We start from the raw sequence: 122,469 nt of genomic DNA on the forward strand, positions 1-122,469 counted from the left end.
TCACCTAGAAGTTCACAGGAAACCCCAGAATCACCAGGATGCACACCTGTGCACTCCCCCAGCCCATCTGACATCACCTGGTAACTTTAGCTTGACAGACACTACACTCTTTCCATGCCTCTCACTAAGTACTTCTGAAGGTTTTGTTCCCCCTTTCTGACTTATGGGGACAAAAGGACAGCACATCTGAAATCACAACTGGCACATGAACGCAGAACACACGAAACATCAGGCACATTCGCTGCCCTCCATCCTCTGTCTGTGCTGTTCACTCAAAGCCAGCTCTCCACAGAGGCCCCCATGTCAACCACCCTCCTCCCTAAGGCCAAACGCCAGGCCTTGGGCAGTCCAAATGAACGGGCACTTTGACCACAAACCCAGGGCTCTTCTAGGACATCGTGGGTTCCTGAAAAGAAATCTGTAGAAGCATCTCCTCTACTCCCGGAGCTCTGACTGCCTACAGCTCCTGCTCTAAGGGCCGGGCATCCTTGTGGTCTGACCGGGGCTGAGAGCCTTGTTTCTGGAGGACCATGGATTCCTTGTTCCATGCCATTCAATCTAAATGTTCAATTTAAATACTCTGAACCAATTTAAACAGAGTCTAAACATGTGAAAAATGCTGAAGTGGACTCACATTTAAAGAAAAGCAAATTACAAACCATATTAAGGTACCAGAGTCTTGATGTTCCCTATTTCCTCCACAGCTCTCAGTAAAGAACTATTCTACCCCTCCATCTGCTCACGTCAAAAATCACAAGTCATTTTCCATTTCTCTCCCCCTCTCCCATCCAATCCATGAGTGCATCCTGTCCACTCTCCCCTCAAAACACACCCAGAATCGAGTCCCTTCCCCTCACCTCCACTGCACCCACCCTGATCCAGGCCACCAGCACCTTCTTTTGCTGGGATATTGTCAGAGCCTCCCAACAGCTCCCCTGACTCCACTCCAGATCCCCTACAGTCTGTCTCCACAGCAGCCACACCATAACCCAGGTCACTCAACCCTCACTCAGAGGACAGGCCCACGATGGGGTCCTCCAGCCCTTCTACCTCTCTGCCCTCTGTGCCTCCAGCCACATGGGTTCTTTGCTCTTCCTCAACAGTGACAAACACACTCTGTCCATCTTGAGTCTCAGCCTGAACTGCTCTCCCCTCAGATGCCCCTCAGCCCGCCCTCTGCTCCTACAGTCTCCACTCACCCACTCACGCAGCACTGAGTGAGGCCCTCCTTCCCTGACTGCCTCAGTTGCAGCCTACCTCTACCCAGTCCCAGACACCTGTGCCCTTTACCTGTTTCAGTTTTCTCCATGGCATTTCAACCACTTGACACGTCCACGTGTTCATCTGCTTCTTATCCATCTCACCCACTAATAATGGAAGCTCTCTAAGGTCAGGAACTCTGGTTCTATTCACTAGTGGATCCCTAGCCTCTCAAGAGAGCCTGGCATATAGGAGGAACTCAAAGATTTGCTGAGTGAACAAGAGAATTCAAGAAGACAGGAATCATTTTCATCTAGGACAATTTTTGTTTTGCTGACATCCAGTGTGGTTCATGTACTCAACAACAACAACTACAAATGGATACAACAGCTTTAGAAGCCAAATACATATCACAAACCACATAGGTGTCTAGACTATTGCAGACAGCAATTCCACATGTACGTATTCACCCTGAGGAAAAGATCTATATGCAAAGATGTGCTCTACAACAGTATTCACAACGGCAAAAACTACTGGTGCACCGGGGCTGGCCCCGTGGCCGAGTGGTTAAGTTGCTGCGCTCCGCTGCAGGCGGCCCAGTGTTTCGTTGGTTCGAATCCTGGGCGCGGACATGGCACTGCTCATCAAACCACGCTGAGGCAGCGTCCCACATGCCACAACTAGAAGGACCCACAACGAAGAATATACAACTATGTACTGGGGGGCTTTGGGGAGAAAAAGGAAAAAATAAAATCTTTAAAAAAAAAAAAAACTACTGGTGCACCAAAATCGATTGTGGTAGTAGAGCCACTTAAAAGTGCTTTCACGCGGTGTTGCAAAATCATCATACACAGCAATACATATAAGGCAAAAAAGGCAAGATACAAAACAGGTATATCCATTTAAAAATAGACACAAAGACAGGAAGTGAATGCATGAAAAATAAAGCCCATGATTATGCAATCACAGTCATATGGTGAGAAGGGGTGGGAATCACGACTGTCCTGTTTTCCAACATTCTGTCACAGTGTTATATCAACTCTGTCATTTAAAAGAGAATGCGATTGATTTCCACAAGGGTGCCAAGACCATTCAATGGGAAAAGGACAGTCTTTTCAACAAATGGTACTGGGAAAACTGGATACCCACATGCAAAAGAATGAAGTTGGCCCCTTACCTTACACCATATAAAAAAAACTCAAAATCAATCAAAGACCTAAACATAAGACACAAAACTATAAAACTCTCAGAAGAAAAAAGGAGAAAATCTTTGCAAATAAGTCAGCAATGATTTCTTGGATATTTCACCAAAAACACAGGCAATAAAAGTAAAAATAAATTGGACTTAATCAAAATTAAAAACTTTTGTGCACCAAAAGATAGTATCAAGAGAGTGAAAAGACGATCTATAGAACAGGAGAAAATATTCACAAATACATATAGCTGATAAAGGTCTAAGTATCCAGAATATATAAAGAACTCCTACAACTCAGCAATAAAAAACCATCCAATTTAAAAATGAGCAAAGGACTTGAATAGACATTTCTTCAAAGAAGATATATAAATAGCCAATAAGCATGTGAAAAGATGCTCAACATCATTAGTCATTAGGGGATGCACATCAAAACCACGAGATACCTACTTCACACCCACTAGGATGACTGCTATCGAAAATAAATAAGTGTTGGTGAAAAATATATAAAGAACTCATACAACTCAACAACAAAAAAAACAAACAACCTATTCAAAAAACGGGCAGAGGCTATGAACAGAGATTTTGCCAAAGAAAATATACAGATGGCCAACAGGCACATGAAAAGATATTCAACATCACTAATCATCAGGGAAATGCAAATCAAAACTATAATGAGATATCACCTTACACATTTTAGAATGGCTATAATTACCAAGATAAAAAACAACAAATACTGGATGTGGAGAAAAGGCAACCCTCATACACGGATGGTGGGAACGCAAACTGGTATAGCCACTACGGAAACCAGTATGGAGATGTCTCAAAAAGTTAAAAATAGAAATACCATCCGATTCCGCTATCCCACTACTGGGTATTTATCCAAAGAAGTTGAAATCAACAATTCAAAGAGACTTATGCGCCTCTATGTTCACTGCAGCATTATTCACAACAGCCAAGACATGGAAGTAACCAAAGTGCTCATCAACTGATGAATGGATAAAGAAGGACGTGGTGTATATATATATATATATATAGTGGAATACTACTCAGCCATAAAAAAGACAAAAATCGTCTCATTTGCAACAACATGATGGACCTTGAGGATATTATGCTAAGCAAAACAAGCCAGACAGAGAAAGACAAACACTGTATGATTTCACCCAGATGTGGAAGATAAACAAATACATGGACAAAAAAAACAGATTAGTGATTACCAGAGGAGAAGGGCGTTGGGAGGTGGGCATAAGGAGTAAAGGGGCACATATATATGGTGACTGACAATAATGTACCACTGAAATTTCACAATGCTATAAACTATTATGACCACGATAAAATAAATAAATAAATAAGCGTTGGTGAGGATGTGGAGAAATTGGAACCCCCATGCACTGCCAGTGGGAATGTAAAATGGTACAGCCACCGAGGAAAAGTTTGGCAGTTCCTCAAAAAGTTACACATAGCATGACCATATGATCCAGCAATTCTAGCCCTCCTTGTTTGTAATGAAATCCAGGTGACTTTACACCAATAAAGAGCTAGGTGCTCTAAGGCTGAGAACCAGAAAGGAGGGAACCATGCAGAGAAGAACTCCATAAATCTACAGAGGGGTTCCCCTGAGTCCCTTGCTGAGTACTAAGCATTGACTTTCTAGGGTTAAATTCCATGAGGCTGGCAAAGAATAATCTTTGTGAGAGCTGAAAGCCAAATAATTCCCAGAGCTCACACAGGACCAGGAGACATCTGCATTTCAACCAGACAGATAGAAATTCCTCACTGTATTTTACTCAGGGCATTTAGGAGACACCCGAGAAGGGTCACACCTTAGTACAGTAGCAGGGCTAAACCAGCCCAGCATAAAGACTATTCTAAATTCATCCTAACAAAGCTTCAAAACAAACCTAAAAGGATCAAAGTGATCCACAAATAAGCTGACTGCTAGAATAAAATCTAACACTATTCAATGGAAAACAACAAAATCCAGCATTCAAGGAAAGCAAAACTCACAATGTATACTGAATCAAAATAACTAGACATGTGAAAAGGCAAGAAAACAATCAGGAAGAGGGTAAAAAATCAGTCAATAGAAACAGATCCAGAAATGAGAGAAGATAACGAAATTAGGAGAAAAGGACTTTGAGATGGCTACATAAACAAGTACAATACACTCAAGGATTTACAGGAAAATATGAGCATAATAAGAGAAATGGAAGACATAAAAGAGAATCACTTGAAACTTCTAAAATGAAAAAGAGTCTCTACAATGAAAATTTCTACCAAAAAAACTACGAGAATAAGTGAATTTAGCAAGATCACAAAAACTCTCTATATTGCTAATAGAAACACAAAATGGTACAACCACTTTCAAAACAGTGTGGTAATTTCTCATAAAGTTAAATATACACATACCTGTGACCAAAGAATTGTACTTTTAGGTATTTACACAAGAGAAATGAAAACAAATGGACACACAAATACTTATACTCAAATATTCATATAGACATTATACATAATAGTCAAAAGCTGTAAATAACCCAAATGTCCACCAACAGATAAAGGATTAAAAATAATTTGTGGTATATCCACCCAATGAAATACTACTCAGCAATAAAAAGGAACAATCTGTCAATATACGCAATATAGATGGATCTCAACATTATGGTCAGTGAAGGGGAGAAGATCCAAGATGGCGGCGTGAGCAGACTTCTTTGTCTCCCTCCCTTCGAATCTACAACTAATTGGACATTCATCGCTTGACAAAGGATATCTTTGTAGCATCTCAGGACGTCAGAGAGACCCACACTGCTATACATCGGAAGGCGGACGGACTTCCCTCCGGGAGGAGGTGGAGATAGGTGAAAACTCTCCAACCCCGACCCCCGAACAGCCTAGAGCCTGCGGGCAGCTTTCTTCCAGCAGACGCCCCCAGAACATCGCCGCATGCCAAGGGCAGGAGGGAGCATACACAAGAGGAGCGACGGTGGAAACAGGTGAACAGAGCCCTACCTAAGCCCCCCGCAATTACACCTGAGCCCAGAGGGAAGCTCCAGAGTTACATACCGGAGGCAGTGGGGAAAACCCCTACCCGCCATTAGCGGAGAGGTCCCGCCCAGTACCCACAACGCTTGGGGGCTCCCGGAGAGAATCCCAAACGGCGCGCCGGCCCGCCAGCTGCCACTGCCACCAGCTCCACTGACCAGGCTTTCACCCGGGAGGGGCTCGGGACTACCGGAGATCTCCTGGGAGAGGTCCGGGGCTGGCTGGAGCTCCAGCGGCTGGCTACGCGGCCTGGGGGAGAAACTCTGGAGTCCCGTCCAGGCAGCAGGCAGGGTCTTTGCCTGCCATTATCAGAGAGGCCCCTCCCAGCCTCCACAATGCCTGGGGGCTCCCGGAGAGAATCCCAAATGGCGCGCTGGCCCGCCAGCTGCCACCGCCGGCTCCACTGACCGGGCTTTCACCCGGGAGGGGCTCAGGACTACCAGAAATCTCCTGGGAGAGGACTGGGGCTGGGTGGAGCTCCAGCGGCTGGGTGTGCGGCCCAGGGGAGAAACTCTAGAGTTCCATCCCGGCAGCAGGCAGAGTCTTTACCGGCCATTATCAGAGAGGCCCCGCCCAGCATCCACAACGCTAGGTGAGCTAACCACAGACTGCAGAAGATGCCCATAGCTCTGCTGTGACCTTATAGCGGACAAGCAAGATTTTGTGGGCGCCGACAGTCACAGAGCTGCAAATATAAGTGATCCTGCCCCTTGCCGCTGGGAAAGCCCATAACACTGCTGCAGACCCTAAGGAGGGAGCACGTCTAGGTGGTCTGCAACAGTAGGCACCAGCAGTCTGAAGCCCCCTTGTGACGGCCCCCACAGCTGAAGAGGGAACCCACAGGACCACTGTGACTACAAGGAGGGGCCCAGGCCCAGTTAGCAACAGCTGATAGGGTTCCTGGTTGGAGCAGTATAAACAGCTGTCCCCCCACCACACCAGTAGAAACAAGTGGAAGCAGTGACTAAACTCTATCTCTATGTGAAGACACAAATCTACACCATCAAGCAATATGAAAAAATATATTAAATCTCCAGAACAGAAGGAAGATGACAAACACACAGAAAACAATCCCAAAGACAATGAAATATACAACCTAAATGATGACGACTTCAAAACAGCCATCATTAAAAAACTCAATGAGTTAAAAGAGAATTCAGATAGACAACTCAACGAGTTCAGGAGCTATGTCACAAAAGAGTTCAATACTATAAAGAAGAACCAAACAGAAATACTGGAAATGAAGAACACAATAGAGGAGATTAAGAAAAATCTAGATGCACTGAACAGTAGGGCCGATAATATGGAGGAAAGAATTAGCAATTTGGAAGATAGGAATATAGAAATGCTGCAGGCAGAGGAGGAGAGAGAGCTAAGACTAAAAAGAAATGAAGAAACTCTCCGAGAATTATCTGACGCAATTAGGAGATGCAACCTAAGGATTATAGGTATACCAGAGGGAGAAGAGAAGGAGAAGGGGGCAGAAAGCCTATTCAAAGAAATAATGGCTGAGAACTTCCCAAACCTGGGGAGAGAGATGGAACTTCATGTGACAGAAGCCAATAGATCTCCAAACTTTATCAATGCAAGTAGACCAACCCCAAGACATATAGTAGTGAAGCTAGCAAAAGTCAACGACAAGGAGAAAATACTAACGGCAGCCAGGCAGAAGAAATTAACCTACAAAGGAACCCCCATCAGGCTTTCAGCAGATTTCTCAGCAGAAACTTTACAGGCTAGAAGAGAGTGGAATGATATATTCAAAAATCTGAAGGACAAAAACCTGCAGCCGAGAATTCTCTACCCAGCGAAAATATCCTTCAAATATGATGGAGAAATAAAAACTTTCCCAGATAAACAAAAATTAAGGGAGTTCATTGCCACAAAACCTCCTCTTCAAGAAATGCTCAGGAAAACCCTCATTCCTGAAAAATCAAAAAAAGGAAAGGGACTACAAAACCAAGAGCAAAGGAGATAAGTAGAAGGACAACAACAGAGAGTAGCAGGTCTACATCAGAACAGACTAAACCATGGGACGAGAAACAAAGGAAATTGAAGAGAACTGGAAAACAAGACATAAAATGGCAGTGGTAGGCCCCCACATTTCAATAATCACTCTAAATGGAAATGGATTGAACTCTCCAATCAAAAGACACAGAGTGACAGGACGGATCAAAGAACAAGACCCAACAATATGCTGCCTCCAGGAAACACACCTCAGCCCCAAAGACAAACACAGACTCAGAATGAAGGGATGGAAGACAATACTCCAAGTTAATAATGAACAAAAGAAAGCAGGTGTCGCTATACTAATATCAGACAAAGTAGACTTCAAAGCAAAACAGGTGAAGAAAGACAAAGAGGGACAGTATATAATGATAAAAGGGACTCTCCACCAAGAAGACATAACGCTTATAAATATATACGCACCCAACACAGGAGCACCAAAATTTGTAAAGCAACTCTAACAGAACTAAAAGAAGACATCAACAACAATACTATAATATGGTCAGTGAAATAAACCACATATAACAGAGTATATTCCATTTATATAAAATTTCTCACAAGACAAATCTAACCTACAGTGAAAGAAAGCAGATCAGTGATTGCCTGGAACCAGAGGTGGATACTGACTGCAAAGGGGCACACGTTCTCCATCTTGAGTGTGGCAGCACTTACACAGGTGCGTAGATTTATCAAAAGCCAATGAACTGTATGCTTAAAAAGGGTGTGTTTTATTGTATGTAAAGAATACCTTAGTAAAGCTGACTTAAAAATTAAATCATTGTAGTAGCATTATTTACAATAGTCAAGACATGGAAGCTACCTAAGTGTCTAGTGAGGTATGGATAGATAAAGAAGTCATGGTATGTGTGTATATATATAATGGAATACTATTCAGCCATAAAAATGAGGAAATCTTACCATTTGTGACAAGACGGATGGACCATGAAGGCATTATGCTAAATAAGTCAGACAAAGACAAATATTGTACCATCTCACTTATATGTGGAATCTAAAAAAGAGAAGAGATTATACTGCAGAGGGTGAATTGGAGGAAGTGGTCAAAAGGTACAAACTTCCAATTATAAGATAAATAAGTAATAGGGATGTAATGTACAACGTGATGACTATAGTTAACATCGCTGTAAAAAACATAGGAAAGTTAAGAGAGTTAATCCTAAGAGTTCTCATCACAAAAAGAATTTTTTTTTCTTCTTTCTTCTCATTGTATCTAAATAAGCTGATGGATGTTAGCTGAAACTATTGTTGGTAATCATTTCACAATATATATAAATCAAACTATCATACTGTATGCCTTAAATTTATACAGCGATGTATGTCAATTATTTCTCAATAAAATTGGAAAAAATTAAATCAACTTTGAATAACAAAAGCTATGTAGGTATGGAGAGACTTTCTGGAAAGATATACATAAATATTAAAAATGCTTGCTTATTTCTGGAGAGTCGGGATGTGATCAGTAGATGAGGTGGAGAATCAAAGACTTATTATTATTTTTTTTTAAAAGATTTTATTTTTTCCTTTTTCTCCCCAAAGCCCCCCAGTACATAGTTGTATATTCTTCGTTGTGGGTCCTTCTAGTTGTGGCATGTGGGACACTGCCTCAGCGTGGTTTGATGAGCAGTGCCATGTCCACGCCCAGGATTCGAACCAACGAAACACTGGGCCACCTGCAGCAGAGCACGCAGACTTAACCACTCGGCCACAGGGCCAGCCCCGTCAAAGACTTATTTTTATGTAAACCCTTCTTAACTATTTGAATTTTTATATGATCATATTTTATTTGAAATTTTTAAAACCACCTCATTAAAAATAAAAATTAAATTAACAATACACATTCCTAAACACAGCCAAAGCCTGGAAGGGCTAATTAATGTTCACCAAAATGTTACCTGTGGTTTCCTGTGCGTTCTGAGATTATGGGTCATCATTGTTCTCGTCTTCATATTTTGCAACATTTTCTGATTTTTCTTAAATGAACACATCTTTGTAATTAGATAAAGGACAAAGCTATTTCCACGTTGGGGAAAGTGATGCCACATATATATAAAAAGAGAGAACCTAGACCCTAGATGCTTCTGCAAGCTTCTGGGGACTTTGGAGCACCCTCTTTAACAGGTTACTCCGTTGCTAGTTACAGGATTCCTTTAATCCCATAGCTGTAAACACAAAGGTTTCATTTCTACTCAGCCAACTGCATGAGCCTTTTTTTTTTCCTACCATAAAAAGACCATGAATCTTAGAGCAGGCAAAGATCTTAGAAATATTTTCTTGAATGTGTAAAAACAGAACCCAGAAAGGTAAAAGAACTTGCCCAAGGTCTCGCAGCTGATGGCGCCCAGAGCTCAAGTCTCTTTAGACCTTGTCCAACACTCCGCCCTCCATGCCCCTCTGTGAGAGCCCTGCCCCCACACCCCAGAGCACAGCTGGTAGTAAGCAGTTGGCATAGATTTTGGAGTTACGGTTTCTTCCATACTGTTACCAAAAACAAAAAGAAATTCTAGTAAAATAAAGGAAAGATCTGGGTATAAATTCTTGAAGAGCGCTATGCTAGGGGAGGGAGGTCTAACATGAATGTTCACCTACAATATGGCGGACAACTTCTCAAGTCAGTACGCTCACATTCACTCACATTTTAAACAGTCAGAGCCCTCAGAGAATGGAGGTACCACAAGGACACAGCAAGCCCCAGTGGACAGGGAGCTCACCTCCATCTCTTGCAATCAGTGTCTGACTTCCATATTAAGAACACCTCTTACTAGCCACATGGTATTGTTCAAAGAATATGGGATCTGGCATCAAAAGATCTCTGTTCTGGAAGCCAGCCCTGCGGCCAAGTGGTTAAGATTCTATGCACTCCGCTTCGGCAGTCCTGGTTTGTGGGTTCAGATCCCAGGTGCGGACCTGCTCTGCTCATCAGCCATGCTGTGGAGGCATCCCACATACAAAGTACATGGGGACTGGCACAGGTGTTAGCTCAGGGCTAATCTTCCTCAAGCAAAAAAAAAGAAAGAAAGAAAGAAAAAAGGAGGGTTGGCAGCAGATCTTAGCGCAGGGTGAATCTTCCTCATAAAGAAAAAAAAAGATCTCTGTTCTGAAACCCACTCTGCTACCAACTAGTCTTTCCATTTATAAAATGACTCTAACATCTGCCCTGACCACCTCAGTAAGCTGTTGTAACGAAAAGGGTTCAAAAAGTTGTGAAGTGCTGTTCAACATAACGTATTACAACCACTCTCTTAAGAGTTCTGAATCAGAGGGATAATCAGATGTTTCTCTGGCACAAGAGAAATTTACAAGATGGGAAAGGGGAACAAAGGCTTCCTGCTGGCACACTGACCAGCAGGAGCTAACAGGAATGCTTCATGCGTGGGGAAGGCTACCTCGCCCCTCGACCCATGTCGATCTCCGGAAACCCAGAAGATGCTATTTGGTAAAACAAAATCATCCAATCACCTCAACTGCGCCCCTGACCCCAGGGGCTCATCTCAGCAGTAACTACCAGCCTGTGTTCTCTCTCAGCTCTGGAAATGCCAGACCTGACCTCAGGGATATCAAAGGATTACAGTCCAGCAAATCACCACCAGAAATTTTCACTGGCCACTTAAAAATGGAGCCCTTAAAGGAAACTTACAGCTCATCTGTCCATGGTTCCTAAATCTGGCTGCCATCAGAATCACCCAGGGGCTTTTTTAAAACAAAGATCATGAGCCTTGCCCAATCTTTCTAAATCTCCAGGAGAGAGACCAGAGAATCCACAATTTCTAAAGCACCCCAATAATTCTGATCATCAGCCAGACGGGGGTCCTCACTCGTTTTCATATGAGACGACGGTGATTAGGTGGGGCCAGGGGCCTGACTGGGACCCAGCCCCCGACTGCCAGTTCAGGACTCTCCGTCTCACAGCCTGCTGCCTCTTCTGAAACCTTACAATGTCTACTCTGAGTCCAGACCACTTCCTCTTCACAGACAGCAATGACGGAGCCCAACTTAGAAATCCAGGAGCCGTCCCGTGGCCATGTTACTCAACCAAAACACCAGGATCTAACTTAAGCTCAGTTCTCTACCAGCAGGGGCTTCAGATCTCATGCTGCACTAGGACACTCTGCTCAGTGTCCTGTCACTGTCCTGGCCCTAGAACTTCTGAGCTAATCAACCCCGTCCTCTTTAAAAACAATCATCTTTCAGGTATTTGACTCATTCATGCTGGTAATACCAGTTCTACAAATGGTGGATGCTAAAAAAAACTTCTGACATCGGTCTTTCATGATTTTGGAAGCAGCAGATTTCTTTCAAATATAGATTCTCTTGGGATACCTTTGAAATGAGTAGGAATTTCCTGAAAGTATGTGAGCTGGTCACAAGGTGAGTCAGCCTGACAAATGTCTGGGGTCAGAGGGAAGTCAGCTTGGGTCTAACGCTTCAGTGGAGTCACATGATCACAGTCTTACAAGTACTCTACTAATCTAGAGGAGGATATGTTTACAGAGGAAACCACCACCGTCATGGGAAATAAAGGAGTACAACATACTTTGAAAGTGTGACTCATACATGACACAATTACCAATCACCAAAAGGATGCTGTGATATACTACCAGGTTATTATGAAGTCCAAGCCAAAAGGACAGGCCAAAGAGCAGACACATGGGCACACAGACAGACACCTCTCAGGGTAACAGACACATCTGGATCTGTATGGCCAGCTGACTAAGTCACAGTTTTACAGGACTGTTGGAAATCAAGTGAAATCCTTACACTGGATTCTATTGGAGGAAGAAAGTCAAAACCAAAACAAAACAGGATTTTGAAAGGAAACCTATAATGTAGCATGTAATGCCAATGCCAACAAAGAGTCCTATGTACACGTTAGAGCAGGAAGGAATCGCAGAGTCATGTTCCAATCCAACCCACTGTGCTGAAGACACAGAGGACCAGACGAAAAGTGGCATGTCCAAGTTCACACAGCTAGCGAGGGGCAGGGTTGGGACTCGCCTTCAGGACCCAGACACTCTGGCTACTGCATTCAGCTGAGCTGGATTACCAATATGGAGTGACTCCTTAAGAAACCCAAACGCATCATTCCAAATACCATAGCATCTCTACTTTCACCCCCTCTTTTGCCCCAGCTAGCAGACTATACTGATATTTCAGATTTTTCATTTGCTAAATTATGGCTGAAAAGAAAGTAATTTTCAAACTTACCCCTTTATATTTAATTTCAATATTTACTGGATGTCTGCTCTGAATTAGGTATCGCCTTGGCAAAGGGAAGCACAGATGAATAAGACAGTGCATTATACCTCATGTCCCTATTGTGTGGCCCTATCATGGGGAGAGCATTTTGAGTAATAACAATAAAGGAATTTGATTATTTCAGTCTGGTTCGTGGTGAGAACTAATCCACATCACAAAAGTCCGACTGCTTCAGCTCATCCTCACACTGAGAAGGGCATGAACTGCCAGGATGCCAGCCCCAGTATAAGGCATGAACACTCAGGATTTCAACATCAGGAAACTTCTACTCAGAGCCCTTGGGGAGACCACAGGTAGGTCTGGAGACAGAAGGGAACCTTGACGTGACGCCAAAGGTAGAACAACTGTATCTTGCCAAAAACCCACCAGAGACCTGACCTCCAATAAAAGCACATTTCACTTCCTCAAACATTTCAACTTTGGGGCAATTTAAAAAGTGACAGACAGTTGTGCTGGATGAGAACTCAAGGTGGTTCCACCTTAATCCTACCTCCCAGGGACCAGCAAGTTTGAGTGGAATCTCCAATCCCAGCTTCTCCAGCTCTCGCTCCCTGTACCTCTCATACTGCCGGTAACCTGCATACCCGGTGCCTGTCACAAAAAGAACAGGCAGGGGGCGCAGCAGGAACAAGCTTCGAGCAGGGGCAGTGTGGACTTTTCTGGCACCTGTAACAAAAAACAGAAAAATTCTGAGCCTGGGAGAAGGGACAGGGACGAGTCATACAAACACAGCATCAACAGGAGAGCCCAGAAGAGTCAACGCATCTTAGAAGCCCTCGGTAAAGATGACTGGAGCCTGAAGGGATCTGACAAGCAGGTGCAACCCTAAGTCACTACTAAGATCCTTCTGTCACCAAATTTTATCAAGAAATAAGGGACAAGGATCTTTCCTGTGAAACTACAGTGCACCTCAATTGCCACCATAGTCACAGAATTTAAGATGAAAACACTGAATCACAAAGAGGTCAAAAAACTAATCAAGGTTGCCCAGCGGGCCACCAACCAGTCCATGACTGCGAGCCAGGTACCATTTCTCACCCAAGGCTCTCTAACTTTTACAATCCAGGCCCAATTCTCATTGGACACTAGTATTCTCAAATGCAAAATCTCATAAGCTCTTACAATTCAACAACAAAAAAGACAACCCAATTTAAAAATGTACAAAGGATTTGAATAGGCACTTCTCCAAAGAGGATATCTGAATGGCCAATAAGCACATGAAAAGATGCTTAACATCTGTTATGGGCTGAATTGTGCCCGCCCCAAGTAGCTCAGAAGGTGAGCTTACTTGGATACAGGGTCTCTACAGAGGTGCTCAAGTTAAAATAAGGGCATCATTGGTGGGTCCTAATCCAATATGACTGGTGTCCCTATGAAAAGGGAAAATTGGGAGGCAGACACGCACACAGGGAGAGTGCTAGGTGAAAATGAAGGCAGAGACTAGGCGACGCCGCTGTAAGCTGAAGGAGTCAAAGATTGCCAGCAAACCACTAGAAGCTAAACAGAGGCATGCGGCAGATTCTGCCTCACACCCCTCAGAAGGAAGCAATCCTGTGACACCTTGATCTCGGACCTCTAGTCTCCAGAACTGGGAGAGAATAAATTTCTACGGTTTAAGCCACTCAGTCTGTGGTACTTTGTTACAGCAGCTCTAGCAAATCAACACAGTATCATTAGTAATCAGGGAAACAAATCAAAACAGCAACGCGACACCTCTTCCTACCCACTAAGATAGTTATAATCAAAAAGACAAAGAAATGTTGGCAAGGACGTGGAGAAACTGGAACCCTCACATACTCCGGGTGGGACTGTAAAATGGGGCAGCCACTTGGAAAAGACTGTCAGTTCCTCCAAAAATGTTAAAATGTAAAATTACCATATGACCCAGCAATTCTGCTCTTAGATATATACCTAAGAGAAGTGAAACATACATCTACACAAAAACTTGTACAAGAATGTTCAAGGGGCCGGCCCGGTGCTGCAGCGGTTGAGTGTGCACGTTCCGCTTCGGCGACCTGGGGTTTGTCAGTTCGGATCCTGGGTGCAGACACGGCACCGCTCGGCACGCCATGCTGTGGTAGATGTCCCACATATAAAGTAGAGGAAGATGGGCACAGATGTTAGCTCAGGGCCAGTCTTCCTCAGCAAAAAGAGCAGGATTGGCAGCAGATGTTAGCTCAAGGTTAATCTTCCCCCCACTCCGCAAAAGAATGTTCAACAGCAGGATTATTCATAATAGCCAAAAAGTGGAAACAATCCAAATGTCCATCAACTCATGAATGGATAAACAAAATGTGATACATCCACACAACGGAATATTATTTGATAATAAAAAGGAATGAAATATTGACACATGCTACAACATGAACCTTGAAAACATTAAGCAAAAAAAGCCAGCCACAAAAGACTGCATATTGTATGATTCCATTCAAATAAAGTGTCCAGTACAGGAAACATACTATAGAGACATAAAGTAGATTAGTGGTTGCCAGTGTCCTGGGGTAGGGAGAAACAGACAGTGACAGTTTAATAGGTCAAGTGCTGTTATGCGGGCAAAGCAAGGGCAGCACAAGGAGGGAATAAAATGTTCTAAAATTAGATAGTGGTGACAGTTGCACAACTCTGCGAATATATCAAAAAGCACTGAATTGCATAATTAAAAGGCTGAATTTACGTTACACGAATTCTATCTCAACAAAGCTGTTATTAAAATCTCAAGAACTGAATTCTCAGTAGCCTGTGCAAAACCAAAGAGCATAACCTTAGCAATGCCTAACTTCCAAAGGAAGGAAATCATCCTGCTTCTGACATCACTGTCCCTCCTCCATGTTTTAGTTGTTGCTGTTTCTTTCTTTTTTTTCTTTCTTTTGGTGAGGAAGATCGACCCTGAGCTAACATCTGTTGCCAATCATCCTCTTTCTGTTTGAGGAAGACTGTCACTAAGCCAAAATCTGTGCCAATGCTCCTTTATTTTGTATGTGGGATGCCACCACAGCATGGCTTGATAAGCAGTGCATAGGTCTGCACCCAAGATCCGAACCTATGAACCCTGGGCTGCCAAAGCAAAGCAGGCAAATTTAACCACTATGCTATCAGGCCAGCTCCCTACTGTTTCTTTTTTTTTTAATGAGCAAGTGTAGATGTCATTAATCTCTTCCATCTTCTAATTATTCCTAATGAACCCTACTACTTAACAACTAAATAGTCAACCTCTGACCAAGAAAGACTTGTCAAAAAGCAAAAAACATTTTTTTTCTCTTTCTGAAATATTTGGTGACAAGAGAACTGGTGTACCCTCCCTGCACTGAGTCAGCATCCTAGACTGACTGGTCACCCTCTACTGAATGCTGTCTGGGACACTGGTCCTTTCTTCGATCACAGGGCTCTTTCTCTTGCCTTCTCAAAGGCTCACTTCACCCTCCAAGCAGAAGGAGTAAGTAGAGTGAAGCTTCCACTCCTGACCACCTCTCTGCTAGGTCTGTCACTTCACAAGAGCACAGCTTTCCTGCAGATCCAGATTATGACTCAATGTCCGAGGCTCCTCCTCCATCCTTCTTGTTATTGCTACGTGTTCCAGCATGCAAGTCCTCATTAAATAAGTAAAACCCAGATGTGCTCCTATTAACTACCATAATAAGCTTTTTGTTTTTGTCCTCATTAACCATCTCATTTTATTCTCAAAGTACACTTACTAGGCAGTTAAAAATAGCTTTTGGTATGCTAGAATAAAAAGGATATTTAGATAATAAAGATAATACACATTTTTGTATGGGTTCCAACAGCTGTTTACAAGATCAAAAAAGTTCATAATCCACAGTGTTGGTGAGAGTGTGGGAAAGTGAGGCACTCACGAGCACTTCCTGCTCCTATGAGTGTAAACTGGGCCAACTCTCCTTGAAGAGCAATTTGGTCTAAATACCAAATTGTAAAATATGTAAACTCTTCTATCCAGCAATTCTACCTCTACAAATTTATCCTGAAGATGCACAAAGATACATTACAACAGAATTGTCTGTAGAAGAAAAAGACTAGAAACAACTTAAATGTGCAACACCAAATGGTACAGTCATGCAATGGAATACTATGCAGCCAGTAAAAATGATGAGTTAATAGCTAACGCTTCAGTGATAACTACATGCCAGGCACTCTAAGCACTTCGCAGGCACAATTTCATTTAATTCTAACAACAATCCTATGACATAGGTGCTAAGTTTATCCCAATTTACTGATGAGCAAAGTGAAACACAGAGAAGCCAGCATCATTCTAATTGCTACTTACTTGTGCAAAAGGCTCTGAGAGGCAGCTTCCTTATGGGTTGTAGGAAATGGCTCAGGGTAGTGTTTTCACAGTGAAGAAGGCTATAACCAAGCAAAAATGAAACATTAAACATTGTTCTTAAAATTAAGAACTTACTGGATCAACTGGCAAAATCTGAATACAGTCTATAGATTCAATAACAGTATTATATCAATATTAATTTCCTGGTTTTGACCACCGTACCGTGATTATGTAAGAAAATGTTCTTGTAGGAAAAGAGCTGAAATATTTAAAGGTAAAAGGGTATCAAGTCTAACTTGCTCTCCAATATTTAAGAAAAAAACATATATACACACGCACACATAAAGAGACAGGGGGGGAGAGAGGGAGAGGGAGGGAGAGAGAATGAAAAAACAAACAGAGTCGACATGTGGGGAATCTGGGTAAAGGGTATTTGAGAATTCTATGTACTATTTTCATAACTATTCTGTAAGTCTGAAATGATTTCACAATAAAAAGTTACCTTTTTCTTAATTAAACCTAAGATCATAACGAGCAACAAAGCCAGTACTCTTACACAAAGCCAGATATTTCTGTACCACAAAAGAGTTGTAGGAAGCCTTGTAAATATCTAACCCCTACTCATTAAAGAATCTAATAGTGCAGGTGGCTGAAATTTTAAATGTTTATCCTAGAAAAAAATGACACAAACAAACCATGTTGAATTATTCTAATCTACTTCAAGTCTGGAAGGCTCAACTGGTTTAGAATTTTTGAGTTATCTTTCATGGCTATTTTGCCACAAAAGCTACTTCAACAGAGTGAAGAGGTTTCAAGTGTTCCGAGAAAAAATTACCAATTATTTTCACAGCTTTTGAGCTCTAAGAAAAATATTATATCTGATTCAGTTTGGTTCTCTTCTTTGTTCCGTCTTCACCCAGGGAAACTGGACATATCCCAGTGGCATAAGAGACGACGATGCCAGCAAGCAAGGAATCAGTGAACTTTTAGTTAGCGGCTAGATCTCCCCTTAATCAAGGAGCAAACATCCCACTTTGAATTCAGATAGCACTTCAGCTTCCCCAAATATTGGCCTGAAATCTAAAGTAAAGAGACCATATCCTTGTCAGTAAGCACTTCTTTTTAACTTGGAACCCTTTAATGATGTAATGATTTACTCTATTATAAATGTCTAAATTGCTATTCTTGTGGAAAATACAACTGCATTTATGACTTTCATACAATAATACTTACTTCCATGGATATCTAGTGGTTATGTCTTATAAAGATATCCTGTAAACATTACCAGATTTAGGACCTTCATTTTTTCACATGAAATTTCCTTGACTTAAAAACACCCTCACAGCATGGTGCTAACACAGCTAATAAGATGAATCTGAGTCTCCAATAAGCAAAAAGGTTTGTACAGAGAAAAAGCATGGGACCATGACAATCCCCACCCCTAAGGCCAGACAGATAGCACAGCTATTAACACAAAGAAGGGTGTGTTTCAGAATATGAACATTCTTTCAGCATTGAACAATGCTCATCTCTTAGAGTGGATACTCCCACCACAGAAGCTAAAAGCCTAAAACCCTGCTTTCCAAACAGAATCAGAATAAGAAGTGTAGAAACTTACTAAAGGGGGCATTGTTATGTTCTGCACACTGCTGTACTGTGTGTTCCAGAATTAATGCTGAATCTCCTAACTAAAAGAATGTTTGCAGACTGTTGAATAAGGCTTTTTTCTTTTTCTTTTTTTGGCTGGGGGAGGGACGAACGGGAGATAATTGTTTATCCACCATAACCGAAGCACAGCTCTCAGGTGGTTGGTTTTGCACATGGTTGTTCCCCCTCACAGCCCCGCCCAAGAACCCAGAGCTCGGCTCTCTGCTGGAGCGCCGGCTCCTGGAACAAATGCCTCATCACAACAGTTTGTCTTTTATTACTCTATCATTCCCATCCTCAAATGCTGTACTTTCTCCAATCTTAGTGATCTTACCGTCCACTACATATCCTTCTCTAGTTTCCACCCAACTTTTCTGCTCTCCTTCATAATAAGCTCTAGAGCCATGTTCACTGTCGCCACTTCCTCACCTCCCACTCTCTCTTAATCCCACTCAACCAGGCTTTTGTTCCTATCATGTCACCTCTTGTCAACGTCACCAACAAGCCCCATGTTGTCAACACCAACACACATTTCTTGGCCATCACGTTATTTAGCCTCTCAGCAGCATTTGCCACAGTTGATCCCTTTCTTTTTTTTTTTTAAATTGAGGTATAACTAACATATAACATTACATTAGTTTTGGTATACAACATGATTCAATATCTGCATATATTGCAAAATGATCACCACAATAAGTCTAGTTAACACCCATCACCATACATAGCTACAAAAATCTTTTTTCTTGTGCTGAGAACTTTTAAGATCTACTCTCTTAGCTACTTTCAAATATGCAATACAGTATTATTAATACAGTCACCATGCTGTATGTTACATCCCCAAGACTCATTTTATAACTGGAAGTTTGAACCTTTTGACCCCCTTTACCCTTTCTCCTGCTTGAAATACATTCCTCACTTGGCTTCTGGGACCCTGATTTTCCTCCTACTTCTCTGGTCTCTGTCTAACGTCAAACTGTTGCCAAGCCCAGGATTCAGACCTCTTCTCTGTCTATACTCTCTCCCTAGAAACACTCATCCAGTCGCATGGCTTTAAATAGCCAGATACTGATGATTCTTTCCTTCAGGGACCTGCAGATCCGTATTTCCAACTGGTGACTCAACATTCCCACTGTGACTCCTCTCCAGCTGAGTTTGTCCAAAACAGAATTCCTTACCCTCCCGAACCCCCCTTCAACCTGCTCTTCCCCTAGAGTTGTCCATCTACGGCAGCGACTAGCCAGATGTTTACCAAATCTGCCTCTTCTTCCTGGGCACTCAACAGACTACATTTCTCAGCCTCCCTTGAAGTAGGGTGTGGCCACAGAACTGAGTTCTAGCCAATGTGAGGACCCTTCAGGCTTCCCAGGCACCCACCTCCAGGCTTTCCCCTTTCAGCCTGCTTGATGCAAACATGCAGACCCTGGGAAGCCATGTGTTAAAGATGGCAGGAGACCGGGTTCCCGAATCTCTGCTGCCCCACAGATCAGGAGCACCCACTGGGACTTTACAAGATCAAGACGTAAACTTTTACCGTATTAATTCACTGAGACGCTCGGGTTTACCTGTTATGACAGCAGTGTTACTATAATTAATATACCATTTCAGAAAAAGGGACCACCATACACCCAGCTACACAAGTCAAAACCCTAGGACTCATTCTTAAGTCCTTTCTTTCTCACCAGCCACATTCAACCCACTGGCAGGGCATGAAGACTCTATCTTCAAAATATATCCTAATCTGCCTATTTCTCATCGTGGCCACCACTCTCACCCTAGCCCAAGCCACTCGATCTCTGACCGGAGGACTGCAATAGCCTGTTCTCCCTGTTTCCACTCTTGGCCTCTCATATCCTATTCGCCTTAAAACAGCCAAGTGATCTTTTCAAAACAGAAAGATGAGATCCTATGTAATTGGTCCCTGCTGACCTATGAGATGTCCTGCTGCTTTCCCTCTCCTCGTCACTCATGTCTCCTGCTACATACCACACCTCTGCCCCCTTCCATACGTTTGCATGTGCTGTCTACACTACTGGGCACACCCCTCTATGTGGCTCACTCCCTCATCATTCAGTTCTCTGCTCAAATGATTGCTCCTCAGTTTGGTTCTTCCTGACCACCATATGCCCAAGAGTGGCCCCTCTCAAGCACTCTCCAACCTTTAATTGCCTTCCTTTATTTTTCTTCACAGTACATCTCACTACCTGAAATGAAGACATGCTACATATGTTCACTCGTTTACTGTCTGTATGTCTCCATGAACACAGCGGTTTGTCTGTCTTCTCAGTGGACTTCCAACCTCAACAGTGAGATTAAGCCCCAGGGAGATGAAAGGAGAGGCTCAATCAGACATCTCTTCCACATGGTGAACTCAAATGGGCATTCTGCAAGGAGGCAATTACAGCGCATGATTAAAATTCAAGTCTGACTGTGTGGCTCAAATCTCAGTTCTGCCACTTATTAGCTGTGGGACCTTAGGAAATTTCTTAACTAATTCTAAGCCTCAGTTTCTCCATCTCTAAGAACAGGATCTACCACATTAGGACTGAGACAATTATGTGAAACCCTAAGCGCAGGGCTTGGCACCTAGTTACTTATTACTATTATTAAAAGTAACAGAGCTGATATTCAGCTCATCATACTGGGATGGCCACATCAACTATCTATGACTAGTGTCCACTCTGATTGGTCTGTGCCCACACTGTCCTGGTTATAAAATTTTTAACATCACCCCTGGCGGTAACATTTTAACTAGAATCCTTATATCTCTCCTGCTTTCTAAACCTGTCAAAGTTCTCCCTCTTCAAGACCTTTTTCCACATTCTATCTTGTATTAGAATATTTAGTAGAGTGTTTCCTCTTTTTTACTAAACTGTAAAGTTCCTTAAACACAAGGCCTATTTCAAATATATCTTTCAGTTCCTCTCTTTTCTTCTATTTCCCCCATGGTCCCTGGCACGATGTCATAAACATTTCTGAATGAGTCTTCCACAAGCAACCATTCCCTAGACACTATGTCCACACTTGCCTGAACCTATGAATCACCTGCAGCACTTGTTAAAAGCATAGTTGCCAGAGCTCCAACCTACATCTACTAACCCTGAATTTGGCAGCAGGGTGGGGGTATATCAGCGAATCTCTATTTCTAATAACTATCCCACCCCATTCTCTGATTAAACAAGTTTGGGAAACACGGCCCTAAATTATCACCCAAGATGGTCCTTTCTCTTTGATCTATCACCTGCCCCACGTCATCCAGTTATTGAAAAACTTTCCTGCAATACAAGGCTTTCATCTATACGTCTCACAGACACTACTTTACTCAAAACTCATGGGAATGTTATCTTTTTGGGTTTTTTTGTGTATTGATACAGTTTCTATCTTGATATGTAATACCTTTGAAAACTACAAGTTCTTATTGTACCCAAATCCTCATTCCTTCCACCCACTGCACCTAAATCCAGTCTTATCTACCTACACTGGTACTAAAGTATGACTTGTTTTTCCTTTTCCTTTTTTAATGATGGTGAGTGAGGTACATATCCTCACCACCATTTTAAAAAGTATATTTTAGGAGTGTCATTTTTTAGTCTCTCCATCTCGTGACACAGTTTAGATGAATTCATGGCTGACTCACAAGCAGCACACCTGGTAATAACATTGAAACCACAGAGACCTTCCTGTCCAAATACTAACAGTTACCACCACATCGCAGAGCGGCCTCCTGAGAGAGCTACACCATTTCTGAACACTTAACGATGGAAGAGTGCAGCTTTCACGGCAAAGCCAGTGACAGTTTCTTTTCCCTCACCGTAGAAATTCAGTGCCCTTTTACTTCTCAAAGTTACAATGATAAGTCACCTCCAGGCACAGCGCAAGCTTTGGTCAATGCGGACAAAATGATCCCTGCCGGAAACACAAAAGTATTGTGGGTCTGTCAAACCTTAACTCTGAAATGACACGGAGCAACCAACTCTGAGTCATAGCTACCAACATTTTAATCCATTTTCCGAGAGTCCAAATGCTCCCACGCTATTTCTAAATAATAAATGCCCTCATGGTGGGAAGCCCGAAGGAAAGGTCCCTGCGTGAGAGAGAGGTACCCGGGTGTGGTCCTGGCTCTGCTACTAACTGGCTGGGTGACACTGAGCAAGCTCCTTCATCTCACAGGGCCACAATTTCGCCAACTCCAAAAAAGCTGCATTTAAATGACCTCTCAGGTCTCTTCCAGCTCTAAGAACCTAACAGTTGGAAGTCACCAGAGTAACCAAGACCCCAATTCCACAACAGACTATTTTGAAACTACCGAATCCAACTCCCTCGCTTCAAAACCAAGAATCCGATGTGAAAGCCGCCCGACTCCCAGTCCAGTGCTCTTCCCACATCACACTGCCCCTCTCAGGAACAGAATCCCCGAGAAAGAGGCGTCCAGTCACGCCTCGATTCTACTAGGGAGCACACGTTCTATCTGTTTTGTGTGTGCGTGCCCCTTGTGCACTTCCACCTACCTGGACAGAGCAAAGCTTGAGCGCTTAGGCCTGACGCTAACTAAACCTGAACAGCCCTACACGGCGGCAGTCGCACCTGCTCCCGAGCTCGAGGTGAAGGTGGGTGGCTCCGTCTCCACCCGAGCTCTCCTCAGGGCGAGCCCGCGATGGAAATACTATTTCTCTCTCCCGACCCCGGTTTGGCCCAGGCCGCCCCCCGCGCCCCACCCCGGGGCAGCCTCCCCAAGCAGCTGTACCTGTTCCGACACGACGCGACCCCGCGCAGCAATCTCGGACACCGACGTCCCACGGACGCCGCCATCTTGTCTCCTCCTTCCCGATGGGCCACGCCCCCTTTCACACGCGGGGCGCACGCGTGTGACGTCACGAGCCTCGAGTTCACGGGGCCAACGAGGAACGCGAGAGGGCTGTGGGAGGAGCCGACTAAAGTACTCCTTCAGGCTGGTCTCCGCCCCACCAGCCTGAAGTTTCCGGCAGCTGCAGAGCCGGGTTAGGTAGGCCTGGGTGGTGGCGGCACCTGCTATGGTGAAGCTGGGCCTGGGCCCAGCGTTGCCAGTGTTCCGCCTTCCCTCTGACGTGCATTTCCTCGTGCGCCTGGAAAACCTGAGTCATTCGAGATTTGAGACTGTATCACCTGAGCTAATTCGCTCATTTTACGGATGGGGAAACGAAGAGCATCCACAACCCAGCTACTACTTACTAAGTGCCTTCTAAATGCCAGGCTCTCTTCTGAGCACTTTGCATGCATGGTGTCTCATTCTTACCTTCCCAAGCTGAAGGAACACAGCTCCAGGTTGCCTGATGCCTGCAATTATTTGTGTGGTTATTTAAGCTCAACTAGGGCATAACCAGCCCCTATGGGGAGCCTGACAAGCATCAGGTTTCCTATTGGAGGGGAGAGACCTCCTTCTATGATTTTTAAAAATCTGAGGGGAAAAAAGTACAGAATTGATTTTACTATTCAATTGAGAGTAGTAACTCAAAACCATGCGGGGATGTTATTTCAAAATGAAGTACATTTGGGAAAACTGAATATTCACATGCAAAAGAATGAAATGGACCCTCCCCTTACAACATATACAAAAATTAACTCAAAATGGATCAAAGACCTAAACTTAAGAACTAAAACAATAAAACTCTTAAAAGAAAACATAAGGGAAATCTTCATGACGTTGAATTTGGCAATGATTTGTTGGTTATTACACCAAAAGCAAAGGCACCAGCAAGAACAAAATAAGATAAATTGGTCTTACTCAAAATTAAAAATTTTGTGCATCAAAGGACGCTATCAAGAGAGTAAAAAGACAACTCACAGAATGGGAGAAAATATTTACAAATCACTTATCTGGTAAGGGTCTAGTATTTGGATTACATAAAGAATTCCTAAAACTCAACAACAGAAAACCCAATTCAAAGATGGGCAAAGGACTTGAACAGATATTTCTCCAAAGAAAGCATACAAATGGCCAATAAGATGCTCAACATCACTAGTCATTAGGGAAATGCACATCAAAACCACAATGAGATACCAACTTCACACCCATTAGAATGGCTATTATTTAAAAAAATGAAAAATAAGTGTTGGCAAGGAAGTGGAAAAATTGGAACCCTTGTGCATTGCTGGTGGGAATGTAAATGGTATAGCTGCTGTGGAAAATAATTTGGTGGTTCCTCAAAAAGTTAAACATAGAATTATCATATGATCCAGCAATTTTACTCATATACCCAAAAGAATTGAAAGCAGAGACTCAAAGAGATACTTGTACACAAATGTTCATGGCAGCAGTATTCACAATAGTGAAAAAGTGGATTAACAGATGAATGGATAAACAAAAAATGATATATCCATATAATGGAATATTATTTAGCTATGAAAAGGAATGAAGTACTGACATGCTACAACATGGATAAACTTTGAAAACATTATAGTAAGTAAAATTAGATACAAAATGACAACTATTGTATGGTTCTACATACATGAAGTACCTAGAATAGGCAAATTCATAAACGGAAAGTAGAAGAGAAGTTACCAGAGGCTGGGAGGAGGGGAGAGTGGGGGTTATTGTTTAATAGGTACAGAGTTTCTATTTGGAGTGATGAAAAAGTTCTGGAAATTGACAGTGGCAGTGGTTGTCTAACATTGTGAATTTAATGAATGTTCCTGAATTACACAATTAAAAGGGGTTAAAATGGTAAATTTTATGTATATTTTACCACAATTTTTTAAAAAGTCAGGTAAAGAAATAACAAACGTTGGCAAGGATGTGGAGAAAAGGGCGCCCTCATACACTGCTGGTGGGAATGCAAACTGGTGCAGCTACTATGGAAAACAGTATGGAGATTTCTCAAAAAATTAAAAATAGAACTACCATATGACCCAGCTATCCCACTACTGGGTATCTATCCAAAGAACTCAAAATCAACAATTCAAAGAGACTTATGCACCCCTGTGTTCATTGCAGCATTCTTCACAATACCCAACACGTGGAAGCAACCCAAGTGCCGATCAACTGATAAATGAATAAAGAAGATGTGGTGTATATATAAATAATGGAATATTACTTGGCAAAAAAAAGACAAAATTATCTCATTTGCAACAACGCAGATGGACCTTCAGGGTATTATGTTAAGCAAAATAAGCCAGATGAAAACAAACACTGTATGATTTCACTCATATGGAAGATAAACAAACACATGGAAAAAGAGAACAGATTAGTGGTTACCAGAGGGGAAGGGGTGTGGTGAGTGGGTGAAAGGAGTAAAGGGGCACATATATATGGTGACGGATAAAAATTTGATTATTGGTGGTGAGCACGATGTGGTCTATACAGAATACTGACAAATAATAATATAAACCTGAAATTTCACAATGTTATAAACCATTATGACCTCAATTTAAAAAAAAAAAGTCAGGGGCTGGCCCATGGCCAAGTGGTTAAGTTCTCGCACTCCGCTGCAGCGGCCCAGGGTTTCGCCGGTTCGGATCCTGGGCGTGGACATGGCACCACTCATGAGGCCATGTTGAGGAGGCATCCCACATGCCACAACTAGAAGGACCTGCAACTATGATATATACAACTATGTACTGGGGGCATTTGGGGAGATAAAGCAGAAAAAAAAAAGATTGGCAACAGTTAGCTCAGGTGCCAATCTTTAAAGATTTTATTTTTTCCTTTTTCTCCCCAAGCCCCCTGGTACATAGTTGTATATTCTTTGTTGTGGGTCCTTCCAGTTGTGGTATGTGGGACGCCTCCTCAGCGTGGTTTGATGAGCAGTGCCATGTCCGTGCCCAGGATTCGAACCAATGAAACACTGGCCCGCCTGCCGCGGAGTGCGCGAACTTAACCACTTGGCCGCGGGGCCAGCCCCCTCAGGTGCCAATCTTTAAAAAAAGAAAAGTGAGTTAATAACAAGTGTTGATAAGGATGTGGAGAAATTGGAATCCTCATACTCTGCTGGTGGGAATGTGAAAAGGTACAGCCTCTTTGGAAGACAAACTGGTAGTTCCTCATCACTTAAACGTTGAGTTACCACCATACTACCCAGCAATTCCACTTGTAGGTATCTACCCAGGAGAAGTGAAAACATATGTCCACACAAAAGTCTGTACATGAATGTTTGTGGCAGCATTATTCACAAAAGCCAAAAGGTGGAAACAACACAAATGTCCATCAACTGATGAATGGATAAACAAAACGTGGTATAACCATACAGTGGAATATTATTCCGCTGTAAAAAATGAAATACTGATACATGTTACAACATTGATGAACCTTGAAAACATTACACTAAGTGAAGGGAACCAGTCACAAAAGACCACATATTGTATTATTTCATTGACATGAAATATCCAGAACAGAGAAATCTGCAGACAGAAAGCAGATTAGTGGTTGCCTAGGGCGGAGGAAGAAGGAATGAGATAATAGAGGGATAAATAAAGGGTACAGGACTTTTTTGGGGGTAATGAAAATGTTCTAAAATTGTGGTGATTGCACATATCTGTAAAGCTACAAACAACCATGGAATTGTCAACTTAAAATGAGTGAATTACATAGTATGTGAACCATATGTGAATATAGCTGTTTAAAGTTTTTCGTTTCTATTTGTGGCTGGAATAAAGAAATACGCTTGATATTTGTATTTGATCTTGTATCTAATAAGATGTTTGGTGTAGGTGTTTATAGTAGATATCCTCTTTCTAATTAACAGGTTTCTCTTCTATTCCCCCTATGTATAAAATTTTTATCATGTGTGAGTGTATATGAAGTGTTTGTTTTGGCATCTATTAAGGTGAGCATATATTATTGGGTCTTTTTCTCGTTAATGGAGAATTACATTGATTTACTTTCCTTTTTTAAAACAACTTTATTGAGATATAATTCACATACCATGTATTTCACTCATTTTAAGTGTACAATCCAATGGTTTTTGGTATATCCACAGGTATTGTGCAACCATCACCATAATGAATTTTAGAACATTTTCATCTCCCCCAAAAGAAAGCCCATACCCTTTAGCTATCACTCTGCATCCCCCATTCCCACCTCCCCAGCCCTAAGCAATGAGTAATCTACCTTCTGTCTCCATAGATTTCCCTATTCTGGATTTTCATATGATGGAATCATATAATATGTAGACTTTTGGAATTGGCTTCTTTCACCTAGCATAATGTTTTCAAGGTTCATCCATGTTGTAACATGTATCTTCATTCCTTTTTATGGCCAAACAATATTCCACTGTGTGGATATACCACATGTGGTTTATTCATTCGTAGTTGATGGACATTTGGGTCATTTCTACTTTTTGGCAATTATGAATAATGCTGCTATAAACATTCATATGCAAATTATTCTATGGACGTATACTTTCATTTTTCTTGTATATATACCTAGGAGAGGAATTGCTGGGTTGTTTGGTAACTCTGTGTTTGTTTGAGGAATTGGCAGATTGTTTTCCAAAGTGGCTGCACCATTTTACATACATTCCCACTAGCAGCGTGTGAGGGTTCCAATTTCTCCACATCCTCACCATCTCTTGTTATCTTCTGTCTTTTGAAAATTATTATTAGAATAGTCACCCTTTTCTTTCTTTTTTTTTTTTTTTTGAGGAAGATTAGCCCTGAGCTAACATCTGCCACCAATCCTCCTCTTTTTGCTGAGGAAGATTGACCCTGAGCTAACATCTGTGGCCATTTTCCTCTACTTTATACACAGGATGCCTGCCACAGCATGGCTCAATAAGCAGTGCATAGGTCCATGCCCAGGATCTGAACTGGCAAACCCCCTGCCGCCTAAGCAGAGTGTGTGAACTTCACCACTACGCCACTGGGCCGGCCCCTACAATAGCCATCCTAATGGATGTGAAGTGGTATATCATTGTGATTTTGGTTTACATTTCTCTCATGACTAAGGATGCCAAGCATCTTTTCTTATGCTCATTGGCCATTTACATTATCTACCTTGGAGAAATGTCTATTTGAATTCTTTGCCATTTTTACCTTGGATTATTTGTCTTCTTATTATTGAGTTGTGAGAGTTTTTTATATATTCTAAATACAATTCTCTTATCAGATATATAGTTTGCAAATGTTTTCTTCCATTCTGTGGGTTATCTTTTAGTTTTTGATGGTGCCCTTGAAGCACAAAGATTTTGAATTTTGATGAAGTCTAATTTATCTATTTTTTCTTTTGTTGCTCATGCTTTTGATGTCATCCAAGAATCCTTTCCCAAATCCAAGGTCGTGAAGATTTACACCCATGTTTTCTTCTAAGAGTTTTATAATTTAAGCTCTTATGTTTGCATCTTTGATCCATTTTGAGTTAAGTTTTGTACATGATGTGAAGTAAAGATCTAACTTCATTCTTTTGCCTGTGGCTATGCAATTGTCCACTGATTGATTTTCATATGTTAAATCAACCTTACATTGCTGGTCATGGTGTATTGTCCTTTTCATATATCACAGGATTCAATTTGCTAATATTTTGTTTAGGTTTTTTGCAGCTACTTTGTGAGAGAGATTGGAACGTTATTTCCTTCCTTCCTTTCTTTTTTCCCTTCTCAGGTGTTTGTCATCATAAATGAATATGTGCTCCTCCCTTTCAATCTCTGGAAAGTGTAAGATTGGTGTTACATCTTCCTTAAAAGTTGGAAGATTCATCAGCAAAGCTATGTGGGCATGGAAATTCTTTGTGTGAAGATTTTTACTTATGGATTGAGTAAATTGAATAGATGTAGTATTTGTTCCGGTTTTCTATTCTTGTGTCAGTTTTGGTAAACTGTCTTTTTTTCTAGGAATGTATTCGTTTTATCTAAAATTTCAGTTAATTAGCACAAATTTGTTACTAACATTCTTTTATACTCTTTTTCCTGTCTGTAGGATCTTTAATGATGTACTCATGTTCTTCCCTGACATTGAAGTCTCTCTTTCTTTCTTCTCTTAATCAGTCTTGCTAGAGCTTTATTAATTTCATTATTTTGTAGTAATAAAAGTTTAGGGGCCAGCCTGGTGCCACAGCGGTTATGTACGCACGTTCCGCTTTGGCGGCCCGGGGTTCGCTGGTTCGGATCCCGGGTGTGGACATGGCACCATTTGGCACGCCATACTGTGGTAGGCGTCCCACATATAAAGTAGAGGAAGATGGGCATGGATGTTAGCTCAGGGCCAATCTTCCTCAAAAAAAAACATGTTTAATAATATTATTATTATTGTATTATTTTTCCAAAGAACACATTTTAACTTGGATTATTTGCTCCATCGTCCACTTGTTTTTTATTTCATTAATACCTGCTTAGCTGTATTATTTCTTTCTACTTTCTTTGGGTTTAATACGGTATTCTTTTTTAAATTCTTAAGAAGAATACTTAGATCATTTGTTTTTCAGCCTTCTTTTCTAATATATGCATTTTAGGCCATAATTTATTTCTAAGTACAGGCTTAGCTATGCCCTCTATTTTGAGCTATCATATTTTCAATATTATTCAGTTCAAAATGCTTTTAAGGTGGGCTGGCCCCGTGGCCGAGCGGTTAAGTTCGCGCGCTCCGCTGCAGGCGGCCCAGTGTTTCATTGGTTCGAATCCTGGGCACAGACATGACACTGCTCATCAAACCACGCTGAGGCAGCGTCCCACATGCCACAACTAGAAGGACCCACAACGAAGAATATACAACTATGTGCCGGGGGGCTTTGGGGAGAAAAAGGAAAAAATAAAATCTTTAAAAAAAAAAATGCTTTTAAGGTACATTGTGATTTCATCTTTCACCCTTAGCATAATCATGAATTGCTTAATTTGAAAAGCATTTGGGTTTTTATAGTTTTATTTTTATTTGTAATTTATATTTAACATAATTCCTCTGTGTTCAGAGAACGTACTTGGAATTTCAATACTTTGTATTGATTGAGATTTGCTTAGTGGCTCAACTATGGCTGATTTTTTATATGTGTCAATTAGGTTAAATTGATTAATCAAGTTTTCAGGTCTTCTATAACATACTAATTTGTGTTTACTTGTTCCATCAGGTGAGGGAGATATGTTCATACCTCCGTCTGTAATATAGACTTGTCTATTTTTCCTTTTAGTTCTGTCAGTTTTGACTTAACATGTTTTTTAACATTTATGAAAATTCTAGATTGTTACATCTTCCTGCTGGATTTGCCTTTTTTACCATTATGAATGTCCCTGTTTGTCTCTGATAGTGCTATGTGCCTTGAAGTCTAACCATATGTAATATTAGTACAGCTATGCCATTTTTTTTCTTTTTGTCTAGTGTTTGCATAGTAAGTATGTCTTTTTCAATCATTATGTCTTCAAACTCTATGTGTCCTTATATTTACAGCGTGTCTCTTATAAGTGGCATATCATTGGGTCTTGTTTTTTTAATTTAGTCTGACAATATTTATCTTTTAATTGGAGTGTTTAGTCCATCATTAATTAAATTATCAATACATTTATATTCAAATCTACTGTCTTACTTTTATTTTCTATTTAACCAAATTGTTCTATATTCCTTTTTCTTTCTTTTGTCACCTACTTTTAGATATATCACGTTTTTTTCTTATTGTTCTATTCTTTCCCATCTGTTAACTGATTAGTTATAATTTCTGTACTAGTCTTTTAATGGTTACCCTAGAGATTAAAACATATATGTTTGCCTTTTTGACTTAGGTAAAATTTACATACACAGAAATACGTAAATCTTAAGTATAATTCAATGAGGTTTGATAAATGTATACAGCCATATAACCACTACCTCAGTCAAGGTAGAGAACCTTACCATTATCCCGGAATGTTCCCTCAATCTCTTTCATACCATCTCTGCTACCCAAAGGCAATTACTATTCTAACATCCAGCACTATATTAGTGTGGCCTGTTCTTGAACTTCATATAAAAGTAGAATCATGCAGTGTGTACTCTTTAGTGTTTGACCTCTTTTGCTCAGAATAATGCTTTTAAGATTCAAGGATGTTGTTGCATATATCAGTAGTGCAGTCATTTTCAGTGCTGAGTAATATTCCATTATATACACATACCACGGTTTGTCCCTTCTCCTATTGAGAGGCATTTGAGTTCTTTCCAGTTTGGGGTTATTATGAATAAAGTGGCAGTAAACTTACTTGTACAAGCATTTTTGTGGACAAAAGTTTTCACTTCTCTTGGGACTGGAATTTCTGGGTTGTAGGGTAGGAGGATATTTAATTTTATAAGAACTTGCCAAAGAGTTTTCCAAAGAGGGTGTACCATTTTACATTGTTACCAGAACATATGAGTTCTGGTTGCTCCGCATCTTCACCAACGTTAATTTTAGCCATTCTAATGGATATGATGTATCTCGTTATGGTTTAAATTGTATCATCCAGATGATTAATGACCTTGAGCACTTTTTTATGTGCTTATTGACCATTCATATGTCTTCATTTGTGAATGTCTGCTCAAGTCTTTTTCCCATTTTAAAAAATGGGGTGGTTTGGATTTTTATTCTTGAGTTGTCAGAGTTGTTTATGTACTGTGATTATAAGTTCTGTATCAGATATATGTATTGCAAATATTTCTTCCAGTGTGTGGCTGGCCTCTTCATGTTCTTAATGGAGTCTCTTGATAAGCAGAAGTTTTTAATTTTAATGCAGTTTAAGTTATTCATTTTTTCTTTCTTTCTTTCTTTCTTTTTATTTATTTATTTATTTATTTATTTTGAGGAAGATTAGCCCTGAGCAAACATCCTCTGACAATCCTCCTCTTTTTGCTGAGGAAGAGTGGCCCTGAGCTAACATCTGTGCCCATCTTCCTCTACTTTATATGTGGGATGCCTACCACAGCATGGCTTGTCAAGCGGTGCCATGTCCACACCCAGGATCTGAACCAGTGAAACCCAGGCCGCTAAAGCGGAACGAGTGAACTTAACTGCTGCAACACCAGGCTGACCCTAATTTTTTCTTTCATAGTTTTTTTAATCCTAAGAAATCTTTGCCTACCCTAAGGCTATGAAGATATTCCTGCATGTTTTTCTAGAAGCTTTGTAGTTTTATCTTTTATATTTTGGTATATGGCTGATCTCAAATCAATTTATGTATGTGAAGTTAGGTTCATCTGAAGTTAGGTTCAATTTCCATAAACTTATCCAACTGTTCCAGCACTGTCGCTGAAAAGACTTTCCTTTCCTCACTGAATTGCCTGGGCATCTTTGTCAAAGTCAACTGACAGTACATGTGTGGGTTTATTTCTGGGTTTCAATGATCTCTGTCTGTTCCATTGATCTATCTTAATTACTGTTGCTTTATTGTAAGTCTTGAAATCACTTGGCATGTATCCTCTCACTTTGTTCTTCTCTTTCAAGATTGTTTTGGCTTTTATCAGTAGGCCCTTTGCATTTCTATAAAAATTTTGAATTCAGTTTGTCAATTTTAATCAAAAAGCCTGTCGAGATTTTGATTGGGATTATGTTGAATCCAGAGCTCAATTTGAGGAGAACTGACATTTTAACAATGTTGAGCTTCCCCATTCAGGGACCTGAGAAATCTCTCCATCTTTGACTTTTTACAATCAAAAGTACGGTAAAAAGTATAAATTAGTACTTTTGCTCATTCCTGGTCAATGCAAGCACCTTAGAACGTTTAAATTCCATTTATCCCTTTTCTGCCTTTGTATTAAGACCGTAATGCATCTTTCTTCCACTAGATTTTGTTTTGTTTTCGCAGGAATGTGCATAGCAGCTATATTCATAAGGTTCCCAAACTAGAAATAACCCAAATATCCATTAGCAAGATTAGGGCAAATAAATCACCATGGGATGCTACTGTACAAGAAAAATGAATGAACTACCAGGACATGCAACAACGTGGATGAATCTCAAAAACATCACATTGAGCAAAATAAGTCAGACACCATGGGATAATATTGTCTGGTTGCAGTGATAGGAAATTCAAGAACAGGCAAACCTACTCTATGGGGATAGAACTCTGAACAGTTGCTTTCCTCAGGGCAGGAGTGATAACTGGGAAGTTGCATGAAGGAACTTTCTGGGGAGATGGAAATATCTGGGTGGTGGTTACATAGATGTATACATTTGTCAGAACTCATCAAATGTTAAATGTAAGTTCTGTGCATTCTCCAGTGGGTAAATTATAGAGCAATAAAAAGAAAAAAAATCTGGAAAAACTAAAGCAAAGACAAAAACTACTGAATTAAGTAGTTGGCTACTTAATAAGTTTGTATAAGTATTTAATAAAATACTTGGTAAGTTTGGCTGAAGAAGTTTCTCCATGAAAACGTCTCCAGTTCTCTCTGATTGGTCCTGCTGCCAAACAAGTTTTGAAAAAACCCCACAAAAAACAGTTTTCTACTTTTGTTTTCCAGAGACCATTTCTGGAATGACCCTTTTAAAGCCCAGGCTCGATGTGCAGATGAGAGACATGAAGACTCTCCTCCTTCCAGCTCACGGCCTGTCACACCAGGTCCTAGTGGTATTAAAAGGAGGAGGAAACACTGCAGCGGCTTGAGATAGACCTGAGGGAATTTGCTATGGTCAAGTGACACCCTCTGCTCCAGACTCTTCTGTCTACTTCCCAGCTGCCTTTTGCCATGCACTGGACTAGAAGCTTCCAGCTACTTCTGTGTTGACAGAGGTCTCCTCTGGTTGGGTACAGAAACAGTATATGGATGTCATGTGTTGACAGATTTTGTTTCATTTTCCCCTTAAGTCATCCCATATAGAAACATCCTGGATTGGTGAGTGCCCTGGTAAAATCCAAGAGGGGTTTCCTGAGTCTGAGTAGAGATGGTTTTCCTCCAGAGTCAGGGCTGGCAAACCAGGACTCACCACCTGTTCTCGTAAATAAAGTTTTATTGGACACAGCCACGCAGATTTGTTGACCTCATCTATGGCTGCCTTCCTGCCATAAGCGCAGAGTTGAGTAGTTGCAACAGAGACTGTATGGCCTGCAAAGCCTAAAATATTTACTATTGGGCCCTTTACAGAAAACGTTTGTAACCCCTGGTCTAGAGCACCCTGCATGGCCAGGCAGAGAGAGTGACTGGGGGCTTCCGCCCTATGGTTCAGAGTGAAGATGGCATCAGAGGTGGGGGCTGGCCACAGGCTCAAGAAAAACTTATGGGAGGGGGGTGGATATAGTTCACCAAGAAGGACGAGTATCTTCAGGGATGACTGGAGCTCTTTTACCTTCAGTTACCACCAAGACTAGAACTCAGATGGGAATCAGAGGACTCTGGATCAGGTTAGGTATCCTGGGATATGCGGGGAAAGACACAGAGGGCTTGCTGGAAAGCTGGAAATCCTTGTGGAAAAGGCCAGGGAGAGCTTGTCGGTGAGTCCAGAGGCTGCAAAGGGGCAAGCAAGTACCTGGCCATGCAGGGTGCTCTAGACCTCAGCATGGCCTGACGAGCGGTGCCATGTCCATGCCCAGGATCCGAACTGGCAAAACCCTGGGCTACCAAAGCAGAGCCGCGCACTTAACCGCTCAGCCACGGGGCCGGCCCCCAAATTTTTAAATAATAAATAATGTCTAGTTGTGTCTACTTAATGAGGAGAAGGGAGAGTGACTGGACAAAGAGGAGAGGGAGGGAGGGAAGGAGGGAGAAAAAGGAAGATGCTGCGTTAGAAACAAACATGCTTGTAATGAGCTAGACTTGAAAATGAGACCCTAGGGAGGGCAGGCAGGTTCACGGCGCCTCTTCTCCAGCTCCTGGCCTCATAGAGAATGTTATTAAAGTTCTTCCAAAGCTGTGTTGCAGACCTAAATGTGACACGTGACCTGTATACAGGCAGATAAATGCAGCCAGTGGAGCTAAGTTCACCGCAGGATCATGGCCACTTTCATTGGTCCACAAAAAGCTGTCTTCATGTGGCAGGAGTAGAAGAACAACTGAATAATGGTGGTAGCTTATTTACATGAAACAGGTGTGTACAGTTTGCACGATGTGGCTGAAGTGAAGAAATTACCCCAAAGGTAGCTCCTCGGGGACTCTTGGACAACAGTAACCAAATTCTAGTCCTTCCAGTTGCCATTGGTAACCCCCAAAAGCATCCTCTCTCCTGTGATGTGGCTGAATTGGAGAGAGCCTATTTTTCCAAGCTTATAGGAAAAGAAGGAAAGAAATGGATACCTGAGTGGTTTTAGTAAAAGATAGTCCCAAACTTTAGAACATGCTCCGTGCCCATCAACGCTTGCCCTCGCTGTCCCTTCTTCACTAGGGAAAAGCATCCACTCCTCTATCCAAAAGGAGTAATACACCCAGTGTTTTTCTTTCGGAGAGGCTGGTGGTGTGTGAGCAGAGTGGGAAGAAAAAGTCAGCGATGGGGGGTATCCCTTTATGACAAAGCTATTCGTTTTCCCCATGCATCCTTAATACTTGAATACTGATTGCTATAAATCATTTGACGTGTGATTACAAAGAGTTGTGAATGAGGCATCACAGTCAAATCTCTTCTCTACTTTGAAAAACGTAACCTCCTTGAAGACTCTGATAAGTTACATTTAGAAGCGATGCCCATCGCAGTTCCCTAAGCACCGTCTCTGGCTCTGAACAGATGCAGACAGCATGAAAGATGCCGACGGCGTCAAAATCTCCGAAGGTTCTGCTCTGTCTCCGAACTGGAAAACCTGGAGCATTCTTGTAATTCTCACCTTCCTGAGCCTCCCATCTCAACAATGAGAAATCCAGAAAACAGGGTTCCCTTTAGTCTTGGGCCAGGGCTTGAAACTAACTCTCCACTAACTAGCTAGGTGACCTTGGTTAAATGACTTAACCACTCTGATATTCAGTGACTTAGATGGACGTTTGAATATTGCTTGCTTCATGGAATTGTGAGGATGAAATGATGCAGCACACTTTCAAAGCACCTGTTAGGTGCGGATTATCCAACAGCCACTGGGCATTAATTTCTTCTGGGATTTCCCTACTGCCACTAGGGGCAGAGTCAGCCTAGGATTTAAGAATGAATATGCACTCCTTGGTGATTCAACTTTGCATTTCCAAAGCAGTTTCACAGTGGATGGTGGCGGCTGAGCGGCACTATGCCTTTCATGGGCCGTAGGCACTTTTACCTTCATGAACCCCTTCCTCCATAAAAAAAATATTAAAAACCATATTTACAACTGTGTTGATATAAAGATAATAGAATCCAGGATGGGTTCATTGTTATATTTATTTTTTTCTTATTTAAAATAAATTAAAATCAAAACATTGCCGTGGGCCCCTAGCAATATCATGGCCCTAGCACTTTTCCTACTGTGCCTGCTGGTCAAGCCGGCCCTGAGTGGTGGTGGGGAGGGTATGCCATCACTCCTGGTGCGATGAGGGAAGCTGAGGCTTTGGGAGTGTCCGAGTGCCGGCCGGGCCTCTTACAAGTCGTGTGTATTAATCAGCTAGGGCTGCCACAACAAAAGACCACAGGCTGGGTGGCATAAACAAGAGAAATTAATTTTCTCACAATTCTGGAGGCCAGAAGTCCAAGATCAGGTTGTCAGCTAGTTTGGTTTCTTCTGCGGCCTCTCTCCTCGGCTTATAGATGACCTTCTCACTATGCTCACGTGGTCTTTCTTCTGTATGCGCACACCCCTGGTGTCTCTCTGTGTGTCCGAATTTCTTCTTATGAGGACCAGTCAGATGGGATTGAGGCCCACCATATCAGTCTCATTTGAACCCGTCACCTCTTTGAAGGCCCGCTCTCTAAACACAATCACATTCTGAAGGTTCTGGGGTCAGGGCTTCAACATACGAGTTTTCAGGGGACACGATTCAGTCCGTTCAGACTAAAATGGGGCAACGTTGGTGACCGCTTAATGGGCACAACAGGATTTTGTTTTGGCGTGATGAAATGTTCTCGACCTAGATAGACATGATGGTTGTATAACATTGTGAATGTACTAAATGGGACTGAATTGTTCATTTTAAAGTGGTTAATTTTAACAACAAAAAAACCCAAACAACCCAATTTAAAAATGGGCAAAGGATTTGAACACCACTTCACACCCATTAGGATGGCTATAATTAAAGCAAACAAACAGATAGGAAATAACAAGCATTAGAGAGAATGTGGAGAGTTTGGAACCCTCCTACAGTGCTGGTGGGAATGTAAAATGCTGCGGCCGCTAGAAACCAGTTTGGCAGTTCCTCAAAAAGCTAAACCTAGAATTACCTTATGATTTGACAATTCCACTCCTAGGCATATGCCCAAAGTAGTTGAAAGCAGGGACTCAGACAAATACTTGTATGCCAATGTTCATTGCAGCATTAGTCACAATAGCCAAAAGGTGGAAACAAGCCAGTGTCTATCAACAGATGAATGGACAAACGAACTGTGGTCTATACACACAGCAGAATATTATTCAGCCTTCAAAAAGAAGGAAACTGACATATGCTAAAACGTGGATGAATCTTGAGGACACTGTGCTAAGTGAAATAAGCCAGACACAAAAGGACACATATTGTATTATGCCATTTACATAAGGCACCAAGAATAAGCAAATTCATGGAGACAGAAAGTAGAATAGTGGCTACCAGGGGCTGAGAGGGAGGGTCGACCGGGAGTTTTGCTTAATGGTTGTGGAGTTTTTGTTTGAGATGATGAAAATATTTTGGAAATAGACATTGGTGACGGTTGTCCAACATTGTGAATGTACTGTGTATCTCTGAATTATATATTTAAAGTTGGTTAAAATGGTAAATTTTATGTTATATGTATTTACCACAATAAAAATAATGAAATAAAAATATTTTTATTCTTTCCAAAAAAAAGGGTTAATTTTGTTGTGTGAATGTCACCTCAATTTAGAAAGTGGGGAGACACCAATCATGAGTTAGGTTTGGGGTTCAAACAGGATATGGAAAAGGTGACAGGAGGACAGTTCGGTGCTACAGAGAGAAGCAGGTTAAGTCTCCTGAAAAGGCACAGAAAAGGAGATTAGCCTTCAACAAGCGTTGTTGAGGACCTACTTTATCCCGGGGCCATGGTTAACCCAGGGAATCCCTGTCATGGCCCCAGGGCTTCTTGGAACTCAGAACCCCTTGAGGGAGACAGATGTCAACTACTACCTACAGGACACTGTGTTAAGTTCTAGAAGAGTTGTATGTGTAGAGGGAGATAGGGGGATGGATGGCCACGAGGGCCTAACTGCCCAGAAGGAGATGACCTGCGGGGAGCAGCCGTCACACAGGGCCTCCGAGGGTCCAGCTGGGGAGGCTGGGCTGAGGTTCTCTCCAGCCTCAGTCTTCAGAATCTGGACATCCCCTTCTTATTGGCTGGAATCACAGTGGCTTCAAAGTGGCTTTTAGGATTATACAAGAAATTTGGTAAATAGCAGTGCTGCAAGATGAGAGACTCAGAAAAGATCCCATTTCAAAAGGATTGACAGCTGCCAGCATGACGTTTACGGCTGCATGTGGGTGGGCGTGCTCCAGCTCACAGTGTTGGAGAAGCTACCTGCTTGGAAACTTACCTGCCTGCCTGCCATCAGAGCACTGTTCTAACGGCACCTCTGTCACTCTGTTCCCTCTTCTGCTTCCTTGTTCTTCATAGGCCTCATCACTACCTGATGTGACGTCATATAGATTATCTGCTTATTATTTATATTTCCCACTAGAACGTAAATTCCATAACAACAAAAACTATTTATCAAGTGAATGCCCGGACCCCCTCCATATGTGGCATACTCGGGGGACAGGGCTCCAGCCAACACCAAACTCAACTTTCTCTTTAGGTTTGAATATTCTGGTCTACTTGGATATTTTGACTTCTTGGCATGTATAATTTGAGATCAGTAGACTTTTTGCTGATAAAGTAGATGCTATTTAGATTAAAATTATATGAATTGTTAGTTGTGAGTGAGAACCAAAACCAAATTTTGAGCACATTTGAACAACCCAAATATAGTTATCCAATTCTATGAACATATTTCTGTTTTTCGACAATACACTCAACATTCTTTAAAAACAGTGACTTGCCAGCTTGTTACAGCTTTACCAGCTCCCTATATTTGCCCTTCCTCGCACTCATCACAGTGTGTCATTTTCTATCCACTTGTTACAGTTTGAAAATGACCACCTAGCACTCTTTGCTCGGAGAAGGCAGAATCCATACCTCTGTTTGCTCACCATTAGATCCCTGGAGCCTATCGCAATGGAACATGGGACGTGGGACCTGGGACATGGGAGGTACTAAACACATTCTTGTAGAACGAATGATTCCAAGCAGTTTGGATGTCCCTGAGATGTGCAGAATCAAGTGACCCCAAACTGGAGCCCAAGTCCTGGAAAAGGTGAAGCAGCTCCTCTCTTAGAAAGCACCACGATTTTGGGGTATCAGTTAATCGGACATGGGTGATTTGTCCCATTTCCTGCTGCTGTCTTCCTAGCAGTCTTTCCTCAAGGTCGCCACACCTCCTCTCACTTGAGACGGCCCCTGAGGCCAAGGAAAGGAGTGGAGAAGCTGATGCCCATTCATTCATTCCAGCACAGCTTCCTCGGTCCCTAGGACTGTCGCATTGAAACAGCTTCCCTGGACCCTCCCACCCCTGCAGCATGCCCCCAAGGAGCAGCCCACCCTCCCTAACCCTTGTCAACTCCCACAGGACGGTGCTTCAAACCAGATCCACACAAGGTAAGGTGTGGCTCCATCCACTCTTCGTGTCTGACCTCCCTCCTCTCCATTCTGTGTCCTTCAGAGACATCCACTCCAGCCACACTCAGTCCTGAGCATCCTCGCTGGCCCCACATGGTAGAAAGATCACAGGCTTGGGAACCAAATGGACCCCAATTTGAATATCAAGACTTCAGTTTGATTCCAGTTCTGCCACAAACTAGCTGTTGACCGAGAGCAAGTAACTCAGCCTCTCTGCTCAGGTTCCTCATCTTTAAAATGGGAACATAGAGTTATTATGAGGGTTCCCAACAACTTTATCTGAGTGAAGCATACAGGACGTTCTTGATAAGTGCAGACTACTGTCTTTGCTGCCATCATTGTTGTTATTACAGGGCTGCTGTCTCTCAACCTTGCCCTTGCCCTTCCTTCTTCCTCCCTTCCCTCAGTCACACATGACACCTCTGGTCAGAAGTATTTGCTTCTTCATTCATCCATTTACTTACTCATTGATTTAATAAGCATGCATTTATGGGTTCTCTGTTCTAGGTATGGGGGTGGCCACCCATGCCTTCATGACACTTATATTCTAATGTGAGGAGGCATCAGCGAGAGGCACGTCTTCAACTGTGTCCTTAGAGTTCAACCTCTCAACCAAAGAAATTAATGTGTTTTATTCTATCATGTTTGTCGCATAAGGAAAATTATTATTGAAATACGTAAGGGACTGTGTAGTTCTTTAAAAGCTAACTATTAGCTACAGTCTGAAGACAGGTGGTTATACAACCCAAGAGTTAAAAGCCCATTCCAAAAATTACATACAAAATGTCACATGATTAATTTCACATATGATTAACATTGTCAGATATTAGGAAGTTCAGTCAGAAGTACGGCAGCTCACTTAATTTGGGTTGGTGGCAGTGATTGGTACAAAAGGCTCCTGGGGGAGGTGACGTTTGCAATGAGACCTTGTAGTAGGCAAAATAATGCGCCCCCCCCCACCACCTCCAGAATGTCCACATTCTAATCCTCAGAGCCTATGAATATGTTATGTTACATGGCAAGTAGAATTAAGGTTGCAAATGGAATTAAGGTTATCCTGGTGTCCCCAGTGTAATCACAGGGTTCTTTAAATGTGCAAGAGGGAGGCAGGAGGGTCAGGGATGTAGTACAAGAAAGATTCGGCCAGCCGTTGCTGGCTTTGAAGATGGAAGGGAGCCAAGAGCCAAGGAATGCGGCAGCCTTGAGGACCTGGAACAGGCAAGACAACTGATTTTCCCTTACAAATCCAGAAGGAATGCAGTCCTACTGGCATCTTGATTTTAGCCCAGTAAGACCCATTTTGGACTTCTGACCTCCAGAAGTATAAGATAATAAATTTTTTATGTTTTAGACCAGTAAGTTGGTGGCAATTTGTTATGTCGGTGTCGCGATCCAATGTACACACCAGGATAGATGCGGAGAGGGCTGATGGCCACTCTGAGTTTATTGTAAGCAGCGTTTCAATATATACATAGCTTGCATCTGTTAGGCATACACAGGTGTTCTGGATGAAATAATTAGCGAATGTCAAGAATTCTTAGTGATTTCTCAAGGAGCCCTCCCTCGGCGTCTGTTTTGATATTATCATGTTATTGCTGTGCTCGTATATTTTTATCTCGGAGCAGGCAAGGTCTCTTAGGCAACGGTCCCTCCTGATCCCAATATCGATATCGTTTCTCCATCTGTGCCCCCGGGCGGCCGACGCCTGTCTTAGGTTGCCTCCCCCTGGAGGTCTTACCCGTCATTGGCTAACCGGCCTTCTCACCTCCCGGTCACAGTTTGTTGGCAAGTTTTTTCCAGTGATTATTAACCCTTCCTGTGTCAGGGGCGGCTACATGTTACAGTAGTAAAAGGAAACTAACATAGACCTACAGGAAGGGTAGAGAAGTAGAGGAAGCGGGAAGGTACTATGCAGGAAATACTGTTCCCAGCGGAGGAAACAGCCATGCAAACCCTTCAGCATTATTGAGGGACTGAAATATACTCTAGGAGAAAAGCAGAGAGTAGACAACATGAGGCCGATGAGAGGATAACAGGGGTCAGACCAGGCAGGGATTTGGGGTTTTATCTTAATAAAACTGGGAGTTACTAAGGTATTTGGAGCAGGGAAGCAACATGATCAGGTTCGTGAATGAAAATCTTATCCTTAAACTTCCACTTCTGAGAAGATAAAGTGGATGTACATTTTCTTGGTCCTCCTGCCATGTGCAATAACATCTCTGGGCATTATATATATAAAACACAAGAAGACTCTGAAAGCAAGACAGAGGCAGACTGACTAGGTAACTCAGAGCACAAGTAATGACAACAGCGGTGAGATTCCCGGGTTTTCTTTTTGCCTCATATATCCCAGACTTGAAGCTGAAAAAGTTGTCAACCATATAATGCCAATGGGTACCAAAAAAGCCCCAACAAAAGCCTGCTCTCTCTAGCCAAAGGACCAGGAAACGGGAAGCCCAGTAAGACAGAAAACTTTTAGAAATAACCACTCTGTTTCAGTCAAATACCATTAAAAAAGTGTGGCCCCAGCCCTGCCAGCAAAGGCTAAATGGGGATCCTAGACTTCCACCTTTGGCAGGCTGTAATGAGGTACCTCAACCTCCCTGCTGGGGTTGTGTCAGAGAAGGCCAAGGAGGGAGCTGGGACTTCCATCTCCATCAGGAGGTAACCAAGCTCATCTCTCTCACCCCCATGGTGTCAGTGGAGACCACATGGGGAGCCTGACTTCTACCTACCTGGTAGGATCAAGGTGTTCCTCCCCATCCTCATTAGGGTGGTGTCAGAGGAAACTTAGTGGAGAGTCAGGACTCTCACCATCAACCAGCAGTAACAAAGCCACCCCTCCACTCTGTGGTGCCAGTGGATGCCACGTGGGGAGCAGTACCAAGCATTTCTACCCCCCAGCCAGGGAGGCATCAATGAAGATCTAGTAGGAAGCTAGAACTCCCACCTCCACCCAGTAGTAATGAGGACCCCTCCTTAGGTGGTAACAGAGGCTGGAAAATGGGAAACCTGGCCTTTTCCCCCTAACTGGCAGTCATGAGACAGAACCACCACTTTCCCTGTTGGAGTGGTGTCATAAGAAACCAGCTAAATCAGAAAGTTTAATAAGATCCAGATTCTCATAACATAAATCCCCAAATTTCTATGTTCCAATTAAAAATTACTCACCAGGGGGCCAGCCTCGTGGCTGAGTGGTTAAGTTTGCGTGCTCTGCTTCAGCAGCCCAGGGTTTCGCCGGTTCGAATCTTGGGCATGGACATGACCCTGCTTGTCAAGCAATGCTGAGGCAGCATCCCACATGCCACAGCTAGAAGGACCCACAACTAAAAATGCACAACTATGTACTGGGGGGCTTTGGGGAGAAAAAGGAAAAATAAAATCTTAAAAAAAAAAAATTACTCACCATACCAAGAACCAGGAAGATCTCAAACTGAATTTTAAAAAGGCGATCAATATATGCCAAAACAAAATAGCAGAGGGGTTAGAATTATCTAACAAAGATTAAAATCTTTTAAAAGCAATCATCATAAAATGTTTCAATAAACAATTACAAACATGTTTGAAACAAATGAAAAAGTAGTAAGTCCCTGCAATGAAATAGAAAGTCTTGGCAAAGAAATAGAAAATATAAAGAAAAACTAAATGGACATCTTAGAAGTAAAAAATCATAATACTAACTGAAATTAAAAAAAACTCTCAGTGGATGGATCATCTGCAGAATGGAGGCACAGAGAAAAGAATCAGTTAATTCAAAGCTAGAACAATAGAAATTATGCAATCTGAACAACAGAGAGAAAATAGTCTAAAAAAATAGTGAACAGAGTCTCAGTGAAGGGACCTGTGGGATTAAAACAAAAAAATCTAATATTTGTGTCATCAGAGTCTCACAAGGAGAGAAGAAAGAGGGCAGGATTGGGAAAAGTACTTGAAAAAATAACTGCTGAAGACCTCCCAAATTTGGCAAAAGAAATAAGTCTACAGATTCAAAAAGCCGAGTAAATCCCAAAGAGGATAAACAAAAAGAATCCACATGAAGACATATTACAGTCAAACTTCTGAAAACAAAAGACAAAGAAAAGGTCTGGAAAGCAGCAAGAGAGAAAAGACAACCTACCTATAGCAGAAAGCCAATTAAGAAGATGGAGGACTCCTTAACAGAAACCATGGAGGTCAGAAAGAAATGCACAACATTTTTCAAAGGCTGAGAGAAAAGAACTGTCAACCGAAAATGCTACATCCAGTGAAATAATCCTTGAGGAATGAAGAGGAAGTAAAAACATTCTCAGAAGAAGGAAAACTGAGATAACTTGTCACCAGCAGACTTAACCTAAAAGAATGACTAAAGGAAGTTTTCTAAACAGGAAAGAAATGATAAAAGAAGGAATCTTGGAAAGAATATGGCAAAAAGAAAAAAAAGGTAAATATAACAGACTCTCCTTTTTCTCTTAAGTTATAAAAAGGAACCAAATAGAAATTCTGGAGTTGAAAAGTACAACAGCTGAAATTTAAAACGTTCACTAGAGGAGGTCAACAGTGGTTTCGAGCAGTCAAAAGAAAGAATCAGTGAACCTGAAGATACATAAATTGAGATTATCCAGTCTGAGGAACAGAAAAAAAAGGAATGAAGGAAATAAACATAGTCTCAGAGACTTCTGGGACAACATCAAGTATACCAACATATGTATAAGGGGAGTCACAAAAGGAGAAGGAAGAGAGAAAAGTCGGGAGGATTATTCGAAGAAATAATGGCCCCAAACTCCCCAAATTGGATGAAAAACATTAATCTACACATCCAAAAAGCTTAAAAAACTCCAAATAGGATAAACTTAAAAAGAGGTTCACACTTAGACACATCATAATCAAAGTGTTGACAGCCAACAACAAAGAGAGAATCTTGAAAACAGCGACATCACATACAAGGGATCCTCAACAGTTAATAGCTGATTTCTCATCAGAAACCAGGAGAAAGGCAGTGGGATGACATAACAGTGCTTTAAAAGACCCACTATTGGGGCTGGCCTGGTGGTGTAGTGATTAAGTTCATGCACTCTACTTCGGAGGCCCAGGGTTCACAGATTCAGATCCCAGGTGTGGACGAACACACCACTCATCAAGCCATGCTGTGATGGAGTCCCACATACAAAGTAGAGGAAGATTAGCATGGATGTTAGCTCAGGGACAATCTTCCTCACCAGAAAAAGGGAAAAAAAAGGAAAGAAAAAAATCCCCTACTATCAACCAAAAATTCTATATCCAACAAAACTAATCTTCAAAAAATGGAGATAATAAAAATTAACAAATTTCCAGGTGTATTTACTCTTCTTAAAATAAATTAAAAACATTTAAAAATTGTTTAGATGAATGAGAAATTAAGACATTTTTAGATAAACAAAAACTGAGAGAATTTCATTAGTAGACCTGTCCTCCAAGAAATATCAAAGGGAATCCTTCAGGCTGAAATGAAAGCACACTAGAGAGTAACTCAGATCCACATGAAGAAAGGAATCTTGGAAAGAATATGGCAAAAAGAAAAAAAAGGTAAATATATAGAGCACCAATAAATACATAGGTAAATATCAAAGCCAATATAAAACTATTTTTTGTTTGTAACTTTTCTATGATCTGATTTAAAATATAACTGCATAAAGCAAGAATTATAAATCTACATTGATGACTACACACTGTATGAAGACGTAATTTGTATGACAATAATGGCACAAGGAGGAGGAGAAAATGGAGCCATACAGGAGAAATTTTTATCTACTATTGAAACTAAGTTGGTATTAATCTGAACTAGATTGTTATAAGTTAAAATGTTAATTGCAACCCTCAGGGTAACCACCAAGAAAATAACTCCAAAATAAATAGTAAAAAATGAAGAGAGGATTAAAATGTTACATTAGAAAATATTTATTTAACATAAAAGAAGACAGAAAAGGAGGAATAGGGGAAAAAAAGACATAATAAATATAGAAAACAGTAAAATAGCAGATGTAAATCCTGTCTTATCAGTAATTACATGAAATTTAAATAAACTTAAAACTCTAATTAAAAGGCAAAGATGGGCAGAATGGATAAGTAAACACGATCTCACTATATACTGTACGGCACGTTGAATAATGGCCCTCCAAAGACGTCCATGTCTTAATTAGTGGAACCTGTGATATCATCTTATATGGCAAAGTGTGATTTGCAAGTGTGATTAAGAATCTTGAGATAGGGAGATTATCCTGGTTTATCTGGATGAACTCAATGTAATCACAAGGGAGGTAGAAGATCACAGTGAGCAGTAGGAGATATGACAACAGAAACAAGATGTGGTGATGTGAGGGAGAGGTCACAAGCTAAGGAATGCAGGCAGCCACTAGGAACTAAAAGAAGCAAGGAAACAAATTCTCCCCTCAGAGCTTCCAAAAGGAATCAGCCTTGCCGACACCTGGACTTTAGCCCATTGAAACTGATTTTAGACTTCTGACATCCAGAACTGCAAAAGGATAAATTTGTGTGTGTGTGTGTGTGTTTGGTTTTTTTTTTTTTTTTTTTTTTTGGTTTGGAAGATTGGCCCTGAGCTAACATCTGTGCCAACCTTCCTCTATTTTTTGTATGTGGGACACTGCCACAGCATGGCTTGATGAGTAGCATGTAAGTCTGTGCCCAGGATCCAAACCCACAAACCCTGGGCTGCCAAAGTGGAGTGCACACGCTTAACCACTATGCCACCAGGCCAGCCCAAAATTTGTGTTGTTTTAAGCTACAAAATTTATGGCAACTTATTACAGAAGTAGTAGGAAACTAATACATACTGTCAACAAGAGACACACTTTAGATTCAAAGACACAAAGACATTGAAAAGTAAAAGGATGGAAAAATGTACACCAGGCAAACAGTAACCTAAAGAAAGCTGGAGCGGCCACGGTAATAACAAATAAAATAGTCTTTAAACAAAAATTGTTACTAGAGTCAAAGAAGGACATTTTGTAATGATAATAGAGTCAATCCATCAAGAAGATATAATAATTATGAACATATATGCACCTAATAGAGCCCCAAAATACATGAAGCAAATACTGACAGTATTGAAAGGAGAAATAGACAATTCAACAATAATAGTTGGAGACTTCAATAAGCCTTTTTTTTTTTGAGGAAGATTAGCCCTGAGCTAACTACTGCCAATCCTCCTCTTTTTGCTGAGGAAGACTGGCCCTGAGCTAACATCTGTGCCCATCTTCCTCTACTTTATATGTGGGACGCCTACCACAGCATGGCTTGCCAAGCAGTGCCATGTCCGCACCTGGGATCCGAACTGGCGAACCCTGGAATGCAAAAGCGGAACATGTGCACTTAACCGCTGCACCACTGGGCCAGCCCAGCCATTTTTAATAATGGATAGAGCAACATGTAACAACCTGGATAAATCTCCAGAGAAATATGCTGAGTAAAAGAACTAGTCTCAAAAGGTTACATATTGTATGATTCCATTTATACAACATTCTTGAAAAGACAAAATTATGGTGAAAATGAACACATTAGTGGTTGCCAGAGGTTAAGGAGAGGGTGGGAGTGGGAGAGAAATTGGTGTGGTTAAAAAAGGGCTTCATGAGGGATCTTTGTGGTGATAGAAATGTATTGTATCTTGATAGAAATTGTCTTAGTTCGGACTGCTATAACAAAATGCCACAGACTGGGTAAATTACAAACAACAGAAATTTACTTCTCACAGTTCTGGAGCCTGGGAAGTCCAAGATCAAGGTGGCAGCATGGTTAGGTGAGAGTCTTCTTCTGGATTGCAGACTTCTGGTTGTGTCCTCACATAGTGGGAGAGGCTAGAGATCCTTCTGGAATCTCTTTTATAAGGCACTAATTCTATTCACGAGGGATCTGATGTGGATTAAGGCTGGCCCAGCTAGAGAAGCCCAAGATGACCTGGCCTACATGACAAACTATACGACCCAGTGGACTTTTTTTTATGGTATGAATTAGGACCGCCCCAGGGAGAGAAGCCCAGGGCATCCTCACCTACATGCCAATCTATATGGCCAGATTCGTATATAAAGTTATATGACCGCACAATAACCAGACCCCATCTGCACTGAAATCATTTAATGACTTTTTACATCATCTTTTCTTTTCTCCAGTAAAAATAAGTCACGTACCCATGCCTTATAAAATTAGCCCTAACCCTCAACTCGGGACAGCAGCAGGAGCTCTGACTGCCCATGGGTCCTGTCCCCATGCAGCAGCAGCAGGAGCTCTGACCGCCCGTGGGTCCTGTCCCCACACACCAGCTCTGCCTGCCCATGGGTCCTGTCCCCATGCCAGCGGGGGCAGCAGCAGCGGCAGCAGCAGGAGCTCTGACTGCCCATGGGTCTTGTCCTCACGCACCAGCTCTGCCTGCCCATGGGCCCTGTCCCCATGCCAGCGGGGGCAGCAGCAGCGGCAGCAGCAGAAGCTCTGACTGCCCATGGGTCCTGTCCCCATGCTATTCCACACTATTCTCTAAATAAAAGAGCACTACTGCCAGATCTTGAGAGTCTAAGAAATCTTTCTTTCGACTCCTCGGCTCACCGACCCCGCATCAGGATCCACCCTCATGACTTAAGCACCTCCCAAAGCCCCCTCCTCTGAATACCATCACATTTGGGAATTACGATTTCAAAATACGAATTTCGGGGGAATGCATTCAGACCATAGCAGAAATGTACTGTATCCAGGCTGTATCAATGTCAATATTGTTGCAACATTGGATAGTTGTGCAAGGTGTTACCATCGAGAGAAGCCGGGTAAAGCGTACATCAGGCTTTCTCTGTTTATTTCTTACAAGTGCATGTGAATCCACAGTTATCTCAAAGCAAAAAGTTTAATTAAAAAAACCTCATTCTGGCTTCTGCGTAGAGTTGGATTATGTGGAACAAGAGTGGCCAAGGGTAGACCCCTCTTGTTCAAGCCTTGCTCTTTAAAGATAGGGAGAGGTCATGTGACTTTTTGAAGTTCACAGGGTCAGCAAGTGAAATGACTGGGCTGGATACTCCACTCTGACTCCCAGTCTACTCCTTTCACCCAGATTGTCTGATGTTTTCCAGGATGACTTTTATGACTTCTACCCCTTCCACAGCATACTGGGACAACGTGAGTACTGAAGAGTAACATTGGAACTCTGTTGCTGGTAACTCAATCCAGAGCTAAGGGGGAGGGGCATGATAGGAAGCCAAAGGCATTTAACCCCATTCAGCAAACATATTTGCTTACATTATGTTAACACAAAGTAATTCAGGAACTTTAAAATCTGCGTAATTTGCAGCATGCAGTCCCTGAAAGAAATTCCAAGGGTTCCTGCTGAGACTTTTGTTTCTGTGACTTTGGAGCTGGAGCCAGAAACACTGGCAAAGACAGACAACTTGTGGGTTGGCCCTGTGGCTCAGTGGTTAAGTTCATGCGCTCCGCTGTGGGCGGCCCAGTGTTTCGTTGGTTTGAATCCTGGGCGCGGACATGGCACTGCTCATCAAACCACGCTGAGGCAGTGTCCCACATGCCACAACTAGAACAACCCACAATGAAGAATATAATACAACTATGTACTGGGGGGCTTTGGGAAGAAAAAAATAAAATAAAATAAAGTACTAAAAAAAAAAAAGACAACTTGTTTAGCAAAGCAAATTTTTTAAAGGATTTCTTAGGTCTTATGCTATTCATAAGATTACATCTCAGGTAGAGTAAGTTTTTGTCTACTTCTGTTGATAACTGTTATCAATTTTGTTTTCTTATTTACACTTTGTGGTAGATTGAGTTTTTGCCCACTTGTCCCAATTCTTCATACTCTCCATGCATTATATCTATGCTCTTTCCCCTGTGGCTTTGCAATTCTGCCCACTATGGGTAGAATATTCTTCCCTGTGCTGTTGATGTTGAGCTTGATCACGTGACTTGCTTTGGTCAATGGAGCATTGAGGGGTGTGAGGAGAGCAGAGGCATTAAATGTGCTTGTGTGGTTTGGCTTGGCTCTCTCGTTCTGGGGAGCTGTTGGTGCAAGGAGCCTGAGAAACACTTGAAGCAGACCTGAACCTAAACTGCCAATCTCAGCTGACCCAAAGTCTGAAGCTGAGCCACTAAATTGAGTCCACTCTTGATCAGCCAAACCACAGTCTACCTGCAGACCCGTGAGCATGAGAATAAGTGCTCATTGTTGTCCTCCACTGAATTTGGGGTAGTTATGCAGCAATAGTTCACTAATACACATTAAAAATGCACTTCTAATTTAGATTTTGTACATACAACATGAGAATAAACAGTTTATAGTCTATTTTTACAGTTTTTCTTTCCAAAGGAATTCTTTAAAAAATGTATAATTTTTGATCTTGCTCATTGTTATTTCAGACTTGACTTAATCTTGCCAAGAATCTTATTAACACTTTGAGATAGCCAGTTCTTTAGAAGGAAGTTTCCTTTGAGTTTTGGAATTGACAGATGTATCACTTACTTCATCATACCCGCCTGGAGCATCACAGGGAAGTGAGGCAATTTTCTAAAGGCGGATGTAGCCTCCTACTTCCTAAAGTTCTTTTTCTTCCAAGGCCAAGATGGGATATCAAAGACTTTGACATCTTTACTCTAATGATGTGCTTATGTTCATAATCCTTAATTGGAAAATCCTTTCCCAAAAGAAACCAATTTGGCCTTTGCCTTCCTGAGATGGAGGTCGCCAGACAATTCCAGGTCTCCTCCAACAGACTGCACCATCTCTCTGAATCCCTATTGAAGAAGAAGTTCTCCAATTACCTTTCTATGATGGTCTGCTCTATAGCAATGAAGAGAAACAACCCAGATCTATGTACATCGACTTGAGCAAATCTCAAAAATAAAATGTCGATTGAAAATAACCAAGATGCTGAATGATATATACTAGGTATATGATTTGTGTACTTTTTCTAAAAAAGTACCTATTCTTTCTGCCTGTGGACACCACTGAGTAAGCATCATTCAAGTCTCCCCTCCCACTGCCATCATGTCAAAGTCAGTCTCTCAAAAGCTGGAGCAGCTGTGGAAGCTCTTCGTGGGAGGGTTGAGCCATGAAACAAGCAACAATAGTCTAAGGAGTCATTTTGAACAATGAGGAAGGCTCACAGACTGTGTAGTAAGAAGAGGTCCAGACACTGAGTGCTCCGGGGGCTTTGGATTTGTCACGAATGCCACTGGGGAGGAGGTGTGAATGCAAGGCCACATGAGGTGGATGGAGGAGTTGTGAAACTGAAGAGGACTGTCTCAAGAGAAGATTCTCAAAGACTGGGTGCCCTGGTGCCGGCCGGTGGTGTAATGGTTGAGTTCACGCACTCCACTTCAGCGGCCTGGGGTTCGCAGACCTGGATCCCGGGAACGGACCTAGGCACCGCTTATCAAGCCATGCTGTGGCAGGTGTCCCGCATATAAAATAGAGGAAGATGGGCACAGATGTTAGCTCAGGGCCAATCTTCCTTAGCAAACAGAGGAGGATTGGCAGCAGATGTTAGCTCAGGGCTGGTCTTCCTCACACACACACACACACACACAAAAGACTAGATGCCCAGTTCATTGTGAAAAAGATTTTTATTGGTGGCATTAAAGAAGATACTGAAGAACATCACCTAAGAGATTGTTTTGAGCAGTTTGGGAAAATTGGAGTGATTGAAATCATGACCAACCAAGACAGGGGCAAGAAGAGAGGCTTTGTCTTCGTGACCTTGAATGACCATGACTCCGTAGACAAACTGTCATTCAGAAATACCATACTATGAATGGCCACAACTGTGAAGTAAAGAAAGCCCTGTCTAAGCAAGAGATGGCTAGTGCTTTGTCCAAAGAGGTTGAAGTGGTTCTGGAAAACTTGGTGGTGATCATGGAGGTGGTTTTGGCAGGAATGACAACTTTGACTGTGGTTGAGGTGACTTGGTTGAGGAAGCTGTGGTGGTGGTGGGTATGGTGGCAGTGGAGATGGCTATAACAAATTTGGTAATGATGGAAATGATTTTGGAGGTGGTGGAAGATATGATGATTGTGGCAATTACAACAGTCAATCTTCAAATTCTGGACCCATGAAAAGAGAAAACTTTGGAGGCAGAAGCTCTGGCCCCTATGGTGGTGGAAGCCACTACTTTGCCAAACCACGACACCAAAGTGACTATGGCAGTTCCAGCAGTAGCTATGGCAGCGGCAGAAGGTTTAAATTACTGCCAGGAAAGAAAGCTTAGCAGGACAGGAGAGCCAGAGAAGTGACAGGAAAGCTACAATTTACAACAGATTTGTGAACTCGGCCAAGCACTGTGGTGGCAGGCCATAGCTGCTACAAAGACATGTTTTAGACAATATTCATGTGTATGGGCAAAAAAACTTGAGGACTATATTTGTGACTAATTGTATAACACGTTATTTCAGTTTCTGTTCTGTGTAAAGAGTAAAGCACTCCAACAAAGGGTTTTAATATAGATTTTTTTTCACCCATGCTATTAACTGCTAAATGTAATAGTCTGATCACGATACTGAATAAATGTGCCTTAAAAAAACCATGATGTCATAAGTAGTTTATGGAGCCAGAGAGGAGATAGGCCACTGAGGGACAGATGCTAACCTGATCGTGGCCTTCTCTAGGGAGTGGAGAGGGGGGATGCAACAGAGACTATAGTTTATTGGGACTTTGGTGACATCTGTAATATTTTATTCCTTTTAAACATGACTGGAAGTAAACTGAAAAATGTTAACCCTTGTTAATTCTGGGTGGTGGAAATATGGGTGCTTGTTATGTTGTTTTTTGCTCTTTTCTGCAGCTTTTACACTTCTTGAAAAAAATCTTTCAACCTATCCCCAAAGCACTCTTCATAAAGCTTGCCAGACTGCCTCCTCTCAGTTCCTGACCCATGTGTCTGTCTCCTCCACCTGCCCATGACCTTCCAGAGGAGTGGCCTGATAGCTTGGTGCCCCATGGCGCCCAGGTGAGCCATGATACATTGATCTGTTCAGTAAGTAGTGACTGTGCGCCTGTGTGCCTGGGCTGTGCAAGGGGCTGGGGATGGCAAACAAAGACCTTGGCCTCCTGAAGCTCACAGTGTGGTGGGGGATCCCGATGAGTGGGCAGGCAGTTCAGAGGGTGGGCAGTGCATGGGCTGAGGAAACATCTAAGGGGGGGGGGTGCCTAAGAGGGGAGGGAGTGGTGAGGGAGAGAGGGAAGGGGCTGGGGAAAGCCTCCAGAGATCTGAAGGAGAAGTGGAGGCAGTCAAATGAAGGGGTCAGGGAAAGAATATTTCTAGCCAAGGGTACAGCTTTTGTGCAAAAGCTTCAAGGGAAGAGACAGCATGGAGGGTTTGAGGAACCAGAAGAAATTCAGAGTGGTGGAGCCCACAGGGAAAGTGGGCTGGAGACGAAAGCGTGGGCGGAGATGTCGGCTTTGGTAGCACAGGTCCTCTGGGTCAGTAGACCGGGGCTCTGCCACTTACTACACAGGTGGATAACTTAATGTTTCAAGCCTCAGTTTCCTTATCTACAAAATGGGGATTAAAAACAATATCTGCCTCACCAAGTTGTGAGGAGGTAATTAACACAAAATGCATGGCACTTGGTCAGGGCTCAGTAAATGCTAGTTACTACCTTTATTTGGGGGTGAGGCGAAAGCCACGGAGGGATTTTCAGCGGTGATTCTGACAAGCGCGAAACTGCTTTTTTACAAAGACTACTTAGGCAGACAGCAGTAGGGGAAGAACACGAGGGGCGCCCAGGCTCACCCGCTGCTGAAATACCTGGGATATTTGCACCCGCGTGTTTGCACAATTTCAGGGACCATTTCACCATCTCCAAGAGTCTGAGATTAAAAAGGCAAAAGAAAAGGGAGGAAAAACTCCCAAGACGATTTCTATCTACGCGAGCCTCCGCCCTCACCACCCCCGCAACATGTATTACGTTCCTCTCCAGGGATGCAGGTTCCTGGGTGAGCCGCGTCTACTTGCCTTCTAGCTCGGCGATCCCACCTGACGCGACTTCAGAGGCGGGTTACCCCGTGGCTGGCGCCGCCTTGCCTGTGAGCTGCAGCCACTCAGACGGCGCGAGGCCAGGAGTGGGTGTGGCTGCACCAGAAGCTGGGAGGGGCCAAACACCAGAAAAGTGCCCAGTTCCACCTTCTGCGTCTGGGCAGCCACCAGCCAGGGCCGTGGAAGAGTAATTGAAGGAAGAATAATTAAGAGGTCTTCAAATATTCAGAGTCGGTGGGATGAAGAGGACTTGGGCAGACCTGTCAGGCAGCAACAAGGTCTATGAATGAAAGCAGCCATTCACTCACCCACGAAGTGTTTATTGAGCACCTACCACATATTTCAAGCATTGTTTTAGATGCCTGAGGGGCCAGAGTGAATAACACAAAGTCCTTGAACTCAAGGAGCTTACATTACAGTGATGAACATATATATTTTATATAAAATATAAAACATTGTGAGGATGTAGAATGGGAGGAGATATACTCAGGAAGTGACCTGGGAAGGCAAAGATCTGAATAAAGGATCTGAAGGAACCATGTAGAAATGTGGGGGTATTCTGGGCACAGGTGACAGCAAATGAACATATCACGAGGTAGCAGCATGCCTGGTCTGTTCAACTGCAAAGATTGGGGTGAAAGTTCTATTGAAATTGCTTGTCTCTCCTGAAGAAACGTGAAGCAAAGCTATCAGCTGACAGTGAGGAAGGAGATGACACGGAAGGTTTGACAAAGGTGTTATAAAAGACTCACCTATGACCCTGGAAGTTGCTGGAAGAATTGGGAATTTTCTAGAACACTTCTCAAAAGAACTGTAGAAATGAGGTCTCCATCACTTGAAGAGGAGAGGACATCGTACAAGATTCTTAAATCAGTTTGGACCAGTCCTCTTATTCTCAGGAAGCCCTACCAACGCTAACTTTCTGTGATGGGAGATACTAAAGGAGTAACACTGTCTTAATTCATAATGAGCCTTTCCCTTCTGAACAAGGAAATGTGTAGGAGAGTACTCTTCTCGAAGTAATCATGAAGGTAGAATCCTCCCCAAAGGTAAAAGACTACATTGACAGAATTGTTTATTGAAGTCCAAAAACTGGAAGAAGGCCAAGAAGGGAAACTGGGCACTGTGATTCCCTCTGGACAGAGGAAGAACATCCTCAGGCATCAGGCCTCTTTCTGGAACATGTCAGTGTGGTGTTAGCCATGTTTTCAGTGTCACTCTTTCACCAGTTTCCATTGGTTAACTACAGAGTTGAGAATCAGAAGACTCAGCCTAACCTCATGTACAGCTGGGAAGGATAGGTAATAAAAGGCGAAAACTTTTTTTAAAGAAAATGAATTGTACTACACCATATTTATACTCTCCCAAGTCGTCTCCTTAGCAAGCTAGGCTCTTATTCCAAACATGTTGCCAATGTCTGAAACACATTTTGACTTGAATTTATAACTGCTTTTTGATTTCCTGACCATGTTAGAAAATAAGTCGAACTATTTAAAAATCACACCTAAAATGCTTGCTCAGCAACCCTACCCAACTTAATTGGGTATGACCTGGATCTGAATGACTCTCAGCTGTTTCCAAACACCAAATTCCTTCACAAGAGATGATTTGCCACTACTCGGAAGGCCACTCAAAGGGGGAGTTCTACACACGTTCTAAGCACAGGACAATCCTCAGAAAATGGTGACCACTCTGGAAGGCATATGCTTGTTGTGATATACAACTTTGGAATGTCTATTAAAAAAACCTCAACCTCATGACATTACAGGTAAAATTTTAACTTATTACCAAGCCAAAGGAATAAAATAACAGCCTTGAGAGTTATCTGAAAGGTTTTCAAAAAAAAATTTATTTTCATAAATTAACACACATAACAGTGGGAATTTTAGAGTCACAAACTACCAAACAGAAAAGGAACTGCAGGGGCATCATGTATGCCAATGTTACCAAAAATGTACAAATTTCACTGAACTATTGACCATGATAATATATAAACACTTCAGGCAGCTATTTACTGGCCCAGACCAGCCCAAAAAGATGCTGAGGCCTCTCACCAAGAATTCAAATCCAATTCAGCACCAGAGAGGGGCTTGTGAAGACACACAATGAACAAGCATCAAATCTGGGTATGCTGTGCTAAATGGCAGGCTACATGGGGACCCTCATTTCACTATCGAAATAGCCTTTGCTGCTCAATTTGTGGCTAGATGGTAATATTAAACTTTGATTTTAGTAAAGTTAAGCCTTCCTCCCCAGCCAGCTTCTTAGGGAAGAAGTTCAGCTGTGGAAGGAGCCCCTTCCTTGCATGAACCCAGGAAAGGATACTCTGCACGTCTGGCCAATTACTTAGATTTTGGATACAGCTACCCACAGAGTGGTGTTTAAAAGGTCCTTTCCATGATACCGGGGGAAAGCTTATAGAAACAAAACAAAACAAGGGAATTAAGAAAGCACCAACTGCATACTTTCCCCCCAGGTAATGGGAGAGAAGTATCACTGCCTAAAGGTTGGTCTTTCGCGGATCTGAATGGACATGGTATTGATCATGAGATGAAATCCCAGCCTGGAGACGCAGCACTGGCTCTGCGTTCCATTAAGCTGCACCAAAGCCTCGGATTGCTGCCCCAGTCCTGCACACTCTGTGCTGCTCTTGGCCTGGCAGGCAGGGAATAAGCCATGTGGGAAGCATCGTGCCCAGAGGGTGGGATCTGGAATTTACCTCAGGTTGGCTCTGGCGCCCACGCAAAAGACCCTTTCAGGCAAAATTGTGACAAAGTGTCATGATTTTCACAGCTCTTGGAGGAGCGCTGAGTTTTGGGATTCACAGCATGAGTTTCTGAGCTCTTCAGGCTCCAAGTAAGGCAAACGCTACATGTCTTTCACTGTACCTCCCTCAGTTGTAGCTCTTAGAGTAAGGTCAGTAAGAAAAAGTGGACATAATTTGCTTTAACAGGTGATGAGGTACGTTTAAACTAAAGGAGAAATGAAGTTGGAAAGGAAACCAAAAGAAAAGAGAAGGAGGGGAAGGTGGGTCGGGGGAGAGAGAGGGGGAGGGGCAAATATAGCCATAAACTGAAAGCTGCAAAAAACCATAGTTCAAAGTTTCAGCAAAAAGCTAATGGGCATAACCCTGATTGGACCTGAGATTTCTCCTCTCTTTCCCATATGAAAAACACTAAACCTCTGAAGTTGAGTAAGTTACGGTTAACTGTAACTCCCCACCACTTGGGGTAGGAAGTCCCCATACTCAGAAATTGTACCAACTCCCACCCCAGAACCAGACCTCCTGTAGCTCTGGGCAGGTGACGTGCCAGCAGCCGTCTAACGTCTCCCATCGTGGGCAGGTACCACAGGCTCCGAGGATCACAGACAGCACTGCAGCTGGCTAGGCCAATGGTGAAAATGGATGTTAAGACAGGTGTGGCTGAGCAGAACCCGATGTATCAACTTCAGGTAAGCAATTTCAAGTTTGCAGGGGGGCCCCTTCTTAACTTTGGAGTGGGGGAAGGGCCCTAGCCAGAGGGCAGGCCAAGAATTTCAAGGGTTGGCCTCAGAGCAGCTTCTCTCCTTCATTCCCAGGACAAGGAGGGAGCCCAGGTCTCCATTTCCTCCAATCCTCCCCTCCCAGATGCCAATGTCCCAAATCACTGCTCCTGGCCCTTACAAGTGCCACACCTGCAATGGGCAAACTTAAAGTTGTATCTCTGTGATGTTGGTGATACCACAGCTGTGCCCACCTCAACTTTAGTCTGCGGGATGACACGGCTGCCACACTGCTGGCTCGTCTACACTGGCAATGGAGCTGGCAAACAGGGCTCTGTCGACTCACTGGGAGCTTGCAAGCTGTCCAGCAGGAGCTCCCTAAAACGTTTGTACAAGGGCACGATGTGTTACTCACCCCACTCCCTTAAGCAAGAAGACAGAGAGAAGCATTTAGTGTCTAAGGACCCTGTCCCAGGAAGGGAGAGGTACTGAGGTGAAACACAGGTCGTGTCTATACAGTCTGGGCAAAGTGGATGCAGAACGGCAGAATCTAGTTTGCATCATTCAGAGCCAGTGTGGAAGCATGGCTCTCTTCTAATGCTATTTTGCCATGGCCTTAAGAAGCCTCCATGGATTACCAGGTGTGTATTTCACTTACTAAATGCTATGGCTGAGGCAGTGGGCCTAGAAGACAGACGTGGCACTTTGTTTTTCTTGCTCATGTCAGTTTTTCTGCTCCAGTGTGGCACAGACTGTCAACCTGCAAAGGAAAGGCACATAGAGACCCCCCACCCCCACCCCATCTCCCCACCCACTAACAAATGGGGAAGCAAAAGAAACCTAGGAGACACATTCCAGGAGGGCACCACTCACTCTTCTCTAACAGACTGACTTGAAAATGTTTCTGGAACTCTGACAGTTCCCATCGGTGGCTGCTTTCCAGCAGTGGCTCCTAGGAGAATGGGAAGAGGCGACCAGTGTAACCTGAGGCTGGGTTTAGCACCCCACTCACCAGCCAAGGAATGTTAATTCTCCGAACTCTTGTTTTGAGAGAGAGAGAGAAAAAAAGATAAAACCTAAGAGAAGGAAGGGAGGGGAAGCAGGGCGAGGATACCCAGGGATTAAGTGGAAAAGGAATGAAACCTCTGGGCCTGCTGACCCACACAGTACTCTTCTGCCCACAGACTCCTGCAGGCACAGGTGAAGCAGCTCAGCTAACCCTGGCATTCTACAAAATTCCCAGCAGGTTTGACACAGGAGCCCAGAGTATGACGTGCCCTCAGAGAGAGCTGGCTGTGGAATTTCGTGATCGCACTGCCAGAATGCATCACTGGGTTTGAACCACGGCCATCTCCTCTCCCCACTCTTGGAGTAGGTTGCTCTGACAGCTGCAAACACTCTGGGTCAGACTTTATCATCGCCCGAGCTGTTGTTCTCAACTTTGTGACAGACCACTTCAGATAAAACCCATTAAAACCACACCCAATCTTCATATTTTTTAAATGACTGGGAGAGAAACCTGCTCTTACTTCTGTTATTAAAATAGATACATCTACTTAGTGGGTAAGAATAAGAACCCAGATGAAAAAAGTGCTCCTGCTAATGAGTTACACTAGAAGTTGGAGATGGGGAAGGGACTGCTTGAAACACATGAATGGGAAAATGTCTGTCCATTGTCCCACACCATGCACCGAAAAACTGGGTCGAATGCCTATCATATATTCTGAAGACATGTATTGTCTTTCTCCATGATGTCTGAAAAAAATTGTTTTAAAATCACATTTAAAGGCTCCAAACATGCAGCAATAATACCAAAAAAAAAAAAGAAAGAAAGAAAGAAAGAAAGCAAGCAAAGGAAAATAATCAACACCACAACATTAAAAAGTGCAACTTACTTCGAACGGGGCCTGGATGGGCTCCTCTGGCACTAGTGACCCACAGTCACAGAGGGAAGAAAATGATGGGAAAAAGCCACACACACACACGCACACACACACATCGGTGCTGGGCAGACTCAAAGGATTAGAAAACCAAACAGCTCATCATTCCTCAACTACTGAAATGAGCCGGTGAGACCATATAGGCCAGGATGCCAGGTACCCCTCCCTAGGCCACGTCTCTAAATAATCTTGGTCTAGCACCACCGTAAACAACGCGTAACTTTCACATGGACGTGCAAATGCTGTGAGTCCTTGGAATCCTAGTGTTTCTGAAGGTATGCTGCGGCCTCCTCCTGTGGATGGCAGAGAGTGTGCGGAGGAGGCCAGATGTCACTCAGGACCATTTCCAGGAGAAAGGGAGCGTTCCTGAGGTTCTATACTCAGCAGTAGAAGTAGAGGACCCTCCTTCACCAGTTCCTAAAAAGGTTGCACCTTGAAATAGGTAAAAATCCACGGACTGCATGTTGAGTGGTTTGGGCAGTAGGGCAAAATTAGGAAATCTTTTCCAAGGAGGCCTGGAAAATTTAAAATTGATACCCCCAAACTGAATTGCTTCTCAACAACCAGATGATTGCTCCTGTTCCTCTTCCTTGGCAAAGAAGGTCTCCAGTTCCATTAGTTTCTGGATCAAAAGGGCATCCAGCTCTCGACTCTGCAGTGCCGCCTTCTGGGCCCTGGTAAAGCTGCCTGCCACTTTGACCTTACCACGAGCTCTCCTCTTTCGTGGGACCGTAAAATCCTGAAATTCTAGAACTCGTTTCCTCTTCTGTTGGCTGATTGAGATTAGCGTACCATTTCGTTCCTTAGGTTCCTCAAAGATGGTCTCTAAACACCTAAGGGTGGAGCACAAAACAGAATCACCAACACTGACTCTCATGGCCTACCTCCCGGGCCACCAACCCTTCTGGTCAACAGGGGCTGAAAGCTACCTGCACTGACAACTGCTGACTCAACTGTTTCCTCTGGCCAGTACTTATTTTTTTGTATGATAAAATGTACATACTTATGAATATGTACTACAAGCACAGAGTAAAAAAACTGAAACTGGACAAAAGAGTAGAGAATAAAAGTAAGACCAACTCCCCATAGGCAACATCAGCAACAGTTTTTTGTGCATCCCCCAGAAGTCGTTCAATGTACAAACATACATAAATAAGCATATATTATTAGAAGTCGGCCCTTTTGTGTAAGGGTCAGAGAGCAAATCTTTTAAAATTAATGAGCCATTATGTCTCTATTACATATTCTATTTTGTTTTTAAATGACCTTTGAAAAATACAGAAACCATTATTAGCTCACACGCCATAAAAAAAAAAAAAGGAAAGAAAACAGGCCACTGGCTGGATTTGGCCTGTAGTTTGCTGACCCGTGGCAACCACCCTCCACTTTGGGGTCTGTCCTTACTCAAATGGTGGCAAACTTCATACAAGGTCCTATGCACAGCGCCTCTTTGATCTATCAATGACCTTTAAGATTGTTCCAATTTGGAACACAGGTATATAATTCATTCTTTTTTTTTTTTTTTGAGGAAGATTAGCCCTGAGCTAAATCCGCCAACAATCCTCCTCTTTTTGCTGAGAAAGACTGGCCCTGAGCTAACATCCATGCCCATATTCCTCCACTTTATATGTGGGACGCCTGGCACAGCATGGCTTGCCAAGCAGTGCCATATCTGCACCCAGGATCCGAAGTGGCGAACCCTGGGCCGTCAAAGCGGAATGTGCCAACTTAACCACTGCGCCACTGGGCCGGCCCCTGATTCATTCTTTTTAATAGCTATTCAGGGTATTCCATTATGAGGATGGATCACAATTTAATCAGAACCCTATTAATGGATATTTTAAGTTGTTTCCAATCCTTTCCTGTTATTTGGCAATGCTGCAATGAATAGTCTTGTACAAACGTCTTAGGGCAAACGTTTCTCTTGTAGGATAAAATCCTAGAACTCTCCTGCTGCGTCCTAGACACAACAGGAATTTAATGAATGTTCAATAACTTGAACTGAATTCTGATCCAAAGTAGGCAAGTGAAATTCTTTCTGTATTTGGGTTTGAAATCATATCTGACGATCAATGATTATTAGTCCTGAAGACGAGAGCCAGCACACTTGCTAAAAACGTAAGTACAAAGTAAAAGGAGAGTACATTTTCTGTATCTACCTAACCCAACACACGATTCTTTTCCATCCTTCCACCAACCCCAGTTCAAGTGTTGGGAACTAAAAATATCCATTCTAGTTATTTCCCAGACTCGATATTAGAAGAACTGCACATAAACCCCTTTCTGAAGTGAAGGATTGGAGACTGACATCGATCATTTCAGAAGCCCTCCTAATTTACTATTTCCTACTCATATATGTACCTACCTGTTTGCAGGAGGAGACTTATAATTCTTGTTGGTATATATTTCTTCTAAACTAAACTCCTTTTTCTTTAACCTGAAAAGAGAACAAAATAAATTCTTCATGCTTTCTTCAGAGAGAAAGATTGGCTTCCCAACTCTACTCTTTTCATTCTTTTACTTTGAACCATTCTGTAATAAGTTTTAGATGTGTCTCACGTGAACAACGTGTGCTGGATTTTCTTTTCCAGGCTATCAATCTTCAACTTTGTGAAATTTAAGTCCATTTATACTTACTGAGAAGGATATAACTGGATTTATATTTATAATCTTATTTTACAGCTTCTTCGTGTCCTACCTTTTCAATGTTTCTTTTATTCTTAATTGATGGCTTTCTCCGTCTTTCTTTTATCCCCCTTTCCTGGCTTGGAAATCATACACTCTATTTTTTTAGTGGTTGGTAAGAATTTTATTGAGTATATTTAACCTAGAAACTGAAGTGTATCAGTATTTTTACTCTTCTCCCAAACAACACAAGGTCCCCGGAACTTCTAAACTCCAATCAATACCACACCAATTTATGTTATTAATGTTCTATTTTGCCTCCTGTTTTATTTTGTAATTCATTAGTTGAAGAAACCAGGTCATTTGGCCTGTGGCTTCCCCAATCTAGATTTTCTGGATTACATCCACATGGTGTCATTTAACATGTTCCTCTGACCCAAACATATGGGAAGTACTATAGGTATTTCCAATAGATTGGCAATTAGATATAGAGGCATAATCAGATTTAGGTGTTTCTGGGTTTCTTGATAGGAAGATTTTTAGATAGTGGCCTATCATGAGGGACATGATACCTGTTGTCACCCTTCTTGTGATATTAATAGCCACTGATGAACACTGAGTACACATTTATCATTTCTTCTGGGTCATACATGGTGACGTCTATCATTTCTTTTTCATTCATTTGGTAGAATTCTTCTACCTAAATAGAAACTTCATTCTTATCAATTATTTGGTAACCCTGAGGCATAGTTTGTAGAGGAAAAGCAGATCATATGTTTGGTTCTTCACACCCCCATCTCCCACCTTTTTTTTTTTTACCAATTTCCAAAATAATTAATTGGTAAATAATAAAAAAAACAAATAATAATTAATTCCCGAATATCATCCAAATACGGCAAATGAGTTGTTTTTTCTTTTTTTAAAGTATCATTATAAACTATTGGATTTAAGCATATTTGATGTGCTTCAATCTACTGTGGCTGTTATTCCTTCTGGTGCTCAGACTGTTTCTTCTCTGGCCAGTGGGAGTTCCAAACTGGTTTTCGAATCTCTCTGACATGACCCTAGTAATCCTGGAGAGCTTCATCACTCTCTGGTATGACAAGATATTCTTCATTCGTCCTGTACATTTCCTGCCCCAGATCTGTAATCACTCTTCAAGGAGTCCTTCAAGGAGTATATATATAGTATACATACTATAAAATTCACCCTTTTATTTATTTGCTTTTATTTATTTATTTGTTTATGAGTGTACTCAATTTGTTTGTTTCCTGTTAGTTTTTGCTACCATATGGAAGATAATAGCTTCAACCCTCAACCTCTGACCTGCGTTTCCTCTGCAAACTGTACCTCAGGGTTATCAAATAATGGATGAGCATGAAGTTTCTATTTAGGTAGAAGAATTCTACCAAATGAATGAAGAAGGAATGATAGACTGTCACCATGTATGACCCTAAAGAAAAATAAACGCAGTCAACTTTCATCAGTGGCTATTATAGACAGCATAATAACTTCATTAAAGAGGATATCACTACAAAGTTTCTGTGCTTTACACTTGTTTCAGTTATGAGAAGGAGAGACTACAGATGACAATGAACTTTTTGGCATCGTGTTTTAGTTTCTTCCTGGCTTTCTGGAAATCTTAACTGAGGTTTACTTTGGTTCAATTCCAATACAGCAAAGAACATGCTTGTGGAAAATACACATAAATAATAACATGGATACGATATTTCATAGTGACTTAGCACTGGCATTCCAACAAACAACAGCAACTTTGCTTCTTAACAATAGCAATAGCCACATTAGATTAAGGATGTCAAGATGGGCAATCAGAAGGTGAAAGATCAGCCTCCCTGACAGTCATCCTGACTTGCAAACCACGGCAATATGCATCCACATCCAGTTTCTGAGCTGAGGTGAAGGTTGGTGAGCCAAGCTCAATTCTGGAATTCCTGGACTCTCAACACACTTTGTCTTCCTCAGACGGGTTTCAATCCCTGGAAGAGGTGTGTCTGCCTCAAAAGCAAAGACACTTTCTTTCTTCTTTTTTTTTTGAGGAGGATTAGCCCTGAACTAACTGCTGCCAATCCTCCTCTTTTCGCTGAGGAAGACTTGCCCTGAGCTAACATCCATGCCCATCTTCAGCTACTTTTTATATGTGGGATGCCTACCACAGCATGGCGTGCCAAGTGGTGCCATGTCGGCACCTGGGATCTGAACAAGCGAACACTGGGCCGCCGAAGTGGAACATGCGCACTTAACTGCTGCACCACCGGGCCAGCCCCACAAAGACACTTTCTGTGGAGATGCCATCTTGCCAGAGTGGCTTTGGCAAGAGTCTACACTTGAGTGTCTTCCATCTGGTGGCTCCTCATTCCGTCCATCACTTGATCTGTTTTTACGACTTGATTTCCCTCCAGTAAGAAGCATCTTGAGACTATTCCAAAACGTGGTTGTGCTATTCCAGTACTAACAAAACTGGCACTCTAAGGGGCTTGAAGCACCTGAAGGTCAAGTCCTAGTCTCTGAGGTCTCCTGTAAAGACTCTGCAGCTTGTTGGTGCCACCCTCACTTGTGCTCCAATGCCCCAGGGGGGTCTGCACACCCAAAGGTGCGGGGGGACCTTGCGGTCAGTGGTCCTCCTGTCAGCAGTGGCGGGCCTAAAGTTCATCCTTTTAAAGTGTAAAATTCAGTAGTTTCCAGTCTATTAGTATATTCATTTTAGTATATTCACAAGGTTATTGATCGGTCACCACTATTTAATTCCAGAACATCTTCATAACCCCCAAAAGAAACCTTGTACCAGTTGTCAGTCTATCCTCTCTTACCCCAGCGCCTGGCAACCACTCACCTATTTTCTGTCTCTATGGTTTTACCTATTCTGGACATTTCACGTAAACAGAATTGTACAGTCTGTGCCATTCTGAGTCTGCCTTCTTTCATTTAGCATACTGGTTTCATGAATCATCCACGTTGCACGATGTCTTAGTACTTCATTCCTTTTTATGATTGAATAATATCACATTCTATGGATATACATTTTCTTTACCCATTCATCAATCAATGAATATTTGGATTGTTTCCACTTTTTAGCTATTATGAATAACGCAGCTATGAACATCCATCTACAAGATTCTGTGTGAACATGTTTTCAATTCCCTTGTGTATATACCTAGGAGTAGTCATATGGTAAATCTGTGTTTAATGTTTTGAGGAACTGCCAAACTATTTCCCACAGTGGCTACATCACTTTACATTCCCACAGCAATGCATGAGACTTCTCTTCATCCTCACTGCCAACACCTGTTTTTATTTTTATAAAAATTATAGCCATCCTAGGGGTGGGAACCATCCTGTGCTTTTGATTTGCAGTTCCCTAATAACAAATGATGTTGAGCACCTTTTCACATGCTTTTTGACCATGTATCTTCTTTGGAGAAATGTCTATTCAAATTCTTTGCCCACTTTAAAAAACTGAGCTGTTGTCTTCTTGTTGTTGAGTTCTAAGAATCCTTTATATATTGTGGATGCTAGACTCCTATCAGATATACGATTTGTAAATATTTTCTCTGAATCTGTGGGTTGTCTGTCATCTTTTTTTTTTATAGACTTTATAATTTAGAGGAGTTTTTGGTTCATAGCAAAAATAAACGGACAATATAGAGAGTTTTCATATACACCCTGCTCCAACACAAGCACAGCATCCCCTACTATCAACAACCCACACCAAAGCGGTTCATTTGTTATAATCGATGGACCCACATGGACACATCATTATCGCCCAAAGTTCATGGTTTACCTTAGCATTCACTCTTGGTATTGTATATTCCATAGGTTTGGAAAAATGTATTATGACAGGTATCCACCATTATAGTATTATACTGAATCATTTTCACTACCCTTAAAATCATCTGCGCTCGCCTATTCACCCTTCTCTCCTCCCCAGCCCCAGTCAACTATTGATTCTTTTACTGTCTCCATAGTTTTGCCTTTTCCCAGAATGTCATATAGTTGGAATCATACAGTATGTAGCTTATTCAAATTATCTTCTTTCACTTAGTATTATGTATTTAAGGTTTTCCCGTGTCTTTTCATGGCTTGATAGCTCATTTCTTTTTAGCACTAAATAATACTCCACTGTCTGCATGTACCATAGTTTATTTATCCATTCATTTGCTGAAGGACATCTTGGTTGCTTCCAAGTTTTGGCAACTACAAATAAAGCTGCTATAAACATTCATGTGCAAGTTTTTGTATGGACATAAGTTTTCAACTCATTTGAGTAAACATCGAAGAACACTATTGCTGGATCATAAGGTAAGAGTACGTTCAGTTTTCTAAGAAACTGCCAAGCTGTCTTACAAAGTGGCTGTGCCATTCTGCATTCCCACCAGCAGTGAACGGGGATTCCTGTTGCTGCACATCCTCACCAGCAGCTGGTGTAGTGTGTTGTGGATTTTGGCCATTCTAATATCTGTGTAGTGGCATCTTATTGTTTTAGTTTGCAGTTCCCTAATTAGATATAATGTGGAACATCTTTTCGTTTGCTTATTTGCCATCTGTATATCTTCTTTGGTGAGGTGTCTGTTAAGGTCTTTGGCCCATTTTTTAAATCGAGTTGTTCATTTCTTATTGCTGAGTTTTAAGAGTTCTTTGTAAATTTCTATAATAGTCCTTAATCAGATACATCTTTTGCAACTATTTTCTACTACTCTGTGGCTTGTCTTCTTAATCTCTTGATAGGTTATCTTTTCACTTTCTTGATAGTGTCCTTTGATGCACAAAAGCTTTAATTTGGATGAAGTCCAACTTGTCTTTTTTTCTTTTGATGCTCATGTTTTTGGTGTCATTTCCAAGAAACTGTTGCCTAAACCAAGGTCATGCAGATTTATACCTATGCTTTGTTTTAAGTGTTTTATAGTTTCAGCTCTTACATCTAGGTCTCTGACCCACTGAGTTATTTTTGTATATAGATATCCAGTTTTGCACGTGGATATCCAGTTGTCACAGAACCATATTTTGAAGACTATTCCTTACTCCATTGAATGGTCTTGGCATGTTGAAAATCAATTGATCTGAGATGTATGGAGTTATTTCTAGACTCTCACTTCTGTTCTGTCAACTTATATGCCTCAATCCTTATGTCATTTATCACACTGTCTTGACTACATACCTTTGTAGGAAGTCTGTGTTTTTTATTGTGGTAAAATATAAAATTTACCAATTTAACTACTTTTAATTGTGCATGTAATAAATTTTGAAATGGGTTAGTGAGTCTTTCACTTCGTTCCCTTCTCCAAGATCATTTTGGCTATTTTGGGTCACCTGTACTTCTGTATGAATTTTAGGATCAGCTTGTCAATTCACGCAAAAAAGGCAGTTGACACTTTAATAGGGATTGCAGTGAATCTATAGATTGCTTTGGGTAGCACTGACTTCTTGACAACATTAAATCTCCCAATTTACAAACAGATGTCCTTCCATTTCTTCAGGTATTTAATTTCTTTCAACAATATTTTACGGTTTTCAGTGAACAAGTCTTATGCTTCTTTTGTTAAATTTATTTCTAGCTTTTTTTGATGCTACTGTAAATGGCATTGTTTTCTTAATTTCATTTTCAGACTGTTCATTGCTAGTGTAAATACAATTGATATCTTTTTTCTTTTTCTTGTATCTTGAACTTGTATCCTGCAAACTTGCTAAATTCATTCATTAGCTCTGATAGTTGATTCCTTACGATTTTCTATACACAAGATACTGAATAGAAATAGTTTTACTTCCTTTCTAATCTGAATGCTGTTTATTTCATTTTCTTGCTTAATCACCCTGTCTGGAACCTCTAGTAGAATGTTAAATAGAAATGGCTAGAGTGGATATCCTTGTCTTATTCCTGATCTTAGGGGAAATCTTTTAGTCTTTCACCAGTAAGTGTGATTTTTACTCTGGGTTTTTTTTGTAGATGCCCTTTGTCTGTTTGAGAAAGTTCTTATCTATTCTTAGTTTGTGGAGTGTTTTTATCATGAAAAGGTGCTGGATTTTGTCAAATGCTTTTTCTGCATCTCTTGAGATGATCATGTATTTTTCCCCTCCTTATTCTATTAATATTATACAATACATTGATTGATTTCATATGTTCAACCAACCTTACATTCCTAGGATATATCCCACTTGGTCATGCGTATAATCCATTTTTTACATTTTGCTAGTATTTTGGTGAAGATTTTTTATGCCTATATTCATGAAATTCTCTGGCTACTTTGTTTCTTTAAAGATTGGCACCTGAGCTAACATCTGTTGCCATTTTTTTTTCCTTCTTCTTCTCCCCAAAGCCCGACCAGTATATAGTTGTATATGCTAGTTGTGGCTTCTTCTGGTTGTGCTATGTGGGATGCCACCTCAACATGGCCTGATGAGCAGTGCCATGTCTGTGCCCAGGATCCAAACTGGCAAAACCCTGGGCTGGTGGAGTGGAGCATGTGAACTTAACTACTCATCCACGGGGCTGGCCCTCTGGCCACTCTTAAGATCATCTTTTTGTGTTTGGAATTCTGTAGTTTTCTTATGATGCAATTAGGTATGAAATTCTTTTTATTAATCCTGCTTAAGATTAATACCTTGTACCAGTCTTCATCTTTCTAAATATTATCATCCCCCTTATTCTTTCTCCTTCTGGAATTTTGATTACATGTCTGCTAGATCTGTTTAATTTTCTCTATTTCTCTCACTATCCCTTTCTATCATATATCCCATCCTTTTTACCTCTGCACTTCATTATGAAAAATTTGTTCAAGTGTGTTCTCCTGTTCATTAATTCTACTTAGCTCTATTTAATCTGCTGTTAAACTCATCTACTTATGCTTTTGATTACTCTATTTTATATTTTTTAGAAATTCTCTCTGTTCTATTTCAAATCTACTTGGTCAATTTCAAGTCTTTTAATCCTTTATTCATATTTTCAATCCATTTTTATTTTCCTAAACTTATGAAACACTAAATTATATTCTTCTCCAATAATTCCAATATCAGATTTGATTTGCTGTTATTTCCACTGGCATTCATGCATGGAGCCTTGTTTTCCTTCATGCTTTAGATTTATTTTATTGTGAGTTGTTTTACATTCCCTTAACTTATACTGAAGGCCAGATTTGGAAGTGGATTCCTTGAGAAACCATGTGTTTGTTTCTGTCAGGAGCTACCAACCCAGGACCACTTTAAACTAAATTCTCAGCATAAGGTTTTTTTCAGTCTGCCTACACAGCATGGATTCAGGGTGCAAATCCATGAGAAAGCCAGCTTGTGGCTATTAACTCTCTAGGGCTAGTTCGTTTTCTTCACCCAGTGACAGGATTTGGGGAAAGTATTTTCCTCTGTTGTCCTCTTAGGAGCCGGGGAAGGGAAGGAACACAGCTTTATTTTTAGTTCATACTGAGGTTATAGCCCCTTTGTGGGATCGGGGGTGGGGGGCGGTATATCTCATATTAGACTCTCATCTTAGTAAGGGCATGGACTTTGTCTTTTGGCCCCTGGACTATGAGGCCAATGAAAACCTAAGCTCAATGTAACTCTGATTTTATAAATGCCCTCAAAGAAAAAGCTGGCTTTAATGCTCACTTACTTCTTTCCTCTCTGGATTGCCACTTTCACTTAGTTTTTGGTCTCTAAGAATTCCTTATTCTCCTGACAATTTACTGATGCAAAGAAAAATAATATTTATTGAGCACTGTTGTTTTTAAAAGGAAAACTAGCAAGGCAATGTGTCTATCACATTGCTAAAACCTCACTTCTACCCCACATACACCTGAAGTCACAAGGCTGATGGTGAAATGATGGAAAACCATGGATGTAAAGGTTTCAAACTTAGCTCTGTCACTAAATGGCTTTATGACAAATCTTGGGGGTTGAATCTCCAAGATTAGTTTTGGCCATGCCATTTTATGATGAAATTGTGGCAGGAATTTAAATTCGCCACCTAAAGTTAATGCATTTTATAGGACCGGTCTCTGCATTTTCCATAATGAGGAAGGCAAGTTCAGAGCTACCACTGACAAATGTCTGCATGAGGCATGGTCTGGGATGTGCTGATATATACTAAGCAGGATATAACAACAATTTTTGATGGCATCTGTTTTCTGGCCAAGAAAATGACCAGGGGATGCTAAATCCCTAAGATGACCAAATTGTTTGAGTAACAATAGCTTTAATTCTCTGATCTAGAGAAAACACATCTATAAATAAGGCCAAAGACAAAACAGGCATTTGGGGGTACGTTCAAATTCTGTTTTTGAAAAACTATGTCTTTTATTTACATGACTGCAAAATTGGTTTATACAAAACACAAAGTCTTAAGAAATTTTTATTCCCCTGAAACTCCTACTACTTTATACAAATGGTAGCATTCTATAGACAGTGTTCAGCTACAGTGTGACATTATCTTAGAACACTGTTGACATTGGTGTACAAATATACAAAACACTGCATCTTGGGTGGTTTTTTGTGGGGGGAGTGAGGAAGACTGGCCCTAAGCTAACATCTATTGCCAATCATCCTCTTTTTGCTTGAGGAAGATTATCGCTGAGCTAACATTTGGGCCAATCTTCCTCTATTTTGTATGTAGGACGCCACCACAGCATGGCTTGATGAGCGGTGTGTAGGTCTGCGCCCAGGATCCAAACCGGCGAATCCAGGGCTGCTGAAGCAGAGTGCACGAACTTTACTATACCACCAGGCTAGCCCCTGCTTCTTGGTTTTTTAAAGACTGCATGGCATTCTATTCTTTTGCAGGGATGTACCATAAATTATTTAATCAAGCCTGTATTTTTTTGTCTTTGTCATTACAAGCAATGATGTAGTGAAGAGCTTTATACATATGATTTCCTATATATGGAAGTACATATGTAAGATAAATTTCTAGAAATAGAATTATTGAGTTAAAGAGTCTGTGCATTTCTAATTTTGATATAGCCCTTCAAACAAGCAATATGGTATTACTCTATTGTCAAACTTTGTTGTCTTTGTAAATTTGACAGGTGCAAGGTGGTAGTAACAATATTTTTTAAATTTGAGGTTTTCTCACAAATGTGTTAGGATCATCATTTTTTCAATGAGTTTAAGAGCTATTTTTATTTCCTTATCTGTGGACCATCTATTCATATCCTTTACCCATTTTTCCGTTGGGATTTTCACTACTAATTTGGAGAAGCTGTGTGAGTGTAGGTAGATCAGGCTTTTGAGATATGATTTTGGGGATTTTTTACTGAATGCTTTTTATTTTTTTTCAGTTTGAATGAGGTATATTTGACAAAATTCTAAGATATTTAAAGTGTACATTGTGATGATTTGATATACGTATACACTGTGAAAGGATTCCTCCTATCCAATGACGAGTTTGTGTTCTGTGTTTGTTTATGGTGGGTTTCCTTTTTTCCCAGTAGAAGTGCTAGATTTTTATGAAACATATTTTTCAGACTTTTATTTTATGGCTCTGGATTTTGTGTTATAGTCAGTCACTCCAGTTGGAAATTTCCTAAGGTTTCTTCAAGTATTCTTACAGCTTGACTTGTTTACACTTAAATCTGATTTCATTTGGAATTTATTCTGGTGAAAGGTCTAAGGTATAGATCCAACTTTCTTACTCTTAAAATGGCTACAGTTGTGCCAATACCATTTTACTGAATGGTCCATATTTTCACCACTGATTCGAGCGGACACCTTTGTCATATACTAAATTTCTCTATGTATTGTGTCTATTTCTGGACTTTCTATTTCGTTTTACCAATTTGTATATTTATGCTCTGTCATCATACTATTTTTATTATTGAGACTTTACAATGCATTTTAATATCTCTTAGGACTAGTACTCTCTTATTTCAGTCCTGTTCTGAGTTTTCCAGGCTATTCTTGTTTCTTTATTTTTGCTAACTGTGTTAAATGCATGCCTTTCCATTTATTCAAACCTCTTCTTAAAAAAATAGCTCTTGGTCAAGTGAGAGGGATCAAATGTTTACTGGAATGTGCCAATTATCAAATTATTGCTTCTGCAGCTCTCAGTACCTGCTCTGGGATACTGGAATCTTGGACTCCAAGCATTTCTTCTTCATGGTGAGTAGGATGCTAAGCTTTGGCAGAAGAGGGAACTGAAGGAACACTGCAGGAGGAAGGCAGCTCTCTTCTGCTTCTGGTGAGCTCTTTTTTCCTTACTCCTGCTCCATGGGCCATCATTGGTGTATGTGTGTTGGGGTGTCTGAGGGTGGGAGGGGGACAGATTTGGAGGGGCTCAGCCCCAACTGTGTGGTCAGAGCATGCAGTCCCTCAGTACCCTTACAGCACTGGCCCAGTGACCACCATGCCATCTGCTTTGCAACACAGATGGGGCACTCCAGGCCTCCTTAAGCCTGCAGTGGCATCTCAATTTTCTGAGGGCTGTTTTCTGTGAACCTCCTGAAGCAAACACCACACACTCCAGGCCATCCATCTGCAGCAGCACCCCGACTCCCTTTGCATGCCTGCCTGCTTCAGCTCATCTGTGCCCCAGAAGGTTGTTGTATCCTGCTTTCCCAGCTCTGGCCTTGGCAACCCAGCCATTCAAGGGGCTGCAACCACACCTTCTCCAACAAAGTCTAAACCCCAACCTGGGGGAAGAGGCCCCCTTTCAAGTTCATCCTTCCTGGAGTACTCTCCTCAGCCCTAGGGTAGCCCTCAGAATTCTCTGTACATCTCTATGGTTTCTCTCCTGTTATAGTTTAACACTTTATATTAAACTTCCCCTGTTTAAAATACCATGCGGTTTCTGTCTCCTGATTGGACCTAGATTGACACTTGATGCTAAGGTCAAACCCCTAAGAGCTAAATAAGGTTGCAGCTAGACACCCTAGACCAGTGTCTTCACCCTAGTGTACTAGAAGACTTTCCACAGAGTGAACAGGAACCCAGTTTTAGGGGAATCAGTCTCCTAATCTTTAACTTCTTAAAGTGATGTGTCTGAGGTGTGTCCTTGAATGCTCATGCAGATTTCTCCACTCCCACAATTCTTTCAGAACAGCCCTATCCATCCAGAATTCTGCTTTGGTATACGAATCAAATCATTGATTTTGCTAAGCCCTCTTCAGAGATAAACGAACTCACTGTAAACCTGTCTTGGACTTGTCTTTCCCCATCTTGCACACAGTTCCATTATAAGAGAAGAGGGGCTTTAGACAGAGGGTACTTTGGCTGGTGTTAGGATATTCTCATCTCAGATGTGTTGTGGAGAAGGGCTGTCAGAGTGATTCTGCCTCATTCACCTCCTGATTATCATCAAACAATGCCTGCTTATGAAAGAGGTCCTACTTATGAAAGAGAGCTTCAAACACCATAAATAGCTTGCTCATGTATTTCATTGTACACAATGTTTTTTCCAAGCTATTCTCAATTCTAATTAACAATCTTACTTAGAAAGAAAAGTTCTACTCAATAGCTGATTCTTCTTCTTCTTGTTCTTTTTTTTGCTGAGGAAGATTTGCCCTGAGCTAACATCTGTGCCAATTTTCCTCTATTTAATAGTATGTGGGCCACCAGCACAGCATGGCCACTAACAAAAGGGTGTAGGTCCGCACCTAGGAATGGAATCCAGGCCGCTGAAGTAGAGCATGCTGAACTCAACCACCTGGCCATCGGGGCTGATTCTTTTTTTTTTTTTAATATATATATAACTGAAATATTTATCAAGGGTCGTTCTAGTTGTGGGTCCTTCTAGTTGTGCCAAGTGGGACACCGCCTCAGCATGGCCTGATGAGCCGTGCCATGTCCGCACCCAGGATCCAAACCGGCGAAACCCTGGCCCGCCAAAGCAGAGTGTGCGAACTTAACCACTCAGCAATGGGGCCAGGCCCCTATAATTTTCTTAAAGGTACAAATTAACACATTTTACTTGAATTAGAAAACAGAAAAATTACGAAGTAAGAATGATTTGGCTGATGGACTTGAATAATAAAAATTGCCTTTGCCAATTAAGTTATATGTCAAGGATTTTCCATAAATTTAATGCACTAAATCTGCAACTTGAAGGTTTTTTGACAAAAGCATATTTGAAGTAACAAAAGCCTTTTATTTTTAATTGCATTTTCTTTCCAGATCCCCCCAGTACATGGTTGTATATCTTAGTTGCAGGTCCTTCTAGTTGTACTGTGTGGGATGCCGCCTCAACATGGCCTGATGAGCGGTGCCATGTCCACACCCAGGATCTGAACCGGCGAAACCCTGGGCCACCGAAGTGGAGTGCACGAAATTAACCACTCGGCCACAGGGCCAGCCCCCAACGAAAGCATTTTATCAAAAGATGTCTCAGGAAATGGTTTATTAAAAATGTTACGTTTTCAACCCCCTTTCATTATATTGGATTAAATAAAGTGCCTCTAAGTGAAAGAGGGACTAAATTATTATTAAATTATTAGGCATTTGACATTTACTGGTCAGATGTTTTTGGTGTACCTCCCATACACTGAGACACTGACTGCTTCCAATGCCTGGGTAACATAACCTATGTGAGTCAGTGCTTTCGAATCCTTTGTTTTCTAAAAAATTAGGTGATAAATCATTAAACACAATTTGATGATAGCACACTCGGTGATTTTGTTGGGCATATTACTTAATAGAAGTTGAAAGGACTGAACGTCATTGCTATATTAAAACTCTCTCCACTCCCAACCAATTATTTATATAAACAAGGTTTTCCAGAACTTATATCTATATATAAATTCAAGACAGAATACACCTGATACTGAATCCTACTTTGTTCTAGTAATAAATACTATTCAATGCAGGATATCTGAAATATTTAAAAAATTTTAAATATAAATATTAAATAATACATCATTATATATTATAGATAATAAACATAAAATGTTAAAAAAATTTCTCTTGAAAAGATATATGGTAGGGTGATCAATAAAAGAATTATAGGATAAAAATATAGTGCATTAAGATAAAACCATGTGGGAAAAGTGGAACATGAATCATGATCATAATTAATAGTTAATTATTTATTGCATTTGTGTGAAGCAATATGATAGATACATTTTTTTCTCAGTTGGACTGCACAGCAATCTTAAGTGTTGGGAATTCTTATTTACATTTTACAGGTAGGTTTTTGAAGCTCAGGAAGGTTAAATAACTTGCTTTGGGTTACTCTGGGGACTTTCATATATTTTCATAGAATTTTACATAATTCCAAAACTGAAATCATGCCAAATGCATAATTTTGCAACCTGTTTTTTCTTTCATTTTACACTATAGGGTTAAGCAATTGTCTGTCATAAAAAATAAATTTTTAGAAACCAGAATTTTAAAGGCTATAATATAGACTATAAATAACATGGATCTGGCATTTTCTAAAAAAAATGAAAACTTCTTTCCCTCACCAACACTGCAGAGTGTTGGGAGCCTGGGCTGTGGGGTTGGGTAAAATCTGTCTGAGAGAGAAACCACGTGTACCACGACTGACACTATGGCTTAACACAGGTTTTTTAACCACTGAGCCTCAGTATCTTCACCTAAACCTGTGGACAACAGTGCTTGTCTCCTAGTGTTGTTGGAGGATGAAGTGAGATTATGGACGCAAAGGGACAGCATAATACCTGGCACAGTGAGCTCAATAAAAATGATTAAGAAAGCACTAAAATATCCTTGTACATAAATCTCTAGCCACATTACCTTTTAATTCTTTTGAATAAATTTCTAGAAGTATAATTAAGGGCTCAGAGTATATGACTCTTTAATAGGTCATTATATTCCACCAAACAATTTTCCAAAATAGTGAACCTAGTTTGTATTAGAGAAGGAGCTCACCTTTTGGGTCGAGGAAGGCCCATGGGGGTAAGATTAGGGTCTGGCTTAGGAATGGTTTTCCGGATGCGAATCTGTGAGACTTTCTTTGGCCTCTTCTCTGGCTCGGCCTATTTTTAAGGGTTAAGAAGAAAGATGGTCAAGTTGTAAGACATTTTAAAAATATAAAGTCCCTTTTCTTGACACTCAAGATATCACTTCCTCAGTTTATAGATGATTCTAGTAAGTAGTTTGTGACAAAGCTACCCCTCCTACTCTTGCCGACAGTGTCTTCAGTGACTACCCCCTTTTATATTATTACAATAGAATTTGTATATTTAGTTCAGATATTTAGATTATCAATATGAAAATTTGCAGCTGTTAGAGATATCAGACATCACAAAATTGAAGAACACCATTGTTTGTTCACTTATCTTCTTTGAATACATGAAGCAGCTCTGTGGTCCAATTCTCTAACCAGTGTTAAATGCTGTTGTCAAGAAAAAAGGATCTGGAAAATAATGTAGGTTAGGAGATTCAGGGTATCTGTTAGTGGCTGAGCAGAAAAACTCCTGTCTTGGTAATCTCCAGTATTTAGCTGAAGCTAAAGGTGGTAAGTAAAGACACTCAGCGGCCTGTCTGTACCTACCATGTGATCTGTAGTCATCAATGGACACCTCCAGTGCCACCATCACCTGACCCCACTAGCACTTTATTTACCTCTTTCTGTTCCGGAGAGCTGCTCTGTGGCCGGGGGCACGCTGCTGTCATACCATCCAGCTCATCAAATCCAGGAACCTGGAACTCAGAGGCTGAAAGCAAGAGCTTGCTGACAGCTGATTCTGTTACCAAGCAAGACTTTGGTACCAAGGCAGAGAATGAAGGCTCTAGACTAGCACCACAGAGAGAAAAACAGAAGAAAAATATGAGACGGGTTCACTTTCTACCTCAGCACATTCAACTTAACATCCAGACTAAGGTTGAAGACTTTCCCTCTTTCTGGCAATGACATTTCCAGATAAACTGTTTGTTTTCTAGTCACTTCTAAACATAGCCTGTGTCTGCATATGTAAAAAATTAGAAGAATGTGGTCAATCCACTTCATTGATATGGAGCAGTTTTATAAAGAAAAATATAAAAAGGAACAGACTTTTTGGAGGAAGAAGAAATTTAGTGAACTGAACAAATGAATTGCGCTCAGATGAGATTAATCCCATCTAGGCACTGAAGTTGGCCAAATGACCAAGACGTAGCTGGAGAGGAGATGTGTGGTACAATGAACTGTCCAGTAATTTTGACTTTTTTCCCAATAAATGGTATTGATTACACATGCTTAGTCTTTACTTGTAATGAAACACACTTGAATCTTAGATCAGTTTTAGAACAAGAGGTCAGAATCACATTATGCCTGACCCAGGCCATCTCCTAGCACGTGCACTCGTGTGTGTGCTTTCTCTCTGACACACACACACACACACTGCAACCCTCATGTGCCAGGCACCAGTGGAAGCTTACCTCATCTGACTGCCGCTGGTGTTGTAAGTAGCTTCCACGCCTGGAAGAGGCACATGTGGTAACATGGTGTGGCTGAGGTGAAGCAAAAGTATAAAAGCAGTAAGTTAGGGCAGTGGAACAACAGAAAAGGTTTCGATGCCTTTGTGGGCAATGGCACATGACACTCAATTAGAGCCCTCAGAAGACAAGCAATATCAGTCACTCAGAAAGATGAGAACCTCCCAGTCACGAGAATTACATTTTATGGGCCCATCACTGGAACGGAGGCAGGCTGACAGGAAGATCATTTTCTAACTAAACAAACAAGGTAGGGAGGGAAATAAAGAGAAGATAGTTAGAGAAAGGAGAGGAACAAGAATGACTTAAGCCTTATACCTTCTAATCAAGTTGTTGAACATGTATATTAAAGATTTTTAAAAAATAAATTAGGGGCCAGCCCCGTGGCCGAGTGGTTAAGTTTGGGCACTCTGCTTCAGCAGCCCATGGTTTCGCTGGTTTGGATCTGGGGCACAGACCTGGCACTGCTGTTCAGGCCATGCTGAGGCGGTGTCCCACATGCCACAACTAGAAGGACGCACAACTAGAATATACAACTATGTACTGGGGGACTTTGGGGAGAAGAAGGAAAAATAACTAACTAACTAAATAAATAAAATAATAAATTATACTTACATAATAGTATAAATATTTTATACTATTCAGCTCTGTATTAACTCTATTACAATAAAATCTGCAAATTTCTATGACTTCACAAAAAATTATGAAGAAATTTTCTTTTCTTTAAAGTCAAGTTCCACATAAAATATAGCTATGAAGATGAAAACTGTTGACAGGTTGGTTCATTTATAATTAAGCTTTTTATAGACGAAACCATAGTATTAATCACCTATGGATACATTAATCTGAGGCTCTGAATTTTTTGTGCCTCACAAAGTAAAACCTGTATCAGTTTCTACCGAATGTAGAGCACAATACAGGTTTAATTAATACGGTGTTGATATGATGACCATACAATCCATCTCCTCTTAGAACTAAGAGAAATTTGTTCCATGGCTAGGAAAAACACAGACAATTCAGATTTTTAGAATGTTTAGTAGCAATTCAGGATTCCCCAAGGAGTATGATAAAAGGAAAGAGAGGCAGGGTGGAGCTGACCAAATCAGAAATCAGGGACCTGGGTTCTAGGTATAGCTCAGCTCAAATATTCAGCAGCTGAGTGATCTGAGTTAGAAAAAACCAGGTGCCTCAGTCTCATCATCTATTAAAAACGTAAACTAGATGCCTGTTCATCCTATATTATACAGTACCGGAGAATAAGGTTCAAATAAGAAAATCCTATGGAAATATAAGTTAATTTTTAAGGACTTTGTTAAGTCTTGCTTTCTGGGGCTACCTAGTTTGCCTAATATTTCTACGTATGTTTAGAAAAGCAGCAAACTCCTAAACTCTAAACCATGGATATATAATGTTAAGATGCTTTCACAGCCAATGAGAAGAAAAAGTGCCTACCAACACCATCCCTCTACCTTCCACTTGAATTAAAATAATAAAATAAATTTAAACATTTTTTAAATTTAAAAATGAAAAATAATTTTTTAACTAAAAAAAAAAAGCACGAGACAGAGGTAGTAAGGGAGAGAGAAAATATTCCATACAAGGAAACAGAAAAGTCAGGTGGGAAAGAGTTCTGTAGGAGGAAAAAGGGCCAAAGGGCCACATACCCTCACAGGGTGAAATGAGTAAACTACACACGACACTAACCTCAGAAATGAACACAGTCAGTAACACGATTTAAAGCTGTGTGTCACAGACACAGAGCAGACAGCAGTTATGAGATTGCAGAGGCATACCAACAAACCAGACAAAATAAAAGCAGTACACTATCATTTAAAACAACTTGATTCATTCTAATGTATTTTTATGGCTGCCTTATAAAAAAGTGAACATTTCTCTACTAACTGTAAGACAAGTACTTATAATAGTAATTCATCTTTCAATTTCAATCAGCCACATTCAGGTTCTGGAGTATTTTTCCAAAACTCTTTTATTTATTTAGTTTTCCGCTTAACTGCTTGGGGAAGTTCACGATATGCACCAGCAGCTTTTTAACGACACAGAATTATCCTGCATAAGAGACGGCCCCGACATCCAAAGAATAAGGCCTCTCCCAGGCTATTTGGAATTTTAAGGCTTTTTTTGTTGTTGAAATTTTAAACTATAGTCATGCGCCGCATAACGACGTTTCGGTCAGTGACGGACACACTGCATATATGATGGTGGTCCCATAAGACTAGTACCGTATAGCCTATGTGTGTAGTAGGCTATGTCATCTGTGTTTGCGTAAGTGCACTGTATGAGATTCGCACGATGACAAATCACCTAAGGATACCTTTCTCAGAACATATCCATGGTTAAGTGATGCATGACTGTACAGCAATGTTAAGGGCAAATTAAAAAAAAATTTAAGTTCCTGTTTATCCAAAGGATTACAAACGAGGATTTATCTATTATGTGTAAAGCAGTGTTTTAGGGATATAACTCTCAAATCCTTTTCTTCTCTTTATTTTCAATTAGAAGGTAAAATGATATTGGTGAAATTATTTTCACCACAAGAACTCTTTTCCAGTTCACTTAAAAATAAAAATTCTACACCTATAGTATGTAAATACCAATCTTTGAAGCCTCTCTGCTCCAGACAGAAATGCAGAGGTTTGTAAACTAGATTTGGTGATACCTGTATAATTAATATATTTAAAAACTACTTATTCTGTATCCTTTACATACCAAACACCAAGTTAGGTGTTGGTTGTATAGCACTTTGTCATTAAGATATAATTACAAGCCATTATTTGTCACTATTTATGGCCTTTAATTTGTAACGGTGTTTGTTCTTTGCAAGGTGGGGGCAAGAAGAAAAAAGATTTAAAAGATTTGTTTGTTTATAGAATGAAATGGACAGAAAAAAGAATGGCACAAAATATAGGAGTAGATGATGCAGGAAAATGGAAAATCAGACAGGTCTACACTTAAGAATTGCTGTTGCATTTTCTCAGCAGAGATTTGCAAGATAAACAGAAAGTGCAGACACAAAAGACTGCAAATAGCCCTGAATCTCCCGTAGTGCCCCTCTCCTCTCCCCAATGGCAGGAAGCAAACATGGGACATTTGCAAAGAATAGGGGACCGATTTTACCTGCTTATGGTGCCCAGAGTTGGCTGCCGCATGCTGTGAGTGGAATGAAGAGCAGAGATTTTGAAGGGGCAGGCAGTAGGCCCATGCTGGCTCCAAATGGACAGCACTCGGCCCACCGAGTAGGGTAGAGAACAGAAGACTTTGTCCGCTATGGAGGCTGGAGACCTTAACCCTTTCAAGCCCTGTGTAACCTGGGTCATGAAGAGCCTCTGCATGGCAGGCATGTGACTGGAGAAGCTCCGTTTTTTTGTCCAGATCCGGTAACATCCAGGGGAACAAAGTGCTAGAAGTGTGTGAAGGCCAAGGACAGAGCAGCCTGCTCTGGTCTGGACTATGGCGGTGCCTCCATAGTCTTGGAGAGGAACTGGAGGGTGTGAAGGAGCCTGGGCGCATGCCTGACCACGGAGGCCAGTGTCTTCCCTGAATGTGGCCATCCCAGGGCAACCGTGGGACAAGAAGAAAGAAAAGGTCCACTTGGGAGGTTGAGATGGGCACTGTGGGGCCTCTCCTAAGGCAAGCCTCGTTGGAGCACAGTGCTCAGGAAAAGTCCTTGGGGACTCGGCCATGCACTCAGAGCCTGATTTCACATGAAAGGATACTGGGAAGATTTCAGAACCAAACAGCAGCGATGGCATCTTGTCGCTCAAATCTATGAAATTCATTTTGATGGCTTCAAGAGAATAAAGTGTCAAAGGCTTACTATTAGGCCACTTATCCCATCCACTAGCTGCCAAATATGGATTCAACTGTATTGTATTATACGAAAATCCATCCAGGAGTCTTTGATATCTGAGTCGCTTGTAGCTTTTAGTCACTGGAAGAAGTTCAGAGGAATACGGCCGATATCTTAGTTTCTGGGTCTTCATGGCTGGGGCCAGTTTGGAGGCAAGGATGGACAGCTTGTTGAATAAGGCTGATTCTTTGGTAGGCTTCCTAACATTCAGGCTCCTCAAAGGATGGCACAGAATAGCCTTCTGCTTTGGTATTTGGCTAATTAAGCTCCCAGTAGGTACTGTTTCGGGTTCCAGTTTTGTGGGCGCAGATACAGTATGTGAACTGAGAAATCTGTGTGCTTTTGTGGGGATGGTTTCAGAGGAACTCTTTAAAAAGACAGAACTTCTGATTTTACTCACTTTTCTCCCCATGTTGACTTGCTCCTGACAGGTAACTTTCTTACATGGTCGATGGGGCTGCTTCTTTAAGGGAAGCACTATTTTCTGATGTGAAGTGTTCCCAAAGGCACCGTGTATTTCATCACACCTAGCAGAGGAGGGGTCTTGTGCTTTCCAGGGGGCACCACGAAGGCAAGGACCTGTGCACAACTTAATGTTCTTTTTTAATGGATGACACAAGCTTTCCTCCTGTGGGTCTTTCAACTTCTGAAACCGTGCAGCAATGTCGCCCTTGGCCAGCTTTGCTAGGGTGATTTCTTTCATCATGGGGAACTTATCTTTACAATCCTTAGGTTGGTTCTTACTTCGCACCTCATCTGACAACATATTAGATGATGTGCATTGTTCCAATATTGCATGTGCTTCTTTTTGCTGTATATGTTCCTCTTCCTTCTGCAACATGTGGTCCAAAATCTTCTGGCTTTGTTCGTTGGCATCACCAAGCATCCTCTGGGATTTAAAGTGGGTCTGAGAAATCTCACTCATATTATCACCGTGGCTATATTCTCTGGTAATCATCTCCTCAGATTCCTCCCCAACAGTTAAGTGACCCAGCGGTCCCCTTTGATGTTCTTCAGTTTCTTCACCTTTCACTGTAGTTTCTGTTTCCATTGTCAAAGGCAAATTTTTCACACTGATGTCTACACTGTTTCCTTCACTAGGATTACTCATATCCCTTGGTGCTCCTCTCTTGAGCTCAGGCAGGACTGTGCAGTCCTTTACGTTTCCACAAGGCATCTCATCATCTTTTGGTTTTAAAAGATTTTCCAGGTCAGTTTCTTCACTATTAATATTAGTTTCTGAATTTTCTTCAGAAGACAGACACAAAGGCATTAGCTCAATGGATTTCAGGATCCCTGGCGGAACAGAGTTCTCACCTTGGCATCTAAAAGACATTACCTCTTTTGAGGAAATTCCAAAGGTATCTTCCTTGTCAAACTCAGAATTTATTTCCAGTTTTGATCCTTCAACCATTCCTTGTGTTTCTCTCAGACATCCTTCTTTAACTTGCTGTTCATGATGAATATAATTTAAAGACACATTTACTCTATCTAATATTTTTATATTTGGTTCATGATCTGCAATACATTCTATCTCATGGGCACAAGAGTCTACACACACTTCCATTTCACAATCTTTTAATGATCTGCATACTTTCTCTTCACATGATTTTTTTAGTTCAAGAGATTCCACTATAGAGGAAGTAGTATCTGGGAAATCTGAGTCCTGGTCAATCATTCCTGTAAGTGCAGCCTTCAGTTCTCTCTGAGACAGGGTACTCCTTGAGGTTTCATGTAATACCAGTCTATTTTGCCTTGCAGCACCATCAAATGTACTAGATGCCCTTATGTCCAGCACGCCTTCTGTAGGTTTATTACTACAGTCTGTGTAGATGACATCTACCACACCATCTGTAGACTCCTCACAACCAGAAATCCCTTCAAAGGCTCCTTTCAAATCGCCTTTCTCTGGACTACCTCCAGACAATGAGTTGTTACTGCCTGAACTGACTAGCAGATCCCTTTGGTTGTGACTTACCTCTCTGTTAGGCTCTGTGATGGTCTCTCTCTGGTCACTACCTAGGGTATCTTCACTTCTGCCTACATCTGGTCTGACTAGATTACTCTGGCAGTCAAAGACTTCATCTGCTTTCTGATCAAGAGTTTCAATTGTTTGGTTCATGATTTTAAAACTCGAGAACACAATACTAGGAGACTGGTCCAACAGTTTTTCAGGACTTGGAATGTTTGCAGATTGGTTTAGTTCTTGTGTGGCACAATCAGAGATGCTATACTTACAAAACACAGTCTCTTTGGGTATATTCTGTTCCTTTCCTTCTAGCCCTTCCTCACTGGGTTGGATGTAACTGGTGGTGTGACTGGAAGCTTCACTGTTTAACATGCCTGCTGTTGTTTTGTTTCTAATCTCATCTTCTGGAAGGCTGCCTTTAGTTTCTCTCCCATCAAGTTCACTTTCCTCGAATGTATCAGTCACCTTATGGATGGTACTTTTCATGGAGACTTCTCTTCCTTGGGAGTGGTGATTGCTGCCCTGAAATGCATTTTCATACTTGGTTATCAAAGAGTTTTCAACTTCCAGGATGGTTTTGCTAGACTCAAAAGCAGTACAAGCAGAACCCATGCTCTTTTCTGGTGCATTTTTTCTTATACAATGAGAGCTAGAGAGATCCTGAGATTGAACACTTTGATATTCCATGATAGAAACCTCTTGAGGCAAGCCTGCTGCTTCTTTCTTACTTGAGAAAAGTCTGGAATGTAGATCTTCTGTTCCTGAATCAGCCATTTCACTTTTTCCTTCTAGACTTACTGGTTTGATGTTTAAGGTGGGATTGTTGGAAGAGGCACCACAGGTTTTGTCACCTGGTGGAAAGATGTCTTTCATTTTTGTCTTCCTGGAAATGGTTTGGGTATCAGCAATGACGTCTACTCCAACCTCTAATGGAGGGTGATGGCTCTGTTGGGAATCCTTGCTTGTTGCTAAAGGCAAATCTTTGTCAGCTGGCAGCTTGGTGTGGTCTCGAGAATTAAGGGACACTTGATTTAAAACACATTCATTTTCTATTTTGTTTACAACCAGTTCATCGGAACAAGGAAACTGATTTATCTCACAGGCAACGCTCTGTTCATCTAAATGTGGAATATCATCTTGTGAGGTCTGTACAGCTTTTTCTGACCCAAGTCTGTAATCAAACTCTAGCGATGGTGGTAGCTGAGCAATATTTTTCTTGGGTCTTGATACCTCATTTACAGGACTTATCTGGTCCTCTGGCATTAAACTCACAGGGGATTTTCTTTCAATAAGAAACACATTATACGATGCTTCATTTAACTGGGTGTTGCCTTCCAGATTTCTCTGGGTGCTGACTAAGGAGTTAGAGTCTTTACTGTAAAACTTTTTACTTAACATATTGGGCTCTATAGTGGTAGTCTGTTCTGGCTCTTCAATCTGCATCAAGGAGGAAAAACTGCTCTCTTCAGAGTGTCCACCTGGATGGCTCATATTTGTACAAGTTACTCTGTGGTCCTTACAGTTTGTCAAGCTACACCGAATCTCTGAAGTGATTTTCAAATCATTTTTTTTTAACATTACTTCTGTGGCTTCACTAAAAGAATTGGCCATTAAAGAACTAGAACTGTCTGTATGGATACCACCTTGAATGCACAAGTTATCATGGATATTCTCTTTCGGGGAGTCAACAGTCTCTTCATCACCAGAACAATGATCACTAGCATTTGCTTCTGGTTGCCTGGCATTAACAAAAAAGAGTTCCTGTGGTTCACTTCTGGGGTTCAAAAGTTCTTCTTCATTTTCTTTCCTAGAAGCCAAGTTCTTGCTTTGATCATTCCCATCAAAACAGGAATTATCTGTCTTTTCAGCAGATCTCTTCAGCAAGCAATTACCTTCAAAACCACATTTTTCTAAGGATGCTGTTCTGGATTCTGGACTAGACAAACTTGATGTGAAATGTGAAACTTCAGAATTTTCTACAACAACTACATTTCTTGTAGCTTTGGGACTGCCATGTGCACAACTGTGTTTTTCATTATGGTGGCCAAGAATCTGTTGGTGATTGTCATCTGCTTCACAGACAAGGTTTAATTTGCACAACTCTTCCTTTCCATTGTCCACTTTGGAAATGGCACTGTTCCCTGGTAACAATGACAACCAAGAAGGACAAGTTTTCAATTCTTCACATTCTTTTTCTTTAGGAGTTGCTTCTGTTAATCCAGGGTCCACAAAGGTTAAAGGCTCTAGGGACACTATTGTGCTGGTTTCTGAAACCTCACCACTGGTCATGATTTTGTCTACTTCTGGGTATTTGCTGCACCCAGCTGAGAGACCTTTACTCACATTGCCATTCTTGTGTCCTTCATTATTATCCATCTTAGTCCCATTGACCTTCATACCTTGTACCTCTTCAGTAGATTTTAGCAGAGTTTGTTCTGTAATCTGTACACTTCCTTCTGCATAAGAGAAATAAATCTAAATCAGTATGCAATCATAAAAAAAATCATTTGCTCTACTTGTATGAATTTAATCATGCAACCAATGGCAATAACAAAGATGATCCAACTCAAAAAGAGAATTGCAAAGTTAGTACACAGTATTTTTGGTTTTGTTCTTCTCTGCAAAATATGACACAGGGCCAAAAGTATATGTGGCAGAAACAGGTAATTGTGAACAAATGCTTTCCTCTAAATGTTAGTTACCTAAACGTACTTACGTAGCTGGACAGCTGACTACAACACGGAGATATATGCTTAATTCAGAAGAAGCTTCCATTGTAAAACACAAATAAATTAGACTCACAACAGTTTATATTATTAGATAACCCACTTCTTATTACTTGAATAAATACTAAATAAGTCATAGATAAAATTTCTCTTTGATAAAGAACAGTTATGCATAAAACCTTATGTAAAAGAGATTAATCTGTAAGTTGAATATTAGTCCTGAACCCAATTACTTGCCATAACTGCATCTCTACAACATTGGTCATGAGTTGGTAATTACTGAAGCTAAGTACATGGGGGTTTAGTATATTCTCCTTTCCACTTTTGAATAAATCTGAAAATTTCCACTATGAAACATTAAAAAACAAACAAAAACCTTTCTAAGCAGAATATAAATGCAATTCATAAAGGAGTTTTACTGTATAGAGTTTCTCTGAAATCCTACTATATGTGTAAGATGCAGTATAAAGAAGTTCTCAAACTTGTTAATCTACAAAATTTTTCATCCCTCCTCCCTTTTTAGAAAACAAACTCAAAGCTATACATTCACATGTGTATGTGTATATATATGTATGTAACAGGAAACCTGCAATAAACAGATAAAGCAAAATGCAAATCAATGTAAAGATCTAATTCCCACTAGAATATAAACTTCACCAGGGTAAGGATCGGGTTTGTTTTGGTCTCTCCTCTTCCAGCCTAACACCTGGGACATAACAGCACTCAAATATTTGCAGAATTAATAAATGAATACAATTAGGTTAAATCAACAAATGCTATTAATAGTGTGTTCTTAGGGCTTCCCTATCCATTTCTCAATAGATACTGAGAGCAGCGATTATTTAAAGAGCAGCGAACCTGAAGGCTGGCCAGTTGGGCTTTGTGATATTACTTACCTCTCTGAGGCTCAGCTTCTTCCTCTGTGAAAAAGAGAGGAAGCACACGTACCTCAGTGCTATCTGAGGATTAAATTAAATAATACATGTAAAACACCACCTGGTACAGTGCCTGCCATATAAAAGAAAGGTGCCTTTCCTTTGTTCTGCTTTCTTTGATTTTTATTTTACTGGACCTGAGAATAGTTAAAATGATAAACTTAATAACTAGGCTAGGACACAGCATTTTAAAATATTTGGAATCAGCAAATATTAGATGGATAAATGTATACTGGATTCCTTAAGTTTGCATAGATACAAATACTCCAGTGGTTTTACTCTCTCTCTCCACTGGACGCTGTAGCATTCATTAAACCATGCAGTTATATTCTGGGCCCTCTCTCTGTGTGCCAGCACCATCCTACCTGTATCCCTCATTATATCCGCTCAGGAAAAATTCTAAAACTCTTCATCCCTCCTCAAACTATTTACTGTGCAAAGCACTGAAGGCAGGACTTTCTTCAGAGCCTCTACTTGCTGAAAAAATGCTTGTTCTCCACTTAGTCAACATTCTTAGGGAAGAGACAAGGGAGCAACCATTTCCCAGGCAGTGTAGCAGAAGGTTTGGTGGGGAAGAGGAGCTGTGTACAGCTTGAAAGCAAAATGATACTCTGCCCACTCTTTTGACTTGTTTTTAACCATATTTATTTTGAAATAAAGAGAACCTTAAAGAGTTTGAGGCAATTTCATGTTTACAAGAAAGTTTTCACAAGGCTGTGGAACACTGGCCTGGTCTTCATCTATAATATGGTAAGAAAGATGGTACCTACCTACTTGTAAAGATTAGATAAGTTAATATAGGTAAAGCTGTTAGAAATGCCAGAGTCCATGCTTGGTTAGTGCTAGCCACTCCTTTGAGCCCCCACTACCTTGTACAGTATCTCTATCAAAACCTCTGTAACACTATTTCTCAATTATTTGTTTAATATATCACCTCCATGAGACTGGAGCTATTTGAGGGCAGAAAGTGGATCTTAATGATTGTTGTAGACCCAGTACCTGACAGTGACCTTGGCACACTGCAGGTACATAACAGGTTGGCTGAATGAAGAATTAGAAGATTAGGGAAGTTGTTAAAAGTATGAGGTATACTTGATCCAGCAATTCCACTTCTGGGTATATACGCGAAGGAAACAAAATCACTATCCTGAGAAGATATCTGCACCTCATGATCACTGCAGCATTATTTATGGTGGGCAAGACACAGAAACAACCTAAGTATCCATTGATGGAGGAGTGGATAAAGAAAACGTGGTATATTAAAATAAAGTATTAGGTATACTGGGGGGTGAAAAATGTATTCTGTGAGGTATGGGACCATTTTAGAAGTACAAGAATTTCACAACCTCAGCTGAAGATCCTGGATTTGTAGTCTTGTTAAAAACCATTTGGGGGCTGGCCCCATGGCCAAGTGGTTAAGTTTGTGTACTCTGCTTTGGCAGCCTGGGGTTTGCTGGTTCAGATCCTGGGCGCAGACCTACATACCGTTCATCATGCCATGCTGTGGTGGCATCCCGCATAGAAGAACTAGAATGACCTACAACTAGGATATACAACTATGTACTGGGGCTTTGGGGAGGAGGAAAAAAAAAAAAGGAGGAAGATTGGCAACAGACGTTAGCTCAGGGCCAATCTTCCTCACTTAAAAAACCCCAAATATTTAAAAGGTGCTTATGTTTGCAGAAATTGAAAAACTAATCCTAAAACTCAAATGAAAATGCAAGGGACAGGGGCCGGCCCAGTGGTGCAGTGGTTAAGTTTGCATGTTCCACTTTGGTGGCCTGCGGTTTGCTGGTTCGGACCCCGAGTGCGGACATGGCACTGCTTGGCATGCCATGCTGTGGTAGGCGTCCCATATATAAAGTAGAGGAAGATGGGCATGGATGTTAGCTCAGGGCCAGTCTTCCTCAGTAAAGAGAGGAGGATTGGCAGCAGTTAGCTGAGGGCTAATCTTCCTCAAAAAAAAAAAAAAAAAAGAAAGAAAGAAAATGCAAGGGACACATAACGATCTTGAAAAAGAAGAAAGAAGGTGGTAGATTCACATTTCCTGATTTCAAAAATAAAGCTCCAATAATCAAGACAGTGTGGCCCTGGCACAGGATAGACATACAGATCAATGGAACAGAACCGAGAGTCCAGATAAACTCTAACGTTTACAGTCAGTCAACTGATGTTTGACAAGTGAGACCAAGAAGAAAAGTTTTTCAACAAATAGTGATGAGACAATGGGATATCCACATGCAAAAGAATAAATCTGGACCCTAGCTCACATCACACAAAAGAATTAATTTGAAGTGGATCATAGACGAAAAGACAAGAGTAAATCTTCATGATCTTGGGTTTGGTAATGATTTCTCAGCTAAGATACCAAAAAGCACAAGGGATAAAAAAAGGAGACTGATAAGTTGGGCTCCATTAAAACTAAAAACTTTTGTGCTTCAAAGGACACCAAGAAGTGAAAAGACAACCCACTGGCCAGGAGTAAATATCTGCAAATCATCTATCTGACAAGGGATTTGTATTTAGAATATAAAAAGAATTCTCACAACTCAACAATAAAAAGACAAAAAAACTTATTTAAAAATAGGCAGTGGGATGGGGCTGGCCCAGTGGTGTAGTGGTTAAGTTCATGCGCTCTGCTTCACTGGCCTGGGATTCACAGGTGTGGATCCTGGGCACAGACCTAGCACCTCATCAAGCCATGCTGTGGTAGCATCCCACAGAAAATAGAGGAAGATTGGCACAGATGTTAGCTCAACAACAATCTTACTCACAGAAAAAAAGGCAGAGCGAGCATAACTACCCATTCCTTAAGTTAGGCTGTGCAAGGTGTCTTCCTTCCAAAGAGTACGGTATGGAAAGGAGGTGAGGGGAGTAACTGCACAGTGGAGAAACCTGACAAACACTACTTCATGTTTAGAGTATGTGCCTGTGAAATGCTGTGATGAAAATGGCACTTTACCTGTGTGACTTTTCTCCCCCAAACCCATAACCCCAGTCTTATGAGAAAAATATTAAACAAACCCCAATGGAGAGGGATTCTACAATATACCTGACCAGTACTCCTCAAAATCTCTCAAGATGACCAAAAACAAGAAAAGTGTGAGAAACTGTCACAGCCAAGAGGAGCCTCAGGCGATATGAGGACTAAATGCAATGTGGTATCCTGATAGCATTCTAGAACAGGAAAAGGCTATTACACAAAAATTTAAAAAATCTGAATAAACTATGGACTTTAGTTAATAATAATGTATCAATAGTGGTTCATTAATTGTAATAAATGTACCACACTAATATGTTAATGGAGGAAACTGTGTGCACGGAGTGGGGAAAGATGTGGAAAGTCTCTGTACTATGTGCTCAATTTCTCTGTAAATCTTAAAGTGTTCTAAAGATAAAGTTATTAATTTTTTAAAAAGTAAAAAAAAAGGACAAAGGATTGGAATAGACATTTTCCCAAGATATACAAATGGTCAATAAGCACATAAAAAGACACTCAACATCATTAGTCATTAGAGAAATGACAATCAAAACCACAATATCACTTTATACCCATTAAAATGGCTATAATTCAAAACAAAACAGAAAATAACAAGTGTTGGACAGAAGATGGAGAAACTGGAAGCTTCATACATTGTTGGTGGGATTGTGAAATGGTGTAGCTACTTTGGAAAAGTCTGGTAACTCCCTGAAATGCTAAACATAGAGTTACCATATAACCCAGCAATTCCACCCTTATGTAACTACTCCAGGAAATTAAAACCTATGTCCACACAAAACCTGTATACAAATGCTGACAACAGCATTATTCATAATGGCCAAAAAGTGGAAACAACTCAAATGTCCATCAACCAGTAAATGGATAAAACAGAATAGTATTCAGCCATGAAAAGGAATGAAGTACTTATACACGCTACACCATGGATGAACCTTAAAATCTTTATGCCAAGTGAAAGAAGTCAGTCACAAAACACTACATATTGTAAGGTCTAACTTACATAAAATGTCCACAACAGGCAAACCTATAGAGACAAAAGTAGACAAGTGGTTGGAAGAGGCTGGAGGTAACAGGAATGGGAAATAGGGAATGACTGCTAATGGGTACAAGGTTTCTTTCAGGAGTGATAAAAACTAAATCATGGTGACAGCTGCACAACTCTGTAAGTATACAAAAAAACCCACTGAATTGTATAATTTAAATAGGTGAACTTTTATGGTGTGTAAATTATATTTCAATCAAATTGTTTTTTAAAAAGTGCTTACACTCCAATTATAATATAAGCAACATCAGAAAAATTAGACTGTTTTTGGTATTATCTCCATATAATCATAATTTGGGATAGACATGCAGGAGGTTGACAAGAAGTCAAAAACATTTCGATCAAAACCTTTTCCTGGATCAAAAAACTAAACGTCTAGACTGTGGAAACTAACTATGACATCAGTTTTGGTTCCGCCTGTATCTCCCTCAGAAAGATGTGTCACAGGTTAGCAATATTGTAAGGTCTTACAAAAGGAAGCTTTCCTGCAGAGGCTCACAGGGCTGCCTAGAGGTAGGAAGACAGCTGCAGATACCCCTACAAGCTTTCGGCACCTCTAAGCTTCCCACCAACCACTTCAATACCTGGCTCTCCAAACTACAAATGAATGAACAAATAATGAAAAAGGCTTCAACTCCTCAATTGGAACCCTTATATACTACTGGTAGAAATACAAAATGGTACAACGACTCTGGAATACAGCTTGGTAATTTCTTATAAAATTAAACATATACTTCCCAAATGACCCAGAAGTATTTGCCCAGGTGAAATGACAACTCACGTTCACACAAAAACTCACAGACAAGTTTTTATAGCAGCTTTATTCATAATTGTTCAAACTGGAAACAACTCAAATTTCCCTCAAATGGGAAATAAACAAATTGTGATACAATTAGACAAGAGGATACACTTCAGCAATAAGAAGCAACAAACTTCTGATAATTCACAGCAACGTGAATGAATCTTAAATGTACTATGCTAAAAGAAAGAAGTCAGACTCACAGGCTTCTTCTGTTTGACTACATTTTATATGACATTTTGGAAAAGGCAAAACTATAGGGACAGAAAATGAGTGGTTGCTAAGGGCAAAGAAGGACTGATTATAAAAGGAATCTTCAAGAAATTGCTGGGGTGATGGAATTGCTCTCTATCTAGAATGTGGTGGTAGTTACACAACTGTTACGTGTTTGTCAAAATTCACAGAACTGTACACACACAACAAAAGGGTACCTTTTATTGTATGTAAAGTATATACAGAAAAGAAAAGAAAAAATTCAGTTCCCCCAATATCTAGACTTCTTCTATGTTGCCTATTAAACAGGTATGGTACTGGTTGATTTTTTAACCTTTCACCCCCAAAAATGTAAATTATAGGAGGATAATAACATAAATAGGGACTAGAAAACAGGAAATATTCATTCCAAATTATAAAAACAAATCAATAAGCTCCAAGAATCTAGATGTATATAAGGCATAAGGGCTTTATTGATAAATAAATTTACTTTTTTTTTTGAGGAAGACTGACCCTGAGCTAACATCCATGCCCATCTTCCTCTACTTTATATGTGGGACGCCTACCACAGCATGGCTTGCCAAGCAGTGCCATGTCTGCACTCGGGATCCGAACCCCGGGTCGCCAAAGCGGAACGTGCGAACTTAACCGCTGCACCACCGGGCCGGCCCATTCCATTTACTTTTAATGCTTAATTTATTCACATAACAGAAACAGGCTTTTAAAGACTGTTTCAACTTTAATTATTCTAAATAAACTCTCTGGTTCCAAAAATTATATAAGGTAGCTTTTCCCTCCTTGACTGCTTTCACTTTTGCATAAAACTGTATTTCCTCAATGTTTTTCCAATTTCTGGTGATCCTCCTATTTTAGAGAATTCCCAAATAAGCCCTAATAGCTATTGTTGCCGTGGGAATGAAGTCCCACAGTAATTCGTGGGAATTAATATTGGTATTTTTTCTGGTGCCCACTCCATCTTTCTTACACAGAACCTTCCCAAACAAGCCCAGTTATGTAGAATTCTCTGGGAAAAAACCCAACACAAAACCCAAAACTTGATAATATCAGTTTTATAAAATATTAAACAGAAAATTATGGCGAAATAGCCAAATTAAAACTCAGAAGAGGGGCTGGCCCCGTGGCCGAGTGGTTAAGTTCACGTGCTCCGCTGCAGGTGGCCCAGTGTTTTCTTGGTTCGAATCCTGGGCACGGACATGGCACTGCTCATCAAACCACGCTGAGGCAGCATCCCACATGCCACAACTAGAAGGACCCACATGAAGAATATACAACTTTGGGAAGAAAAAGGAAAAAAATAAAATCTTTAAAACGAAAACAAAAACAAAAAAAACCCAAAACTCAGAAGAGCAGAGGAGAGACGTCATCATCATGGTGGCATGAAATGATCCCTGTCTCTCCCTTTCAGTCTACAGGGAGTAAAACACCCATAACTCATTAAAGGCTACATTGCCCACCAGGATGCTGGAGAGATCTGCACAGTGGTACCTACAAAGGTGGGTGGATTCGAGTACATAGAGGAGACAAATCAGGAAAACAGTGGAGGCAGTGCCCAGGACCCTGGCCCCGCCAGCTGCAGCTGCTGAGCCAGATGCCCTCAGCCCCACAGAACCTGGTAGGCAGGAGTGGAGGCACATACGCAGCTCCAGCCTCATGGTTGCTGTGGTGCCTGTGGCCACAGGCAACAGAACAGCAGTGGATGCGCAGCCCTGCAACCCTGGGCCACCCACCATGGCTGAGAGCTGGTAGCAGAAGTAAAGGTGCACCCACAACTTGGGTCTTCCAACTGCAGCAGTGCCTGTGACCACAAGGAAACAGGCAATAGAAGAGGCGGTGCCCTGAGAACCTAGCTCCCTCCCTACTCTCCCCCTCCCCCTGCCATAGTGGCAGTGCTTCCAATCCAGGTAATCTCAGATGTGGTGGAGGCGTCAGCCATCCCTGTATCCCTGGTAGCAAAATCAGCAACCACAGCGACACCAGCAACAGCCAGGTACTGTGACCCCAGAGGTGCAGGTGGTGATGACACGAGTACCAGCAACACCCTTAATAGAGGTGGTAGAGGGTGAAACATATAGATCCTCAAATATAACCAGAGACAGCTCAGGTAAGAAAAACCAAAAACTGGTGCTATAGCACAACCTACTGAAACACAAAAGAAAGGCCTCTAATCTTCAACTCATTGAATAGTTAGAATCAAAACAAAGCTATACTTAAAAAAGAAAAGTGTGCTATGACAAACACATTGGCAAAGAAATAACTCATCGAGCTTCACAAAAAGCCACAGTAACATGGCATCACAAAACCAAAATAACAATTCTCCAGAAACCAAACATAAAGTCATGGAAGACTGTCATCTAACTGATAAAGAATTCAAAATAGCTGTCATAAAGAAACATAATGAACTACAAGAAAACTCAGAGAAGCAGTTCAATGAGCTCCAGAACAAAATTAATGAACAGAGGGAATACTTTACCAAAGAGACTGAAATTCTAAAAAAACCCCAAAAACCCCAAACCAAACTAATTCTAGAGCTGAAGAACTCAATAAATGAGATGAAGAATCCATTAGAAAGCACTGGAAATAGAGCAGATCATATGGAAGAGAGAATTAGTGAGCTTGAAGATAGAAATCTAGACATGATGCAGGTAGAAGAGGAGAACTAAGATTTTTAAAAAATGTAGAAATTCTACGAGAATTATTACTCCATTAGAAAAGGCAACATAAGGATAATGGGTATCCCAGAAGGAGAAGAGAGCAGTTTTTTAAAGAAATAATAGCTGAGGACTTCCCTATTCAGCTATAGGGGAAGGAAGTAGATATACAAATCTATTATAAAGGCCATATATGACAGTATCTTTCTGAAAATGTCTCCTCAGGCAAGGGAAACAGAAGCAAAAATAAACAAACGGGACTACATCAAACTAAAAAGCTTCACAGCAAAAGAAACCATCAACAAAATGAAAAAACCTACTAATGGGGAGAAGATATTTGCAAATCATACATGGAATAAGGAGTTAATTTCCAAAGTATATAAAGAACTCATACAACTCAACAACAAAAAAACAAACCTGTTCAAAAAATGGGCAGAGGATATGAACAGACATTTTTCTAAAGAAGATATACACATAGCCAATAGACACATGAAAAGATGTTCAACATCACTAGTCATCAGGGAAACGAAAATCAAAACTATAATGAGATATCACCTGTTGGAATGGCTATAATTATGAAGATGAAAAACAACAAATGTTGGAGAGGATGCGGAAAAAATGGAACCCTCATACACTGCTGGTGGGAATGCAAACTGGTGTAGCTAATGGAAAACAGTATGGAGAGTTCTCAAAAAGTTAAAAATAGAAATATGACCCAGCTATCCCACTACTGGGTATTTATCCAAATAACTTGAAACCAACAATTCAAAGACACTTAAGCACCCCTATGTTCATTGCAGCAGTATTCACAATAGCCAAGGCATGGATGCAATCCAAGTGCCCATCAACTGATGAATGGATAAAGAAGATGTGGTATATATATACAATGGAATACTACTCAGCCATAAAAAAGGACAAAATTGTCCCACTTGCAACAATATGATGGACCTTGAGGGTATTATGTTAAGTGAAGTAAGCCAGACAAAGACAAACACCATACGATTTCACTCATATGTGGAAGGTAAACAAACACACGGACAAAAAGAACAGATTAGTGATTACCAGTGGAGAAGGGGGTTGGGGGGGTGAACATAAGGAGTAAAGGGGCACATATATATGGTGACTGACAAATAATAATATGCAACTGAAATTTCACAATGTTATAAACTATTATGACCTCAATAAAACTTAAAAACCAAAGGGCAGAGGATCCTAAGACACATGTTTTCAAAGAAGATATGCAGATGGCCAAGAAGCACATGAAAAGATGTTCAACATCACTAATTATTAAGGAAAATGCAAATTAAAACCACAATGAGCTATCACTTCACACCTGCCAGAATGGCTATTATTAAAAAGACAAGAAATAAGAAGTGTTAGAGAGGATATGGAGAAAAGGGAACCCTCATATATTGCTGGTGAGAATGTAAATTGGTGCAGCCACTATGGAAAACAGTATGGCGATTTCTCAAAAAACTAAGAATAGAACTACCATAAGATCCAGCTATTCCACTTGTGAGTATGTAACCAAGGAATACAAAAACATTAATTTGAAAGGCTATATGCACCCCTATGTTCATTACAGCATTATTTACAATAGCTAAGACATGGAAACAACCTAAGTGTCCATCAGCAGATGAATGGATAAAGATGTAGTGTGCACACACACACCCCCACAGGAATACTACTCAGCCATAAAAAGATGAAACCTTGCTATTTGCCACAACATGGACAGACCTAGATGGTATTACGCTAAGTGAAATAAGCCAGACAGAGAAACATAAATACCATATGATTTCACTCATATACGGAAAATTAAAAAAAAAAAAACACAACCAAAATAACAAATAAATACATAGATACAGAGAAGTGAGTGGTGGTTACCAAAGGGAAGGGAAAAAGAGGTAAGGACATTTGTACGGTGATGAATGGAAACTAGATTTTTGGTGATGAACACAACGTTGTGTATACAGAAGTCAAATTATAATGATGTATACCCCAAACCTCTGAAAATTTATAAATCATTACAGAACACTGACCTTCGAGGTGCCCCCATTCAGAATAATCAAAGCTTAACATAAATAAAACTATGTAAAGCAATTTGCACAGTGCTCAATGGTGCAGACACTTAAACGTAGCAACGATATATTAGATTTTCATCAGGAAAGGCTAAATCTAACACGCTCAGGACTAAGAGCTATGATCTGGACAGAGCGAAAATTTTGGCAGCTGGGGCCCCTAGAGAGAGCATAACCAGATTTCCAAGAAACATCATTTAATTCTCAATTCTGTAGTAAATGATAAGTTAGTAGATGTTTGACCTTGACCTTGGCAAAACAGGCTGAAATGCTGGCCACACTACAGTAAAGCATGTGCATCTGTTTAACTCACATCTGTGGCGGCAGCACGTCCTGCTTATACTCCCAGGGCTCAATTCCTACAGAGACTTGCCTTCACAGAACCTTCCTTCCTGCCTTGCTGTGCTCGGATGGGACTCTGGATAGCTGAGCTTGTTTCCTCACATTTAACAGAGGGATACCTCGGAAGGTTCCTGGGGGACTGAATGGAAGAACGTATCACAGTCAGGCACTACAAGGTCACTACTGCTAAAAACTCTGGAAGAGGTGCCGTTTTCAAGCTCCCTCATATCAAACTGAGACCACTGAACATGGCTTTGGGGAGGGAAATAAAATAATTAATTTTACTAATTTAAGTGGAGAGTAACTAGGTAAACCTGAGAAGACTTCCTTGTAGAAAATAACTCTGATTTTCCTGTTTAAAAGGCCAGTTCAGCGATTAAATCAAAGTGTAGTTCACACACAGACAGTAAATTTTGTTGCAAGATGTGGGTGAAAATACACGAAAGACTCCATACATCAATACTGGAGCCCCACTAAAAGGATCTTGTGCGGAGCACTAGTGGAGCTAAACTGCATCCTGAGTAAGGCCCTAAGGGCCGGGTGAGACTTATGTACAAAGAGACATTTCTTGTCTTCAGAGCTTTAATCTACACTGGACAGCCAAGCCTTTGAGCCACAGAGAAAATCTCTAGCAGCAGAAAGCAGGGCGATAAACTGGGACAAGTGTCCTTTCTCATAAGGACGATGTGTGCTTCCTTTCCTCCCCAGGCTGCCAAGAAGCAGAGTCAAATCTGACATTATATCACGGTAACAAAATGTTCACATAATTAAATGTATTTGCTGTATATTCTTTTCTTTTTTTTGAGGTTCTGATTACTCTATATTATTTACTTTAATTGTATAACATATTCACACAGTCCTCTCTAAAGTTATCTTACATTATTTTTAACCTGGGGCAAGGGGAGAAGAATCTTGGCTCAGCCACTCTTTTTCTTTTGGTCCTCAGCTTCCTCCGCGATCAATCAATCACACTAAAGGTAATATCTCAGATGCCTACATTCAACCATTGTTCTGAGGAGCAAAATGAGGTAACAGACATGAAACTGCTTTGAAAACGCTCAAGGTGACCTGGAGTGAATGCTTTCTTCCAACCCTGCCCAGGAGAACAAGAACGGAATAACTTGCCACAGTGCTGAACTATACTGAGTGGATTCCTTCCCTGTCCACGTTAACGTTTTTAAACAGGTAGTTTAGTTTCATAAGATCAAATAAAAGATTTCACATCAGCAAAAATGGTTCAACACACTGTCGACAGGGACTCATTCTGGAAAAAGTAAGTGGGAAGCAGATTATTTTCAAAAATAACACACTGCTTGATAATATCAGGGGTCTTCAAGTCCATCCACGGGCAATATCAAGAATTTCTACAGTTACGTCCACCTGGCAAGGCAGGGACCCATAACCTTTATATTCCCAAAGCAAAATGTGAACTGTGAACTAGAACAGTGTGTGTAATAAGTGGAAAAAGGCAAAGATTTGAGTAAAACAAATACCTTTGCTCCTCAGACATTCTTCAGGGACGTCTGTGCATAAAAGTTCTCTGCTTGACTGCATTTGGAGGTCCTCCTGCAGTAAGAAAATCCAGCGGTCAAGGAGGATTCAGAGATACCCGACCTCACAAATGCAAATTCTTCTTTGAAAGACTTCTTTATGACTCTGGAAAATTTGCTAGCAGTCACAAAGATTGGGAACTGAAGGAAACCTCAAAATGAAGTAAATATAATCAATAAAAACTTCCACTTCTCTGGAATTTGAGCTTGAAAAGCCAAGTTTCCACGGTCTGGACAATAATAGAGGTTTAAAATGTTGAACTGCAATCCAAACAAAACCCTAGAAATACCTTCTTAATGAAGAAACAAACTGCTGCAATGTAATCTTAACTTCATCTGAAAGGAAAATATCGGGAAATAGATGCATCTCAGTCCCAAACCATATCACACACTCATTTTCTGCTCAAACTTGTCAGAAGGGCTATTTTTTCTTTTCATTCTCCTTCATCAGAGCTAGAGATAAGGGAGAACACCATCAATGACAACCAGTTTCCTTCTACAGCAAGAATTCAGAAAAATGGGAAGGGACAGTGGCAGAAGGTGCACATTGTGGCAGCACCTGAAGTAAGGGGGAGATGAGCCCCAGGAGGTAAGGGTTCAGCTGGGAAACACTGAGCAACCAAAACGGTTGCTTAACTGAATTTTCCTTCTGGGTCACCTCTTCACTCTGCCTGAAGGCTTAACAATCTTTTTTCACATTTATTTAACTGATAACTACAAGAAGATTCTGATATCACATTCACCTAAAGCTACAGATAGTGAAACCATTGTTACAGCTTTTGATATTTTTCTCTTAATTTTTATAGCACTTAAAAAAAAAAAAGCAAAGGCATGTGGGCTCTAAGCAAAGATCTGTGGTGGAAACATAATCCAGGAGGGTGCAGGAGATAAAAACGGCAAATACAGGTGAACACGGGGAAATAAAACATCATTGGAACTGCGAGATGAAACATCATTGGAACTGCGAGATGAGGACTAGAATGGACTGTCATATATGAAGCAAGCCTATCTTTCATTTTCTATTGAAACTTTAATATGCAATATTTTTGTAGAGCATGAACTTAAAAACAAATATCTCCCAGATAACTTACGTGTAACACTGCTGTGTTTGGCAAAAAAGCATGATGCCAGAGCAAACTTACTCGTAAATGAGGAGAAGAGAAAGCTCTTACTTACCACAGAAGGAATGATGGAGTTAGAAAATCACCATTTGGCAACCATCACATTTATAGTTATCTCAAGCAAGAATCATCAATAGATGTTAAAACTAATGGCTAAAAGTTTGAATGAGAAACAAGTATTTACATAGTCCCAAAATATCTCCCCACAAGATACTTAGTAATTATACAGGAGAAAATAGTAACTTCACAGTGGAAAAACCTGGCAGACCCTACCTGAACCAAGCGGTGGAAATTCACTTCCCCAGGAACGAGGCACCCCAACACCAGGTGCCTCCTGAGAGGATGCACCGAGAAGAATCAGCATCACTTCTGTGGGATTCCTGACCCCAAAATGCAAAACCAGAATCTAGTCATAAGGAAACACCAGACAAACCCAAAATCAGGGAAATTATAAAAATAAATGGCCTGAACTCTTCAAAAGTGTCAAGGTCATGGGCTGAGGAACCATTACACATTAAAGGAGACTAAAGAGAAACGACAACTGAATGCCACAAGTCGTCCTGGATTTTTCCTAGACCAAAAAACCATTTCCTTTTGCTACAAAAGATATTGACAGGACAATTGGCCAAAATTGAATATGGTCTGTAGATTAGATAAATAAATGTACTTGGATCAGTGTTAATTTCTTGATTTTGGTTAATGTATTGTGGTCACGTAACAGAATGTCCTTGTGTGCTAGGAAATACACAGTGAAGTATTTAGGCACCGGTCTGCGACTATACTCTCAAATTATTCAGAAGGAAAAAAAGCAAATGTGGTAAAATGATAACACGTGAAGAATCTGCATGAAGGGTATACAGGAATTCTTTGTACTATTTTTACAACTTTTCTGTAAGTCTCAAATTATTTCAAAATAAGAGTTTAAGAAAACATCTTTATTTGTAATTACATTTGATCCTTTCTCCAAAATGACAGCACTCCCCACTTTTCCAGTTCTTAGGCTGAATGTTTGAGGTATGAGATTAGATGCTATTTAGAACATCTTTTCACGTTAATACTTTACGGAAAATGCAGTGTGCTGGAGTAAAAGATTATGGGATGAGGAATGAGAGCTCTGTTCCAACCTACTAGCTACACAGCACTGAGAGCAAGCTTACAGGTGGCTGTAAGAATAAATGGGACCACAGAAACACCTAGCAAGACGCCCTGTCAGGAGTGGGTGCTCTCAGAGCAGAAGCTCCTATCATTCATTAGACCTTAGACACCTGTTATCCCTTTCCGTGAGAAAAGTCAATAGGACCATCACCAACAGATTCTGGTATGTCGTCTGGAGTGACTACCCTAAGTTTTTCCGGGTCTACGAGAGCCTCTGTAAAGTGAGAGCTGAGCTCAGGTCCGGCAACCTACAGGTTCCTTCAGATTCCAAAGGCCTCTGACGAGCTTGTACAATTAATCCTACTGGCTCCAGCCCCTGGAGGGGCTGCTGGGATTTCAGTTCTACCCCACTTGCTGCTCTAAAGAGGTGTCCTTAGCTGGAGGCCCCAAAATACCCTGGTGGAGAGCCAAGGCGACTGCTTCAGACATTTCCCCTTCTGCTTGGTTAGCCATGATTCCTAACAGGAAAGGAGAAAAGCAGAAGCTAGGAGTGATTCCACTCTCCCTCTGCCTCGCTGACATCTCTAAAAGGTTCTCAGTTAAGAAAAACAAGTTTCCTCTCACAGAGGGCTGGAGACCCTACAAGATTTGAGGTCTCAAATATGATCAGGAATTGACTGGGTTGAACAGAGACAGAATATGAAGCTGAGGTCAGATGTGAGGGACACCTCCCACAACCACTGCCACCACAGTGATGGGTGATCTCTAGATCAGGTGGGAGCTCTACCAGTCTGGGGCCCCAAGTGCACATGAGAGGAACAGACAGCCCACCTGTAAGCAATGGATATGTAGTATAATAATCCTGTGTGTGACTCCCCTACTCCTTCATGGTCACCCAATCATATAAGCAAGATGTGCAGAAATTCATCAGATAATTTTCTTTTCCTACAATATTTTATCAGCTAAATGTTCTAACATTCAGGATTCCTAAAGGTAGAATCCTAAACATTTCCATCACCTAGATGATGTTAAATCTCAACATCTGATCATTAACGTACTAATATTTCTTACAAAATCTGTTTTGTATGAATCAACTTTCAAGTTAAAAGTTCACATGGATCCCTCTTTCGACGCAAGTGAGCTCACTGCTATAGTTTATAGCATTCTATAAACTATATAAATAGGAAAAGCCACATAATAGTGCAACTTGTTTTTCAAATTGACAGCAAACAAATTCTCTGCCTTGTACATCCAACACGTCATCCTCCTGCCTACTGCTTGGAATCAAAATCAACTTTTGATACTTCTTCAAGGTTGTGGCAGATTTTAGGGGGTCTTGAAAACCATTCTTAGTGTTCATTTGTAATCTTATTTCTCATTAAAAGTTGGTTGTATATCCCAGAAAAGAGGCAATTCTCTAATTCATTCCTATGAGACTAGTCCAGAGCAGGAAAAAAACACAAACATCTTAAGGAGGGAAATGAATAGATCCGGCTCTTCAACTTTTATAAGCAGGGTAGCTGGAAGCTCCTCAGGGCCTGATGTATCTCTGAGCCACAAGCCCCGCTTGTAACCAGACCCCTCTGAGTTCCTCTAAACCTGAGCTTCCTGAGCAGGAGGCAGAGGCAGATGGCTAAGCAAGGGCAGTGATGGCCCCCCATCTTGAGATGGGACTGCCTATACACTGAAGTCTGCAATTATGGGGGCACGATATGGAGCAAATGAGGTACTTCCTACTTCCTGACATTTGTGGAAACAGCCATCATTACATTCATAGGGAAGAACACTCTGAAAAGAAACAAAACTTTTGTAGCTCTAGATCTACAAAAGAGCAGCTGTACAACAGTGAAACTTTAAATCATCGTTGCAAAGCTTAAAATGGAACTTTCCTCCACCTCTCTCTCTCAATTCAGAGAAACAGCTGGTGACTAAATAAGGAGCTGATCACATTAGCTGTGGGGCATTTAATAACATTCCCCCCACAATGAATTATCTAAGAGAACTGCTACAATAATTAGGAGGAAGTTCTACCTTAAATCTCAGCAATACACCACGTGTGCTTTGGGCACTTCTCTCTCACACACTGTTAATGACATGAGATGAGAACCACGGGCAAACCATCACTGTGGGGACAACAGTGCCCTGGCAAACACAGAACAGCTTATGGCCACCGATTTTATTACTGAAAGTGTGACGTTCATATTTTTTCACCTTTAAATCACTGAAAATGAATTCTTTCCAGCAAGATTTTCTTTTAAACAAACAGCAAGCTCCTTCACATTACTGCAAATTCCCTTAGGATCACAGACTCTTAGGGTGAGAAGTAAGTTGAATGGACACAGTGCAAGCCTTTCATTTAAGTAAAGTCATAAAAATTGCACGAGATTGGGTCTTTTATGAACATGCCATTAAAAAACAAGTTTCTCCAACACCATAACATACTTCAAATGATCAACAGCCACTGTGCCTCCTTATTTGATGTCCCTTGTCCAGATACCTTAAAAGATCTGTTAAAAAAATGTATACTGAGCCTTCATATGTTACAGCTAACAGACAATTCAGAACTTTTTCTGTGTCTGTGTTTAGTATGAATAGAGTATTGCATCGTGGAACCAAAGCTTTTACAACACATTCAACCCAGGTAGATCTACCACTATGAGAAAAAATAAAATAAATAAAAATAAAAATAAAAACTTAAACACCCTACAGCTTATATCAAGCACCAAGAAAAGCAAATAAACAAAAATCAAGCACAGTATAGTTTTCAACATTAAATCATCTGTTTGGAATGTCACATACCCATCTCTTTCTTTATATCTTATTCTTAAGACCAGTCTTTTCCCCATCCTGGCTGGTAACCTTTGCATGCACCACAGTTTTGATCTCTCTCCTACAAGCGTGGAGTTCAGAACTGAATGCATTCTTTCACCATTCAGTCGGCTCTGCAGCTGTCCCTGCCTCTGCGCCTGTTCTCTGATACTTTCCCCTCCTTCTTTTTCGCCTTTCTTCTCCCCTCCCCAATAACAGTGTCCCCGATCAAAGCACAAAATTAGTTAAACAAGTTTGTATACCTTTCTGACACAATCCTAAGGCAAGAAAGAACTATTTTTTGCTGTTTTTTTCATGACTGAAATATTTCATGATTGGAATATTTAACTTTTTAAGTGGATCTTTAAAAAAGTGTTAAGTGCAGTCACAAAAGGACAAAGACTCTACGATTCCACTTATATGAGGTACCTAGAGCAGTCAAATTCAGATAGAAAAGAGAATAGTGGGTGCCAGGGGCCGAGGGGAGGGCGTAACAGGGAGATACTGTTTAATGGATATGGAGTTTCGGTTGGGAAGATGAAAAGAGTTCTGGAGACAGATGGTGGTGATGGTTACACAACAATGTGAGTGTACTTAATTCCACTGAACTGTACACTTACAAATCATTAAAATGGTAAATTTTATGTTATATGTATTTTTAAATAATTTAAAAAGGTAAAAAAAAATGTTAAGACTAACATTTTAAAACAAATTGCTTCATAAAACATGTATTTTGTTGTTTTTCTTTTAACAACAACAAACCTATAATGACTTCAAGAGAAATGAAATGAATATTTAACAAAACCAGTTTAGGTGTCATCAGCGTCCAAGATATAGAAAAGTGTAAACCTCTAATTCTAAATATTGGTGTAGTTCTTCTCCACGAACTGGGAAATTCATCAAGCAGATCTAACTTAGCTAAATTCATTCAACTCATACAACACATGCCTGGAAACCCTAGGTGGCCATCTTTCACAATTACAGCAAGTTCTTCTAAGTGGAGCTGTGCTCCACTGAAGCCTTTTCTGCCTTGACATTTTCGTCCAGGAAACAGAGAAGGGTGGGTAAGTAGTCATCTTTGAGTACTCTTCCCCAAACCTGAGCCAGTGCCTGATTGTGGGCCTCTTGCTGGTTTGAGATGAGGAACAGCTGAAGGAAAAGAATTTGGTAGAATGCTGCTAAAGGCAAATCAAAGACTACTACAAAAGTCACAGAATCTCAGGATGGAAAAAAACACCTCTGAGGTTGCTTGTTCAAACTGGAACACTCTTGGCTATATTCCTGACATACAGTCACCCAACCTCTTCATAAACACAACTTCCCTGAGCAACCTAATCCATTTCTACTCTGGTCTAGCTGTTAAAAAATACCTCTCATATTAAATTCTGTCTCCCTCTAGCAAGAAGAGCTTCTCTTTTACTATTATTATATTTTCAAATTTTAAATGTTTTATATTTAAATATGTACAAGAAACCTTGCAAATATTGTTTAAAAAATTTCCTGTATGGTCTTCATCCAGCTTTCCCTAATGTTAACATCTGAAATAAACACAGCACAATTATTAATATCAATATAATACTATTAACTAATCTACAGCTCTCATTCAAATCTTGTTAATGGCTCCACAACGTCCTTTTTCGGGACCAGGATCCAATCCATGATGCATTTAGTCACCATATCTCCTTAGTCTCTTTTAAACTGAGATAGTTCTCTAGGTATTCATCTTTCATGACTTTGACACTTTTGGAAAGAAAGTCCCTCAATTTGGATTTGTCTGATATTTCCTCATGACCAGATTCTGGTTAGGCATTTTGGGGGCAGGAATCCCACAGGAGCATGCCGGTTCTTCTCGGTGCATCCTCTCAGGAGGCTCATTGTGTTGGGGTGTCTCATTCCTGGGCAGGTGAACTTCCATTACTTGGTTCGGGGGCGGGGGGAGGGGGTCTGCCAAATTTCTCCACTGTGAAGTTATTTTCTTCTTTGTAATTACTAAGTATCTTGTGGGGAGATATCTTGAGACTATGTAAATATTTATTTCTCATTCAAACTTTTAGCCACTAGTTTTAACATCCATTGATGATTCTTGCTGGAGATGATTACTACTGTGATGGCTGCCAGATGATGATTTTTTTATTTCTATCATTCCTTCTATATTTATTATTTGGAATTCTTTAAGAGCTTTCTTTTTCCAAGTTATTTATTCAATTATTTTATATCAGCATGGGCTCATATTTGTTTAGTTCTACGGGTTATAATTCATTACTATCATTATTTATTTTAAGCTCAAATCATCCCAGTTTTGGCCACTGGGAGTCCCTTCAAGTTGGCTCCTGTGTCCTTTTGATACATCCCCATAATTTTCTGAGCAATTCACCACAAACTGTCCAGGCTTATCTTGTATTTTTCCCTGTGCCAGCCCTAGAACAGCATTTCTCCAAAGAGTCTGGTTCCTTTAACTGGAAGATGTTATGTAGAAACCAAGAGCTGGGTGCTAGGTGTGCTCACTGCTATGAGGCATCACTGCTTCTAGGCCCTGTCTCCTACACCCACACAGACGAATAATAAAACCACGCTAAGGGTGGGGGAACGGAGAAGAAAAGTAACTCAAGTAACTGTGGAAAACGTTATTTTGACTATATACTTTAAGACTAAATCCAACAAAGAATAACACAGTTTAGTAAATGTTTATGTATCTATCTGTATATATTAAAAACCCTAAATTCATACTGCTAACTCCAATTCCAATTCCACACCACACGGTTCCTCCTAGTAACACCCCTCCCCTCATCTATTTGGAATTTGTCAGTGAGAAACGAGGCTCTCATTATCCACAATAATATTGATCAATTCACTCAATCCTAGAATACACATAAAGTAGTTTAGCGATTGCTAAGCCACACCCCTGTGAAAAACAAATTTACTAAAATGTTACATATGCTCAGAGAAGTGTCACTTCCTCCTGTCCCTTCTATCCCATTTCCATTTCTTTCGACCCTGCCCCCACCAGCTCCCTAGAGGAAACCAAACATTTTCTGGTTTATCTTTCCTGTGTGTACACGTGTGTATGCTTTATACAAATAAGCAGTTACTTGTATACTTGCTTATTTCCTCCTCTTTCTTTTATTTATTATTATTTTTTTACCCTCCCCAAAGCTGGAGTTCACAGTTGTATATTCTAGTTGTAAGTCCTTCTCATTCTTCTGTGTGAGCTGCCACCACAGTATGGTTACCAAGAGACAAGTGGTGGTGTTCCTCACCCAGCAACCAAACGCAGGCCACCAAAGCGGAGCGTGCCAAACTTTAACCACTAAGCCATCAGGGCTGGCTCACCTCTTCCTTCTTGAACCAAAGGGAGGATACTGTAGATAATTATTTGCACTTTGCTCTTCTCACTTAATAGTGTATCCTAGTTTGCAGACAAGTGTCAATGTAGCAGGCCTGACTGTGATCCTTGGAAAGGCCTGCTTGCAAGGGTGGCCTTGGCTGGCACCTGGCAACTTAGATTTCAGGAGTGTTTCTAACATTCCCTAATGCTAAGAGTGGCTCACTGCACCTAAACAACAATGTGGTTTATGCTGAACATCTGCTGTCCTTCTGGAAGTCTGGAATTTTGACGTGTCAGGCAGAGGGTGCTGATGTGACCAGTCCCCAGTAAAAACCTCAGGCTCTAACAAGCTTCCATGGTAGACAACATTACACATGTGTTGTCACAATGTGTTCCTGGAGAAAGTTAAGTATGTGTCATTACACTGGGAGAGGACTCTTGGAAGCTAGCACCTGATTTCCTCTGGACTTTGTCCCATGCCTCTCTTCTGTTTGCTGACTGCTTTACATCCTTTCACTGTAACTAATCTGAGCTGTAAACATGACCATATGCCAAGTCCTGGGAATTCTAGTGAATCACCAAATCTGGAGGTGGTCTTGGGGACCCCTGACACACCTGGAAATCACTCCCCATCAGTAAGCGGAGACCTTCATTCTTTATTATGGCTGCATAATGCTCCATGTGTGGATGTTTATATACCATAGCTTATTCAACCTCTCTCCTGTATGTAGATATTTAGGTTGTTTCCAATATTTTGCAATAATAAATAATGCTTCCAAGAATAACCTTGCATATATGTATTTTTATATGCAAGGCTGTTGGAGGTGTATCTTCAGGGTAGATACCTAGAAATGAGAGTGCTGGGTCAACAGGTCAGGTCACAAGTAGTTTTGTCAGGTATAGCCAAATTCCTCTTCTGAAAAGTTGTATCACTGTGCATTCCCACCAGCAATGTGTGAGAATATCTTTTTCTTCAGTCTTCCTGACTAGATATGTTGTCACAATTTTTCATTTTCACCAATCTGACAGGTAAAAAGTGGTATCACGAGTTGTTTAAATTTGCATCTCTAATTATGAATGAGGTTGCTCATCTCTTCTTGTGTTTAAGCACAATACACACACAATATACACAGAGTGAATTATCTATTCAAGTCTTTCCTCCATTTTTCTATTGGGTTTTTCATTCAACTTACGAGTTCTTTATATATCTCTAGATATACGCTTTTTATCTGATATATGTTGCAAATATGTTCTCTTAATTTGCCAGTTGTCTTTTGACTGTGTTTGTAATGTTTTGTCAATCTAGCAAGAGTTCTTATCTTGAGGTCCAAGGATGTCTGGGCTCTGCAAACCTTCTGAAATGGTATGTCTGCTTTTCTGAGACCTCCTGCATTCATTCCGATTTCCAAAGGGCCCTGTGACCTGAGAACGATTTCAGGCCACCACTGCCCTGTGTCTCCCACCAAGTCTAACTGTGTGCAAGAGAACCATTCTGCCTGACAGCCCTCCAAATCCTGGAAGGCTTCCCTTACCTCTCTTTCATAGGAAGATACCCCCAGCAAACAGGCTGCAATGGTGTTTTTTTCAGGTTTTGTCCTTAGTGTGAACTCTTACCCATGCATACATTCCTGGTTTTCTATACTCCTCCCACATATGACACCAGGCTTAGTGTGGGGAAGAGGGAGGAGACAGGATCCACTTTGGTCAGGAACCCCAACACTGACACATTCCTTGCTTCCCTCTGCACCCTATCGCCCCAGCATCTTGAGCTCATGTCAGTGCTGAGGGGAGAAGGGCCTGCGAGTGTGATATTCTGGCTGTAGGCTAACAACACACAACAGAGCATGGCCACCACCTCTCGGTCCAGGGAACACATTTCTGTACATGTATATTAAGAGCAAACTGGCTTTCCTCGGTGGCCACACCACAAATCAGTTCTAACTGATGAACCAAAACCTGCAGGTCTTCTGTTTCTCCAAAAATACTTCAACCTTTTTTCACTTGTGGAGATCACTTTTTGGAACCAAGTACAAAATCTTACATTTTTATATATTAAATTTCATTTTGCTTTACACAATTCAAAGTAGTATTTACCTCTAGCAGAGTTGGAAGGAAGGAAGGGGATGGTTTAAAAAAGGAGAAGGGAGGGGGCCAGCCCCGTGGCCGAGTGGTTAAGTTCGTGCACTCCGCTTGGCAGCCCAGGGTTTCGCTGGTTCGGATCCTGGGCACGGACATGGCACCGCTCATCAAGCCATGCCGAGGCGGCATCCCACATGCCAGAACCAGAAGGACCCACAGCTAAAAATATATATACAACTATGTACCGGGGGGGAGAAAAAGGAAAAGTAAAATCTTAAAAAAATAAAAAAAGAAAAGAAAAGGAGAAGAGAGACGGTAATCTTCTAGTTCTTAGGTTGGATGGTATGAGTGTGTGTGTATACGTACACAAGTATGAGTGTTATGTTGTGTCCATTATTATACTTCATATATATACATCACATACTTTAATTTTATATCAAATATTACATTAAGAAACTTTTCAGGGGCCAGGCTGGTGGCATGGCAGTTAAGCGTGCCCGTTCTGATTTGGCGGCCTGGGGTTCGCCGGTTCGGATCCTGGGTGCGGACATGGCACCACTTGACTAAGCCATGCTGTGGTGGGCATCCCACATATAAAGTAGAGGAAGAAGGGCACGGATGTTAGCTCAGGGCAGCCTTCCTCAAAAAAAAAAAAAGAAAAAGAAAGAAACTTTTCATCTTGTTAGACTCAGCCCACCATATCAAGAAGTAAGAAACTTTCAGTCCTGAGTCTGTTACTTCACTTATTTAACCATATTTTTAAAGATAAATCATCATAACATAAAACTGGATATCATGTTACTTAGTTACTATTACATAATCATTTACCCATTCCTAATTATGGTCAATATATGCAGCCTACCAACAACAATCAATTACCCTGTAACCTGTGTAAAGAAATGATGTATTTATCAGGTAGGGAATGGAGCCCAGTCCAAGAAACCCAGAGAATATGAAGTTATTAGTGGGTCTAGAGCAGGGATTGGCAAACTACAGCCTGTAGGTCAGCCATATACTTATAAATATGGGAATACAGCCACACTGATTGGTTTATGCATTGTCTAGCCAGCTTTTATGCTACAGTGGTACAGCTGAGTGGTTTCAACAGAGACCATATGGCCTGCAAAGCCTAAAATATTCACTATGCAGCCCTTTACAAAAAGTCTGCTGACCCCTGGTGTAAGGCACCATTCAAGATGCCCAGTCCACTTAGGTATATTCCTTTAGGGATTTGGGTCCATCAGGCTATCACAGCTCATTAACCATTAGTCTCCCCTAAATAACCCATCTTACTCAGAGAGAGATCTGATTTCCCATGTCCTACCAAGTAACGATTCCACTTTTCATTGTGTATTAACTAAAAAACGGGATTTCTGATTTATACTCCAGCCTCTCATGAAATGGGTTAGCAGAAGTCTATCCTTTGGAGATCATCACCTCCGATGTACTAAAAAATAAAGATTAAGTTTCTGGACCTGCAAAGCCAAGGACCAGCTTCTAAAATACGGAGATCCCTCTAGAGTATCCACATTATGAAGCCCTACCTGGGTCAAAAGCCTCCTTCAAAGATATCTCTGTGACATCTCACTCCACCCTAATCATGACACTACCAAAACTTAAGGAATGAGTAAACATCATTTCTTAACATCAGATGCAGAAATACCATATGACTATCACAAAGAGACTCAACATTCCATATACAGTAGCTGCTTCAGAGAAGTGACACTTTCATTAGATAAGCACTTCCTCTCTTCAAGTGTCTGATATGACACAAATGTTTAAAAGATTATCAAAAAAAAGTTAACATCAAAATCAACATTTTGGAAATGTTTTAAGAAGAAATCATAAGGTACCTGCCAGCATCTGTATTTTATCATGTGAAGTGTTACCTGGAAAGCTGTCATTCACACTTGACTCATCTGAATCAAGATCTCATTTCTTACCTGACTTGGGCTGATCTTTTCTTCAGCAGCTGTGGAATGTTGGCATGGGTCTTCCTTTGCTCCCTCACAGGGGTTTCTTACAATTTCCGCCTGGTCCCCTCGATCTCTGAAGACCTTTAGCTCCATGCTTTTGTTTTTTTCTTCCCTATCCAAGATCCCAGAAGCCATAGAACCTGCTGCCGTGGAGTCCACCAGCCCACACCGCCCAGGCGCACCCCCATGATCCAAGGTCTCAGAGGCTTCTTCACAACAACTTTCCGCAGGAGTCCTCTGCAGCTCCAAGGGCACTGCCCTACTCTGACTTATAAGAGAGCTTGAGGCTCCGGGTTTTACATCTGGAATCACACTTGGCTCAGGGTCAGCATGAAGCTCTTTGGAGACACTTACTGGGAGTTCCGAGTATAATTCCTGTACCACGGCAGACATGGAGGAATCAAGTGGAACTGGCTGAGTCTCTACTCCGGATGACAGCATTAGGGCAGATGCAGATTATGGAGTCAAGTCTTTTACATCAAACGGTTCACCCTGACACAAATCAAAGGAAGGGATAAAAGTTTAAAACCTTGTAGGGTGGAAGAAGGGTCTCAGCTCAAACTGGCTAAACTAAGCACAAAAATTCTACCTCAAATGCCGGTGTTATCTGGCACAAAAAATCCTTTAGGCTGTGAACTTGTGAAAAAAGAAATACTTTAATAGTCATCTGTCTAACCTCAAATCAAATACTGCTTTATGAGCAATTCTCAACTTAAATCTGGAGAACGAGCAAATGAAGATGAAAGATTTGGCTAAGCATCCAATGATAGACCTGACATGAATTAGAAGAAAAAGACCGTTTTCTATTTGTTTTCATGGCATTATTGCTATATCCTCACTGCCTAGAATAGGTGCTGGACACACAGTAGGTACTCAGTAAATATTTGTTGAATGAATAGGTACTGAGGGACTGTGAAGAATCTGATACACTGACTTTTCCTCAGGAAGAATTCTCTATGAAAGAAGATACAGAGAAAACAGAATTCCACCTCTTTACTGTTTACCAAACACTTGAGCTGTATCTACACTACTAAATTAGCTCTTAGCAGAATCCTTCCTGATTTTTATTTGGCATCTTGAGATTTTCTAAGCGCCTTCACAGACACTACTCATTTGATTCTCACAACAACCCTGTGAGCTAAGTACGGCAGCTGTCATCTCCCCATTATAGATCTTACCACCACACCTGAAGAGGTTAGAAGAGATCTGCCTAAAATATTACATGGTCAACTGAGAGGAAGGAGGGGGGATACCCAGGGGGATTCCAAAGTGTTGGTAACATTTTACTTCTTGTATTGGGTAGTGGAAACATGAGCTATTTGCTAAAATATGTATATGTAAGTAGTTCATAACACTATATTATTAAAGTAGTCAGGAGCTGGCCCCGTGGCCAAGTGGTTAAGTCCGTGCGCTCCACTTCAGGGGCCCAGGGTTTCACGGGTCGGATCCTGGGCGTGAACATGGCATTGCTCATCAGGCCATGCTGAGGCGGCATCCCACATAGCACAACCAGAGGCACTCACAACTAGAATATACAACTATGTACTGGGGGTGTTTGGGGAGAAGAAGGAAAAAAAAACAAGATTGGCAACAGTTGTTAGATCAGGTGCCAATCTTTAAAAAAAAAGTGACAATAATATCTTAAAAATAAAATAAAAATAAAGTAGTCAAAAACACACATACATGCAGCTAGGGAATGGTACACTCAGAACTAGGGTTTCCTAGCTAGTAACTTTTCCATTTTACTCTACCAAATGTGTGCAGTCTCCACAACAAAATCCACTTTGCCCTGATCAGGGTGGAAATTGGTTAACAAAATAAGATACTACACGCTTCCAATCTTGACGCTTTCCCTGATCCTAACAAGAGAAGAGAGAAGATGTGAAATATCTGGCAACTTGGAGTTCATAACAAGGACATATCTGAGGTATGGATGGCAAATCCCTTTGGCCAAAATGCTCACAGGAAAGGATATTTTGGGTGGTTTACTCACGTTCCTATGCTTTCATCCACTGGGTGTCCTTAATGTTTTGAAGGAGCCCTGCCCAAAGGTATAAGGATATAACATTACACTACTAATTTAAATACTAGAAATTACAGGACATCAGATTGCTGGTCTATAAAGTTTAGGTAACACAGGAGGGTTGATGAAGAAACTTGAAATAAAAAATGAAGCAAGGAGAGAAAAACTATTGTTACAGGAGTACGGCAAGAATCAAGTGAGACCCATCAACAGCACTGAGAGGAAATGCATCCTTCTTGAAGATACAATCTTCCCCTTTCTCTGACTCCTGGATATTTCTAGGGGCACTTTAGATTTTAGGCCATTTAGTCTGTGCATGTGTGTCTGTGTATGTGGAGGTTAACAGCTAAAGTGGAATTGCTATTTGACATCAAAAAAAGGTAGGAAGTCCTCAATTTTAATTAGGTTCAGTTTCCCTTTCCCAATAACAGACACAATCCAGCTTTTGGTTGTCACACCACATATAGACCAGAAGAATAAGTGCAGGAAAGGATACCGTAAAAGAGCAGGTTAGTTGATGGATATCAGCTCCGTGGGTCACTCTGCCAGCTTGTGCTCAAGAGCTCCTTTCCCTGTGCCCACCACTGAGGTGTGGGTGTTCTCAAAAGTTTAATCTTTGACATGTCTTCATTGTCAGGTTTCACTTTTTTGATGACCTCATCTTTTCTTGCAGCCTTTCTGCTACGAGGATCACGCAAAACTGTCCCTTTAAGCATTGGTGACCACATGACCTAGCAATTCCACTGCTAGGTATATATGAAAAAAATACTAGTCCACATAAAAACTAGTACACCAATGTTCATAGTAGCACTATTCACAACAGCCAAAAAGTAAAAACAATACAAATGTCCCACAACTATGAAAGGATAAACCAAATGTGGTATATCCATATGATGGAATATTATTTGGCCATAAAAAGGAATGAGGTACTGATTTGTGATACAACATGGATGCACTTTGAAAACACTATAGTAAGCAAAAGAAGCCAGTCACAAAAGACCACATATTATAAGATCCCATTTATATGAAATGTCCAGAGCAGGCAAATCTACAGTCACAAGTGGATTAGTGGTTGCTTAGTGCAGGGAGGGGGGAGAACTAGGGAGTGGCTGCCAATGGACGGTTTCTTTTGGGACCAAGAAAAATGTTCTAAAATTGATTGTAGGGATGGTTGCACAACTCTGTGACTATGTGAAAAACCACTGAATTGTACAACTTAATTGGTGAATTGTATGGTATGTGAATTATATCTTAATAAGGCTGATTAAAAAAAAAAAGAAAAAGAAACCTGTTCCTAAGCCCAACCTATTCTCAAGTTCCTAACCTATGTTTCCACTCACAAGGACGGCACCCCCCAAACGTAACATGTCTAAAATAGAGCCCATTCAACCCAATGAATAATTGAGTCTTACTACATGCAAACAGTTGTGAGAAACAAGGACGAATAAGATGCCCTCAGTAAACTTACAAGCTTATTTTTGATTCTGTTGCCTCTCTCCCTCTCTCTCTCTCAGTAATGGCACCTCCCACTATCCTAGAGCTCAGACTTGAATCCTCAGATATAACCATATCAGACCTTCCACTTGCCGTTCAGTTAGCACTTGTAGCCTAAGGACTCACCTCCCACAGTGTCTCTAATAAATCCCACAACTTTCCATCCCCATAGGTCTAATTCAAGATTTTGTTCCAAACACAGGATCATGCACAAATACAGATTTACTAAACAGATCTTTATCATGAAAGGGTAATATTGATAATCACACAAAACAGCTCAAAATATTCCTCAGGGAAAATAGTACCATTACCTTTCCTTCTCTATGCTTCCATCCACACAGTAAACTGGAATTGGCCAATACAGAATTTTAAAGCTTTGGTCATCAAAAGATAACTTCCAATTTACAAAAGACAAACACCACAATGCTATCATCTCTTGATACTCTTGTTTGGTAGAGACATAATTCTAAGAATTTCAGCCTGTAAAACAACTAGGCACATTGACTATCAAACCAAAACAGACACTCTCTCCTTTTTCTCCCAGCCCAATCTTGGGTCCTCAAGTTTCTGAGCAGTATCTACAGTTGAATTACCAAGAACAGCTGAGTGCCTTGGCTGGAACCATCAGAGATGAAGTAATATTTAGATGCAAGCCTAAAGTAGCAGATTAAAATGACTCTCAGCTCACTTGCTTGCATCACCAAACTCTTATTTTAGCCATCTATCAAAATATTGGTAATGCCACAAGACTGCAGAAATAGAACGAAATATTAACAAGACATTCAAGTTCTTTAAAACTAAATTTCTGAATACAATGGAGCAATTAAAAATGACAGTGTAGAAATATACCTCTACATAGAAAGCCGCCTGGGACAGTTTATCAAACTAAATAAACATCAGAACTCTTTTGTTTTGGTAAAATATGTTTGCAAGTAGGAAAAATGTTTGAAATAACATAAGCCAAATATTAAGTGTTAGCCTGGGTGATAGGATCACGAATGACCTATTTGCTATGTCGCACTTTTTTTTTTTTTTACAATAAGTATATATTCCTTACATTAAAAACATTTTTAAAACATTATTTCCCAAGATCCAAATACGTAGCAATGAAGAATAACTGGTAAGTGCAATATCCCTTTATTTTATCAGTATCTTTCCAAAAGCCAGCTCTCTGTCTCAATAATAAAAGTTTTTACATTAAAGTGTTAAATAAACTTGAACTAAGAGAAAAGAGTCAGTAACACAAGCTTATAAAATGAAGACAGGATTTACAGCTTAATCCTTACTAATGATTTATAACCAACCTATTGGGTTAGGACACCAAGTAATTATGTAGTTTGAAGCATAAGCAAAAATAAACCATAGATTCACAAACAACTCTTGCCAGCTGCTACAGGCTTGCCATCTTTACCATAACACAAATAAGAATTAGATGGTTTAGGGAACGGATTTATTCCAGAAAAAAAGAAGCCTGATATTTATAGGGAGTATGCAGTAAAGTTATTCCAATAAAAGAAGAAATTCTTTTGAATTGAGAACAATCATCTCAAGATGTTTCTGTTTCAACGTGGAAGCAGTCCTGGGAAGCAGGCTAGGTGCTGCTCTCCAAGTCAGGAGACCAGGGTCCCTATCCTGGTAGCTGCATGGCCTTGAGCGTGTCATTTCATTTTCCTGGGCTTGTTTTTCACATGTAAAATAAACAAGTTAAACAAAATAATCTCAAAAGGTCCTGCCATCCATAAAAACTCCCTGACTCTAAATGATAACTTTTCTATTTCTCTTTGTTTCAGGAAAGTACACCTATAGACACCAACAATGGTGGCACAGAGCTCAGACTAATCCCCACTGCAAGTATTCAAGGGCTAATTTAAGAACACTTTCCATACAAAAAGGGGGAGAGCTTTTCTTCAGTGAGTCTTCAGGCAATCTGGCAGTGTTAATTCTTACCCCACCAAATAACAAAAGCAAGGGAAAAAAATCAACAAAAATCAAACTACCAGTGAAAGATTAACATTGCAGCTCTCAATCTCTTTAGCACACATTTTATAAGACTAAAAACCTGACAAAGTGGCAACTTTTACTTTAGTTGTTCAGATACTCCACAAAACAAAAGTTCTGGGGGTACAAAGTTCACAGCAATAGGCAAAAAATAGAAAAAAAAAATCAAACAAAGAAAACAGCAGAACAGAAAACCATGTGCCCCAATAATCCCGAGTCTGGAGGTCTCCCCTCCTTTTAATTCCAATGCAAAGGGCCTGCTCTTAAAGAACTGGGGCTGCCACACTTGTGTCAAGGGACAATACTCACAATAATGATCAGGCCCCTCAGAGGTTCCCAATACTCCTTTCACCTTGAGAAAGGGCCTTTCTTTTCCAAAGATTCGGACACTGTAGCCAATCCCTGCGTGAAAGAATTCGGAGAAGGGGCCTCTTCTTGAGGGACAGAGAAAGAAGAATCTTAACAAGATCTCTAGACAAACTGAAAGTGCGGCAAGGAAGTCCATATACTAAACAGGGCCCAGCTCTTCAACATGGAGTGCACAGGAAATCTCAAAAGCATCAAGCCCTGTTTCCCTTTCCCTCTTTATGAGCCTGTAGAAAAAGGATCTATCTCCACATGAGGAGTGAAACAGAGAAAATGCTCCCGATTTCTACTGACAAAGACTAGCTGCATCAAAGATTTTTATTTCTTTTTCAAAGGAAGAGAAGAAAAGAAACCGTCTGTGCCACTTTAAATACATGGCAGGAAAGAGTCCTGCTCTCAAAGGTATAGAGCCTTATTTTTCATAGGAGAAGAGTTGGAATCTCCCTTTTTAGGGGAGAGGGGTGTGCAGGCAGAAGGAAGCATTTTCGTCACTACAGCCAAGTAGGGGGAGTGGGAGAAAACCCAGTCAAGAAGAAGTGATAGTTTCTCTGGACAAAAGAAAGGCTGGCTTCTGGTATCAGGTCTCTCTCCCTCTTGGAGTACAGACCTGTTTCCAAAAACAAAGTCTTTTTTCCTGATTATTCTAGCTGAGGCCCACTCTGTTAATTTGGGGAGTATAGTAGGATCTAAAAGGAATAGAAGTGCCTCTTTCTCCACCCCAGGGGAAAAGTCTCCTTTCTCGTGAGAAAGGATGGGCTGAACCCTTGTGATGGGGGGAGGGGAAGGGGGATGGGAGGAGACATGCATGGAAAAACGTTTCTCTGTGGAAGATACTAGTTTCCTTTTTAAAAAAAACAAATTAAGTAACAGTAACAGTTTCCCAAAAGGTTACTACGTACTAAGCACTTACGCAAATTCTCCTTTAGCCCTTACAACAATTCTACGAAAAGAGTACCCAAATTAGAGATGTGCTAACTGAGACTGAGAAAGGTTAAGCAATCAGTCAAGGTCACAAAGATCCGAAGTGGGAGACCCAGGCTTGCCACTACCACATTCCAAACGCCATGCTCTTAATTGTGCAAAGGAAAGGAGCTCTCTGTACACTGAGAGACTTGAGCGAAGAAGAGGAGCGACGCTTCCTCCGTGGACATGACTGGGGAGGGGGAAAGGCTGACTTCCAAGATTATAAAGTAAATTCAGGGTCTTCCTCTCTATCTCGGGGTAAAGGTGAAAAATAAAAGAGGAGAGGTTAAGTCTCTTTTTCACAGGGAAGGAAGATCCCCTCTGCCACTTTTAGGCAAGTTGAGTCTCGCTCTCCACCTTGGGGGGGGCGGGGGGAGGGTGCTGACCAAATCGGGGGAAAGGTCTTGTTTGGGGGTTATCTTTTATCTCTCCTTAAAATAAGTTAAGAATCGCCCTCTCGTACCGCGGGAGCGAGCCTCCCTCTGCTGACAAATGCACGGGAGCTGGGGAAGAGCGTACGCCCACGACAAGGGGCGTCGTCCTCCCGGGGGAGAGAAGTTGGGGGTCCCCCGGCGTATCGAGGTTGAACAGGAGTATCTCTTCCCCGTCGGAGCCATGACTCGGAGAAGCCGTTTCCCCCTCGCGACGCGGGGCCTGGTCTCCTCCCTCTCCCCGGGTCGTTCCGTCGCCCGCAGCGCAGCCTCGGTTCCCTTCGGTGCCCCGAGAGGGCTGGGGGCCCGGGCTCCCTTCAGCCTGCACCGCCCGGCGGAGGGCCCCCTCAGGGTGGAGTGCGGTGGGGCGGCTACGCCCGAAGCCTTCCCGCCCCCGGCCTCTTACCCTGAGGCCTGCTCCGCGGCCCGCGCTCGCCCCTCCAGCCCAGCCTCTGCAGCCGCAGCCCCGTCGCCGCCAGGTCTACCTGAGCCTACCGAGCCGAAAGAGCCCGGGGGCGCTCCGGCCGTCGCCGCCTCTTCGTCTCTATGGTTCCCCCCTCCCGCACTTCCTCATCCGGGGCCCAAGCCAGCCATGCGGGCGGGCCCAAGTCCCGCCCCCACACAGCGCGCGCGCACTCCTAGGGGCGGTGCTTCCCCAGTGGGACGTCCCGCCCTCGGTTAGCCCTTGCGGCCCTCTACCCCGCCCCTGCGGCCCGGTCTCTTAAAGGGGTACGTACCTTCTGACCCTGCCCTGACGAGCCACAGGGCCCAGTGTGTCTCCACTGCTACCACCCTGGTCCAGTCCATCATTTTCCTGGCCTGGACGCCTGCAACTCTGGGGGCCTCCTGGCTTTCACTCTGGCAACCCAAGACATCTTTTTATAACTGGAATCAGTGTTTCAGGTCTTGTAGCTCCCCTGCTCCTTCTAATCACGCTGACCACAAATCTGCCTCTTGATGCTCCCTTACAGCATCTTGTTTTAAATTCTTCATAGCTTTAACTCTAGCTGAGATTGCTTTGTTTTATGTCGTTATTGACTCCTTTATCGTCTGTCCCTTCCCACCTTTGTCCGTTTTGTTCATCATTCTATGCTCAGCACCCAGCACAGTGTCCCACACAAGTAGACTAAGTCAACAGACATTTGAAGGAAGGAAAAGAATGTTTATTCAAGAGGGAATTGAGGACGTCCCGAGAATAGAATCAATTTGCCCCAAATCACACAGCTTTGTGTTAAACAAAGAAATCTGTTTCTTCTTGAACCTTATCAACCTGGCTGACTAGTGAGCTAGAGGCTTGGAAGTTTGTGGGACATTTTAATTTTCTCTTCTCTGATCAAGATATCTTTGAGCCAGTCAGTGTGTGGACCATTTTGGCTGAGACAGAGCTTTTCTCAGCTTTAGTCAGGGCAGGAGATATACAAACTCAAGTGCCAACGCTATTGTCCACAGCCTGCATGAGTCCATATATCGTCCATGTACATGCACAGTTCATATATTAGCTAGCAGATGCTGTTGGGATGAATTAATCAGAAATTCACTTTAAAACATTTCTACATTCACAGTATCCACATCCTCAAGTACTTTCTCAGGCAACTACATGCTTATAGAAGGGCATCAGAGAAACCCAATATTATTAATAGGTTTATTCTCTTGCCTCAGGCTCTAATATGATTCCACACAGCACCATCATTGATCTTGTCTTCACTTAAAAACGTGGATTTTTGGTCTTAATTTTGACTTAAAAAATATTGCAGGGCTGGCCCGGTGGCACAGCGGTTAAGTGCCTACGTTCCGCTTTGGTGGCCCGGGGTTCGCCAGTTCGGATCCCGGGTGCGGACATGGCACTGCTCAGAAGGTCATGCTGTGGTAGGCATCCCACATATAAAGTGGAGGAAGATGGGCATGGATGTTAGCTCAGGGCCAGCCTTCCTCAGCAAAAAGAGGAGGATTGGCAGCAGATGTTAGCTCAGGGCTAATCTTCCTGCAAAAAAAATTGCATTAAACATTCTTTTTTTTTTAAGATTTTATTTTTTCCTTTTTCTCCCCAAAGCCCCCCGGTACATAGTTGCGGGTCCTTTTTTTTTTTTTTTTTTGAGGAAGATTGCCCTGAGCTAACATCTGCTGCCAATCCTCCTCTTTTTGCTGAGGAAGGCTGGCCCTGAGCTAACATCCATGCCCATCTTCCTCCACTTTATATGTGGGATGCCTACCACAGCATGACCTTCTGAGCAGTGCCATGTCCGCACCGGGGATCCGAACCTGTGAACCCTGGGCTGCAGAAGCAGAACGTGTGCAGTTAACTGCTGTGCCACCAGCTGGTCCCGTATTAAATATTCTTTATTTTGCTCACTGAGTTTTTTGGGACCCTTAACATTTTGTTCCCTAAAGCCAGTGTCTCACTAGCCTTCCCCACCTCATCCTAGTCCCAGCCCTACTCCTAGCTCTGTATTAAGCACAAAGGGGTCCAAAAGAAACATCATATATATCATTCAATCCCCTAAAAGTCAAGGAGAGCCAATTTCATGATGAATTCCATGCTCTTGGTTAGTTAATAATACCCTACCTTTGTATAGCACTTTAAATTATTTTAATTTCAAAGACCTAGTGTAACATGTCCCTGACCTCATTTGGCCCTCAAACAACTTGGGAAGGAGGAAGGACATGTTCTTTTTATTCCCATCTGACAGAGGAGAAATTTGAGAAAAGAGGAGTATCTTGTGCAAAGCCACAGAGCTAAAAACAGGCAATTGTGCAGGTGGTTGTAGCACAGTGACATAGAACCATGGCTGTTGGATCCCCACTCTGGGAGCTACCCACTCCAGCCTTCCCCAACCTTGACCAGCTTTAGACAATTTTTAAAAATCTCAAAATTTGCCAAGGTTTTTTACAAGTTTTTGTCAAATTAAAAAGTGGCTGGCCCGGTGGTGTAGTGGTTAAGTTCATGTGCTCTGCTTTGGCGGTCCTGGGTTCATGGGTTTGGATCCTGGGTGTGGACCTACACACCGCTTGTCAAGCCATGCTGTGGTGGTGTCCCACATACAAAATAGAGGAAGATCAGCAAAGATGTTAGCACAGCAACAATCTTCCTTAAGCAAAAGAGGAGGATTGGCAACAGATGTTAGCTCAGGGCTAATCTTCCTCAAACACACATACAAAATAATAAATAAATTTTAAAAAAGTGAAACATTCCCATTTCTAAGATATGACACCAATTATGGACATCTCTCAGGAGAAGAAATCAAATTCCCCTGAGGGTCAGGGAGAGAGAATCCCATTAGCTCCCTCTGGGATGGAAGGACTTCCCACTGACCACGGCTGCTAAGGATACAAAACAGCCCCAGGATCTGGGTGTGTCGCCTGAACCGGCAACATAAAAATGTCTCTGACATTTAACACTTTATCCCTGAAAATTTTTCTAACTGTTGCAATCCGCTTAATTATGTTTTTCTTTAATATAAAAAAAATAATTATTTAATAGTTATTTAACTTCTGAATCCTAAAGTAAAAGCATGGATGCTTAAGGAAGCTCTTACTTATCTTGCCACAGGGGTCCCTCCGTCCACTCCCAAGTCTCCCTGTGGTATGCCATGCTTTTTTTCCCAACACTCAGAAATTTTCTGAAAACCACACGTCAATTACAGGGAGCTGGCAACTTGTCAGGCGCCCTTGCCCAGCTTCCGGCACAGCCCACACAGCTCTAAGATGCCCTGATACATAGGGGCTTAGGCTGAGCCCTTGGGTGTGACATAAGGATGCTGGTTAAACGGTCAGCCTTCGGAACCAAGTTGGATTCAACCCGGTCAGGATCCAACCTCGCTTCCTGTTGAGGAGTTTCGTGTTTCCCTGTCTGTGAAATAAAATAGGATCTGCCACCTAATAGGGACGTGACGATTATACAGGGATGTCTGTGAAAGCTATGGTAGC

General features: G+C 41.3%; 2 protein-coding genes and 1 pseudogene across 18 annotated transcripts in view; 1 reads left to right on the forward strand and 2 right to left on the reverse strand.

Annotated features, from left to right (window-relative positions):
• PISD (phosphatidylserine decarboxylase) overlaps positions 1-23,501 on the reverse strand; it is a 38,515-nt gene extending 15,014 nt beyond the window's left edge. For 2 of the 4 annotated variants that reach the window (XM_046640069.1, XM_046640068.1), the window contains exons 1-3: positions 23,377-23,501; positions 16,989-17,068; positions 13,200-13,375 (exon numbers count right to left, since the gene is read on the reverse strand). In XM_046640069.1, coding sequence (XP_046496025.1) covers positions 13,200-13,375; positions 16,989-17,068; positions 23,377-23,441 — 321 coding nt within the window. In that variant the 5' untranslated portion in view covers positions 23,442-23,501. Of the gene's footprint in view, positions 1-13,199; positions 13,376-16,988; positions 17,069-23,376 lie in introns of those variants that run through there. The other 2 variants (XM_046640070.1, XM_046640072.1) reach the window with 2 other exon arrangements.
• A 27,773-nt stretch (positions 23,502-51,274) lies between these two features.
• Positions 51,275-52,493, forward strand: LOC124227157 (heterogeneous nuclear ribonucleoprotein A1-like; annotated as a pseudogene).
• A 3,593-nt stretch (positions 52,494-56,086) lies between these two features.
• On the reverse strand, positions 56,087-119,079 carry PRR14L (proline rich 14 like). 14 transcript variants are annotated; one of them, XR_006885242.1, is made up of 11 exons: positions 118,952-119,079; positions 111,238-111,762; positions 98,810-98,882; positions 80,813-85,970; positions 77,621-77,692; positions 76,826-76,997; positions 76,130-76,236; positions 62,049-62,120; positions 58,617-60,516; positions 58,402-58,503; positions 56,087-58,121 (listed from the first exon to the last, which is right to left on the reverse strand). XR_006885242.1 is itself a non-coding variant. In XM_046639138.1 (9 exons), the coding sequence occupies exons 2-9, from the start codon at positions 111,709-111,711 to the stop codon at positions 60,240-60,242; spliced, it is 6,018 nt and encodes a 2,005-aa protein (XP_046495094.1). In that variant the 5' UTR covers positions 111,712-111,762; positions 118,952-119,079; the 3' UTR covers positions 56,087-60,239. The 14 variants fall into 14 exon arrangements, 8 of the variants coding, with proteins under 8 accessions (XP_046495094.1, XP_046495090.1, XP_046495093.1 ...); XR_006885244.1 differs by having other exon boundaries at positions 56,087-57,645; positions 57,998-58,121; positions 58,402-60,516; XR_006885240.1 differs by having other exon boundaries at positions 56,087-58,503.
• Positions 119,080-122,469: the final 3,390 nt, after the last annotated feature.

The sequence above is a fragment of the Equus quagga genome, chromosome 15 (assembly GCF_021613505.1).
Source record: "Equus quagga isolate Etosha38 chromosome 15, UCLA_HA_Equagga_1.0, whole genome shotgun sequence".
In the NCBI taxonomy this organism is placed as follows: Eukaryota; Metazoa; Chordata; class Mammalia; order Perissodactyla; family Equidae; genus Equus; species Equus quagga.

What these genes read in the sequence shown, in the direction of transcription:
- PRR14L (XM_046639134.1), bottom strand. Translation starts at nt 111,711, where the DNA reads ATGCTGTCATCCGGAGTAGAGACTCAGCCAGTTCCACTTGATTCCTCC. An exon ending in AAAAGATCAGCCCAAGTCAG is followed by an intron (nt 98,883 to 111,237) that starts GTAAGAAATGAG and finishes TTCTTACTGCAG; the next exon opens with GAGGACCTCCAAATGCAGTC. An exon ending in AAGTCTCCTCCTGCAAACAG is followed by an intron (nt 60,517 to 62,048) that starts GTAGGTACATAT and finishes CTCCACCCTTAG; the next exon opens with GTGTTTAGAGACCATCTTTG.